The 124455-nt window shown below is 40.2% G+C and overlaps 3 protein-coding genes and 3 long non-coding RNA genes across 18 annotated transcripts; 2 read left to right on the top strand and 4 right to left on the bottom strand.

The window, feature by feature from the left end:
* Positions 1-14336: 14336 nt before the first annotated feature.
* LOC145441459 (uncharacterized) lies at positions 14337-17051 on the bottom strand. The gene is made up of 3 exons (XR_013915832.1): positions 16918-17051; positions 15909-15971; positions 14337-14892 (listed from the first exon to the last, which is right to left on the bottom strand). It is a non-coding gene; the product is annotated as an uncharacterized LOC145441459 (long non-coding RNA).
* Positions 17052-18303: 1252 nt separating this feature from the next.
* Positions 18304-47108, bottom strand: LOC145440342 (uncharacterized). Of its 9 annotated transcripts, none has more exons than XM_080317916.1 (18): positions 46964-47108; positions 44713-44846; positions 39453-39529; positions 39256-39389; positions 35892-36068; positions 35008-35187; positions 32700-32870; positions 28842-29045; positions 26836-27063; positions 24389-24589; positions 24136-24324; positions 22206-22394; positions 22001-22141; positions 21180-21251; positions 21094-21121; positions 19098-19124; positions 18462-18476; positions 18304-18358 (listed from the first exon to the last, which is right to left on the bottom strand). In XM_080317916.1, the coding sequence occupies exons 1-18, from the start codon at positions 47049-47051 to the stop codon at positions 18319-18321; spliced, it is 2295 nt and encodes a 764-aa protein (XP_080174042.1). In that variant the 5' UTR covers positions 47052-47108; the 3' UTR covers positions 18304-18318. The 9 variants fall into 9 exon arrangements, with proteins under 9 accessions (XP_080174042.1, XP_080174044.1, XP_080174045.1 ...); XM_080317918.1 differs by having other exon boundaries at positions 44713-44860; positions 46964-47088; XM_080317919.1 differs by lacking the exon at positions 46964-47108 and adding an exon at positions 45179-46406.
* A 3713-nt stretch (positions 47109-50821) lies between these two features.
* Positions 50822-51887, bottom strand: LOC145440343 (uncharacterized). The gene is made up of 5 exons (XR_013915529.1): positions 51751-51887; positions 51385-51695; positions 51236-51317; positions 51048-51166; positions 50822-50991 (listed from the first exon to the last, which is right to left on the bottom strand). It is a non-coding gene; the product is annotated as an uncharacterized LOC145440343 (long non-coding RNA).
* Positions 51888-67929: 16042 nt separating this feature from the next.
* On the top strand, positions 67930-88691 carry LOC145440347 (uncharacterized). 4 transcript variants are annotated; one of them, XM_080317928.1, is made up of 6 exons: positions 67939-68183; positions 71938-72091; positions 75733-75816; positions 82833-82981; positions 83540-83753; positions 87418-88691. In XM_080317928.1, the coding sequence occupies exons 1-6, from the start codon at positions 68102-68104 to the stop codon at positions 87746-87748; spliced, it is 1014 nt and encodes a 337-aa protein (XP_080174054.1). In that variant the 5' UTR covers positions 67939-68101; the 3' UTR covers positions 87749-88691. The 4 variants fall into 4 exon arrangements, with proteins under 4 accessions (XP_080174055.1, XP_080174054.1, XP_080174058.1 ...); XM_080317932.1 differs by lacking the exon at positions 87418-88691 and adding an exon at positions 84933-85613 and having other exon boundaries at positions 67942-68183; XM_080317931.1 differs by lacking the exon at positions 87418-88691 and adding an exon at positions 84923-85613 and having other exon boundaries at positions 67946-68183.
* A 1903-nt stretch (positions 88692-90594) lies between these two features.
* On the top strand, positions 90595-121492 carry LOC145440934 (putative serine protease 45). 2 transcript variants are annotated; one of them, XM_080318713.1, is made up of 8 exons: positions 90595-91255; positions 91313-91399; positions 94444-94572; positions 94646-94853; positions 95386-95524; positions 96978-97110; positions 97180-97355; positions 118532-121492. In XM_080318713.1, exons 1-8 carry the CDS (start codon positions 91144-91146, stop codon positions 118553-118555), a joined length of 1008 nt encoding a protein of 335 aa, XP_080174839.1. In that variant the 5' UTR covers positions 90595-91143; the 3' UTR covers positions 118556-121492. The 2 variants fall into 2 exon arrangements, with proteins under 2 accessions (XP_080174839.1, XP_080174838.1); XM_080318712.1 differs by lacking the exon at positions 118532-121492 and adding an exon at positions 99392-103888.
* On the bottom strand, positions 106743-110356 carry LOC145440966 (uncharacterized). The gene is made up of 2 exons (XR_013915663.1): positions 106960-110356; positions 106743-106885 (listed from the first exon to the last, which is right to left on the bottom strand). It is a non-coding gene; the product is annotated as an uncharacterized LOC145440966 (long non-coding RNA).
* Positions 121493-124455: the final 2963 nt, after the last annotated feature.

Genomic DNA, 124455 nt, shown 5'->3' with positions numbered 1-124455 from the left:
CTGGACATATGATATTGAACAGCATTCAGCATATGACCTGATGGGGGCAACATACGGTCCACGCCCCCACGAGCAGCGATCATACATGATATTGTGTATTAGATATATCATTTGACTTAAGTAATATATTTTGATAGCCTTTCTCTTGAAACGTAGTGTCCTACACAGCAGTCGTCCGAAGCAAATCGTACGGCTCACTGTGCCTGGGTCACAAGTCAAAACATTTTGTTTATACGGCCACTTCGGCAATTAGCCTAACAGCGATATTTTGGCTTGCTTATCATATCATCATCATTGGTTTATTAGCAATTTTATCAGTTCAATACACCACAAAATGCGATACAATGAAAAGATAGGAAGGTGTCGAAGCGACTTGGAGTAGTCTTGCTTCCGGGCGCGATTTTATTTTATAAAACCGCTAGAAATCGAGAAGTACAGCATAGGCTGCCGAACGGATTGCAAAAATATAAATTTTATTTAGCTCATGTTGCTTAAACCCCTCAAATTTTCGGATTGTGATGCAATAATAATGACACCGAGGAGAAACGGTGCCTCAGTCCGGGACTGTGGTCCTTAATCGGTGATTCCAGAAATCCCAGGGGTTCTGGTTCCCTGTTTCGATTCCCACCGTCGGAGGTTATTCTCGGCTCCTCGTCATCCATGCGTATCGTTGTTCTTTTTCTTACGTCGACCAAAAAGAATATAAAAAGAACCGATGAAAGAAAGAAAAGGAGCAAGAAATAGCTTCTAAAAAGGACCGACGAAGGAAGAATAACATCGACGAAGACTGTGACATCGGGCACTAGGTCAAGGTGGATGCCTGTTTTTTAGGTATTCATGTGTTTTGTCAACTACTATCGTCATGGTCATTAACACCAGGCCGATATTCTTCATTTCAATTTCATTCCGTAACTGCCGACTTATAGAACGGCCCACTTCTAGGCTTGTTTTAACACACCGCTTACACGGATGAGGTGGTGAATGGATGCCAGTTCAAGTGACCCCAACTGGTTGGTCGTTCGGCATCCCCCTATCTGCTCATTACATCGCATTGCGTGTCTTGTATATTGCATTGTATATTGAGTGTGTGTCTTGGGCAGATGAAGATAAAATCTGTGGATTGATTGACTGATCCATGATGACTAAGGCGATTTCTTTGACCTAAAAATGAAAGGTTTTTACCTAAAATTTTGACGTTTTGTAACCTCATGTAAATTGGGTGTTTTCGCACATAATTTTAGAGCCGTAGTACTTATTTTCATTTATGGTTGGAACTTTATTTAACGAAATCTGGAGCTATTAAGAATTCCAGCAGTTACATCACGCATTATCGTAGAAATAATTATAATTTGTTGTAATATAATGAAAAATACTTTCCTACATTCTCGGGTAAAAAGTGCCTGTCCTTACTAAGCAGCTAGCCAAGAATGGAGGAAGAACGTTTAACAGCAGCGGTTATTCGCTGGCAACAGTGAAGTTGTGCGTGCACGGCCAGTGCGACACACCGTGTTGCTTTGCTTCATTCTGACAGTGTTGTCTACATCAGTGGTTCTCAACCGCCGGTCCGCGGACCGGTGTCGGTTCGCGACGACTATTCTGCCGGTCCGTCAGTTAAATTTTATACTTCAATTGCAAAATACAATAAGTTGAAGGCTTCCTAATTGATGAACGAAGAAATTTATCATATTTAGAACTGACTAAAAACATCCCCATTGTATTCGTACTACGCATTTCGCAGTACGTCTGATGGTAGTGGGAAATGAGCAAAGGTGTTTGTCCCGACTCCGAAACACTTCTTCTCTCGATATTATCGAATAGAAGAAGAATATTCAAGTTGGTGCATCCCAGGGGTTTCCAACCTAGGGGTCGCGACCCCAGCAGGTCCGTTTGAATATTCTACGGAGCAGTGTTGGGATGACTCGAGTCATGACTTGACTCGAGTCAGACTCGAGTCAACTTTTTCGCATGACTTGACTTGACTCGAGTCACTTTGCAAAAATGACTTGACTTGACTTGACTCGGCGCTTCAGAAATGTCGATTGACTCGTGACTCGGAGCAAAATTTACGAGTCAATTTCAAGTCATCAATAAGTAAAGGATGTCGACTAAATCACTGTATCATTAGTGTATTCGGATAAGTCGCGACTCGCGATACGCCAGTGACACTCGTGAGAGCAACCAGTCTTTCACTTATTGTACGTTCCACTTCCACTGGTCCTCCATTGTTACATCACAAATAAATTGGTCGCAAACGAAATGATCACAGCTACGTTGCTGTGGTAGGCCTAGTAGTAGATTAATCTAATAGTTGTTTCATAGATGGCGCAGTGTTTACATTGCGCAGTGCATCATTTAAATCGAATGAATATAGTTTATGCGTTTATATTCTCATGGTTGTGTAGATGGCTAGTATATTCTATCATATCAATCCGTTTAAACGTTTCGAGGCTTCGCATTTGGTCCTCTATTTTTTGCTGATAATAACAGACTTTAGCATGTATAACTATACAGTTACTCACGTATTGTATCAGCAGTTCTACGTGTGCGTGTGCGATAAAACGCCTTTGTGCATGTATATTTAACTTTTTATCCGTCATTTGATTCAAGATAAAGGCTAATTGATCTGATTTTCACACAGCTTTCAATATTGTTATGACTTTGAATCAGCACTCATACTTCGAAAATTCAATTTGACTTGAATTGTGACTTGACTCGTGACTTGACTTGACTTGACTTGACTCGACTTGACTCGAGTCACCTCCAAAAATCGAGTGACTTGACTTGACTCGAGTCACCTTCGAAAATCGATTGACTTGACTTGACTCGAGTCAAAATCTGCAATGACTCGAGATGACTCGTGACTCGAAGGCAGTGACTTGATCCCAACACTGCTACGGAGTCGCGGAGACAAATTAAATACCAATGACCATTACAAGAATGCCATTGAACAGAGTGCTATCGGCAGTTCATTCCTGAATATTTTAGTTCATTTTGCAATATATGACGAAAGAGAAACGATATCTGGTAACTCGGCAAACAAGGTATCAGACCAGTAGTTTGGGGTCCGCGAGACAATTTTTCGGACCGCGAAGCCCCTCCCGAAAAATTCAAACTATTCTGAAAAAACTAATTTTCGGAATATAAAAATATTCAATCAACTTATTCAAACTTGATGGTGGCCGACATAATATCGTTAATCAACTTACAGTAGAATATTCTCGTGCTAAATTATTCAATTTTAAATTTTAGTCTCGCTTCGCGCGCTTTTTAGTGTCACCATACATTTCTCGATTTTATTGTGCGTAGGCTATACCTTACCCCGGAACAAAATACGCATAACTGTACGGAATTGAAATCTAAAGAATCTTCATACATTCGCAATTATGGGAGCATCGCTTAAGGCAGTTTAAATATTTATTCGAGGGCGCGTAAAGAGCGGCTGCATTATCAGCATTTCAGCGCTGACCGTTTCCGTGCCAGGACACTCCAAGACATAAAGGCGGTTTGGCCAACACGCGACTTCACGAGAAGTGCCCTGGCAAAAAGATAGCTGGTGGCATTTTGGCGGGAACCTTCGATATTGATATGTTCAGGCACCGAAATAGTAGTTACCGAATAGTCCTAATCTAAGCCGCACGCGGTACAAATGCGACCCGAGGAGGACAATAATGCGAATGCCAATGGTAAAATGCGAATTGAAAAAGGATTTTTATTTTTGTTGTCTGCATTTTGCATGCCGCAGAATGTCACGTAGCAGCACTCGACTACTTCGATTCGATATAGATAGAAATCGTATCAAAACAACGATATATTGGTACAGTTTTCGACGGCGAAGGAGATTGACACGTCCATAATTGCATAATTGCTATCAGTGCGCTCATGGTCGTCAGCTTTCCATGTGTTTAGTCATTTTTTTGTAGTCAACACGCCAAGTTGAGCAGTGGGGTCGCGGAACATTTTCAAATCGGAATTAGATGTCTCGAGATCGCACCCATAAAAAGTTTTAAACCTCCGGTAGTCGGTTAATCCACGGCCTTCGACACACTATCGAAGAATTTCATGAATGCTGTCATGAACACAAGTATTACCATCAAAATGTCACTCTCTAGTAGCATTCTTGCAAAACTTGGTTGCCATGCTTTTATCGTAATTGCATTTCGAGTTTATTCAATTTTTTAAGGCCACTGGTTCGCCGACTATATATCGAAATTTTACCGGTCCGCGAGCTCAAAAAAGCTGAGAACCACTGGTCTACATCACAATTTTTCACCGTGCGCTTCATGATATGAGAACCAATGCCCGCGCCGCCTTGCTTCAGTTAGGATATTGCGGTATGTTGAGCATAACGGTAGGCCTATAAAGTAGAATACAAGCTGTAAAGTGCCAAATGATAAGTTCGGCGACAGTGCAAACTGCAAACATATACGATACAAATGAAATGCAGGTTGCAAAAAAATTATGACTTTGCAAACAATTTTGACAATTTTTTGAGCTAACGCTATAATTTTGACAAAATTTTGACTTTGTATGACATTTCAAAAAACAACGCCCCAATGATGACACACCCGTTTTGGTTATCATTGGTTGCAGGCTCCTAGGCGCGAAACGTAAGTCTCATCGGGGCTCTTATGGTGGTACTTCATGTGTACTGCCCTGGCGTGCACAGAGGAGATAGGGGTACGACATCGAAACCACGTCTTTCAGAATTCCCGATTATCTAAAATATCTATATTAGCTTATTTGTAACTAAGCAATAGGTATCACGCTGTTGCGTTTCGACCTAACAAAACGGTGACAATTCCCAAGGCGAAGCATCGCATTTCTGAACTTGTGTCCGAAAGAAAACAGCAGAAGTCTCACTGATTTGTAATGGGCCTCCTATATATGCATTATATTGTATTAGTTTTGTATGGTGTTGTTCTTCTTCTAAAACTCTGCTGATACACAGTTTATTTTGTGCGCCATAAAATCTATAGTAGGCTATAGTAGTAGTATATGTGCAGTAAGATGGTTATTGTATATTTTTGTTTCTATGACTCAACGACAATTTCGGGTTCCGAAGGCTTGCAGATTAGTGTGAGTATTCCTCGGGGTAGTAATGGGATAGGCCTACGAACCACGCGGGCCGTAGTCGCCCGTCCCTGTCATAGATAGTAGTATTCTATCTATAGCAGTGTCTTACTGTTCAGTGCTATAATCCGGACTGATATATTAGTTTATACCAGGGGTTGCCCCCTCAAAATGGGTCCCGGGCCACTTTTCTAATTTCGTAGATGCCACGAGCCGCAAGAAATCAATGTCCAAACATAGGTCACACAGTTTAGCTACGTTTAAAATTTTGCGTCAGTACAACGCTGTTGTCTCCCACGTTACTGACGGTCATTTTACCACAAAAGAAGTATTACTTTAGGAATACATATTCGACAAAAATTTGAATATGATTGCTTTCATTTTATTTTAAACTATGAACTGCGCACGATGCCTGACTGACATCGCTTTTCATTGACTAAGGCAAGGGTTCCCAACCGGGGAGGAATCCCCCCTTGGAGGAATTTTGCAATTTTCAGGGAGGAATTCCACTTTAGAATTGTAACGGATTTCCCAAATTGTTCATGGCCGAACATTGATGTAGTGTAGTCAACCAATTACATCCCAACGTATGCTCCTTATGGCTGTTTTTTGTTTGTTGAAAGTATGTTCAAATGCTATTTGAAATCTTATTTTCACATACAAATTCCCCCCTTTTTTAAAACTAGTTCATATGTGCTGCAGTTGGCAAGACAATTTTGTAGGCCAGCTAATACGGCCTCTCAATCAAATATATCCTAAGCGAGCAAATGTTGTGCCGAATCTATCATAACAAGGCCCTTAGTGAAAGTATTTATCTTATATTTTCAAGTCAACATTTTCTGACAGTGACAAAATATTACAACGTCATCGATTCAAGTCAAAGAGATCGCTAGCCTTGCTTTATTTTTAGTGAACAGGACAAGACATGGTAAACTTGGTGCAATGTTGCCGAAACGTAATGTGGGTCCTAAATTTCAATAAACTCCAGCATGGAATCTGATCACGTGTATGTTATATATCAGGGCCGTAACCAAATCACGAGGCTCCGAGTCACAAGTCAACCTCCCTTTCATAGTTTTGACTCGAGTCAAGTCGAGTCATTTTCACTTCACCATTGAGTCAAGTCTGAGTCCAAGTCACCGAGCAAAGGGTCGAGTCCGAGTCATGGTATTATGACTCGAGTCCGAGTCCAAGTCACACTCCAGTCAACACTATTTGGTGATATTGAATGATTTGGATTTATGATATACTAATTTTCCTCACTTTGAGCAGTTTCTTGTCGCATTGTCAAGTACCAGGATCAATAGTCGAAATTCCAATAGTGGGGTCACTTTACTGTTCTTCGAAATTACAATGAAATGTCGGTCTTGGCCGTCTTATAGTCTCGAGGCATATGACTTGGTTCGAGTCATGCACAATGACTCGAGTCCAAGTCGAGTCAATACCCAGATTGTCTTGAGTCAAGTCGAGTCGTTTCCGCATTTTGAGAATATGACTCGAGTCAAGTCGAGTCATCAGAAAATGGTGACTCGAGTCTGGTCAACCCTACTATAAATGAAAGTACCAATATTATTGGCCAAATGCATACGCAAACTTAAGGAAAAAATAGCGAGACCAGCAAATTTATGCTTTATGTATACTTATTTTCACAATAGTTATATTAGCGATTGCTGCATGGTAAGCCGAAAACTCAAATGGAAGTATGGGGCCCTGTTGTGTCAGGCCTTCCAGAATTTGTTTGATCGGGACCAAGACCATTGTTTTTGGAGGTCTCAGCACTGCTAGAAACAAACACTCGGTACCGCCCGTCTTATATTCTCTCAGTCAACAGGTGTTTGCGCGGTAAAAATGACCTTTTTTAATCGTCGGGCAGATTTATCCTAAGGCGGAAATTTCGGCTTAAATTTCGGCCAAGGGAGGCACGAGATGGAAAAGGTCGGGAACCACTGGACTAAGGAATCGCGATATTGGGGCTTGAGAGAGACTACTATCTCGTAAAGAGTGATCATGTGGGAAGCCCTAAAAACCGTTATCGAAGCGTCTCGGTATTGGCAGTGTTGTGACCATTGCTCGTCAAGACAATATGACCAATGGTCAATGACCATCCACATCAGCTTATTCTCCCTCGATGGAATGCTGTTGCCATCGGTGAAGCCTGTTCAGCTAGTAAGGAGTATAGGCCTGTGTTTGGCACGTGTGAATAGCCTATTTTGAATCAACAGCAACAATATTTTAAAACTGAAATCAATTCGATCATTTCAAAACGCGTTCCTCCGAAATATAAAATTAGACCGTCGGGCCGCACAATATGACCTCGCGGGCCGCATGCGTAACGTTGCATATAGCTATGGTATACGTCTGAGGTGGATCCCGGTTTCGTGTGCCTTGGGTGTACATGCACACCCGTATATTAGGGGTGGTACACAGGTGGAAATACACACTATTTTCTCGACTTGATCCCGACACTGCCTCATGTCGATTATTGAAATGCTTAACGATACTTGAATATTTCAGATTTGGGTTTACCAACCAAGTCTATGATGCCTATATCGTAGCCAATTGGTTCTAAACCTTTTCTTCCTGCAGCGCCCTTTTTCGAAAATTGCCCAGGTCTGGCGCGCACCCCCCCCCACACATTTCAAGGACGGTAGTAAAAACATTGGGTAAGAGTTCGAAGTCCGCGGTCGGTCTTTTCGGGTTGGGACTTCGCCAGTGGAAATAGCTTGCATCGCGCCCGAGGACCACTCGACTAATTAACGCAATAATAATTGCATGTGCTATATTCGGAATCACATCAAGGTTTTTATTACAACCATTGGGTACGAGCTCATACGATCTGGTCCGAGCCCGGTCTACACATCCAGAATTCGCCTGCGACTGGCGATACGGGGACGTTAATTGTAATAGGTTTTGTTTTATTGCTTTGCATGACTAGTAAATCTACTGAGATAGTCGTCGAGATCGGTGCACGTTTTTCAACCTTTTTGAGCTCCATTCGCACTTTTATTAAAAATAAATTTCACTCGTATCAGCCAGCCGGATTTTATTACAGAAAAACAAAATGAAGAAACTTATCATTTTTGATTTCGAAGAGCTTCCTGGAGGTAGAGAGCTTCATTATTTTACATTCAGCGTATCCTATTTTCGATTAATCACGTACGAAAATCACTGCAGTAGAAAAATCACAAATATCGCACTCCCGTTGTTCTCCGGGTGTTCGTTGCTTTTTCCAGGGGTATCGTGCAGTGATTTACTTCGAAGCGAACCCAAGAACAATATTCACTCACTTTTCCACTAAATCGACATGTTGCATCATCGCGATTTGAATGTGTTCGCATTTATCAATCACAAAAGAGCGAAACTGATGCACTTGAATCTAGCATCAATGCTCCGACTAGCATAGGGTTGCCATATGCCATACGTGCGGAATTTCACTGTAAAACAGCGTGGGGGTCGCTGCCTTTTCATGCTGGGGATCGCGAAGATTTGGACGTCATCAGCTTTCAAAATAGGCCATGAGCAAGCTGAATTTTTAATTCATCAGCTTATCATTTTTCGAGCTATGGACCGCGGAATATTTTCATATTGGAAATGAGCTCGCGGCCATAACAAGTTGGCTTGGAAACCACCAGATGTGCAATCCACTAGTGTATTTTATAGTAATATATGAAAGAACCAATATTATTGACAGAATTCATTCACAGATTTTAACAAGCAGATGCATATAGTAAGCCCGCAAGAAGTTGCAACGATTACCCTAGGCCGGGCCCAAGATTACAGCTTTGTTGGGCGGAAGGGAGCTAAAAAATGTTGTTTCAGACCTGGTTGCCAGACAACCAGATAACCGCACCGACCTCTAGGTATAGCAGAGCTGTCAAACACACAACCGGCAGACCGGATAAGGTCCACCAGATGATTTCATCCGGCTCGTGAAGAAATCTGTTGCAGACCCAAGCAATCACCGGAGCTCACATTAGAGATGGCCCAATTCAAAATGTTTCACTCCACTCCTGTATACAGTCGACAGGCGAAGCTTTGCTAGAGTGACGTCATATTGACTAACAATGTATCAATAGCTCATTGTAAAATCCGCTAGCGGGCGCTAAAGAGTGTCTGAGAGAAAGAGAGATTTATTTCTTCGTCAACCGGAATAAACCGAATGAGTATGCAAAAAATACTCATACCAAAAACACACAGTTATAATAGCAACACATACACAGTAAGAGCGTGTAACTGACTCTATAACGGTATATAAACCATAAACGGGTGCCGGTGATATGATCCTTACGACGACGAAATTTGATCCACAAAAATATGGTAACCCTAGACTAGCACCTTTGCCTTATTTTCTGACAACATTCGAAACACGTTTCACCGTAGCCTACTAAGGTATTTAAGCCGATTGGATGGTACGGTGGGCGTTAAAAACAGGAAAGCATTGCTATACAAACCGAGTAACTGATGACAGTTATTTAAGGATAGGCAAGGCATAGGCTTCATTCATTTCTTATCGATGCAATACACAAATCAACATATCTTTCACGAACAGCGTGCGGTATCTTTGCGGTTGTCAAAGCCAACACTTTCACCTTCTTGAATAATTAATACTTACATAAGATTCGTGACTAACCCACGGTTATATTGACCATGGTTGCCAACTGCGCGATGGGTCTTAGGCAGGGTCGGGCAACATAAGGCCAGCGGTACAAATGTCGTTTGTGATAATCAAGGAGTTTGTCGACTACAATGGTCATTTACACCAGGCTTATATTTCTTATTTTTGATTCCGTAACCGCCGACCTGTAACACGGCACAGTTCTAGGCTTTTGAAAGACACCGCATATGCCAGGGGTCGCCAACTGAAAACGGGCCGCGGCTACTTTTCAAATTTCGTAGAGGACGCGGGCCGCATAAGTTCAATATCGAGATTAATTAGGCCACACAACGACGCAATCTCGTCACCTACTCAACGTACTACTAATGAATTGATTTTTTGCTAAATCTGGGGAACCGGGCTTATCGAACGCCTTGAAATCATAAATGAGGATTTGCACCGTGTGTTGATTGATCAGAGGGAAGCAGACATGGCGGTGCCTATATGGCAATGCTATTCTCAAATCGGAGTTGATCTTCGTCATTACCATCGGCAAGAAATGGCTTTGAAGTGACATTGCTGTCGTTAAAATACATTCATTAAATACGATTTATTCGTTGTATACGTAGATAAATGGGCGAATCTATCGATTTAGCAATCCGGCCCGCCAAGTACTTACTTTTCCTATCCGGCCCGCCGACTGGAGACCACGGCCTAACATCGACCTCGTCATCCGCCACATGCCACTTCATTTTGTCGCTTACGTCGTATATTCTCTGCATTACTTCTCATTCAGTGTGCATGCCTCTTCTTTACTTCGCCTAGGCTAAGTTGGGTGTCTGGTGATTACATACTTATAGGAGGACCTCCGGAAGTCTAGTCCAGGGCCCCCCAATCGTATGGCCACCTCTGTGCCCACCCCTGTTACATATCGTTCATGCTAGGTTGCGGGTCACAACACGATACGATGAAGAAATATTCTGAAGACTTAATTTTGTAGCTCTCAAATTCAGTTAATCAGTCTGACGAAATAGCTTCAGAGCATCTTTTACGTACAATGGGTTCTAACTCTTGAAAGCGGTACAGTGTGCCTCTTCCTTCGATTTCGACACGCTCTTCGGTTGGAATAACAATTTGTGGAAAATAACTAGAGTTAGTGTGACGGGAGAGTTTTGACGAAGAATTGGCGATCTAAAAGTAAGCGCAATTAATTTTACATGAATTATAACGAACCACTGCATACATGGAACCAGTGACGTGCGGTACAATGAGGCAGTGCCTAACCTGTCGTCAGGGCGAGTACGTGAAAATTGTGAAAACCCTCCATGAGTCGATGAATATTGATATATTTTACATCGATGTTCATAAATAACTAACTTTGAACAGTTTTTCACACAACATCATCAGTTTGCATAATATTATTCAAAAATACAGCGCGAAAGGAGAGTTGAGGCACATGTGAGGCACGGGCGGGTCGTGCCTCACCTGCGACAAAGCATTTCATCACAAATGGGGGAGATAGTGTAGTGGTTACGATAAGCGCCCAGCACGCAGGAGAACCGGGTTCGATTCCCGTCGGAGGTTTATCTGGGCTCCTCTTCCCCCGCCGTTGCCGTTCTTACGGCGACAAAAAAAGCCCAGTAAAAGACCCGACGAAAGAAAGTACTCACAAGGAATGGAAAGAACTAGTAGAAAAGGACCCGGCTTCAAAGAAGATCAACATCGAAAAGAACTGTAACATCGGGCACTCTAGGCCGAGGTGGATGTTAGAGTAAAGGATCGCTACTGATGCGTGTCGTTCGACATCCTCCTATCTGTTCATGACATCGCATTGTGTCTTATCGCATTGTAAATTGTGTGTGACTTGTTCAGATAAAAATAACAACCCAACAATGTTATGTTATGTCAATAGCTCGGAATTCATAACAACCGGTATCAATCAAAAGCTATCGTCACACTGATTCCGAAAATCAAAATATTACCAATGTCAGGCCACCAGAACCCCTCAAAATCGCCAACGACGGTGACATTCGGCTTTATTACAGACAATGCCATCGCAGAGAAACAACGGTCAGGTGAGGCACAAACGAATATGCCTCATGCACTATTCGCTAATAATTGGACAATCGCAGCACAGTGAAACGCGCTATGGATTGCGGAATACAACATTCTTGACTGTCTTGTAGGAAGTATATGGTAGCGACGACCAATACGTAATGCGGAGCAAATACATTCCATTACTTATGTAAGTGTTATTTATTTTCTGTTAAATTGTGGTATGTGATAGCTACTTGCATAGGCTGCATTGTCGTTGCTTTATGCTTCGATTAATTTAACCAGAGTGAAGTTATCACACAAAATTCTATCACAAATCGAAGGGTACCTACTAAATGTGACATACAACAACATGAACGGTTGTATCACCAAAATGATGAAACAATGGCGTATCCGGATATTGTATCCGGATTTGGACACTGACACATGATAAAACGTATATACAACTCTGTCCATACCAAATTTTATGCGGATCTGTCGCGTAAAACATGTCCAAAACAGACAACTATGATTTATTGCAAGTATTATTTCAACCAAATACAATACGCAAGAAGACGTTCAGGAGTCGAGGCTTGTCCCAAAGCATAATCGAACCGAGTTTTAGCCAATTCTACCGTCTAGTTCGAGTCGAATTTCATCTCTACTTTTCAGAGAAATTGCACGAGTATCATCACCTGGCCAACGTCTTTCGCAAAATTACACGCATAGCTCTCGGATTAAAGACGCCGATATTTCTATCATAGACAAGTGTTCCACTTTTAACCACGTTCAGGAGTCGAAGCTTGTCCCAAAGCATAATCGAACCGAGTTTTAGCCAATTCTACCGTCTAGTTCGAGTCGAATTTCATCTCTACTTTTCAGAGAAATTGCACGAGTATCATCACCTGGCCAACGTCTTTCGCAAAATTACACGTATAGCTCTCGGATTAAAGACGCCGATATTTCTATCATAGACAAGTGTTCCACTTTTAACCACGTTCAGGAGTCGAAGCTTGTCCCAAAGCATAATCGAACCGAGTTTTAGCCAATTCTACCGTCTAGTTCGAGTCGAATTTCATCTCTACTTTTCAGAGAAATTGCACGAGTATCATCACCTGGCCAACGTCTTTCGCAAAATTACACGTATAGCTCTCGGATAAAAGACGCCGATATTTCTATCATAGACAAGTGTTCCACTTTTAACCACGTTCAGGAGTCGAGGCTTGTCCCAAAGCATAATCGAACCGAGTTTTAGCCAATTCTACCGTCTAGTTCGAGTCGAATTTCATCTCTACTTTTCAGAGAAATTGCACGAGTATCATCACCTGGCCAACGTCTTTCGCAAAATTACTGGTATTGCTCTCGGATAAAAGACGCCGATATTTCTATCATAGACAAGTGTTCCACTTTTAACCACGTTCAGGAGTCGAGGCTTGTCCCAAAGCATAATCGAACCGAGTTTTAGCCAATTCTACCGTCTAGTTCGAGTCGAATTTCATCTCTACTTTTCAGAGAAATTGCACGAGTATCATCACCTGGCCAACGTCTTTCGCAAAATTACACGCATAGCTCTCGGATTAAAGACGCCGATATTTCTATCATAGACAAGTGTTCCACTTTTAACCACGTTCAGGAGTCGAAGCTTGTCCCAAAGCATAATCGAACCGAGTTTTAGCCAATTCTACCGTCTAGTTCGAGTGGAATTTCATCTCTACTTTTCAGAGAAATTGCACGAGTATCATCACCTGGCCAACGTCTTTCGCAAAATTACACGTATAGCTCTCGGATTAAAGACGCCGATATTTCTATCATAGACAAGTGTTCCACTTTTAACCACGTTCAGGAGTCGAAGCTTGTCCCAAAGCATAATCGAACCGAGTTTTAGCCAATTCTACCGTCTAGTTCGAGTCGAATTTCATCTCTACTTTTCAGAGAAATACAATCTCTACTTCTCAGGCCAGGTGATGATACATATATTTCGGATAGTTACGTCACACAGCTCCGGACGAATAGCCTGGACTATGGCTGCGGGCTATTCGTCCGGTTCCGGACGAATAGCCACTGCCATTAATTTATACCGGTACTTGAAGAGATAGTAATTATTATCCGTCTAAACTGTCCTACATGTATTGTATAATGTGGAATAGCTTCAGCTATCAGTGTGCAAAGAAAATGCTCTCTATACCCGCTGCTGTTGTTATTCACATTTAAGATCTCTTTATCAGGTAGGCTACCGTACTTTACGTGCGTGTTTGTGTGTGGGGGGGGGGGTCCGTGCCTCACCAGCCATGAACCTCACCGCACGTCACTGCATGGAACCATACCATGTTGCAAACACTGTCGGCATAAATAACTCGCGCGCAGCGCGACGAAAAATTTCGAGATTTCGTCGAATGTTAATTTGTAATGAGAACTCGGGTGCATGTAGAACTGTTGTTTTACTAATCATATGTCCCTACTGCAACCTCAACTGCGTCGCCATTTTTCTTCAGCGCCCCTTCAAAATCAAAATCGCCCTTTGGGGGCGATGGCGACCAGGCTAAAGAAACACTGTCGTAGTAGGTTATGGTTTCAGTCTGCATTTTACTGTTCTGCACCCTGCTCTAAAACAATCTGGAAAACGGAAAACCAGGTGGGGTACAATACGAATTATTTATTCGACGATTCCAATAGCAAATTTCAGTCCAGCCCCCCTTCCCTTAACGTCATTGAACACAAGATCACGTCACACTGAGAAATATCAACATGTGAAGACGAACATAGATTGAAGGCAACTGCCGAAAACCGGTGACCTTGAGCAAGTTTACAATGATGTCGACGTGTAAAGATACACCAAGTCGCAAAAATGTCCAGTCCATTTCAGAACGCTGACGCCTTGGACGCCTGACTTCATCGCACATCGCAAGAATCCGAACCAGCAATTCAACCTCGCACTACCTGCACCCGACGAATGAAAAATACAGCGGAAAGAATATCATGAATAACAAATGGCTTTTAGCCCGTGTCGCGACATGCGACGTTGGAACATGATTGAAGATAAGAGTTAAGAACTGGAGTCAAGAAATTGTTTAGTCACGAACAGGGTGAGTTGACACGTAGGAGACATATACGCACTGCGCAGGCTACAGAATGTAACTTAGTGACGTTGAGATGATCACGCGACGGCTGCTTTTTCGGGTTGCTCCACGAGCGGTCTGAATGTGTAAAAAATGCGATGCATTACAGACAGCAACGAAGACAGGGACATATTTCCATTCCATGGTGGATCAGGAGCAGGGTTGTTATGACTCTTAGTTTTTGGTGACTCGACTCAGTCCATTTGCGTATTGACTCGACTTGTACTCGATTCAATGGGCTTGACTCAACCGAATTTTGTAACTGGAAGAATTGTAAAGTTACGAGATTATTGGTATTTCGTCTATCAGTCCTTGAAAAAATGGGACTAGAAACACGGGAGGCGAGGAAATTAGTATATTATGAATGCCGGGCATTCGATATCACCGAAGCAGGGTTCAAGAAAGCAGGTTTAACATGACTTAAACTCAAAACTGACAAGCTACTCCAATAACTTGGACTCGAGTCACAACACTATCACTCGAATTCGACCCTCTGCTCCCCGACTTGGATTTGAGTCAAGACAAAACTATAAAAGTAAGATTGACTTTTGACTCGAAATCTTGCGCCTTGATTACAACCCTGGTTATGATCACTTAAGAAAGTACTTATAACGGCCCGCATTGTGAACTGAACATATACCAGTTGCGGGAGCTGAGCCGGAAAGTTGCCTTTTTTGTAGTCAACCGACCACGAAGTGGGAAAAGTTCACCATTTTTCAAGATTTTCCTCTGGTATTCCAAGCTTGAAAATTTTGACAAAGTGTCCTCCTTGCCAGATTCTAAAATATGATAACCCCTAACTTACGCTAACCTGAAAGTCTCCGCGGAACCCCAAATTTTCGCAGAGTCATACACATCTACAACATTTCTAAAGATTGCTTGTGTGCGAAATGATCTGTTTATCAACAGGGTGCTGAAAAACCATTAAAATATGTTTTCCGCCTCTCGACCTCCCGCGGAACACCTGAGACTGGCTCACGGAATCCCTGGGGTTCCATGGAAAACCGGTTAAGAATCACTGCATTGGACGAATCATTGTACGCAGCCCTACCAGCAGAACAGTTGAAAACAAGTAAGATGATTCATAGACTTACATGTCTTCTGGTTCTGAACGTCTTTCGCCTCCTGCTTCGCCTACATTGCTTTCGTGTTTCCCACTAGAATGAGCAAGACTAAATTAGTCTGTATATATATGGAGAGAGTTTAGTTTACTCTAACAGATCCAACGCAACTATCAAACATTACGAGAAATGAATCCCATCGCTGGCCAGAGTGCAAGGTAAAATCCCTTTCCAATATGACGCAAGGGGACACATTCACACTATACTGTTTAACTAGGCTTGTTGTAATTCATGACTCACCAGGACTTCACCAGCAATTAAAGTAACATAATATAACTTGGAGTCGGTGTCGCTATTCCAGTAGAAGCAGAGAATGGCAGGTATTAAGAATACTCAAATAAGTAGTTTTAGAATGTAGAATTGGTGAAGGCGCACACTTTCGGTCGTAAGTTTTTTTTCAATCCTTGCGGTCAATGATTTCGCGCCATTCATGGCGTTTTTCAGTTCTGCCTGTACGATCGCCTGGCTGTCAAAGCTATTAAGGGGGAGGAATTGCCAGAACAGAGGACATTTGGACGCCCGCATGGGCATTTCCGATATCTTACAAATAGGAACACAAATTGTACGGTAACCACACAAGTGTCGCTTAATTGCACCCTAGGAATTTACCGAAGTTTGTTTAGAAGTCAATGTGGTAGCTTTCACGTACAAGTTGTCCCAAACTACTTGAGGGCTACTTTTTAACAGTTTTGTACAACACTCCAGTGTGACATACCCATAAAGTAAACCATCAACTCTCTATTACGACATCACGCAGGAAAATTTGTAAATAAATTCAAAATTTAATCATTTATTTCTCTAGTTAATGGACAAGCATACAACTTCATACATTTAGAAATGACGTATAAAATTCTGATATATTAGGCGGACCAGCAGGAAACTTGCCCCAGACCGGCAGTCGAGAATCACGGGTGGTCTATACATTCATGAAAAGGTCACATAAAACACACTATATCATCAGAAACACATCAGTACTTCTTACCCATCATTAGAATCATCTTTTGAACTGTAGATGCAGCCGCAGGGTCCCCTAAAAATTCATGATTTCTTTATTCAATCAACTATACGGAACCAAAATAGTCACTGACTCGGTCATGTGCATTTCTCGATTAGCGGTGGAACTTACATGGGAGGACTGTTATGTTCGTGCATTTTACGTTGGTATCGTTGGTCATGCTTTGTATTTATACCCTGTGTTCTGTTATCTACTGGTCTTTCGTTCAACTGAACTCTGGATCCTGTCGCCTGTCTTAAAGTTATTCTGCCTTATAATATACTGATTTCATATTGCAAGCTTCGTCGTATCGGTTATTGTTCAAACAAGAGCAAGAACATAACAAGCGGAATTCAATGTTATAATGGTATCGAAAATCAAGATACCAAGCATGTCCCGAAGATGAAATTCTGCAGGCTACTTTCGAGTTAATCCAAATTTCAAGAATCGGGGTTAAGGTCGATAATTACATTGGTGAAACAGCGATGCATTATCTGCACGAGATGGTTTAGCATTAGTTAACTCTGATGAAACGGCCACTTGAGAATGAAGAGCCATTAAATGACATGGTATACAGCTGTCAAATTTCACTACCGTACTTGAAACCAATGACGATTGCACGCAGCTCGCGCAAACTTGCAGGGCTGTACGACTAGAAAATTTTCAGCATCTCCAAATTAGATCAGAATTAGAATTATAGCTACACCGTTTTTGCGAATTAAACTAGAATTAAAATGATAGCGACACAATTTTCTCAAATTAGATTAGAAATAATATTACTGAAATAGCAGAAGAAATACAACAAAAATCAGGTTCAGTTCATATCAAATAACAGTTCCTTCTCGTAAGTGTTGAGAATGGCAAATGTCTGCTAACCCAGGCTGTCTCGTTTCACACTTGTAACATTTTCAGGAAAATCACAAATCAGATTATATTTAGATTGCCGACATTTTGCTTCAATTAGTCTAAGAAGACAACTTGAACTAACTAGTGCACACTGGAAGTGACAGTATAGGACGGTGGTAAAAAGCTCGTATATTAACTGCAGTTTAATCGAAACTTATCAACGTATTATGTTGGACATGAAATGTGTATTGATGACAATTAGACTGTGAACTGTTCCGGCTGGAAAATCTGGTATACTAAACTGCCTACATCTTGACATCGTAATACAGAATAAGGAGCAGTTGATTGATAACCGTTTGCGATATATTGAAGTATTATATACTTCATTAATTTTCAGTTTAGCGTCATTTATGCCTATTTTCACTTGAATCCATCAATTATCTTAGCTCTAAAAGCTGTAAAGGAGGATATTTAGGCATCTTCGGAGAGCAAATCCTAAAAGAGGACGTATGGTAACCCTGGTATTATATTAAACAGAGATATTTACCAGATCACAATGCTGCATTTCAGTATTGGCGCACACCTAAAACAAATATATGTGAGGTGTGAGACTCGGCAGCAGAGGCGGATCTTACAATGACAAATTACCACCAAACCACAGACAATGACTGCAAAACATAACTCACCAGCATCCAGAGTTCCTAAAAAGACACACGAGATGGATGATAGACAGAAAGCATCTGGTGGAATGTCAGACTAGTGGTGAATACATAATAAGGAGTCTCAACTTATGTAATTCAATGTGGATACTGGGTAATGGGCATTTTATGTTCGAGCAAGATTTGATGACCAAGATTTTTATTGTCAAGTCATGAATTGCTACAAACTATTCGCATTAGATCAGTGTTTCCAAACGTGGGCGATTTTGAGAGACAGAGGGTCGAAAATAACAAAGGGTGATTGATGAGGGGGGGGGGGGGCAAAAACGTACAAAGGGGTCGAAAATGTTAGAACGACCAGTCAGGTATATTTAATTACGCGGGGTTATTCTGGAACTGCCGCGAAAAGTGATCAAAAAGGTCAACTCGCCTTAAACTATCCTCAGACACCAGGATCGTCGCGAAAAGTACACCTTATTTTAGTAAATTTACTAGCGGTCAGAGTTGGCTGCATAAATTTCCCGTTTATATGTCTTATTTCTTGGATCCGAAAATAGGGGGGAACGATAAATATATGTCGAGCTTGATAAGGGGGCGATGAGTCGAAAAAGGTGGGGAACCACTGCATTAGACATTGAGAATAAACATCCACATTAATCTTACCCAGATCGGAACGCCTCTTCACTTGGTCTGTAAGGGAAAGTGAGATCACACAGTTACCATACAGTCTATCAAATAGCAACCTTTGCATTAATCCAAAGAGTACCAGCGCCATAGACAAAAAGAAGCTAAGGGATTATCATGCAGAGGATTGAACTGTTGGCGTAAATTGACAGTAGTGGATGGCTAATGTATGACTTGCTCGGGTGCAACACTGTCCAATATTGCAAGTATATAAAAAGCAATTCATTTCCGTTCAGGAAGTGAACACCACAATGGACTCGTGTAGAGTGAATGGAAGCGAAATGCAACGCATGCCGTGCTTCCATTAGGAGTAATGATAATGAAACCAGCAGGCCTACCTACTCAAAATACGCATTCGCCGACTACACCAGCATATTAAGTGTTGCACATTGAATTGAATTGCCCATCAATATATTAACCTTGCGTGATCATTCAAGTAATGGCAGACAAGGCAGTGATTTTATCTGTTGCCACTGCCCTGCATTATGCGGAATGGCTGCATGAGAACAATCAAAGTCCATAAATGATATGCATGACAAAGCAGCCTGTGATATCGAATCACTACAATACCTTGTCACTCGAATATGCATTTGCTATGATGAATGTTTTCCTAAAAATGTTGAAACAATCAGAGCTAGACAACTCTTATCACAATGCTTTTCTTTTATTCAATTTTTACCGACGCCGATAGAACTCATATCTGTCATATGAACCGCAAAGTTGACACCTAGATCAAAACTTCAAAAAATCCAGAGACCAAGACAATTCCATGCCACCCCTTCAGCTTGATAGCCATCTATCCTACAGAAGTAACCATTTCAAGCAATATAAGCTACAATGTCACCGAATATGGTGTTAAGTACTCTCACCATATTTCCAACTCAATGTGAATACTTCAAGTCACATCAATACCTCATGTCTTGGCAAAGTCTCAGACATCGAAGGTTTCCAAAGCTTTCAACCGGCAAAGTGCCTTACTATAACTGTTACCCAATCTGTATTTATATCAAAGTCATTGGATCATAATCATAACACATGAGAAGGCTACAGAAGAAGATGGTAACGGTGAATATTGCTGATTCGGAAGTATGGCATTGTCTATGAATATTGACTGAAGTTGGCATGAATGATATCAGGGTTGTAATGACTCAAGTCATGACTGGACTCACGATTTTTTGGTGACTCGACTTGACTCGAGTCATTTCACGCATTTGAGAAAATGACTCGACTCGAGTAAATTTTTGTATCGTCTCGATTTGTACTCGAGTCATTGTGCATGACTCGAAACTAGGATGGCCAATAAAGACATTTCATTGTTCGAAGAATAGTAAAGTCACCACATTATTGGAAATTTGTCCATCAGTCCTGATGCTTGGAAAATAGGGCCAGAAACTGTTAAGACTGAGGAAAATTACGATATTATGAATGCGTGCCATCTACATCACTCGAGCAGAGTTGCAAAAAGTGGGTGGAACAGGATTGAACTCAAAATGGTGAATTGAAAATGTCTCGACTTGACTCGAGTCAAAACTATAAAAGTGAGATTGACTTGTGACTCGGAACCTTGCGACTTGGTTACAACCCTGGATGATATTGATAAATATTTTACGTCTGATCTAGAACACAGGACTCAACCAAGTTTCATGATTCGGGAGATTCTATATTATTTGATTCAATTCTCAAGTACCAGGACCGATACTTGAAGAAAATATGCGCATAGACCCTATTTTGTCTGTTTGAATAAACATGTTAAGAGAGAGAAAAATGAGTATATTGTGAATGCAAGGCCTTTGACATCATCCAAGAGTTTCACAAAAGCGAGTTGAACCCGTCTTGATTTTAATAATGAACAATGAACTCGGACTCAAGTCTAAACACTATGACTCGAACTTCCTCCCTGAAAGTGAGTGGGCTTGACTCGAGTCATCTCTGCTATTGGCAAAGATGCCATGCCAGAATACGAACGGTATCTTACGTGGTGAACGGTGCGAGTGCATCCAATCCTGTATAAGCACAAGTCGTGAGGCACTGCGGAATTCAGTCAAATAAAATGGAACGAACCTACTGCTAGAATGCAGACTGCTAGTAAAATAGTCGCAATCGTGCTCAAAACAGTTCCCGGTACTCCGCGTGCTGCAAGAAAAAGAGTCACAATGAAATTATCACCATTATGGTTGGGCATGATGATTCGAGTACTCGAATCGAAACCGAGTATTAATTCCAATGATTCGAGTCGAGAAGTGAAAGAAAAATTATTCGAGTACTGAAACTGTACGCTCCTTGCCACAAATGGTTGATTTATCAACGTGAACTCTTTGATATAAATTTCTGTTATGAAAGGCTGTACAATGTACAATAGGGCTGTTAGAAAAAAACTTTTTTCCTGAATCTTGCTGGCTAATTGATTAAATCGTTAATTTGCCTTGAAAAACGACACACACCAAATTTGAATTCATTCCATCCGGTAATCACGGATTTCGTAGAGTTTGAAAATTTTGAATTTACCCAAAAATGAAAAAATAAACTTTTTCAAATTTTTCTGCCAGCACCATGAAATTATTGAGCTGTCTTCAAAAACGATGCAAAACAAAGTTGACCCAATTCCAACCCGGAGAAGCAGAATTATTTGAGTTTTTCTTTGATAATTCTGGGTTTATCCTTGATAGGTGGATTATCTAAGAATTATCATCGAGAAACTCAAGTAAAATATTATTCTATGTGACGTACAACTTGCATTATATTTACTGTGATGTGGTCACATTAAAGTTACACATGTTAACTTTCAAAGTCATTCGTACTGTTGTGACATTATAACGAGTGATGCTCGATTCAGAATCGAATCGCTCAGGTACTCGACTATTTCCAACAGTAGTAAAAATCACCTGTGGTACACATCCCTGTATCGCAACAGGCACCAGTCGGCACGCAGCAGCTGGGAGAGGTCGCGAAGACTATAGGAGCAATGGTTGCCAGCGAAACCCCAAGAGCAGGACATATTGTTAAGTAGATCGGGGCCCACATCTCTAAAAATATAAACATCAACTACTCATCTCGTCCCTAAATGGTGATTTGAAGCGGATGTGTTACTTCGTCCGAATGCATCACCCGATAGGCTCTTCTTCTTGGCTCCGATAACAAATTTCTGCAGCATTTGCCCATGTTTACGTATCCATACCACTACAAGAGCTATCACAACGAAGGCCAGAATGATATCAGCAATTATTAGATTCCACGATGTCTTTTCCTGGCTACAACAGGAGTCACAGCATGCACCGCCTGAAATTAACGCATAAGATTATGTAATTGTCAATATCTACTTGGTATCATAAATGTTACCGCATGAAATGATAATCATGGTCTGCCATAGATATTGGACAGGTGGTGCAAGACTCGGAAGGCTATATCTGCAGCTTCCTTGTCCTGTCCAGCGGCATATGCACATCATGCACTCATGGTACGCATATGCACATTCACAGATCGTTTGTTTGTGGTATTCATGGTGTTTGTCGACTACTATGGTCATTTACTATTCCGTAGCTGCCAACTTGTAACACGGCCCACTTCTAGGTTTTATAACACACCGCGTACGCGGACGAGATGGTGTGGAGGAGCCCAGATAAACCTCCAACACTTAGGTAGGAATCCTTGCACAGATCATGTGTATGTATATCAGGGGTCATATCATATGCGGCAAAAACACCGAGGACAATAACATGTAGCATCCTGTTCCTATTCCATCTGATAGACTATTTCTCTTAGGCTTTCGGAACATTTTCTCCAATAACACAGCACAGCTCATCAAAAAGCTGGCATTCGCGGCTTGCAGGCTATTGTTTGAAATTTTATTACCCTGATGTCACATCAATCCACTCAAAACAACGGCACAAACATAGGTTGTAGGTAATTGTCCGGAACGTGAATCAGAATTTGTGATAGAACAGTAAAATCATGTGAAGATGCGGTCAACGCGATGTAAAGAAAAATATATTGCTACATACATGATATTTTTAACCATCTTACCATTTCGAGACAACTGATAACATGAATCACAAGAATGCACAATGCCAAAATTCATACAACGGGTTGAGATGTGACATGCCTAGCAACCATGCATCAATCTTCCAAAGCATTGAATCGATGAAATACAGGACACCTATGAAGGAAGCAATTGCACAGTGAGGGTGAATCTCAAACCAACCCAAATACATAAAGAAAAATATAAAAGCAGCAACAAGCATAAACAACAAGAACAAATTAAACTTAATACGAACCAATAATGTTACTCCAGGCACAGAACATAATTATTAAACCAACAAATTATAAAGCACTTGAAACCAGGACTCGACAAAACCGAGTACCTGGGTGATTTGATTTAGAGTCGAATATTAAGCTTCGAGTCGAGTCGTGAATTCGTACCACCCATTGTGCAGTCCTAACAGTAATAATGATTTCAAGTTCAATAGAATATCTTTTTTACGACTCCACATCCTCCAAAATAATTTCACATTTCTGGGCATGACTATTTCAAGGCTCGATCATTACTTGACTTGAATACTCGTAGCTTTGTGCAAAACGCACTACGATGCTGAGATACAGCTAACCGAGGTTCAGAGACTTCAGTAGTGGAAAAGAAGTGTTTAAAATATACTTTATAAAATATTAGGCATATTCTTCATGTGAAGGATATATATTTCCATTACTTGAAAAAAAAACGATTCTCCTACTTGACTAAAATCATTACAATTTATATTGGACTCGGATTTGAGTGCTCGAGTCATTGGGCCCAGCCCTGTGTGAAACAAATAACAAACAAAAGCGTGGTGCGCGTAGCGAACAATCAAGATGAAACAAGATGTTCAAATGCGCAGCTTTCAACAAGTCAGACCCCATGCATAGAATAACCTTAAACTTTGAACATAATCCTCCAACAATGCAGTGCATGACAAACCAAAGTATAAATATGCAGAATAGAAAAAAAAGACAGTGTCCATCCATGCGCAAGACAACCATTAAATACCTCTGCAATTACACAAAGGACCAGACACGTTGACAGTATCAGCTCCGATGCAGAACACTGCGGCGGTAGTTGAGCAATCGCAGCCATCGCACTTGTAGCTTATAGGTTCACCACTAACCACCTCCCCATTTTCGGGAATGCAGGACCCATTGCAGACACTCTTAATCGAAGCTAGACTACATACAGATCCTGCCAAAATTATGAACGCACGGCTATCATTCCCTGTAATCTGCGGTATTCTGATATCGAATACCTGAAGTAGTTGACTTTGACTTACAAACTGAAGTGGAGTTGAATGTATTATTACCGGTACATTGAATTGGAAGCGAAGTAACACGTTCAGATCCACCGACACATTCATACGGCAGAGTGTCACCATTGCACAGGTTTGAGATATTGTGTACCCGGCAGGATTTCCCGCATAAAGCGTCAATGGAAGACGTGTCGCAAATATCTGTTGGAACAATGCATGCAAGGACTCCATGTCGCTCGCATGAAAAATCATTGTGCGTGGCAAGTATTGGGCGATGCTTCGTGGGTTAGGATGTATCAGTTTGCGGAACGGCACTGCTAAATCGATTGAAAAATTGACAACCAACGAGAATCACGCTTGCCATGCTTGCCAAAAAACGACAAGGTACATCAAGAAACAGAATAGTAGATTGGTAGCGTGCATAAGGGTTGTTGAAAATTAACTTTTTTCTTCAAATTGTACTGATTATTTTTCAAATTTTAATAATAGTTTTCCTGGTAGGTCGTTCTATCACGTATACCGGTAATTGAAAAATTTCCCGCCGTAAATACTATTCTTTTCAAATCCAAAATCCTGTACTCCAATGACTTTGCGCTTCTACAGATTTGAATTGAGCCAAATTTGTTATGCATGATTTTTTCAGACAACATTACAATTTCATGGGGACAAGAGTAAAATTTGAAAAATATTAATTATTTTTGATTAAATTCAAAAAATTTTAAACAGGTTGGAATTGAACCGAATTTGGTGTGCGGTATTTTTATCCAACCGAACAATTTTATGGAATAGCCAGTGGTAATATTTAAAGAAAAGGGTTGTTTTTAAGCAACCCTAGTGTGCATGATGCAGCAGCTACCGTGGCTCACGAGATCAACATTAAGCACTACATAGATAGGTCTAACCGGCAAGCAACCCAGCTGCAACCAAATCCTATCAAACAGATTTGACTCTTAATAAAAGCATCTATTTCCCAAACAATTCCTCATGGTTGCATTGCTTTTTGTAGCACCATCTTTTAGTAGCTGGAAATGCTAACGCTAGCATATCCCATTGTGCAATACAAACTCCAAATACAATTCTACTTTGCATAAACATTGATTCCATATCTGTCAAGACGGCATTAATAATTCGATGCAGATTTTGCTGACTTATAAACAGTAAATGTTTCGTCGGGTGCGATACCAAATTCATTGATTCAAATAAGTCATAAAAAAATCTAGTTTAGATCAGGGATTTCTAGAGTTTTAGATATCCCTGGTTTTGACTTTTCTGATCACCCACACTCAGAAATTCAATTCGGCATATTAGTATGCACTGCACATGAGCGTACTTCAAAATTTTACTTTGACAAGAAAGGTGACATAAAGACGCCGTGTCGTTAAACGAATCTGTTGCATTGCGTACAATGACAGTCTGTTTGGTCCGTGAGCTGCCGCTTGTGCACTTATAATCAAGTGAACTTCCACATGTTATTTCAGATACGCCTCCATATTGGCAATTATCTCCACTTCGGCAAACAGGAGCAATGGATGCCTGACTACAGATTGCTGTTGAAAACAAATTTTATTCGTTCTGCACTAGGTCCACTCCCTAATTGTCCACATACACTTGTACAGATTGCCTCTCATCGATGATCTAAAATTCACATGCGGTACTTGATATTAAAAAGCAACGAGATCCCCTACACACTCAATGCATGCCATAAAATCCATCTCACGGCAGAAGTGCCAGGGCAAAAACATTCTAAACCATGCACAAAAGCACACAAAATTGATTCCTGAACAACTTGAATGTTGCAACACACCCCTATCTCGACCCTGACTAATTCAGAATCCACCATCACCAGTTTAACACAAACAAATGTGTACAATTCAAAAGAAAATAATGGAAACTTAAAAACTTTATTTAATGCTGCCTTTTGTATATTATATGTGGTTCCACTGAAGCTTCTACAAAGAACTTCATTTTCATTATTCGCCTTTCGGAAGAAATGTGGCTTTGCCGTTTGTTAGCCTATATTATACTCAACTGCATTATGCATTAGCATGTGTCAGTTTGCGGAACAGCATTGCCAAATCGATTGAAAAATTGACAAACAAACAGAAAAACATGATGATATGAGAATGATGCTTGCCATGCTTGCCACAACACGACAAGATACACCAAGAAGCAGAATAGTAGCAGGCCTACCGTACCATGAAATTATGAAGTCATATGCAAAATATGTTACACTGATGAGTGATGGCTGGCACATACCGCCCGTTAATAGTTCCCATTACGCACAAAATTACAAGTAAGCCTAATAATGCATAGAATTAAACAACAAAGAATGTCAGCACTTTCTTACATCATCATCATTCATCCCCTAGAAAAACAGATTCCTCAAGAGCTCAAGATACAACGACTTGATAGAGTATTAGATGCTCCTGCAGTAAAATACTTTTTACCTGAACAAGACTTTTTATCGTCACTCTCCTTCGCTTCGCATAGTCTGCCGGAAGCGTTACTAAAAGTATTCCTTGCAATGCATTGAACGGTATGCACTGCTGTCTGGTTGTCATTCTCATTGGTGCAGTTATATGACAGAGTTCCATTGCAGTCTACTTTGGAAATATCTCCAAGCATATGACAGTTCTCCTGGCATATCGCTTGGATTGAAGCATTGTCACAAGTTTCTGTTTATCGGAAGAAAGGCGTGATGGGACTTTGATGAATATTTATGCACAACGGTAACGAAAAAATTGCTCAAGTGAATAATGTCAATCCATAACCTTGACCAATAAGCACTTGAAATATAGCAGTATACGGTAGTCGATTTATTCGTGCCAGGTAGGTCTACAATCTATGGGATTACTGCAAATTATTGAAAGAAATGCGTAGGGCCACGAATGTGAAAGGAGCATACTTTCACAAGCATTCAAGATCCCAGATAGTGAAAGAATTACATTTCTACACAGCCTTTACAAACTATTTCAAGGGGCCAGGAAAATTCCATTATCAATTGAGAATATGTGAATTTAAAAAGTGGTTTTCATCCATCCCTTGTGGTTCAATAAACGAGTAGTAAGATATTGCTGATGGCCAGACTGTTCAGAGTCAAGTGTACCTGTTTGTTCAGCCAGACTGTTCAGAGTCAAGTGTACCTGTTCGATGCTGGTGTGATCAGACTAGATGACCTTTACGGTCTTATCGATCATTCCAATCTAATACCGAATACTGTGCATACATATTTTCTGTACCACCATCACTGCCGTTTGTTATGTATTTTGGTTCGATGAAAATAAAGACTCTCTCTCTCCAGCTATAACTCACAAAGTAGAAACACAGGGTACGAATTTCGAGTAGGGCTATCCTATCTTGTCCAGGGACTGATCTATGTTGCTGTTAGAAATCCAGATACCATTAATACCTATTCGACGCCACTACATGACGCATACCATAAGAGGTTTTTGGTGACTACATCTACAGGCATTCCACTTGCAATTGAGTTGGGATATTTCATGCTCAATGGATGATTTCAGTTAAGCAAACGAGAACTACATGTTTCGGATTGCTGTCCTTATACAAATAAATTCACTAATCAAGTCTTTTTGAAATTTTATATTTTCAAATGAGACGTCTGTTACTCCCATAAGAAAATATACTTCAATCGAGTTTGCATATTTTTGAATGGCACTCTTACAAACAATATGCATCCGTAATGCAATTTTGCTTTCTCTTGAAACCTACTACCGTATACCATAGCTGCATAGATTACCAGCATATGTTTGTGTTCTACCCGATCCAACCATATGGGAAGAGGAAGTTTACAGAAAACATCTAACAGGTACACTTGATATACCATCATGGCCTACTGGTTGAAAAAAAATGATCGAGACCAAGTTATGAGATCATCATGATGCATTAAGTATTTACGTGAGTGGGCCAAACTTGCAAGCAACTCAATTAGCTGTAACCAAGACCTATAAAACAGATATGAGTCTTAATAAAAGCAGAATGCCACCAAATAATCCCGAATAGTTGCACTGCTATTCGTAACACAATATGTTAATGAACAGTGTAGCTAGAAATGCTGGTGCTAGCATATCCCACTACTGCTACAATACTACTGCTGCAATACAACACTACTGCTTCAATACAACCGAAAATACAATGCCAGTTGGCATAAACAACGATACCATATCTGTCAAGACGGGATTAATACGTCGACATAGCAATTGCTGACTAACCCTAACCTTAAACCTAACAGTAAATTACAATAAATGAACAGAAAGTTAGTAGCATCATGGTACCAAATTCATTGATTCAAATAAGTCATAAAAAAGCTAGTATTGATCAGGGACATCTAGAGTTCTAAATATCCCTGATTTTGATTACTCTGATCACCCACATTCTGATATTTCACTTCTGCATATTAGTATGCACTTCACATGAGCATACTTCAAAATTTTACCTTGACAAGGAACGTGACATAAAGGCGCCGTATCGTTGAACGAATCTGTCGCATTGCATACAATGGCAGACTGTTTGGTCCGTGAGCTGCCGCTTGTGCAGTTGTAATCAAGTGAACTTCCACAAGTTATACCAGATACGCCTCCATATTGACAATTATCTTCACTTCGGCAAACCGCAGCAATAGATGCCTGACTACAGGTTGCTGTTCAAAACAAATTTTATTCGCTCTGTGCTACGTACTGATTGCCTCTTGTCAATGATTTAAAATTCACATGCAGTACTTGAAAAGCAACGAGATCCTCCATACATTGAATGCATGCCATAAAATCCATCTCACAACAAAAGTGAAATCGTAACAACATTAGCCTACTACACAAACTTGATTCCTAAACAACTAAATCAGAATAGAGTCCAGTCAGTCCACTAACGAATCTCAAGGACTCTAGACCAGTCAAATCAAAATGAACTTGAAGTTGAACTACGACAAATGTATGCAACTCAAAAGAAAATAATGGAAACTTTATTTAATGCTGCCTTTTTATATTTGATGCGGATCTACTGAAGCTTCTGCAAGGCCAAGTACTGTTAAAAACCAGTAACTTCCTTTTGATTTTTCGCCTTTTGGAAGAAATGTGGCTTTGCTGTTTTCTAGCCTATTACTGCAATATGTCGCTAAATTATAGTAGTACAGTAATTTCGTTTCAAAAGTGAACTTTTACATAAACTTGGACTTAAACGACTTATGCAGGCCACTTTACAATGGTTTCGTACAACACGTACGTTTAACATACGCCAAGTTAAAAGTAGACCATGAACTCTAAATACGACACCCAGAAGAATACATTTCAAATTTATAAATGGATTCAAAATTGGACATGTCTTTTCTCTAATTAATGGTCAAGCATTCAACTCCTACCGTTATTTTAGAATTAAGATTTAAAATTGTAATCTATTCGGCAGACGGGCTACAAACTTAACACGGACCGTCGTTTGAGATCCACTGCTCTAGACCCTCACTATTCGTAATTGCATGTTGCATAACCATTATTCTTCCATTCCATTCTAATTCAGCACCATATAAAAGTAGCTGGCTTATTCATGCCAATCCCACTGCTAAATGCTATGAAACTTCCAGTGGAACAAGTTCACAGTCTTTCTGAATCAGTATACAATTGAATAATGTATTCATACTGAAATAAACCCGAATAGCTTTGTCTGACACTCGTCAGGGGTAATCATCAGCACCTAGTATTACCCCTGACGAGTGTCAGCTGAAAATATTCGAGTTTATTCCAATATGAAAATGAATATTATTATTCAATTGTATGTCAAAGTTCTGTACCTCCAAGACGCTCTTGAATCATCAAAGGAATGTTAAAGTCCTACATTACTCAACATAAAAATTTAGCAATTCAGCACAATAACAGCAATTCAAAACAGGCTTATGCCTCACAGGATTTTTGATACCGTAACACGGGGTGACTTTGTGCCACTTTTCACGTTCAATGTTGAATTATTTTATGATATGTTATGATTTTCTGTCTTCTTCAACTTTGTTATGGGCGGAAGGGTTAGATCTATGGATTAAACTTGGAAAAGAAAATTATCGTCACGTTTTCGATCATTTTCTTTCAATTTTTCTGTGGTGGCCAAAGTCACCCGGCAATGGGGTGTCTTTAGCCGAGCACCATTTTTTGTACTTCCAGGACATCTAGCAGTCATATTTGCCAATGACACAAGCTGAGAAGTTGACTTTGGCCATCTACAGTCTTTTAAAAAAGAAGTATCCAACCAATGGTGATTTTTCAGACTTTAATTTGAATGCAAAACCACAAAAATCTTCAAAATTACAACGAAATTAAACAAACTAATGACAAAAAGTAGTTCAATGCCAATGCCCTTCAAGTTCATTCACTTTGTAGATTCCACGAGCATTCAGTAAGTCCGGGTCGCAGATTCTATGTTTAATATCTTTCCAGTTATAAAATATCTAATCTTTTTGAATTGGCCATTTCCAATTGCTTCTCGATTTTTGCATAACACTGACTTCAGCACCATGCTGTTCTGTACTCTCCACAACACCTGGAAATAATTCTCCCTTATATTCACTTATTACATACTGGCCAGCTTTTAGTTTTGCTTTCAACTCCTTTTCTAATGCTCCCACTTCAACTGCATCATCACATAAATCTTCCTGGAAATTTTCTGCTTCTGAAGAATCGTCATGACTTTCATGTTGAGTGCTTGTGACTGATTCAACTCATTTTTGTTGGGATGTTGATGGTTGGTCACCATTTTTCTTCCGTTTTGAAGCCTTCTTCTCCTCTTGTACGGCAATTATCCTCGCAACCTCCTCTCTCGAGATACTTTTCACAAGACAAAATTCGTCCACAGGAAATCCAAAATCTGCCTGCGCCATACAATGGTCTGCTATTTTCTTCTCCATATCTAGCGATAAAACAGGCTGGCCTCCTGGTGATTTCGGATGCTTTCCTATCCTTTCATTCTGTAAAGTCCCTCTCGGAATACCAGTTATTTCACTCACGGATCTTTCGGACATTCCTTCCTCATTCATTCTTAGTGCCGCTGGGATCTCATCTGCGGTGTAGTCTTTACAACTCCTGGCACCAAGCTTTCTTCTATATTTCCTTGGCTAAGATTAATCTTGATGCAGAAAATACCCATTTTAGCTGACTCTAAATAGCTGGCCAAAGTCACCCCATAAATTGCAAAAAATTAAAAAAATTGATCAGTCTCATGATTTTGACAATCTTGAAATAATGAACTGTAGTTTCGCCCAGAAAACCCAATAAATGCTGTCAGATACATAGCCTTTGTCTGCATATGAAAGGAAATTGCCTCAAACACCTACTTTGCATGTAAACCAAACAAAAGTTTGAGTATGTAAAAAGTGTGGTGAAATTTCTTACCATACCTGTCAATATAAAAATGGCTGCGAACATGTAAAAGTGTTGTATCAAACATGAAATTTGCATTAATAGTACTGTATTGATGCAGATTGTTCCTAAACAATAGCTGAAAGTACTCATACATCGACATATTGTTCGATGTGTGCAATAGAAACGAATATTGGTTTTCGGCCAAAGTCACCCGGCAGTGCTAAAGTCACCCCGTGTTACGGTAGTTGTAATATTCTTGTGATTTCAGAGGGCATCGAAAAAAATGACCACATGGCGACATAGTGTGCATGCAAAAATTAAAATATGATCACGAGACTAGCATTAGACAAGCCAATATGTTTCATTCAATTCTTTTCTAGTCACAAGAAATCATCCATCAATGTGAATGTGAGCTTGTAAAGTGTCGAAAGGGGACGGGTGAACAATTCACAACATTCATCATGCGCAAACACATAGAGTGTCCGATCGCAGACTACCATTACCAGGGCTGGGCACAATGAGTCAAGTACTCAAATCTGAATGGAGTAATAATTTTAATAATTTGAGTACTGAAATTACACTACCAATTGAGTTAATTTAAGATTTATAGTTTCAATAGTATTTTTCACTGTTGTTGATTGGTAATCACAGCATTCAAAACTGGTACAAATCTCTACACACGTTGGTGGAAATGACATATATGTAACTCGTGATCAACCTGCAGCATTGTCACAAAGTGCAGTGAAATAGTTTGGGTATGTTTAAAAAACACCAAATAATGTTTATTCTGATAAAGAACTAATAATCTTTGTGGTCACATAAAAGTTACATATTTGAACACACACTCGCCCAGCCCTAATCATCAAACAATTTGCAATCATGACATACATATTTACATTCAAGAGTCCGTTGCTTTGTTATCAAAAAATCAAATAGAATCGATAAAGCCGGCTCACCCTCAACGCAATAATTATCAAATGAATCCCAAGTCCCGTCGCTCCGACACTCGAGTTCGAACGGTGGCAGCGCGCAAACGGTCTGGTTTTTGCATGTAAACTGTTGCTTTCCGCACAGGTACGAGCCGTTATTTACGGGTTGCCCGACATGAACTTCGGAAGGGTCACACACTGTAGTATGGGATATTAGTGTTTAAATAGGGGTGCGCATTTGTGCAAGCTGCTGCCCGTGAGGAAAAAATTGCGTGGCCAGCGAAATGGGTTTCTGATTTAGCTTACAATCTGATACGTTTGAGCGACTTTCAAGCAGACTTGGACAACAAGAAAATTTCCAGCTTTTTTAAACTAGATTACAATTAGAATTAAATCTACGTTTTTTCCAAATTATACTACAATTAGAATTATATCTACACAGTTGTTTTTTTCAAATTAAGACTAGAATTAGAATTACTGAATTCGTGAAAACTTGGAATTAAGTTCTGTTCATATCAACTGAAAGTTCATTATTCTCATGAGTATGAGAATGGCATAAAGGCATATGTCTGTACAGCAAGCTTGGCCTGCTCCGCACTATACAGTTCTCCAGTAGCATTTTCACAAAAAATTAGATCAGAATTAGAGGATGGAAACATTTCACAAATTAGATTATAATAAGATTACCGGCATTAGTGTAATTATCCAACCAGAATTAGCTAGTTGTCCAAGTCTGCGTTCAAGTAGGTTAAGAAAAGGGACAAAAAACTAAAATCATTATAACATGGGTACGCTGACTTGCAAAAGAATGTTATCGGCCAAATTTATACAATATCCAGAAAAAAGTTATGTGTAGTCAGTAGGGCAAGTTTTTGTTGTAGTCAAACCCGTGGAAAGTTGCACTCATTTTTTCACAAAAGGTTCCTTGAAGTTACTAGGGTATGAGATAACCAAATCGTTCCATATCGAAGGCACTGTCGATGGCGACTTCAACAAAATCGATAGTCTGAAAAAATTAACCAAGTGAAAATATAATTTTCGGCAGTCTGGTCTAAATGTACGTCAAATCAGAAAAGACCTCAAAATTTGCACGACAGTGAGATTATCAAGCGATCTATTTACATATAGTGCCAAATATTTTAAGTAAAAAGATTGTTGCGTAAAAAATTGGAAAAACTTGCAAAGCATTGCATGAAAAATCAAACGGAGTTGCAAAAAGTTGCATGAAAAGATGAAGTAAAGTTGCAATATAAGATTCTTCCAAACAAATCAAAACATCATACTACATAACTTCTCAGTATTTGGGAAGCTGCCGGAAGTTGTAAAAAGAAAGTTGCAAAAACTTGCCCTAGTAGTCAGAAGTCAGTTATCGAATTCCATTGTTACTAATTCATGAGATGGCGAGTCTTTCAACTACTGTACCAGAAATGTCTGTGTGCGTTCAGTCTTATCACCTAGCTAGTTAAATCTCGCTCTCATATCAAACAAGTTGAATACCCGCTGACCTAAATAAGAAATAACTGATGATTTGATATCAAATCGTTCAGGAAATATTTACACAACACATTTCATGATGTCAATTTGACTGACCCAGCATGCCTATCGCAAAACTCTCAAATATCTGTAGCAGTAAGTAGTGAAGGATGATCAGATTGTTACCTAACAGGATAAAATTGATATTACATTTTACGTCATCAGTTACCAACAGGCTCAAATTGAAAGAACTTTATGTACGTTTTCAAAGGATTTGAATTCGACATGAGAAATACCGCTAATTGACTGCAATATAAACATTGGCAGACTGCCATAAAATACCAATGAACCCAAACAAAAAGAAAAAAGTCACAACAAGTCAATTGTCTGGAACATGGCAATTTTTTCAAATCCCCGGTCTCTACATCAGGCTTGACTGATACTAAAACTGGCGATGCATGTACCACTCTACATTTCAATAATATTTTAATTGAAATAAACCCTAATCTTTCCGGCTGACACAGGTGTGATTATCAGACCCTAGTAGAGAATTGGAAAGAACATTGTATAGAACAATCTTATCATCAAATATGCGATGACCTTGACCAGCATGAAATTTCAAATAATAAACGCAAAGAGATCGCTTAAAGCTCAATGTACTATTTTTAGATGGTACACAAACTTCTTTTGTAGGTACCAACTAGGTCCGGGTATTTTGTTAACAGTCGAGCCCAAGGCATACAGACGAAAGTGTAAATGGCTTATCTCAAGATGAATACATTATTCAATTGCACATTGAAGTTCTGTACCACCAAGAAGCTATTCAACTACTGTACATGTGTTATTGCACATTTAGTGATACCTGAATGGCAAGGAGCCGTGCTTTCAGTGTAATTCCACCGAAGTCCAGACATACACTCTGCTACAAAGCTTTTACTTCCACGATTACACAAGCATTCAAATTTCTTTGTCTGTCCAACTGCCGCTTGGAAACTAGTATCCGATTCCATGGATGTCGAATTAAGAAGAAGCGGATCGCAAGCTAAAGAACGATGATGAAATACATGTATCTCATAGTAGGTGGCAATGCAAAGTTTGCCTGTAATGCTAGATTGCAAATACCCAGACATTTGCCTGGCATAATAGTCAAGACGACAAGCGAAGTAGTAGGAGTCTGAGTACATGAATTTAGGAAAAGTAGACAATGAGTAGTTTGAAGATACAAAAGTGGCAGGAAAATGCAGTTTGTGATGAGATATCTCGTTACCAAAAAGGCATGAGAAATTTTGGACTTGCATTGATACATTCATGTCTTTCAAAATATTTACCCTAATCCTGATGCGAAACCTTTGCAGAATCAAGCGACAACAACAATTCTAGTCATAAAAATACATGTAAATCTATCTGTAAACTACTTTCCATACGTGTGATCAATTACAGTATTGCTTGCAAACTTATAATGATGCCGTTAAATCCAGAAACATTTTATGAACTGGGTTGAAATCATAGGCGGCATGTATTCACAGAGATAGTCAGCAAATTAGTCTCATATATAATTTGTCGTCAAGTAATTTGCAAGCAATACTAAAATTGATCACACGAGGAAAGTAGTTTACAGATAGACTTCCATAGTTTCAATTTATAACCAATACCGGCAAAGCATAACTGAAACCATTGGGCGCTGCGAGAAAGCTTCAGAAACTAAATTTAGATACTGAACACCAAAAAACTCGTTAAACAACATACATTTACATCGGTCGCCCTCTCGTTGCGAGACAGCACCCCACGTTGCGTCTTCTTGACACGTCGCTTGAAACGTAGAAGTTGTGAGGTTGCGGCATTGGAACGTACGTGTGCACATGTATCCGCAATCCGATTGGTTGTCGGTCGCATAAGCCTCTTCGAAGTGTGCCAAGTTGCAGTCTGCATGCGAAATGAAACCAATACAACACACACTAATAATAAGTAATGATGAGCTTGGAGAGACTTTAAGGGTGGCAGTTGACAGATTTGAGGCCATTGACGATAAAGTTTGAAGTGAGCCACTGCTAGTCATAAAGAGCAACAGCCATAATGATTTTTCATTCATAGCAATAGTAGCATATTAAAACGCTACTGACGTTGAAGTAGACTACTACCTGGCACTAAAAATGCGAATAATTTAAATCGCAATAAAAATCCACAAATAACTAACCTAAAACACAGCTAGATTAATTCGGAAGCAGCATATTAGTTTTTATTTTACCTGCATTACTTTCCGCATGAACATCAGCACAAGTTTGAAATGAGCAGGGTTTTGACCCCAAAACCCCCTGACTACGACACTGCTAGTAGTGATGTATCTGTGTGAGCAATTGCTGCAAGAACATCACACAACAGAGCACCGGTATCGTGATCCACGACAACACATGTTTTCTAGCTGTTTGTCCCCTTTTTAACGCGCAACCATAGCCAGAACTAATCCCTTTTCAAAATCCGCAACTAAAACTAGAACTACTCAAAAACCCAGTAGTGAGATGACCGTAAACTAAACGCGCTTCTTCAATATACGCCCCAGATCGAAACAGTGTTTCACATGTCACCAGCAAGTGCTTCTCATATTAACACGATCAAATTTCATAAGCCTCGAAATAAATTGTTTTTTTGCCTGTGGAGAGACGGATATTAGGCTTGGATGAGGGTTAGGGTCAAAGTTGGGGTCAGGGTATCCCAAGATTAGGTTTGGGGGAGGGGGTATTAAGTTAGGAGAAGAGGATATTAGGGTTGGGGGAGGGTTGATGTGGGTTAGGAACGGTATTCCAAGATTAGTGTTGGGGAAGGGGGGTATAAGGGTTGGAGGTGGGTTAGGGTATCCCAATATTAGGATTGGGTTTATTATGGTCGGGAGAGTGGGATATTAGGGTTGAGGTTTATTAGGGTTGGATATCGTGTCCCTCACCCCAAACCTAATCTTGGGATACCCTAATTGTAACCCTAACCCTAACTCTAACCCCCTCCCCTAACCCTAATACCCCCCCCCCCCTTCTCCAACCCTAATATCGCCCTTTCCCAAATCTAATATCCATAATTCCTGGAACCCCAATATCCGCCCTCTCCAACTCTAATATCCCCCTCTCCTGCAACCCTACATTCCTCCCTCCCCAGCCCTAATATCCCCCTCTCCTCCAACCATAATATCCCCCCTTCCACAACAAAGGCAAAAAACAATCTATTTTGACGTTTCTAAATTTTATTGTGTTTATGTGAAGCATTTATTCGAGTCATGGGGAACACTGTTTCCATCTGAGGCGTATATCGAAGAAGCGCCAAACTAAATAGGTTGGTTGACTGATTGGAATTCGTTGGAACCACCCACTTCATCAAACGGTAAGTAAATGCCACTCAGGTGGAATATGCCTTCTAATATAGATTCGGCTTCTACACCAGTGGTTCTCAACCGCCGGTCCGCAGACCGGTGCTGGTCCGTGGCACGTTTCCTGCATGTCGGCCAAATATATTAGAATTTGATATTTTAATTCCAAAATGTAAGAAGTTGAAGGCTTGTCAATTAGTGAATTAAAACATCAGATTTAAAATGGCATTGTGAATTTGAAACATATTTTTCAGTGTCGTTTTGAAATATAGAGTTCATGGTCTACTGCGGATGTACGTCACAATGGTGCAAGTGCTGTTCGAGACTGTTCAAATGTGCCGTACAACTCGTCTCAGAAAGTTATATGTAAAAGTGGCGGAGACTTTTAAACGGACTTAATTCCGACAGTGCAATTAAAGGACTCCTGATAGTTTAATAGAGAACATAGCAAACAGACAAGTCTCAATTTGTTCAAAGAAAACCAAAGGACATTCGAGTTGCATATGTGAGGTCAAAAAGGTTGAGAACCACTGTTCTACACCATCTCAAGGCAATCAGACATGATCAAAGGTCTTACATGGGTTCTGGATTTGTCAGTCTAAACATAGTCATAGTCAAGTCATGATTAAGGAGAAACTCTAGCCCAACTATCCTAACTGCGGCCAAGGGGCCAAACATACGGAAAAGGAAAGCTTTGTGAAGTCGAATATTTGGTAACATGGTAACCTCAAAAAGACTCATTAAGATATCTTCGATTGTTGGCTGTAGGGTAGCTACCGATTAGATCTAATAACGTTCAACAAGACATGTGAAGCTGATTACAATTTTGGGATGAGAGGTTTTATGTCCAGTAACATAATCATAGTTTGACGATATCGACTACAATTGGTTAGTTTTCAGGTCTACTGCAGCAAGAATAAAACTATCGCTATGGCTTTGTGTGTATTAAAATAATGTGAAGTAGGTTGAGCTTCAAGATTGAATCGGGTTCATTCAGGCGTGTAGCCAACAAGCCTGGTTCGGCAGGCTTGAACAATCACATCTGCAATAGACCGGGGGTACCATCGCTGGCCTGCGCAATCGCATCTGCAATGGCTTGGTGTGCACAATATCATCGCTGGTCTACACAATCGCATCTGCAATAGGCCTTGTACGAAAGATATCATCGTTGGCCTAACTATCGGGTCTCGGGCCTAGCATGCTTTGGCTCCTATCTCTCAATGGTTTGGAGACAATGTCGTTAAGTGTATGCTGATCAGCGATTGTTATGTCATTACTGATTAAAGAGTGACATCGCGTAACTGAATGATATAGAATGTCTGCAAACAGACTTCAACGTACGTAATTGATTTGGAACCGCCAATACTATAACATAACGATCAGAAGTTGTGTGTCAAGGTTTGAGCTGTAAAAGACGAGAAATTCTGAACCACCTGAAATCGGTGACATTATAGAACAGACTCAATAACGGGTTCAGATATTTAGATTTGCGAAAACTGTCGCCTAGGCTGCGTCTCCCGTATTCAATTGCTCACCAGAGATCAGGGACTAGCCAATTGATAGCACTTCCTGATGAATTAACGCTATATTGGTAAATTAGAAAAAATCCAACCCCGCCCCCCTTATTTTTCGGTTGGCCACGCTTCTGGGTTCACCGCTCAGAGCTAGGTAGGCTAGTGCACAATATTTTTAAAATGGGAATAAGTATAGAATCCATAGAAGTTGTTGTCCACTGCTGTAGCAAAAAAGCAGGCTTACAATCGACTAAGAGTAGTTTCCCCGGTGATACATCGTTAACACTGCAGCCTCCACTGATCACAGTGATCTCAGTATTGTTAAATTCTGCGACGGTCAAGTTGGAAATAGTCAAGCTATGCGTTCCAGTTCCGGTGCTAAAGAATTGAACAAAGCTATCATACAAAGAGTTGAAAGTATATCTGCATACTTGTACATACTTCTGAGTAGTTGCAGATGACACATCAGAGAGTCGTGAGAATGTAGAACCGGAAAACCGAAGGATAACGATGTCGGTCTAAAAGAGAAACAATAACATCATCGACGCAACAAAACCCGGTTTGATTCTCAAACATTTATCTGGGCTTCTCCACCCCTGTGTCGCTCGTTCAATCAATTCACTGATGGCAATTTAAATCTTAACGCCACACCAACCGAACAGTGGAAACTGCCATATAGAAAATAGAATTATTTCTATTTCATTCCAATACACCATGGTCCATGTGTGATAGGCATGTCCTTGTCCATAATAATTGGATACTACATGGTGAATTGGAATGAAATAGATTTTCAAACCCCCTTTTTCCAACCCTACTTTTCCATGACTGGGTACAGTGGTACACGCCTGCTTCATAGTTGATCTTGATAGTATCATAACTTTGTGATATTGGTGATATTGAACGCTTACAAGTCGCTCTCTAAGCAGATATCTGGCATTTACAGTTTATTTATAAATTCTATCACATTATGATGCCAAGTCCTTTGTGATGTCATCGAGCCCGCATAGGCTACCTACCGTACGGAAAATTAGCGTCCGGCGCCTATGACCACGGGTTTACAACCGATCACATAAGAGTTAGCAATCTAACGAGATTAACATAATGTTACATTGTGACATTGTTTTTGCTCGTAATGGCTGCAGCCCTGGTTATTCATGATCTTTGTGGCAGAAGTGGCAGTCCTACTTTTTATTACAAATTTTCTATTTCCAAGGATTATCGTGGTAGAAAGTCCATTTTTTAACAAAGTTAACGGGCCATGAGCAAAAAAAAGATTGAAAATTCCTGAAATAAACCAAGTGGCTTCGTGAGAAAGCGGACCTTTTGAGTCAGAAGTTAAGGCTGTAACAGTATCACCTCATACACATGCATTATATTATATGAGCACTATATAACTTGCATACAGCAGTTAGTGTTTTTGCCTCTGTGAATAACTACCAGTTCCTATTTCATCAAAACACTGAATTGAATGTTGACTTAAATTTACCTTCCGAGAATTTGGTGTCAATGTCGCAGGCTTGTTAATCATGTTCAGACAGTTATACTGTGGCATGTGAACACGTTAGACATTGGCTGCATTCAGAGATTATTTATATTGTTGTATTTCTTGTTAAATACCGGTATCTCAAATTTTGATAGAAATATGCTGGATAATAGTAGCCATTTATCAATAACTCAGCATTGTTCGAGAGCCGAATAAAATCGTCTGACAGAACATATTTGGACCAAGGGTAGTATGTTTGACACCACTGGCCGATAGTATAGCCATAATGTAACTGCTCCCATTTCCCCAAAGTTCTGATCAATACTCTTAACAGGCCTGGATGCTTATAACTCTTAGTGGAATAGGGTGTTATGAGCAGGACTGCGGAGTCGGAGTTTCGTTAAATTTTCTCTGGATGGAGCGAGGGTCGGGCTCAGAAATATTTTATAACACTGCTTGGAGTCGGAGTCGGGAGTTGCGGAAACACTTACTGCTTGGAGTCGGAGCTTGTGAAAATGCTCCGACTTCGACTGCTGAGCCAAACCAACTCTTCTCAAATGTTACAAAAAAGTGTCAGATTTTTCAAGTCGGCGGATTTTCACACTCACACACTTAATATTCGACAAATGCGCACAATTTTTTTGCCACATTCAAAAAAGTGGGTTGACTCAATTGGTAAAAATATTAACTAAAATGTAATAAATAGATTTTCTAAGTAGCTTTACGGGAATGGCGGAGTCCTTTGAAGAAAACATTGGGAGTCGGAGCTGGGGTCGGTGCGTTTCAAGTTTCTGGAGTCAGAGTTGGGAGTCGGTGGTAAACTGAACCGACTCCACAGCCCTGGTTATTAGTACTCGAATAAAATGGTATCACCCTACTCGACTTCAGGGTTGTAACCAAGTCACAAGTCAAACTCACTTTTATAGTTTTGACTCGAGTCAAGTTGGGTCATTTTCAATTCACCACCGAGTCAAGTACGAGTCCGAGTCGGTGAGTTGGGGGTCGAGTCCAAGTTATAGTTTTGTGACTTGAGTCAGAGTCCATGTCATCGTGTTCACTGTTCAGTATTGAGTTCACTCCGGTTCAACCCACTTTTTTCAACCCTCCTCAAGTGATATAGAATGGCTCGCATTCATAATATAGTAATTTTCCTAAGTCGCAACAGTTTCTGGCCCTATTTAGGAGGTCTCAGGAATAATAGACGAAATACCAATAATGTGGTGAGATTACTATTCTTCAAGTCACAATGAAATGTCTGTCTTAGCCGCCCTAGTCTCGAGTCAAATGACCTGGTTCGAGTCATGCACAATGATTCGAGTATAATTCATTTTACGGATTTGAAAAGAATGACTCGAGTCAAGTCGAGTCACCAAAATATCTGACGAGTCATGACTCGAGTCACTACAACCCTGCTTGACTTTAATCAAGGATCTGTGATTTCACGTTGCTCATATATACCTGGGGTGGGCAACATACGGCCCGCGGGCCGGATCCGGCCCGCAAAGGGATTTTGTCCGGCCCGCGGACAGTTTTTCGTCTTACATGATAATGTGCCCCGCCGGCCCCAGTCTTCCGAGATTCCCCACTACTTGCTCACATACATTATAGTGATTGTATGTTTTTATACATATGTATGTACAGCGAGCGAGGGTGGAGATTACGCGTAAGTTCGTCGAAGCGAGAAGACTTGCATTATCGGCATTTACGATGTACTGAACCCTAATGTCATTTGTGGTAATAATGGTGTTTGTCGACGACAATGGTCATATACACTAGGCCGATATTTCTTATTTTTGATTCCGTTACCGCCGACTTGTAGCACGGCGCACACTTCTAGGCTTTCGTAAGACACCGATTATGCCAGGTGTCGCCAACTGAAAACGGGTCGCGGGCCAATTTTAAATTTCATGGCCGCGGCCCGCATGAATTCAATATCGAGATAGACAGGCCGCACAGTTTAACAACCACGCTATTTCGTCACCTACTTAACCCTAACGCATTGATATCTTGGTAAATTTGGGGTAGCCTACCGGGCTTATTGAACGCCTTGAAATCTTAATGAAAAATTGCACCGTGTGTTGATTGATTAGAGAGAAGCAGACATCGTGGTACCTGTATGACAGGGGTGGCCAACCTGCAGCCGTGGACACGTAATTCAATTAGTAGGTGTTGGCGGCCGTCGACGTATAATTTGAATTTACAAATTGACTCCCGATTTCTTGAAAGATTTTAATTATTCGTGAAAGTTTCTTCGCGCAGCGCGCGATTCCATGCGACTTTATTTTTCGATTTTAATATAGTTGCGCACTTTGCAATCAGAGACCCACAGTACAGTTGCGAACAGATGCGCCACATATAGGAATACCAACTCGGAATCGTGTTTACTTCACTATATCGACAATCCTGACGGAGGTCAAGACATGCAAAGAACAGCATGCAACAAAGTGACTAATAATAATTGGCCTGTCCTGACCGACCCTCCACCTACTCTACCGGTGAATCTGATCACATGGGATGAAAAATAATATGTAGATCAGGGGTCTCCAACACGCGGCCCGCGGGCCGCATGCGGCCCGCGAGGTCCTATTTTGCGGCCCGCGACCTGATTTGAAAAAAATTCAGAAAAACGCTTAGTAAATCATGTTGAAACGCTAGAATTGATTTCAGTTGAAACATAATGTTGTTGTTTTTCAAAGTGAGCCATTCTATGTGCCCAGTATCACTATTACTCACTAGTTGATACGGCTTCGGCATGGTAATATCATTCCATGGATGAAGAATTTGCTGGTACGAATGGGCATATTGCCTTGACGTGCAATGGCCCACCACTGCCAAGACCGAGACGCCTGCAAAACGACTTCGGGCGCTCCAAAAGACAATGCTTTACGAGGAGATAGTTGTCTAGCAAGTAGGCCTACCGTGTATAGCTAACCCCAATATTGATTCTTCAATCCATGGGTGGCCAATCTGCAGCAGTAGAAGGAAAATTATGCGGCTGTCGACACTTGTAATAGCAACCCTAAGTTTTCGCAGATACCCCCTGCATCAGCTGTATCTGGGAATCTGATCACATTGGCCGAGAAAGGATAAATATTTTATAGTAATATGTGAAACTATACTAATATTTATTGACGAAATTCACTCATGAACATGGAAAATTTTTCGCGCCTCGCGCGACCACAGATTGGTTCTCTGTGGCTATTTACAACGTAACTACTAACGATTTGGTGCGCATAGTAAGCCGATATGTGCATATAGATTAGTTCGGAGTGTACCGGCAATGGACATGGACATGATAACGTGGGTATTTGGCCCCAGCTAGTTTATCACGACTAACCACCGGTATGCGGCCGCAGGCTACATGAGTACGCGAAATGCGGCCGTGAATTACAAAAATGTTGGCCACCCCTGTTTTAGCGGCTCAAGAGTGTTGTCATTGTCAGGTATCGTGTACAGCTCATAGTCCAAAATATAATGACATTGATGATCATGATACCTTTTGTTGTATCTGTGTTTGTTCAATAAAATATTAGTTCTTTTGTGGTGACTATAACCGTCGCCTATGTTAGAAAGCACAGCGTTGTAATAACGTAGAGTTATCAGACGTGGTTGTTGAACTGCGTTGCCTACTTTTATATCGATATTGATGTCATGCGGCCCGCGGCCTCTAGGAATTTGGAAAAGTGGCCCGCGACCTATTTTGAGTTGGCGACCCCTGATGTAGATACTACTAATTTTAATGACGAAATTCATGAATGAATTATGAAAAATTTTTGCGCTTGTCACAACTATGAACGGCCTACATTATTTAATAGATTAGTACGCAGTTCGCCGGAAATGGACAATGGACATAGACACTTTAACATGAGTATTTGGCGTCCTGCTATTTCATTACGACTATTCCCTGGAATGCGGCCGTAGGCTACATGAGTAGTCGCAATGCGGCCGTGACTGGCAAAAAGATTAGCCACCCCTGCTGTATGACAGTGCTGTTCTCAAATCGACATTGTCTTCGTCATTATTGGCGAAAAATGACTTTGAAGTTGCATCGCTGTCGTTAAAATACATTCATTAAATACGATTTATTCCTTGAATACGTGGATAAATGGGCGAATAATGTATCGATTCAGCAATCCGGCCCGCCAAGTACTTAATTTTCCTATATCCGGCCCGCCGACTTGGAGAAGTTGCCCGCCCCTGATATATACTGTTACCTACACGGTCAGCCTTCCATGTAAGTCTATCTGCAGTGGTCATGACTTCTCCGATCGCTTGAGCTCTGAAGACAACAGACGATCCAGCAGCTCTCTTCACCGTGTCTCCCGCAGGATGCGAGAAATTCCATGTGCATGCTGCAGAACAAAAACTGTAATGCAATTTTCTGAAGTTCCGTGCTTATAGGCCTACTAACAGTTCTGATTGTTAAAACGCTGCACACCGAAATTGGTTTCCTTTCAACCTGTATGAGCAAAGCTATGATTTTTTTTCAATTTTTTTTTTGTTATCTCATTTCAAATTTCATTGGCTATCCCATGAAAATTTCAGATTGTCTACAAAAACGAAGCATTACGAGTTTGGCTTAATTCGAAACTATTGAAGTTAAGCTATTGGAATAGAAGATTTATGTATCCGTAAAAATTATTGTATTCAAGGTGGTAAATTTTACCATTTAGGGGTCACTTACCTTTTTGCTTTCTAAGGCCGAATTTCGATTACTTATGTAGCCCGCGGCCGCATTCCAGGGTATAGCTGTAACCTATATTAGCTAACTGGGTAACTGTAACCCATAGTTAGCTACCCATGTTAAACTGTCCATGTCCATTTCCGGTGAACTCTGGACTAATGTAGGCTACTGGTTTCATATCAACTTACTGTAGGCTACTATACGCACCGAAATCGCGAGTGGTCATGTTATGTTATAACATATGTCATGTTATGATTTGTTATGGTCGCGCATGGTGCGACAAGATTTTTTTCAGATTCATGAATGAATGTTGAGTTGATGGATGGAGTGTTTTCGAAAAATTTAGGGAAAGTTATAAATAACGAATGATGGGCCAATTGTGATTTGTCACTTTGTTGTGTGCTGTTATTTCTTATCCTCCCATCAGGATTGTCGGTATATAGTTGAAAGATATTGGAATTGCCCGAACGCACCAGAAACAAATTTCTTTCGTGAGGAGCACAAAATTCCAAGTTGGTATTTCTATATGGAGGCGCATCATTTTTCTATGCTGTTCGCATACTGTACTTTGGGGCTCACATACTAATTGAATTACGTGTTGACGGCCGCATCAATTTCCTGCTACGGCTGCAGGTTGGGCACCTTTGATTTATCCACACTACTCTAACAACCCCACTTCAATGAGTTGAAATTAAACCAAATCCGTTACGCAACGATTTCTAGACAAATGAACAATTTCATGGGGTTAGCAGTAAAATTTTATTTTTATTTCTATTAAATAATTCCAATTTTTGCACTCTTGTCGCTTCACTCCTACTGGTTAGAAATGAGCCAAATTCAACGGTAACGATAACCTAACAATATTATAGAATATCCAGTGAAATCTGAAGAAAAAAGTTATTTTTGAACCCTACATTTATCTAGATCAGTGGTTCTCAACTGCTGGTCCGCGGTTTCCTGCCGGTCCGCCAAATATATTCGAATTTTAAATGTCAATTTCAAAATGAAATAGATGGACGCTTGTTCACATTTATTATAGAAATAAAAGACAAAATGTTAAATTGATTGAGCTATTTGGAACATATTATTCAGCATTGTGTTGCAATAGAGGGTTCACGGTTTACTTTGAGCGTACGTCGCAACGGTGCACGTGTTGTACTGTTCAAACGTAGCCTACAGCTCGAAACGGAGATTTTAAACGAACTCCGTTAAATTCCGACAGTGCAATTAAGCGACACTTGGTTGTATAGCAGAGGCTAGCAAACAGAAAAGTTGTAGGCCTATTTCTTTCAACAGATCAAATTGAACAAGACGTCAAAAGCTTTGCCTTGCAGAAACTTCAACACAACCACATATAAATATCGCAGAGGCAGCATTATATCAAGTTTCCATCACCGTCTATTACATGTAATTTGCATACATTTATCGCAATTATAATCAGGTTTTAATTTTGATTTTTAAGGTTCTCCGGTCCGCAACAGTTGTTTCAAAGTCTTACCAGTCCATAAGGTTGAAAACGTTGAGAACCGCGAATCTAGATTATTTAGCAGTTCTATGTATGTGTGAGCGATACAACGCCCTTTTGCATATATAAGCTAGTCAACTCTATTTTCGTTACTCGATTCGGAATAGCGAGCGGCTTAATCTGTGCTTAATTCATCTTGCAAAATGCAACGACTCGAATCATTCAAAATGTGAAATGATGACGTGCGACTCAAAGGCAGCAACTCGCTTCCACACTGCTATCTCACTATACTATTATCTAAGCTAAATTTGAATGCCTACTTTGTCCTAATGTGGTGCGTAAGAACCCCATTAACAACAAGCTTGTCCGAATCACTGGATACATTCCAGCAGGCAAACAAAATTTCATAATCAGATGTTGGTGATGATATATAATAATATTTACACCTGAGAAAGAAATATTTCAATGATAGGAATATCATATTGATATTATGATATTGAAAATAGCTGTGCTGTTTTATACCTATTCATTCTTGAATGAAAGATATAAAAATAAACTGTTAATTGTCGACTGTCAATTTCAACAGCAATAATGTACATCAACATGAAAAAAAAGAATTCATAAATGGTAGGAGTTAAGATGTAACTGTAAATTATTTGAAATATATTGCACCTGCATCAAGTTCAGGTCATTGACAATAAGCGAATAAATAAATAGATATTAGAGCAGTAATATCTTTGTATCGACATAATATAAATAGATCACTATGAAAATAAGAGCTAAAGAAAGCGGGAATAAAGGACAAAGGAAAAAAATGATTAACAGATGACTCCCGTCTCCCTATGAAGTAGGCTATTTATATATCGCTTTAGTATTGGCTCATTCATCAGACTTGTTCGCTGAACTCTGATACACTCGTCTGTGAACGAATTTGCATTCCATATCTTCGATCCCACAAATGTGATACAATTGTAGCCATTGTATCCCAAGGTGGATCTGCGCCAATGCAGTGGTGAGTGGTGTAATGTTGCGGTTAGTGAATCTTTTTCGATGGAGTATTTCTTGTCCTGACACATAAATCATTAAAAGGAGGAGATCACTATACGTATATTACCCGTGTGGATACCGAGGAGATTTTTATTTTTATTAGTGATTGTGAACAACTGAAGATAATCGCCTAGGCCAAGGTGGTGTCTGACTCCATAGACTACTCCAAGTCGCTTCGACACATTCCTATCTTTTCATTGTATCGCATTTTGTGGTGTTTATGCTTTTTGGGGTATTCATGGTGTTTGTCAACTACTATGGTCATTTACACCAGGCCGATATTCTTCTTATTTTCCGTAACTGCCGACTTATAGCACGGCCCACCTCTAGGCTTTTGTACGACACCGCTGAGGCGCTGACACAGATGCGGTGGCGAGGAGATTAGGTAAACCTCCAACACTTAAGTATCGGAATTCGGAAGTCGACCTTGGCCAGAGTGGAAATGGTGGCAAACGTCACGCGCGACTTTTCATTCAATTCTTTATTTATTCTATGGAACAAACCCTTCTGTCACGCGCAACTTATTGACGAACACAACCACTGATTCCAGTCTGGGACCTTGGTCGGACTCGAACCCGCACTCATTGGTGTTGCAGCCGCGGATTATACCACTGCGCTATCTCGCCACATTTTGTGGTGTATTGAACTGATAAAAATTGCTAATAAACCAATGATGATGATGATGATTGATTGATTGATCAACCTACTGCAAAAGTTACTATTGCGCAATCCTCATCGACGCCCATCTAAAAATCCAAAACAAAGTATTGGCGCCTAAGCGTCAGAGATGAGCATGGATTAGGATTAGGTTTTGAAAAAACAGGATTTGTGAAATTTTGTCGGATTTGGATTGGATTTGGAATATACGTTTTTTTTTCAGAACGGATTAGGATTGGATTTACGTATTTTCTGGGAGATTGGAATGTCGTGTGGCGAATGGCGACAAACTTTATTCAGATCAGTTATCAATGTACTTATGGTTACTAAGTTATCTTGAATCAAGTGAATAGTTGGTTGTGAAAGAAAATTTTCGAATCCCTCCATTGCATAAATTAGTATTTTTTCTGAATTTCCAGTTAGAATCAGATTAGGATTGGACATGGACTTGAATATGATAAAGTTATGGATTAGGATTAGGATTTGGATTTGAAGGTTCGGATTTGGATTGGATTAGGACATAGAAATTTCAAATCCGCTCATCTCTGCTAAGCGTATATAAGCGGATTTAAAATTTCTATGTCCTAATCCAATCCAAATCCGAAGCTTCAAATCCGCGCAACTCTAAACGGCGGACCGCGGAACATGTAATACTAAACGGTGCACATGCGGACCGGTGGAACTATAGAGCAGAGATGAGCGGATTCGAAATTTCTATGTCCTAATCCAATCCAAATCCGAACCTTCAAATCCAAATCCTAATTCTAATCCATAACTTTTTCATATTCAAGTCCATGTCCAATCCTAATCCGATTCCAACTGGAAATTCAGAAAAAATACTAATTTATGCAATGGAGGGATTCGAAAATTTGCATTCACAACCAACGATTCACTTGATTCAAGATAACTTAGTAATCATAAGTACATTAATAACTGATCTGAATAAAGTTTGTCGCCATTCGCCACACGACATTTTAATCTCCCAGAAAATAGGTAAATCCAATCCAAATCCTAATCCGTTCTGAAAATAATGTCTAATCCAAATCCAATCCAAATCCGACAAAATTTCACAAATCCTGTTTTTTCAAAACCTAATCCTAATCCATGCTCATCTCTGCTGTAGAGACTATAGGATGGAGCGACGACTGATTTAAATGCCTAATTAATATTCATCCGCGACATATTTTGTTTGCGTGATTTTTCAGCAACTATCTTGTAAAAATGGATATTTATGGTATTATTGCCCATAATACTATAAATATGAGATATTATACCGGTATTAGTGCATTGATATACCAAAATATCTATATAAGTTGAACTACTCTATTTACACTGCGCGCAATAATATTTTCAACTCCCTTTAGATTGGTCACGCTCCGCTTTGCGGAGGGAGCTACCCATCGTTACGTGTACCATTATTAATCCCACATGGAATTCAGACGGTGGAAAGTTGAGTGTTTGGTTGGTTTATTAATGCATGGTTGTCGATGGGAATGGGTCGGAGTATTGGAGGTTGAATACTTATAACGGACTCTGTGACTAATTGGACGTCTTAATATGTTTGGCCTGATTAGTGAATATCTTGGATACTTGCGTGACGGTCTTGCGTTTGTTGCTGAACTGAAATGAATATCAAAGCTTGAATTGTAATGGACAATCTTGTAGCTAAAGTAAAATGAGCCTACTGCATATATGTGTTGCAATATCCTCGGGAGAATGTCGATCACCATGATCTACATATCCCAATATCCTGCCATCCTGATATACTAGGTTTTCTCTCACTAAATGAAGCATTTGTTTAGCCTGCCAGTTTGTATAAATGTAACATAAGCTTAACGTACCTTTCATTTCGTCAACCACCAAATATGCATCGATAGTTTTTGTCAATTTTTCTAATTGCAGGAGTGTGGACTCACAAACGCCAGCATTAGAAGATGCAAAATTCCTGAACATATCAAGCAATGCTAAAAAGTTCCAGTATTACAAGTATAGTGAAGATTCTGTATAGGTGTACCTATATTGCCTCAGAACACCAGATGAAGGAAGCGATAAAACTCCGGTTTGTCGGAGCATTTGGTATCCCGCAGGTGATCTTGCGTACAATTCTAGTGCCCACCTAATCACGTCTGGATGATATCGTCTAGCGTTAGGATGCCTCTCTGCATTTGAGCACTGCTCTTGAAAAAACATTCTTTGCCACTCGTTCATGTTTTCCGATTCCTCATTCATCATTGCCTGCAAGTCATAAATGAATTGAACTATGAACTTCATTAATCACGAGATGACTCTCGCAACCATAATTTCCATGTGGAGGTCTTCCTACACTGTGAGCCTCTCATTTTTTTTCTAAGAGTTCCAACTTTTTTTTGCTACAGTACTTCCTGTTATATCTCGCTTTTATGTCGTGTTTGGCACAGTTTGTGCATACTGAATCGGGATCTCAAACTAAATACATACCGCATCACTTGAAAATAGATTCAAACAATTGAACTGCAATGGTTACCTGTTATAATGCAATTTTTAGCTCGTGAAAATGTTTTTTCCACTTTCAACTGGTCCGACTCCCATTTCATAATTATATGCTCCTTTGTATGCTTTGTCACTTCCTGAACTCCGGTGCAAAGTCTTACTTCATCAAGCTTTTCTATAAATAACTCGTATTATGCGAGTTTTCTAATACATTGTTAATTTATAGGTAACCTAAGACGTTATGAAGGGTTGAATGTTTCAGATCGATATGAAGAAGCTGGTCCGTACAGATGAATTTCCAGCCGTGAAGAGCTGCTGATTCAATGGATAGAGTGCTGGAAATCACTACCCTGTTCAAAATGAATATAATTTCATGCGGGCCAATTCAATCAATATAATGAAATTAACATTAACTTAACCTGATTATTGGCACTATGTCATCTTCCATACCATGCTTCTCAATGTGCAGTCTACCTTTCAGTTCATAGAATGCCCAGTTACCTAAATGAAGAAGCAATATCCAGCTATTGAATCTACTTGTGATATCAAACCATCAGGCCTGCTATACCCCAAATTTTGCTGTTCAAATTAGAAGCTGATTGTACCAAATCTGGAATATTTTTGTGCCTCACTGTCTCTGGCAACTCTTTTCTTGGAAAAGGTATCTTCCTTTCTTTCTATATGAATAAATATATCAATTGGAATCGTTTGGTGCGCATTGGTTTCTTGATCTGAGTGAGAGATACCCTGCATACCTTTATGATTGTGCTACATCTTTCAGGCAAATTTAGCTTAGGCAGAGCTCCCACCTTGAGTTGCTTTCTAGTTTTGAGCTGAATGATGTCGCTCTCCTCAAAATGATTTTCGCAGATTGCGGCTCTATTATAAATTACACTGTTAGTTCTGTTGAAGTTGAGACAGCTGCTTTACTTACGTCTCCTTATGGAGCAACGTCTTGATACGATCTCCTTTTGAGGGGTCCCTGATGGAAAGAAGGAGGCTGGCCATTGCTGCGTGCTGCTTCTGGGCCGCTTCATTCCTTAACAGCTCTGGTCTTCGTACCGCGAATAAGGACCTCTTACGAGATTGATCACTACGCGGAATGTTCACATAGGTACATCCAGGGATAGCGCAGTTTTTGGCCATAATTGCCGCGGCGGATCTATTATTTTTAACTGCTAAAGACGCAAAATGTACAACGGGATATAAGACAATGCGATGTAGCCTAGTGAACAGAAAAGAAGATGTCAAAACGAACAAGTACAGTCTTCCAATGTAACATAGGCCTAATGCCCGATGAAACAGTGTACGATATTGATCTTTTGGATGTAGTGATAATCTTTTCGTCGCTCTTTTTCATCCGCTTTCCGTGTAGGCTATTCGTTTTTTTCATCGGTTGCTTATGCACAGAAAATAGTTTGGGCAGTTTTGTATCGGTATCAGCGGCTTTCAACGGCCACTCAGTTACCGCATAAAGCCTTATCAATTATAGCATTGTCTACGAGTTTACGGGATTCGAACATAGTCGGCCGCGGAAAGTTTATCGCTGAATAAGGCATTGCGGGAAATTGATTTTAAACGTGTTCTGGGTGGAGCCCAGTTGTGAATTTTTTTTAGTGAGAACATATTGATGCTTCCTCGTAACATGCAAAATTTGAAACGTCTAGCTAGAATATTTCCACCCTTTTTCGGCGGTCAAATTCGTCCGTGTATTTCCGAAATCGCCTATACTTTTACATGTAAAATAGGACAATCGGACTCTCGCGAATGGAATTTCACTCCGCAAAGTCAAGCGTGACGGATCTAAACTTAGAACAATGGGTCGTCGCTCCATCCTACAGTCTCTATAGTGGAACGACCAGACCGCGGAACTAGCGGAACTTACAATACTAAACGGCGGACCGAGCGGAACTGCGGACCGAGTGGACCATAACAAAATAGCCCAATACTAAACGGCGGAACGAGCGGACCGCGGACCTAGCGGAACTTGCAATCCTAACTGGTGGACCGAGCGGAACTGCGGAACTAGCGCCGAGCGGACTACTACAAAGACCACAATGTAAACAGCGGACCGCGGATCCGGTGCAGCTCCTAATTTCTCAAAGGGTGCCTTTCATTTTAGCAATAAGGAGCATACCGAACATAAGGATATCTTGTCTAGGGTAACTATGGGGTGTCTTCAAGTGTGGTAACGTAGTACCAACAGACCCCAAACATACGCAAACTTGATGTCCGGGCTGCAACACAGTACGAACATACCACAAACTTTCCTCAGACATGATGTCCAGACTGCAACGCAGTACCAACACATTCCAAAAATACCCCAGACATGGTGCCATGCTTGCAATGCAATACTCTACTAACACACCACAGACATGGTATGGGGTGAGCATGAATGCCATGAACTAACTGGACGCAAAATACACATGTTAAACTGTCCATGTCCATTTCCGGTGCACTCCGGACAAATGTATTTAATGATATAGTAGGGTTACCATATTTTGGAAATCTAAAAAGAGGACACTTTTTCAGAAATTTGAGACTTGCAAAACCGGAGAAGAATTCTCAAAAATCGGTGAATTTTTCCCACTTTGTGATCGGTTGACTAGAAACAAAAAAGGTCAACTTTCACGCTCAGAGCCCAAAATACCATTTCTTCCTCCACATTGCCGGGTGGTTGACTAAAAAAAAAGCGTCACTTCTGTGCTAATTTACGGCGCATATCACTCGCATTTTGCTCGAAATATGACCTAAATTTTCAAAAAAGAGGACAAAAGGGCGTCCTCCGAGGACACTTTCAAAAAAGTCAAAAAAGAGGACAAATCCTCTTAAAAGAGGACGTATGGTAACCCTATCATATAGGCTTACTATACGCACCGAAATTGCGAATGCATATTGGTCACTGGTAATGTCATGGGATTGTTCATAGTCGCGCGGATTGGGAAATTTTTTTCAGATTCACTGATGAATTTCATCATTAATATTAGTAGTTTTACATGTTACTGATAAATCTGATTGATTGATTGATTGACTATCAAACAATTATCCTTTCTCAGTCCATGTGATCAGATTCATAGGTAGGAGTTGGTGAGGGGTGTTTTCGAAAATTTAGGGAAAGTTATAAATGACGTTGATGATGCATTTTCGGCTGGGCCAATTGTTATTAGTCACTTTTTTGCATTCTGTTATTTCTTGACCTCCAATCAGGATTGTCGGTATAGGGAAGAGCACACGGACGCGAGTTGGTATTTTTATATCAGGCGCATCATTTTACTCTGCTGTTTGCATCTGTAGTGTGGGGGCTTTAATTGCAAAGAGCGCTACTCTATTACAATCGAAAAATAAAGTCACATTGAATCGCACGCAGCGCGAAGAAAGTTCAAAATTTATTAAAATCTATTAAGAAATCGGAAGTCAATTCGTAAATCCAAATCGCATGTCAACAGCCGCCTAAACACATGAATTACGTGTCCACGGCCGCACAAATTTCCTTCTACGACCGCAGGTTGGCCACCCCTGGTATATATCGACTATCTCTGATCGAGAGGAAATGTATATGTATGTGTCTACTTGTGTAGTAATTATAATGAAAAGTGACTAGCTAACTCTGATGCTCTCTTTTCGATGGATGTTTCCATCACGTCGGTGATGGTGCTCTTATAGTCTATCTATAGCTCAGAGGTCTCAAACACACGTTTTGAGAGTTTGAGCGTTTGAGCATTTTGTGCGGCCCGCGACGACATTTTAGATTTTTATTAATTTGACAATATATGAGTGTCACATGTATCTTTTCAGGTTATAAAGTGAAAATTCCCTCTTAAATTGCTCCGAAAGCCTCAAACTTCATCAAACTTCACTATCACATCAATTGCAAACGCTACCATGCAGTGGAAGATTCACTATTTCGCCACATTTCCAATTCATGATGACAAATCCTGACCCTTAGACGATTCGTGACTGAAATTTGTGAGTTGGACTTAGACGCGACATTTCCTAAATTACTCAGAATCGGGCTAACTCGATGGCAAAATGAAAATGACTCGAGTGGACTTGGAGTGACTCGGAATGCCGTGAATTTTTTAGAACCATGGACGCAACAAACTAATCGCGTATCAGGGGAATAGTAATAGATCAGAAGGTCGCAACTTGGTATTTCGCTAACTAAGCAAGTTGTTATGACAACCATTGGCAATCTGTTAGTTACATCTTTGATGGTCGTTAAACCATGTTATTAAGGTCACTTAAATGTATCGAGTACCGTAGTGGGACGCTCCAACGATGTAACAGCAATGGGCCGTCCAGCGTTCCGACATTTCAATCACTAGGACACATTCATTAATATATTTATATTATATTTATATTTTTTCTGCTCTAATATTTGAAGATATTTGGCGATGAGATTAATAGCCTACTTATCAGAAGTATACCCGAATCAGGGATAATGCTCAATTTAAAAATGATTTGATATCAGATCACTCTCTATTATCAATCTGTTAAATTCAAAATATTCATAGTAGCTGAAAAATAATAACCCGATAGCTTTTATGATGGCAACATACATTTGTCCGCCATATGGTGTCTATATCTTATAATTAATATATATCAAGTACAACAACAATTCTATTCAAATAGTTATAAATGTGATGATTCTATTCGTGCCAGGCCTAAATTGACACAAGAGTAAATCACACTTTGACGATGTGTGTTGACTATCAGTCTGCTGGATCGGCTCTCTTTCAATAGGACAATTCATTCCCGCTAAATAAGGCCTACTTGGGAAGACATAGAATACCCCTATAAATGCTGCGCCCCGCGGCGTCGTCAAAACTGGAAAACTGGCCCGCGAGCACATTTGAGTTTGAGACCTCTGATCTAGCGAAATAAAGAAAGTACTTTTTATTTTGGAACGTGCCAGTAGGTTTTCATCTGCTCACTCTTGTAATGGTTACGTTTCTGGACTATGAAGTTAAAATATACGAACTGTTTACTTTATGCCATGTAGAAAGTATTGTTTTTTTGCTCGAACACGATAATTTGATAAGGGAAAACTTATAACAACTTCCTATACAAATCCAAGAAGGATTTCTCAATGAAAACGTGGACTGACTGAACAATGTCACAGCAGACTAAGATGAATAATGAATATGTTTGTCTCAAAGATTAAGCCATGCGAACTGAACGTAAAGTGAAACTGCGAACGGCTCATTAAATCAGTGCTTGAAGGTATGTCAGATTATGGACAGAGGTGGTCATGGTCAGTAACGAAGTACTTCTACTTTTTCGAAGTACTCAAGTAGTTTTCCTCTACTTCTGGTACTTGCTCAAGTAGATCTTATTTTCGATACTTCTACTTCTACTTCGTAATATTTTGTGAACTACTTACTTACTTTTCGCTATTTCCAGTTTGTCAAGTAGAAGTAGTTTATTCCCCCTATAAGAAAGATAGCCTAAGGAATTTCGCGGATGTTTTCACGTCGTACCAACATTTAATTTTCATAGAAGTCCTGTAACACCCAGGATTTTCGTTGCGTTTCGCGCACAGTACATATGAAGTGACAAATATGTTTTAACGAAAGTATCACGGGTTGCGTGGTTCCGTTCACACCGCATTGTGGCCTATATCAAATGTTCCATCACAGTAAGTATGGTCCCCACAACGTTTGACACTACCGTTTCGCAATCTAGCAATTACCTATTATACGTAGCAGCCCATGAAGTGTCCTATTATGGAAAAATGGACTTTGTGACTTTTTAACGTTCGACCTGTTTTAGCAGACCACCGTTAAAACTTTCTGGACAAAAGACATGAAATATATTTTCCGATTTTTAGAAGTAGTATTTGTATTTTTCTTTCAATCACGAGTATTAAACGTTGAGTTCTAATTATAGTTTCAGTTGTTTTGTCAGGAGATCATTCATGTTGAAGTATAAAAGCAAGCGTAGTAATGCCTTATATTTTCCGAAAATATAGCTATATACGCTGTATGGCTTTTTTACGATCTGCAATATTTTTAATTAAAGTATATTACTCGTGCATTGTGTTAAAGCCGTTTCCGACAAAACGAATTGCTCTTCGACTGAACTAGGGGCTCTATAATATGGGGGAGGGCGCCATGCCACGATATTCTCTAAAACGAGGTGTTCGAGTAAACAAAGGATTAGTTTCGCATTTCCATATAAAAACTATCATTTACATCCCATGATGTGGACGACTGATTATTCTGTCGAAAATTGAATACCTCCTGGGATGCATCAAGATGAATCAAGCTCTCTACGCCTTCCGCATCGCTACATTTGTAGCTTTTGACAGTCCATGCGCAAGAATTACGATCGTTTTCACAACAACTTACTTATTTGAGTAGATTTAAAGTCAGTCGATTCTACTTCTACCTCAAGTAGTTTTAGGTGGCTTATGAAATAAGTACTTTTAATCGTACTTGAGTAGATTTTTTCGTCGCTACTTATACTTATACTTGAGTAGCTTTCTTGACTATTTTGACCACCTCTGATTATGGATGCCACCTGGCTACTACGCTGGTTAACTTCTTCTATGGTTCTCACAGTCTTAGTTAAAAATGACTGAATTTTCCCACGGGCACATCAGATGAAGTATCTTTGATCTATATATTCTGGTGTAAACTGATTACAACTGATCCCAGTCCATGCGACAACTTCCTATCTTTTCATTGTATCGCTGTGTTGTGGTCTTTTGAAATGATGAAATTGGTAATAGAAGTTCTATTATAGAACTGATACTGTGGTCCGGTGTCAACAGATTACAAAGTCATGACCATTAAAAGCTTACTACATTTTAGAAATACAAAACATATAAAGTACATAACGACATGGAATAAAGTAAAATTGTGTCGTAACTCATAACTAGACGTTGAAGAATTACATTACTTGACAAAATGAAATTACTTGACAAAATTTTCAAGAAAATATATGCTTCAACAAAGTCCAGAAAAATATCACTTGAGAAAATCACGAGATGCGCCTGATCCACTGTCCGCCGGTTACATTGCAAATGTTGTGATAGTCCACCGGTCCGCAGTTCCGCTCCGTCCGCCGTTTAGTATTACATGTTCCGCTGTTCCGTGGTCCGCCGTTTAGTATTGAGCTATTTTGTTATGGTCCGCTCGGTCCGCAGTTCCGCTGGTCCGCCGTTTAGTATCGCATGTTCCGCAGTCCACTCGTTCCACCGTTTAGAGTTGCCCTTCAAATCCTAATCCTAATCCGATTCCACTTGGAAAGCTATAGCCTACATATTATGTCAATATAATTCAGTATCAAGAAATCAGACGCTCAATGAGTGCCAAAGTACGCTCTCGTATTCGACATTTCGTGCTGGTACCGACAAGATAGCGTAATGGTAAAGCGTCCGGCTTCTTGATCGGAAGGTCGAGGGTTCGATCCAGACCAAAGACCTGATTAGTAACGCTGGTATCCATTAGGGTTGCCATATGTCCGGAATTTCCCGAACATGTCCGGAATTTCACTGAAAAATCTGCGTCCGGGAGGAATTTCTAAAATATGCCTAAATGTCAGGAATTTGAAGGTTTGAAGTAGGTGCAAAGGTTTTTCGTAAATCAACATAAATAATATTATTTTCTAGCAGATTTTTACTATTCAAAATTCTTCTTCGCGCCACCCGCGAGTTAATGCAACGTATATTGATATTAGTATGGGCACCAGGCTCCAGCACCCTCGCCTAAAATACATAACCACCATTTACTGGAATAAGTCTGACTGTAATCGCAGTTAGAAGCTAACGGTATATTCCGATAGTTGGTTAAGGTCGATTAGATGCTTCAGTCACAGACAATGGTTCTGAATCTTGGGATCGTTTGAATTTATCTGGGGATCGCGATGATGTTGGACATAATCAGCTTCCCAGTTCGTGAATAATTTCGAGCAAGCTTATCAAGTTTTGAGCTGGGCCACGAAACATTTTCAAGTGGGAAATGAGGTCGCAACCAGGGCTTTGGAGCCTGAGCCGGAGCCCCGGAGCCGTTCATTTTGACCGGAGCTGGAGCCGGAGCCGGAGCTCTACATAAAATTCAGCCGGAGCCGGAGCCGGAGCTGGAGCCAGTTATTTGAGGAGTAGCTCCGGCTCCGACGTATTTCATAAGATGCTATTATATATGCAACAACCACATCTGCTGATTTATCATAATTGAACAGCAGGCCTGAATTTTAATGCTGTGCACAGCAATGGCATAGAGTAAAGTTGTGCGTTCTAGTGCAACTATGATGTTATCGATAATTAACAAGTATTCATTATGACGTCACAAGCCGGCACGGCGGCACGTATGTCTTCGTTGCTACATCGGATGTTACTGACGGTTGACAGACTCTAGATTACTAACTAACCTATGGGTAGATTAGTAATCTATATAGACCAGGAATGGCCAACCTTTTCGGCTAAAGGGGCACATGCAATTGACGAACGAGTGCGCGGTCCACTAGCCGCGCCAAGCGGGTAAAATTTTCAAAGTTTATAAATAAACTATGGGTCAATAATATTATTACTTGAGTATATTGCGGGTCTACTGTATACCGTCCACTAGGCTCAGTTTGCAAGGACACGACTATTCGTCGTCTGGCCACATCGATATCGAAGGTCTCCGATATATGCGACAATGATTTTGTGCCTACATTTCACCGTCGACTATATGCGAGCGCAAACGCGGAAAGACTTTCTCCCGTAATTGCGAATACAGTTAGACTCAATCGGGTAAATTAGGCGTTTTTTTTTCATTTTCGGTAGGGGGTAGGCTACCAAGCAAGAAATCGTGTGACAATTAAACACGCGAAGCGTGAAGAAAAATTTCACTACTATTTTAGTCTATTGTAATGTACGACGATTTACTGAAAATGTGACTGGACCATGGATCTGCCAATGCGTCGCAACTGATATTTTAGTCATCAACATCCCAAGTGTCGCAGCCAGACTTGTAATTTTTGGTTGGCATTGCAAGTTCACAATCTGAGCAATTCATTTTCGATAATATAATAAGAAATTACCCCGCTGGCCACGCAAAACCCTCTGATATAGACAGGCCCATTCGATAATTTCAGAGCCGGAGCCGGAGCAGTGGTAATAATGTGGCTCCGGAGCTGGAGCCGGAGCTAATGTATGATAGAAGAAAGCTCCGGAGCGGAGCTGGAGCAGTTTAAATTTACGGCTGCTCCAAAGCCCTGGTCGCAACCAGAACAGGTTGGAAATCATCAGATGTGCAATCTGCTGGTGCATTTTATAGTATAGCCTAATATATGGAAGAATATATATTATTGACAGAATTTATTCATAAAATTTTACAGCCAAATGCATATAGTAAGTGCCCAAGAAGTTACATCGACTACCCTATGGTGGATCCAATATCAGTTCTTTTTTGGGGCGGAATGGGGCAGAAAAATGTTGTTTCGGACCTGATTAAAACATATAATCAGATAGCCGCACCGACCCAACAGTATAGCAGGACTGTCAAACACAATCCCGAGAGGCCAGATACGGCCCACCAGACGATTTCATTCGACCGGTGTAGAAATCTATTGTAGATCCTACCAAGTAGCAATCACCAGAGCTCAAATTACAGATGACCCAATTCATGACCTATGTTCCACTCCATTCCTATATACCAGTGGCTCCCAACCTTTTTTCACCCACGCACCATTTCGAGGTTTTAGGCAGTGCTCGCGTACCACCTAGATAAGATAAGTGCGTCAAAGCGGTCAAAATGTTTCCACCGTGTTGAGCTGCCGAAGGCAGCGAAACAGAAAATAAACTGCCCATTTTAAGGCGCAGTATATGATTTCTGTAGTGGATCTATTTGGAATTCTAGTGATCAAATATAATAAAACGGAATTTGGTTACGTAAGAATCCAAATACTTTACGACTAAATCTCTTCTCCGTAGGCCGTTATTGGTGAAATTGCCCCTACCCACGACGGCGGCGGCTTCTCCAAACTAAAAATCATGACCCACCTGAACTATAATAGCTACCCTCGGCCGAAAAAAGAAACAGAATCTACTCTCGTATCACCTGGAAGACCGTCGCGTACCACTGCTGTATGTAGTCGATGGGCATTGGGCAAAACTTTTCTAGTGGGACGTCATATTGACAGATGATGTGTTATAAATCATTTTGAATCCGCTAGTGGGCGCTAAGGAGTGTCCGGAATTTGCTTCACAAAAATATGGTAACCCTAGTATCCATGACTTCCCTGCTTGGCGCTCATGCATTACTGGGATAGCATGGAGGGTGGTGTAAGACTTAGAAAGACGTACAAGGCTATATCTGTACCTTCCTTGTCCAGCGGCATATGCACATCATGCACTCATGGTATGCATATGGCATATGCGCAGATCGTGTGTATGTCTATCATGACTAGGGCGATTTTTTTTGACCTAAAAAACGGAAGATTTTGACCTAAAATATCCAAATTTTGAAATTAGGTGTTTTCACACATAATGTTAAAATTGTACTACTAATATTCATTTCTGGTTGAAACTGTCTGTCCTTACGAAGTAGTTTGGCCTGAAAAACGTTTTTTGGCTCAGAAACTGACAAATTTTTACATGAAAAAACTAATATTTCAACGAAATCTGGCCCTATGAAGAATTCCAGTAGTTCCATTACGCATTATGATGGAAATAATTAAATCAAATTGTAGTACAACGAAACGTACTTTCCTACATTCTCGGGTAGAAAGTGTCTGTCTGTCCTTACTCAGTAGCTTTCCAAGAATGGAGAAATAACGTTCAACAGCAGCAGTTGTTGGCTGACAACACTGAAGTTGTGCGTACACTGCTGGTGACCAACCGTGTTGCTTCATTCTGACAACGCTGTCTACATAACAATTTTTCATCGTGCGCTTCTTGATATAAGAACCATGCAATGCCCACGCAGTCTTGCTTCAGTTAGGATATTGCGGTACGTTGAGCATAACACCATTTGTTTCATTTGAATGTTTAATATGATTCACAATGAGCAGACACGGGGCCATCTACAACGGTAGGCCTATAAATAAAGTAGGCTACAAGCTGTAAAATGCCTAATGATAAGTGCACCGAAAGTGCAAAATCTACGATACAAACGAAATGCAGGTTGCAAAAAAGTTTTAACTTCGTAAACAATTTTGACATTTTTTGACCTAACGCAACAATTTTGACCTAATTTTGACTTTTTTTTTGACATGTCAAAAAAAATCGCCCTAATATGAGTCGGTGTATATGCCGCAAAAACATCAAGGACAAAAATAAACTGCGTCCTTTCCTTGGTGACGTCATATTTTGTGTTCCGATTGTTGATATACGCTGTTCTTTTGAATTCTTTACTAGTTGCTGACGATTACCCCTGACGAGTGTCAGCAGAAAATATTCGGGTTCATTTCAATATGAATATACTATTCAAAAGTACATGACGTAAAAACTTTGCAAACTTTGTGAAATTGCTGGAGGACTTTGTCACCGGTTTTACAAAGCCAGAGATAAAACTAATGTCACCAACTACTGACCTATATCTGTCCTACCGTGCATTGGAATTGTGTTCGAAAAATTGCTCCTCTCCCTGCCTATCTTCGTTCCTCGCCAAGATGTCTATCATTTCTCCACAACAGTTCGGCTTACGCAAAAAGCATCAAACCTCGCATGCCCTGTTAACAGTGGCTGAACAGTACTATGACATCTTGGAGAAATGAAGTGTGGGATGTAGCGTTTTTCTTGATCTAGAAAAAGCGTTTGACTGCGTCGATCACAGTATTCTTCTCTCGAAATTGGCGCGCTACGGTTTCCGGGGTCCACAACTAGAGCTCATGAAAAGCTACCTGACTGGAAGATATTAGATGGTTTCGATATCCAACACTTTGTCCTTCCCCCACCTTGTTACATGTGGTGTTCCGCAAGGCTCTGTTCTTGGACCTGTCCTTTTTACTTTATATGTCAGTGATATCTTTGAAACCTCATCATTGAATAGGCCTACCACTCTCTTCGCTGACGATACTCACCTCCTATCTCACGCACCTACTACCGCAAGCTTGAATGCCGTCACTAGGGCTGGGCAAAATCGAGTACCTGAGTGAATCGATTCTGAATCACGCAATATGCTTCGAGTCGAGTCGAGTAATCGAGTATCACTAATTATGACGTCATAACAGAACGTGATGTGTGAAGGTTTAAATATGTATCTTTAATTTCACCACGAAGAATGTAATGCCTGTTATCCATCACATAAAAGATATTTTGGTATTTTTTCGACCATACCGATTTTATTGCACTTGGTGACAATGTTGCGGGACGATCCTGACTTTGGAAATCTGCTAGTTTCAGCAACTTCGTAGCTTTGTACTATATGTTTTGTATGCTACGATACGGCCAATCAAGGTTTCAAGCCTTCAACTGCGAAAATTACTGTCGAAACTATAATTCTCGTTGATAAATTAACTTCCAGTGGCGAGGAGCGTATAATTCCAGTACTCGAAAAAATCGTCTTTTACTACTCGGACTCGAATCATCACAATTAATACTCGATTCAGATTCGAGGACTCGAATCATTATGCCCAGCCCTAGCCGTCACCCGTGATCAAATGCCCAAAGTGCATGAGTGGGCGTCCCATAATAGCCTTCGGGTTAACGCTGCGAATTCCCAATTATTGGTCGTGAACTCCTGCGATCACCTAACCGTGGACATCGCTGGTCAACCAATTTCCAACACTAAAAATGCCAAATACCTTGGTGTTTTACTGGATTTGGACGCGTCCGGGAAGAGTCACATACAATCACTCGAACCACAACTATCGAAGGTATGTGGACTATTTCGCTGCCTTAGCTACACTCTGCCAGTCAGCGTGCTGTTGATACTCTTCAACACTCTATTCCTATCAAAGTTACAATACGGAATTCTTTGTTGGGCTTGTGCCTGCAAGAATACAGTTGACCCACTGCAAAAACTTCACAACATCGGATCATCCGTATCATTGCCAAAGCCCAATGGGGGCCTGGATGTGCAACTGATAGATCGCTTCTCAAAAGATTTGGTGTTCTAAACTTAGAAGATATGAGGAAGCTAGAAATTACCAAGTTTATGTATCAGTTCCATTGCGGTCAATGTCCCTCAAATTTCAACGACTACTTCACCTCCGAGACAAAAGCGCACAAGTAGCCTACAGTAGGCTACACGCGCGTCAACGAAGAACATAACTACTATATGATCAAGACTGAATACAAGAAAACGCATTGCTCTATCAAGTATGCCGGACCCCAATTGTGGAACAGCATCTCGCCGGCTATCCGATGACAGTCGTCGAGCATGTCCGCATTCAAGTCGAAATACAAGCAATTTCTTCTAAATAAATACTAGCCATAGTTTTCAGGATTACCGGACCACTACCTAAGATCAACCTCGCCCTCCGTCACATGCCACCTCATTTTGTCGCTTGCGTCTTATATTCTCTGCATTAGCCTACTTTTCATTCAGTGTGCATGCCTCTTATACTTCGCCCAGACTAAGGTGGGTGTCTGATCTTATGGCTACTCCAAGTTGTTTCGACACCTTTCTTTTCATTGTATCGCAGTCTTGTGATGTTTTGAAACGATAAAAATATTAATAAACCTGATTGACTGATTCGCCATCGCCACAAGACATCAATCTCCACGAAAATCGGAAAATTCAATCCTAATCCTAATCCACTGGAAAAAAATCTCAAATCCGCCGCAGACGTGAACGGTGTATTTCATGAGCTTACCTGGATCAACGATGGAAACTGATGAACTCACGGAAAGCAAAAAAACGAGATTTATACACTGACTGCGCTGGAAACGTTAATTTGTCTTCATGAGCGCGGGATTGCAGCCACACGGAGCTCGCCATAAAGTACTTGCTCTTTATACGACACTTCGACTCGACGCCATTCAACACGAATCCTCGGACTGATGACCGGGAATGCTTAGGCTTAGAGGCTTTTGCCAGTTTTATATTGGTCAATTGCATCGCTGACAGTTCGTCCTATTAAGATTTCCAGGATGAAATTGATCCACATACTGAATTCTACAGAAATAACACCTTCTTGCATCACTTGCTAACTCTCATATATTCGCAACACGGCGACGACATGACCGAGCTTTCGCACAGCGCGGTCACTACTACTTCACATCCGCGATCGCATAACATGCACGTTTTCTACGTAGACTTGAAGATACAAAGGCAGGTATAACAGTCTCGCTACGCGTTCCAAATGCTTCACAAAAACAAAGCCCAACGCAACCAACGCAATCATTATTATTCTTGATGGGATCATGAACAGAACCGAACTGCGGGAAATGCACTTTAACGCAAATCACCCTTCACGTACCTTATCTTGTCGGGGTAGCAGGTGGCTTGAAAACCAACCCATCGACTTGACAAGTCTTCGCAGGATGAAAAATGCCCATTGATTTTTTTGCTATTGCGGCGGACGACTTCCTACGTTACCCACCCGCCAGAGATGAGCATGGCTTAGGATTAGGTTTTGAAAAAACAGGATTTGTCAAATTTTGTCGGATTTGGATCAGACATTTTTTTCAGAACGGATTAGGATTTGGATTGGATTTACCTATTTTCTGGGAGATTGAAATGTCGTGTGGCGAATGGCGACAAACTTATTCAGATCAGTTATTAAAATGTACTTATGGTTACTAAGTTATCTTGAATCAAGTGAATCGTTGGTTGTGAAAGAAAATTTTCGAATCCCTCCATTGCATAAATTAGTATTTTTTCTGAATTTCCAGTTGGAATCGGATTAGGATTGGACACGGACTTGAATATGAAAAAGTTATGGATTCGGATTCGGATTTGGATTTGAAGGTTAGGATTTGGATGGGATTAGAACATAGAGATTTCAAATCCGCTCATCTCTGCCACCCACGCATCCGAGAATCTACTAGATTTTCTCCCGGACCATAAAGGCATGGGTTGCGAAATGTTATGAGTGACGAAGCTGAACTCGTGCGACGATGACAGCGTGATGTGCCAATAACGCATGGAGGTGAATCTACATTCTAAACACTGATATTGCGGATGACCTGTTTCCAGTGTACTTTCGAACGATTCCGCGACGTAATACTGATACCTTTCCGTGCCACTAGCTGTGTATTCAGTTATTTCTTTATGTGCATTTTGACCGTTTTTTCCGTTGCCTCGAATGTATTGTTATTTTTATGCAGGGTGACATGCTTAGGCTAATGCTTATTTACGCTATCATTATTTTACGCATTCCGTCACGATTTCACTTTTCTGATGACTCGACTTGACTCGAGTCATTTTCTCAAAATAAGGAAATGACTCGACTCGAGTCAATCTGTGTATTTACTCGACCATTGTACTCGAGTCATTGAGCATGACTCGAACCAAGTCGTATGACTCGAAACTCAGACGACCGACCGAGACCGACATTTCATCGAAATTTCGAAGAATAGTTAAGTCACCACATTATTAGGATTTTGTCTATTGGTACTGGCACTGCGACGTTTCAATTAAAGATTCGTGACGTCATGACTAGATCAAAAAATAAAAATAAAAAACAACAAAAACATGTTTTAAACAGGATTGTTTTAAATGATTTTTGTTTTAAATGCGACCCTAGATATATGCAGTTGATTACCAATTTTACTGACGAAATTCCTTCGTGAATTTGAATAATTTTAGAACATGAATATATACAAGTACATACCGACTGTACAGAACATCGATACTCGCGATGTCGACGCGTGGTAAGCCGATTGTCCCGACGTATAAATAAGGTCTGGAGGCGAAGCCCTTTAAGAAGTTGGGTTGATTTACCAATAGGGAGGGATATCATATATGTCCTGTTTCAAGAGGATTTTTACTCATTTTCCAAGAAAACCGAAATGTCTTCTAAGGACCTCCAAATGTCCTCTTTATTCGCAAATTGTACCCCCTTATTGCCGTGAGTGTTAGGTGATGATATAGAGACAGCTAAAATGTGTAACATTGGCAAAAATACACGTGAAACCTGGCGTTTTATGCGATTGACGTGTATCTTGACTGAATGTGGTGTGTAATACGAATTTTTAGTCAGCTGTACATTCGCGTCGCAGTAGCGAGTTGCTGGATCATTCTCAAACATACAATTCCGTATATAAATTTACAGATTTGAGGTGTGAGGACTTCGTATCAAGTTCAAATCGAGTACGTCCTTCAGTGATGATGACTCGCTATCATAAAACTGAAGGAGAGTATGGTTGGAAAAATTTCAGTGATTCCTATGCGATCATTGATCGAATTAGTATACGTGGTTGCTGAAGTGTTCGTGTGCTTGAAGAGCTCGCTGACAATGCACTATGAGCGTGTTGTTCAATAGTCGAGTATCTTGCGGTAATACTATGACGCAGGTGGACATTTGGGGAGTGGCGCAAGTTACTATGCTTACAACTTGATATAGTCGTGTGTAAGTAGGCCTATTCCAAAATTGAAAGATAGTAATATACATGGGAAGGTTCAGCCATTATTTGACTAGTAGGCTACTCACTGCATAAAATTATGCAACCATTTCATGTAAACGTTTTGATCGTTCGTGAAAGAAGGGAAAAAAGAATTTCGAGACTAGGAACAGACAGTAAAAGGCAAACATTTTCATAAGTACTCTTGGACAGTAGCTGAATAGTGTATGCATTGCATAGTTGGCTGGCATCGGTACGCTACATATTAAGTCTTCAGCGAGCTCATTCATGATAGTTATAGAGATGCCATTTGCATCCCGCTTTATCAATCATTTATGTTATATTTCCAGGACATATTTATATCTTTTATGGAATAACGCTTCGCTGTGTGTGTTGTGCAATGTGCATTGTGCAGTGTGCAATTGAAACCATGTAGCTTTGTGAAGCATCGATGCTACTTGATGTCACTGAGCGCAATAATCTCTTGATCATTCGTGCGGATGATGTGATACAAGCCAGCAATATTCCCGTTTGCCTGCTCTATCCTATATTGATTGCAGAGCAGGGTTTGTCTGGTAGCGTTGAAATGCACAGTACGGTACTGCTCTGGATTGGTAGCGAACTACGGTAGATTTTAAACATGGCAAATAGCAATGTACGTCTCTAAATTCTAAATAGTGGCATGATTTGTTTTAAATGAAAAGCACAATGAACTAGATGTTCGTGTACTATGCAGGTTAATATTAAATATGCGTATCTCTTACGTTGTATCTAATTGAAGTCGGCGGCTACACCACAGAATATTCCTGATACCGCGCGTCTTGGCTATGATGGACTTAAATTTGCCATGGACCTGCGATTCATCTTTTTCACGATGGTCATTGCTCTCGGATACCATCGCGTCGTAGAAACGCAAGAATCAGATTGTGGTAAGTCGGTTTTTTGACGCTGCGGTGTTGAAATCACAAATGACAGGCTAATAACAATGTCGGAAATGCACATACTATTTTCTTTCTGCATATAGGGTTCGTTTGTTTCCTGTTTTCTTTTGCCCTTTTATTTAATTGAAAGACGATATATATATATATAGATGTTACATGAAATAGCGAGAAGTGGTTGCGATTGTTTAGTTCAGCGATATACACTATGACTTGCGCTAAGCGGAAAAACTTTTCATTACCATAGCTACGTCTCGATAATTTACCGTGAAAAGTTCTTCAATTTTCGAAAAATGCGATACTTGCCGATAGAATGTGTGATTGATAAGCTATATAGAGGGGTCCTAGAATATCAGAGAAGGACCTAGGCTCAGTGGTACATAGAAACCATAATGTGCATCCCCTCCATTGTACAGGAACATTGGGGCAGTTATGTTGGTACTATGATACGTCCAGAGGATTGTACTCTATTTTAAACGTGCTTATATGCAAGTATCACCTGACCCATTGAACAATGAACAATTGAACAATGAACAACATGCATTACGTTATGTATCCTTCGACATGCCTAAGATGTTAGGATTCGCTCCATATTAGTTGTTGATATAGATGATGTTAATAAATGTTGAATAAGATGTAACAAGTTTCGTATTTCATCACCACCTCTTTTTCCATTATAGGTGTAATACGTATCATCGTTATGCCAGACACTGTATCATGTATTTATGCAGCTCTTGTATACATTATGCTTTTAAAGTAGCCCATATCAAGTCTACTCAGAGATGCACGTATATAGTGATGCTTAAAATAACTAACACATGTTGTGTCGATTTTGCCAGAAAGGCGTACACCGCACACCTATATATGATGATTGAAGAATGCCGTATGATAGCATCATTCAGATTCAGCTCGTGGTTAAATTTTATCAGGCTTGTTGTAACATATAGCGCGCACCTTTGCACCACCCTTACGCTACAAACCGTCGACGAACCCCAAATTTTGACTAAGTCTCACTAATAGAAATATACCACTCTACACATCTAACCACCCATCTCATTGTATGGAACCTACTCGCCATCTCATCCGTGTAAGCGGTGTCTTATAATGCCCTAGAAGTGGGCTGTGCAACAAGTCGGCAGCTACAGAATAAAAATGAGAAAATTGGCTTGGTGTAAATGACCATGAACATAGTTGTTGTTGTTGTTGTTGTTGTTGTTGTTGTTGTTGTTTGTGGTATTCATGGTGTGTGTCGACTACTATGGTCATTTACACCAAGCCGATATTGTACATTTTTATTGCGTAACTGCCGACTTATAGCACGGCCCACTTCTAGGCTTTTTGTAAGACACCGCTTACGCGGATGAGGTGGCGAGGAGGAGCTTGGATAAACCTCCAACACTTAGGTGTAGGAATTTGCAAGTCGACCGCGGTCGGACTCGAACAATGCAACCCATTGGTGTTGCAGCCGCGGATTATACCACTATGCGCTATCACGCCACACCATGACCATAGTTGTCGACAAACACCATGAATACCACAAACAACAACAACAACAGCAATAATAATTGTCGAACCTCAACCTCGCCCGCGTACGCCACTGCACGTTACGTACCACCAAAACAGATCGCGACTAATTCCCTGCACTCAATTGTATCTAAGACGGGCGTGTCAACATAAATCTCATGTATCTGATGTGTGTCTTGACCGCCACCGAACCGCCGATACTAACTCAGAGAATATCTGTGGTTTGTTTGAACCCTGGTCATGAACATAAAGCTACTGCAAGCATACATTTGATCAACTGTCGTAAACGTGACATTATTGTTCGTGATTCACGCAATTTCAAGTAACGTGGGTCGGATTTTATGACTATTTTGGTCAACGCATTGAAGTTTGAAACCGGAGACGGGTCAATTGATGAATATTGAAAAGAAACAACTGTCTCTTGCCCGCCTTCTTGATTTACAGAGATCGCTGTATTACTTGTGCAGTATGTATAAAGTGGCATGGTCTTCCTTTAAACTGCTTCGCCACCAACATCAATTCTCGCTTGCACAATGCACAGCATACAGCATGGTCACCGGTCAGTCACAGAAGACCTCACTGTTGCATGCTTGCCAGCTTGCGGACCATGGCATCCACCCAGCTGAAGTTATAGTCTGATGGGATCGAGTCTCAGAGAACCTGAGTCTGATATAACTTGAGTTTTACGCGAATACGGCTTGGGAAAATCGAGTAGCCTCCTCGAGAGATTCTGTTCTAAATCGAGTGTTAAGCTTCTAATTGATTATTCGCGTATTACTTATCATGACTTCATATGAGTATGGAGGATGTTGAAAATTCATATATCTACCTTTTATGCTATTGCAAAGAAGGTATTGCCAGTTCAACACTACATTAAAGATAATTTGGTATATCTTAGACTTAGGCCATGCCTATTGTCTATATTTCCTTGCACTTATTGAAAATTCTGTGAGTTGATCACGGTTTCACAAAATTGTCATTTCCTCAGAACTGCGTAGCTTTGTACATTGCATTAGATGTTTTGTATGTCGTCGTACGACTAATCGTAGATTCAGTACTCGAAAATGTAATCTCTCATCACTCAACTGGAATCATCACAATTAATACTCGATTCGGAAGCCTTATATGCATGAGTAAATATGTTTGGGAACTACTGGATTAGTAAGAGCATTCGTACTAAAATACGGAGCTCGTTCCCACGGGCTCGTATCAGATATTGCATTCTGATGCAACTTTTCCGAGAAAAGATGTTCAATTGGGCCTACACTTCAACTTGATGAAATGTGGCATATTTTATTTTTATTTGTCTCATTGTCTGTCTAATGAGATCCCATCGATATCAGCGTGCTGATTTTCCAATTCAAGTCAAAGATACCTAAATTTATGGTTACCATATTTTGAGATCCGAAAAAGATGGCACTTTTTAAAAACCGACAGCTGTAATACCGGAAAAGAAATCGTTAAATTTAAAAATTTTCGACCAATAGTACCTGTGTTCACTTAAAAAAGGTCATCACTTCGACTTAACCTTCGTTTTACCCGATTTTATACGGAACTCTGACGTTTGCTGCTTCGCGGTCGAGTTTATGATGACATTTTAATGCTTTTTCTATAAAAAGAGGACAAATTCCCAAAAAAGAACATTTAGGCGTCCTCCGAGGACACTTTGAATTTATTAAATAAAATAAGACAAATCCTCTTAAATGAGGACGTATGGTATCCCTATACCTGAATTAATGTTAGCAGCGGTAGATCTTGAGAGACGAGCGAATGTGTTGAGTGTTGACACGGTTCACTGTTCAACTTACAGGAAACTTACAGCAAATACACAGGATCATAGCTGTTGACTCTGCAGGACACATTACCAATAACGGGAGTAGACTTTGACAACCAGATAACTCTGTTCAATTAGGCTAATTATAGCGAAATGCCGGAAAAGCTGATTCTAATCTAATTTGCGAAATGTTTCCACGCTATCATTTAGTTATAATCTAATTTCTGGTTTTCCTGAAACTGCTACAGGAGAAATGTGTTGTGCGAAACGAGACAAGTTAGCTGTGCAGGCATTTATCATTCCAATGCTTATGAGAACGAATTTCGATTGATGTGAACGGAACAACTATGTAGCGGTAATTCTAATTATAATTTGATTTGAAAAATCTGCAAATAGTCTAATTGTTCAACTCTGATCCGGAGTTACTAATCTGTAATTTGTTTCCAGACAGAAGATCAAACGAGTTAGCAATTCATTTTCAATTCACGAACGTTGACGCGTGGCGCAACCAGATAGTTGACCAGTTGAAATCGTCGATCGCCTATTTCGTGAATTCCCATTGCAGCGAGAACGCCAGTTCGTGCGGTTTGAAAAGCGCGCGGTGAGTATTAGTCACGTACTGTGCAAAACTATTCATCCTCCCGCCATCGAAAACAAAAGAACGCAGAAAGCAATGGCGATTTTGCGTCTGCAATGAACTCAATGTAGCGATATATGACGACTTACAACGTTATCCGTCATTATGAACCAAACCCTTGCACGCATTAGGCATCACGTCAATCGTGGTTACTAGATAATTCTAGTTGACTATAATCAGAACCCCAGTGATTCCCAATCTTTTTCGACTCATCTCCGCCCTATCAAGCTCGACACAAATTCTCACCCCCTCCATATTTACGGATCCGAAACAGCGGACATATAAACTGGAAATTTATTCAATTAACTCTGATCGTCGGTGACTTGACTGAAAATAGGGTCATTTTACGGGTAGGTTCTCGGAAACCCGGTTTCCTTGCCCAATTTCCGTTTAGTTTACCTTTTTTAGTCAACTATCGCGTCATGTGCAGAATAAGCCGATTTCAAGTTCATTTGTTATCCGTGTTAATTAAATATATCTCACTTGCCGTTCTGAAATGTTCGCCTCCAATCGCCCTCTTGTTTCTCAAAATCGCCCAGCACTGTCGTCGATATCGCCCACGTTGGGAACCACCGAATTAGACTAAATACAGCGAAATACCGGTAAACTAATTCTATTCTAATTTGCTAAATGTTTCTTTACTCTAATTGCAATTCTAATATAATTGGTGACATGTTCTGTGATCTCATTTTAATTCTAATCTATTTTCTGGTTTTTAATGAAAACGCTACAGAAGAACTGTATGGTTCAAAACGAGCCAAGCTTGCTGTACGGACGTTTGCCATTGTCATGCTTAGGAGAATGAGCTCTGGTTTGATATGAACTGGACTTTATTCAATTTCGAAATGTTCGTGAATTTAGCAATTCTAATCTAATTTGAAAAAAAGATGTTCAGCCATCATTCTAATTCTAATCTGATTTTCCAAAAAACTGTAATTCTAATTCTAGTCTAATTGGGGGAAACTGTACAGTAGCTCTCTTGCGTCATTAATTGCGTTTTCACGACATAATCAACTATATTCGTCATCGTCGTCACCTTATCGCTGCCGATTAACTTGTGAAAGCAAGTTCCATGTGCAGATATGCAATCGCTTGTAACTATGAGAAAGTTTTTACACGAGTGGATTTTTCATAAATGTTCATAAATGCGGGTTCCTCGTAACAGTGCGATACGAATTGCGAAAGTGAAAATTATCCAATTTATTTTTGAGATAGAACGGGCTTTTCAAAAGGACGGGGTTTCGACTTCGAATAACCCTAACCTCCCCTGACTACCCCACTCCCACTGTGCACGACATGTTACAAAAGCAGTCAAAACTCGACTAACTGATAGTCCCTATCCCTGCACTAAATTACCGGGCTAAAACAGGAATATCATCACGAATCACACGAGTCGGGTGTTTTGGTTGATAATCAATGATTTAGTTTAGAAAAGTTCTGAAGAGCTTCTTGGAGGTATAGAACTTCACTATACAATATTCGTTGAGTTATATTTTCTATCTGAACAAGTCTCACACAATGTACAGTGCGATAAGACACAATGTGATGTCATGGACAGATAGGAGAATGTCGAACGACACGCATCAGTAGCGATCCTTTAAATCTAACATCCACCTCGGCCTTGAGTGCCCGATGTCACAGTTCTATTCGATGCCCAGATAAACATCCGATGGGAATCGAACCGAGTACGTCAGATTAGTAGGCGCTTATCGTCACCACTACGCTATGTCCCCCGCTAATTGAATAGTATATTAACATATTTAAACGAACCCGAATATTTTCGGCTGACACTCGTCAGGGGTAATCGTCAGTAAGTAGTAGAGAATTGGAAAGAACGTTGTATATCAACCATCGTATCACAAACTTTAACGTCACCAGAATGAAATTTCGAATAAAAGAGCGTTCAATGTGCTAGGTAAACGAACTCCTTTTGCTGATACATCCTTGGCTGTTGTATTTTGACAAAAGTCGACTCCAAGGCACAGAAATAAAAGTGTGAACGGCCCCTCTCGACGACGCGGAAAATTATCGAGACCACAGATTTCGCGTCGTTGGCAAGGGGAGTCGACTTTTATCAAAATACACTAGCCAAGGCTGTGTCAACAAAAGTTTTGAATTTTGTTAAACTTTCGCGTGAGATGTGAACTAATTTCAGTCATTACCGGACTAGAACGCGACATTGGAATCACATTTAAATATGGAGCTGGATCCAGAACCAGGGTTGTGAGTTGTGACCAACCTAGTCAAAAGGTTCCGAGTCACAAGTCAATCTTACTTTTATCGTTTTGACTCGAGTAAAGTCGAGTACTTTCACTTCACCACCGAGTCAAGTGCGAGTCCCAGTCAGAGATCAGATGGTCGAGGGTAGAGGCGGAGTCGTAGTGCTGATACTCGAGTCTGAGTCCTGGTAATTGTGTTTGATATACATTTTAATATATATTCATTGCAGAAATATATTAAAACCCGAAGCTTTTCGAGCTGACACTCTTCAAGGGCAATCGTCAGCAAATGGAGAATTTCGAAAACATGCATCTAGCTACATCGCATACAGCCAATTATGACGTCATAGAAACAAACAACATGAAATGCAGGCAAACCGCGAGCACAGCTGGTGGCCAATTTTCAGATTGACTAAAAATTCCTTCTGCTGACACAAGCGCGGTCGGTGGATTTTAATACAAGTCGATTCCAGTGCAGACAGATAGAAATTAGTGCGGCCTCTACCTAATATAGAGAATCTTGCATCGCGATAGTTTTTAGCGCAAGTTTAGAGTTCATAGCTATGGCAGAGTTCATAGCCATGGCCTGATTACATTTTAGTAATCGCAGATCAGTTGCGGCTGCGTCTTCGCGAGAATCCAATGAGCGCGATCTAATAACGCTCGGAACATGTTGTTTGATGCGTTCCCGCAAGCGCTGAGTTGTTCTTTCCATGTACCGACAATCACAGTGGCACTTGAAATCATAGACTATATTGCTTTGTTGAGAAGCAGGAAGAACATCTTTGCGCGTTGCAGGAAGCAATTGTTTGGTGGTAAACACGACATTTGTTTTTACGTTATCGTAACAGCTGTTCAGTTCCAGGTCATGTTCAACCCACCTTTTTACTCCTATGCTCGGGTGATATCGAATGCTTCACATTCATAGTATAGTAATGTTTTTTAATGTGACAGCTTCACTATTCATCGAAGTTACAATGAAACGCCTGTCTTGGCCGTCTGAGACTCGAGTCATGACTTGATCGAGTCATGCGCAATGACCCGAGTACAAGTCGAGTCATTGTCTGTATTTAAGAAAATGACTCGAGTCATCACAACCTTGTGATGCGATTGCGTTTTGTTGTTTATTCTGCGATTGCGTTTTGTTGCTTATTCTTTTGTTGAAATGTTACTGACCGACAGTTGCATGATATAAATGTTCTAACGTTACGCCTTGACTACAGCTGACTTGAAGACTACACATCTTGATGTGGTCATATCGCTGTGTTTGTCTTTTTTTACATATTTGTGTGAACAACCATCGTACGAATAAAGAATCTGTCTGTCTGTCCAGAACTGGATTTTATTTATTCGAGAATGACACTACCTCTCATCTCTAATATGCAGGCGAATACATGAAAATATGTTGAATGACGTCGGCGATTCGAATTTAATGTCCGATGAAGAGATAGCGCAAAGCGCTGAAACTTCGTGAGTACAGCAAACTATCTTCATACTGCGTGTAGGGTTGCAATTAAAACAAACGGTGTTGTAAAACACTTTGTTTAAAACGTGTTTTAACATTGTTTTAAAAAGAACTTTAAAAAAAATTGTTTTTCTTTTTTAAGTTGTAAAATTATGCCATATTTGTGTAAATACTTTCCAAAAAACATGTTGCATGAGCCTATACGGACAATTACCACCCGATATATAGCCGACGCATATCGATATGGAAAGGTTTGAACCCTCAAAATAGTCGGTTAAGCATTAATAGTACAGATATCTCGTCAAATGAGCTATATTTACCCTGTATATTCAATTCTCAATGCCAATTCACTATGACGTCACAATAGAATATTGATTGGCTTTAAAAAATAGGGTATTGTTTTAAACATGTTAGTTTTAAATTGATTTTTGTTTCAAATGCAACCCTAACTGTATGTATGTATTGTATATTGTATAATCTGGTGTGAACTATATATGATTCCTTATCAACAAGACATAGTATGGTATCTGGTATGATATATTTCGATCAGGGTGGGTGAGTATAAATCAAAGATTTGAACTGGGACCTGTCCTTGAACGATATTGTGAGCTGTGCAATCGATTTGACAAATCGAAAGTAGGATATTTTCCATGATTCTAGCAAAACTGCCAAAGCGGAGCTGCCATATTCCATAAAGAAATCTCGTTTCATACCATTATATATCATACACCCATACTACACCATACTATACCGAGCGAGATAGTGTAATGGTTATGCGTCCGGCTTCTCGAGCGGTAGGTCGTAGGTTCGATCCCCGGCCGGGTCATACCAAAGACTCGAAAAATGGTATCCGCAGCTATCCTGCTAGGCGCTCAGCAATCACGGGTAGCATGGAGGAGAAAAAAAACGGGGGCGCAGACTAGATGACCTCATGGGGCCGTATCGCAACTCCGTCGCCAAAGCATCTCGATGGTGCAGGCGAGAAAGAATATCATATCTCTATACCTTGCTTATATGCATGACGATCGTACTCTGATCCTTGTTACTGGGATGCTCGTGTTATCCAATATGTTTCTCGCGATGTAATTTCGCGATGACCATTGGTCGCCCGGTCGCCAAACGAACGACGAGTATAATTTTGAGGTTACGAGTGAGGTCACTCTGAAATTTCAGCTCTTGGAGCAGTAAATCAAATACTACTTAATTACATGTTGTGATTGTAAGATCATGAAGAATTGAGTGTTTCGCGACGGATCGTTTTTGACTGAAATATACACATAGGCCTACTGCTAAACTGTTTAGACGATATCTTTCAATTGAATAATATATTCACATTGAAACAAACCCGAATATTTTCGGCTGACACTCGTCAGGGGTCACCAAATATGACGATTGTCGACATACAATGTTCTTTCCAATTCTCTACTATAGGTGCTGACGATCACCCCTGAGAAGTGTCAGTCGCAGATATCCGGGTTTATTTCAATATGAATATATTATTCAACTATATATTGACGTTCTGGACCTCCAAAAAGCTCTTTAAATAATGTAGCTTGTATTGTACATCACTTGATCCGAAGAATTGTTAATGATGCTACACAATCTCCAAATCAGCAATGATTTTAAAGATTTTTCCTCGCATGTAGAAGTCTACAGTATAAATTATAAATGAATTTTGGCATTACATCTATAGCGCATGGCTGAATACGGTTGCTGTATGTAACACGGCATAATCATCGCATTGTGTCAATTGCGTTGTTTGTAAATAAAGATGTTGGTAGAATTGATCACATGGGATCCGTGATATAATGCAGTATGCCATTCTGTATATGGGCTTTACGTACTCATGTCAAAAACTAAAGTATGGATTTGGAGGTAACATTAGGCTTACCATATTTTGGAAATCTAAAAAGAGGACACTTTTTCAGAAATTTGAGACTTGCAAAACCGGAGAAGAATTCTCAAAACCCAGTGAATTTTTCCCACTTTGTGATCGGTTGACTAAAAAAAAAAGGTCATCTTTCCGCTCAGAGCTCAAAATACTGTTTTTCTCTCCACATTGCTAGGTGGATGACTAAAAAAAAACCACCGGAGCGTCACTTCTGTGCTAATTTACGGCATGTCACTCACAATTTGCTCTCATTCTGGCCTAAATTTTCAAAAAAGAGGGCAAAATCTCAAAAAAGAGGACAAAAGGCCGTCCTCCGAGGATACTTTCAAAAAAGTCAAAAAAGAGGACAAATCCTCTTAAAAGAGGACGTATGGTAACCCTAGGTAACATGTTCGGAATCACATTTGACTGGCCCTTGACCGATGTCGAGTTTGACACCCCTTATCTACAGTAGTGAGGAAATAGTTCTACTGATGATGACCGTACTGGGTACTAGTCTGCGGTTGTGAGGCATAAAAATAGTAATCCTACCTAAGAGTAAAATGTAAATTCTATATCAATGAACAACGCGATCTTCTCGCACTAATTAATCGATACGACTCAAATTAATCCTTGATATCAATTGAAATGTCTGAATCTGATGAGTATATATGCAGTTCCCTTGAAGAGGAATCATTGTGATATTTTAATCCCCAATTCTAATGCCTACCACGAAGACGAAATAGCTACGAAAATTTACGTAACCCTATAGATGTGGAAGCTATAGAATCCCACTAAGTCTAACGTTCATGTGTTTCATTGATAGTGGCAAAGTATAGCCCACTAGCGATGTCCCGTTCGAGAGATATGTCGAAGAGCCCACCGAATAAATTGTAATCAGCAACTTCCATATGTCACTCAGTTGGTTATCGCAGCGTATATTTTGAAATCGTGTTATATGCACGGAAGAATGTCGTGATGCTTATGGGTTCATTATACATGTACATTGCTCAATCGTACATGCATCGGCGATTAAAACGGGTTCAGTCACAAACCATTACGCTTCGAATTGTACAAGTTTATAAATGAATCGAAACAGTCTGTTTGCATTGATGAGCACATTATCCAGAGCTCTATGGATGCGCTCAATGCTTTCAATGCGGTAAGACTTTATATGTGCAGTGTGCACTCGTTCATCTGCTTTCACATGGCACACACAAATCAAACTAGAAATGAAATTTAAATATCAATTATTCAAATTGAAATTGAAGGGTAACGTTGCCCATAATTGATGTATACCGATCGACGTAATGTAAAATTCAACGCTCATAATTCGCAAGTAATTGAATTTCAGGAAATGTGTCACGGAGTAACATATCTAGAAATAGAATTCATTAATGATACCTTACGTCGAGGGAGTTCTAGATATCCCTGGTTATACGTCTAACACGCCGACAACACTCGATACGCCAATTACGTGACGGTTGCGGTACAAAGCGTTAGCGCGTCCGTGTTAGAGGTTCCGGATTCGCGCGATGCTGAGAGACTACAAAAATGCATATTGCATATCGTCCATTCCCTTACGAAATATATGTAACGACATATATTGAGCTATTGTCAAGTTCAGCATCACGGTAAGTTTCCCCGATCAAGTGGTTTGCTGATAGTATCATCACGATTAGGGTGCTCGGAAATGCATGTAAATATCTCATGGTCTTCTTTAATTCCCATGGAGTTGGCGACATGGGCTATACAGGGGTATCTAGATATCCCGGGGACTATAGCAGTGGTTACAACCTTTATTGATGTCGGAGCCGCATTTAAAGTTCAGAGTACCTGTGGAGCAATGTTCCCTCCAAGCTGCGCACGTGCGCAAATGCGCAGTGCTGAAACGGTCTCTGCGCACAGAAAATCTCCGTTGCGCACAAAAAATCTGAAGTGATGACCTTTTTTTTAGTCGTTACGCACTGTTGTCCAAGGGTTTGCGCAGTAAGTTGGTGATCGTGCGCAGACTCGTCAAAAATTAGAGGGAACATTGCTGTGGAGCCGCATGAAAACACTCGAGTAGGCTAACGAAAATTTAATGGTAGCTAGCCTAGTAGCCTACCCCTGGATCTCACCATGCAGATAATTTAAAAGCATGCATAATTACATATAGACTTCTATAGATTATATATCGGGTATTTTAGCATTGATAGAGTAGATTGGCGAGTGCTATCATTGAAATAAGCGGAAAATGCATATCATGTCGTTATGTGATAGCTCTTCAGTCTTCATACATTCCGGCATTTAAGGCGCAAGTTTGCGGGGGATTATACTCTGAGTAATATTGGATTTAATATTGCCGTTTATACTTAACTATGAGCTGTTATTTTGATGTTGTTGAAGTTGTGTCGAAATTTACTCTTCACAGATACGATACATAAAGACCTGTGACCAGCAGAACTCCTGATACATTCTTGTCTGACGGGTATTCATCCATGCGTTTTACGCTAGTCTGCAAGAATTCTCTTTCCCGGTTTTCAGAAGCGGGCTTGGACGGCTTTAGACATAACTAATATCCCTCATTTCAGCATTCGTACACCGAAATTGGCTATAGCTATTCATAGAAACAAACAACTATCATATTTTGTGGCATATATAGAAGTCAATCAGAGCCGCATGACTCGAACAAGGCATATGACTTGATTCAGGTCTCGTGTATCAGGACCATTACTTGAAAAATTGGCCCAGAAACTGCCGTTTATCTGGTTGAATGGACATCTTAAAAGTAAGAAAAATAAGTATATTATGGATTGGGTGCCCGTCGATACCAACAAACGTTTTACAAAAGTGACTTGAAGCGGACTTGAAACCCGATTATAACAGTGGACACTGTGACGTGGACTCTCAACACTATGACTCCGACTTGACCCTTCGCTCCATGAATTTGACTCGGACTTGACGCGGTGGCGGGTTGAAAATGACTCGACTTGACTCGAGTCAAAGCCACAAATGTGAAATTGACCTTCGTCGTCGTCCAACTATCATAGGGTCGATCTAAAATATGGGTTACCAAACTAGGGGTCGCGACTCCAACGGGGTCGTTTGCCTATCCTCTGGGGTCACGGAGACGAAAATTAAATACCAATCACCATTACCAGAATATCAATCAGGAGGATGCTATCGGCGGCTCATTTCTGAATATTCAAGTTCATTTTTCAAAATAGAAAGAAAAACGACCTCTGGAGAATACGAACCGGCAATAAAGAAGGTATCAGATCAGTCGAATCGTCATTTTAAAGCGCCACTTAGTATATAACGTAAGGTTGGTGTCTGGCTATTAGTATGAAGATTAATGTGTCGGGAGCACAGAACCCAATATGACGCTAATTTTTCTGGGTAAATTCCAAGTGCTATGTGTTAACAAATATACATACACGTACACACGCGCACTGCGCGGTCGAATAAGGTATTATAGATCGTTATCAGCATTTGTCCTGAAGTAGAATTCCACGTAGCAATAGTTTACTACTTCGGTTAGATTGAAATCGTTGCAAACGACCTAAATACGTTGCTATATGTCTTGAATAAGTTTCCTAATCTATGGACGGAGATGGGCGAGTTCATAATTGCCAAATTGCTATTACTGCTCCATATAGTCGCCAACTTTCACTATATGCCGAGAGTATAGGTTTGAGCGAAAGCGCTGACCAGTTTTTAGTTTTAAGCACGTTAAATGGAGAGGGGGGTCGCGGATCATTTTCAAATCGAAATTTTGGGTCGCTGCCGTAAAAGTTCATCGCTCTATCAAATATGGCGAACCTGAATTGTGGTATAGCATCTCGCCGACTATCCGACAGTCGTCGAATATTTCCACAATCAAGTCGAAATACAGGCAATCGTCGAATATTTCCACAATCAAGTCGAAATACAGGCAATTTCTACTGAATAAATACTATAGTCAATTAACATGACTTTGCAACTTTTTCAAAATTTAATGTTGCCTAGTTTCTTTATTATCGCATGATTTATAGAAATAGGCATTTCGGCGTCGGCCATCACCACGCCACGACGCACCAATACATATGAAGTCTTAGGCGATGTAACATGCGGCTTCGAGAAGTGTGCCAGAACGATCGGCAGCGAGAAAACCTTAGCTGAAAAAGAATGACCTTACGCTGACCGAAAACGTCGATATATATACTACAGGCCTACATATATGATTAATTGTCCATAAGCGCTAAATGACTGGGTCCGAATGTTACTGTGCTGGCAATCTGAACCCCACAAGACAAATGCCATCCATCAGCAGGGAAAAAGTATTTACCAGTGAAGAAATACCAATTTGAAATCGTGTGCGTCTTTTAGTAGTACTTTTGTGCGATTTCGATATCTTTTGACATAGCAGACAAAGAGGTCAGGAAATAACATCATGTAACGAAGTCATCATACCAACAGGCCCACCCGAAGCTGTTTAAATTATTATTGACGGGCCAGGGCCATACATTTTTTAAGACAACTCACTCAGCTCTACCGGTAAATCTGATTACGTGAGCAGAGAGAGGATAAAAAATTGATAGCAATATATATGCAGTTCCCGATCGTATTGACTGATTAAATCATGAATTATATACATTTTTCACGCTTCGCGCGCTCAGGCGATATGTCCTGGCTCACGAAACAGTACAACAGCTATCGCTGATAAGTAGGGGCAAAAACGTAGAGCCTGATGGGGGGTCTGGAGTAGTTTGTTTTATCACCATATGGGGGGCCGAAGACCAACGTTTTTGGGAGGAGGCTGACGGGGTGCTGTTTTCATCCTGGGTGTAGATATGGGCGGAAATACGTAAGAGATATATCAGTATACGAATGCATACATGTTGCATTACACTACATGCTGGCCGTCGCAACTGCACGATTCATACTTCACTGTCGTTTCGCTAAGTCGCTGCATTGTATAACCGCGCTGGGATTGCCGGATTGTTAGCTAACAGTAAGTGAGGCAAATGTGGGAATATCCTTTCGCTGCGATCGATGTATCATCCTACTATGATCATTTACTGACCAGCAGTCCGCAGCACATCGGGCAACAAATGCAATCCGGTTAATCGTGCATGATCAGTTGATCACAGACATAATGCTGCTTTTTAAATCTCAATCCCCTTCCAGGTCTATCACGTCATCAAACGTCATCCTCGTTAGCAACAAGCCAGTGCCAGGGGGCGCTAAAAGCTCCGTATTGACGGTCGTTATCAAGCTGCCGGATGATGAAGTTTTGAACTCCGCGTGTGTCTTTCTTCGAAAAAGAATTTTCAAAGGTTCCTGTCCGATTTGATAGGAACGAGCCTATCGGTTACATTCAGACTTGGCCAACTAGATAATTCTATTACTCTAATTAGACGAAGTGAATCGGAATGTCGGCAATGTAATTGTAAGCTAATTTGTGAAATGTTACTATGATCTAATTTTAATTGTTATGTAATTTCTGGTTTTCCTGAAAATGCTGGTGCGAAACTAGAGAAGCTTGCAGTACAGACATTTGCCGTTCTCATGCTTATGAGAAAACTGTGATTTGATTTGATATGAACTGAACATTATTCAATGCATAAGTTTTTGCCAATTCAGTAATTCTAATTATTTTAAAATTTAGAAAATTCTGTGAAGCTATAAATTCTAATCTTATTTGGAAAAGCCGAAAACCTTCTAGTGGTGCGAGCCTGCTTGATCATAGAGGATGGCAAATAGATATGCAATACATACAGCGACGGCTTCATAGTGACATCATAAAAGCGTTGGTATCGTCATGTTTAAACTTACATAAAGTGAAACCCATTGTCGATGTTCTACCTGTAACAGAATTCGAAAATCTTTTACAGAGATTATAAAGAGGAATCGCAAGCAACTACAGAACGACTTGATTGCGGCAGGGTCCACGATTCATTACACGCCCAGGTTTACATTCCGAGTTTCGCAAATCGACGGAGAAAGAATGGTACCAGAGAAGATTGCAGCGAACACAGTTGCCATTCCGATAATATGCGGTTGTCTTCTTCTACTCCTTGTGTTGGTTGTGATTGTGGAATCGCGCAGGTAATCTTCAATGACGAATGCCGTTGCTTGTCATAGCTTTATGTCCCGTCCAATACTGTGCTAGGGGTAGTCATGAATTGTAGATTACTGTAGATGGCTGTAGTAGGATTTAGATGCGATGCGATGTCATGTGATTGAGAAAATAGAAAAAAACTTGCATTCGCGATTGCCCGGCATAAAGTCATTGGCAGCACTTGATTAAAAGCCGAGTCAAATGCTGACAGCATTACCTATCGAGTCTGCGCTCGTCACAATTATTTCAGTAGCTAGTGTTGTCACTGCAGTTGAAATTGATTGCAGCAAGCGCTTGGCCTATTGTCTCAATCCCCTCGTGTAAAACAGCAAACATCAAGTCAACAAACTTCACTGGGAAATATATATCGTTCGTGTTCAACATTGAATACAAATTGGGAGGCCCTATCACATTTCTCGGGCCTAATATGTCAGGTTTTAACCAAGCCTATTTGAGATGATTCGTGTTTACTAATACGGCATCGGGTTTGGACAGCAAAATAATTCTAGTTATTGTCTAATTTGAAGAATAAGAGCGAAATCTCGGTGCTATAATCTGATGTGTGAAACGCTTCTTGGCTCAAATTTTAATCCTCATCCAATTTGTGAAATGCTTCTATGCTATCATTTAAATGCTAATCCGATTTCGCGTTCTCCTGAAAATGCTACAGCAGAACTGTATGGTACGAAATGGGCCAAAGGTGCTAAAGAGACATTTGTCATTCTCATGCATACGAGAATGATCTCTGATATGATATGAACTGTTATAGATGATTCAATTTCCAAGTTGTCGCGAATTCAGTTATTCTAATCCTAATCTATTTTGAAAAAATGTATTGCTATTAATTATTCTAATCTAATTTGAAAAAACCGGTGTAGATATAATTCTAATTCTGATGTAATTTTGAAAAGCTGAAAAATTTGAGGTTGACCAAGTGTGATTGGAAGGCTGTATCACATTTCCGAGAACCTAATGTGACATGTTTTAACAAAACTGACTTGGGGTGACTGATTATACTCCAGTGGCATAGCAAAGGCACCGGGCAACCTGTTTAGAATACTGGGACATGATGGTGCTACACCACATGATTATGGTTACTACCACGAGATGACGTTTACAATAGACTACAATAGATTGAGTAATAATACCTTTGCAGTCGTAAACAGAGACTGGAAAGCATTGAAGCGTATTTCCGGTTGCGAGCGTCCATGAAGCAAAACAAATCGTCTACGAACGGATCTTTTGCAATCGTCGAATCAACTTCAAAAACCACCATACAACCTTAATGATACGATGTGCCTTTCTCCATAATACATGAAACGTTAGCATATATCTATGCCTACGTGTCAGCTCGCATTAACAGAGTGGAACTAAAGGGGACCAGGCGTGCATGATAGCCGAACGATCTCAATGTAATAGTATGGACAAGTGTCACAGTGCCTGATATACCCAGTGGGCCTGCGTCCAAGCCGAACTTGGCTAAATTCAACATTATGATCACCCGCTACTTCGGTTCCAGACTGTTGATTGTCTGCAATGATGATGAGACGTGGTATCAACATCGCGATGATTATTTTTGATTTAAAACGTGAAAAGCGTGAAGACTTTTATGTGCCCAAGTACGCACGAAATCAGTTTGCATGCAACGAACATTTTCTTGTCGAGATCGCAATATCAGAATGAGCTATAGGACTCGGAAATTAGAAGTGAAGCATATTTTCACAATCGCATAGTTCAAATACCGTTCTTCTCTTTGTCGACAGCAATCGCGAATTTCTGTGCTTCTTAGCAATGTAGAAACCATTGTTCCCTAGACTGTTGACTGAAATAAAAGTCTGTTACGCTGATGGTTTAGTTTTGTATTTGCGTTACCAGTAGGCCAGTGGTCCTTACCTTGTCGCTACGCCCCTCCAGGGTGCGATATTGATTTTGAATGTGTGGAAATGAATGAATGTGATATGGCGGACGCTGGGATAACGCGGGGGGATAAAATGGCGTATCAGGATTATGATCTCGTTCTCATTAGGAATTTACATTTGACAAAAATGTTCAAATCCCAAAATTTCGTCGCTGTACGCGCGAAATGTATCGACGATGGGTAATATGTTTCCATGAAAGCAATGGTCATTATATTGATTGTAAATGTGGGTTACGTGGTTCGTGAGCGTACTTTTAGGTAACATCCCACTAAACACCACACTTTAAAGACATTAGATAGGGGTTTTCGCAACAAAATACTTAAAACTATTGCGATATTTCTACACACGGGTACCGAATCTCGGAAATGTCTCTATACCAATATTAAGTTTAAGAGTTCTGGTACACTAGAAGCTTTCTGCCCGAAACGTCGCTGTAATTTAGGGTTACGAAATGAAATTTTTGGTTATCTCTTCATCGTACCATTAAAAATGATTCAGTTTAGTGATGTGACGCACAAATCACATATCCACGCGTTATAATATAAGTTGTTGACATTCATGTTGATTGTTGAAGTAAAATCGAAAAGCCCGACAGGACTTCGACCTCTACCCGATCTATACTTTATAGTACAGCCGTTAAAGTACGGACCGTGGCATGCCAGATCATGAAAATTGGTGGATATGGACGCTGAAGGCAAAAGGTTTAGAACCACTAGTGTGTGTAGACTGTATAGATTGAGGATACAGTATTTTACTGAATCTAAACCACTAGAAGAGTAGACTGTAGACGTCCGCTGTTGTTATTATTTTAAATTCATGGTGTTTCAACATGCATGGCTGTAACGTTCCCATCCAAACTCCTTAGTTGAGGGGGAGTCTTGCATAGAAGTATGGGGCTATGGAATTCAGAGGATTATAATATGTGGAAACGAACCAATTGCGTCTTTCTGAGACTCCGTGTTACGCAATCAAGCTGGAGGGCCACTGGTGTATATCTGGGGCAGGTCAACCAATTCCCTAGTCCGACTCCGATCTCGTTATTTTTTAAATGGAATATAGCTCCGAATCCAGCTTTATCAGAAAAAGTGTGAATCCATCACTGGCCAAAAATTAAAATAAAATTCGACGGAGTTCATGGACAATCCAAGTCCATCTATATAATACCTAGGACCAGAGGCTACATTTCCTTTACTAGAGGAAAATCGGAATTACAGTATCACATAAGCAGATACTATCAAGATACGGCACATAAAAAACTTCTGATCGTTGTGGAGAGCATATAGTTTATTTTAGTCAACACAAGCGTGGTATTTCCATTCAAAATTTTCAAATTACCCGTATTCTCATCCAATTTTATAAACTTTGCGATTTGTGGAAAGTGTCCTTTTTACCGGATCTCAAAATATGTTAACAGTAGGAGAGCAACATTACGTTATTTTGGTTATATCCAAGTTTTCCCCATTGCAGCCCGCGCGTTCCCCATATATCCCTCAATGCGACTGGCTGCTGATTGCACGTTCGGCCCTTCCAGCTTTGTTCTGATTGTTACAAATATAGGCTACTGTACACAGAAATCTACGTGTTGCACATAGGCGAAAGACGATGTTATAGTACAAAATAGCACCAACAGGAGACTGCAGGGCCGTGGGTGTATAATAAATAACAAATATATATATATCGGTAATATATATTCTATATATACCAGGTGTTATCAAACGACATTTCTTGACAGACCAATAAAGGAATACTTTCGGTTGTATATGACACGCAGAAGAAATATCAGAGCCAATAAGGAATTTAGATTTGCCGACCTCCAGCGGAGTTTTTTGACAAGACAAAAAGACTTGCCACTAATCCCGAAGCAATTAGTGGAAAGGGGGCCCTTGGTGAATTCACGGCGAAAAACACTACCCAGAAGTACCAAGTTTGCGGAAGCCAAAAGACATCCGAAATCCAGGAAAGTGGAAGTTCGCGAAAATGGAATGGTCGAAATAGTCTACTCAACGTACAGCGACTGTTCCGTAGTTGAAGTCACGAGGCTCCACAAAGAAACCTTAATATGATTGCTTGAGGGTCGGGATTCATGAGACGTTCATAAATCACAGTGGGGGGCAAAAATATTGAATATGGTAAGACTTTTTTCCAAATCGAATTGAACTGTTTATGTGGCCGGAAGGCACATTCTACAATGATACCAGCATACCGAAAGCATACACAAACGCACCAATTCTGGCGCAAGCACTTTATACCGCAAGATCAATGATAATTGCTGAGAAATATGTCCTAAGAGGATTTGTCCTCTTTTTCGCCATTGCTCGTCCTTTGAAGGTCGCATCGCACAAGCCTGCACGTGAAATATGGATTGTAATGCAATTGATGTGAATGTAGACTAAATAAAAGTCGACCTATATCGACTCGGAAAAATGACCTTTTTTATTCAACCTATACGAGCGATCACCAATTTTCTTAGAGGTATCGCGATTTAATGTCGGTTAATGTTCCTTGTCGAAAGTGTCCTCTTTCTCGGATCTGAAAATATGGTAACCTCATGGAGCAGTGGTTCCCAACGTGGGTGATATCGCCCCCCAGTGGGCGATTTTGATAAACAAGTGGGCGGCGGCCGCCATCCCTTCACAAGGGGCGCTAAAGCGGTGAGAATCGTCCATACTAGGCCATAGATTACTAGGTTGGTAATCTATAGTAATACCAAGGGGGGCGACTGGAGGGCGATAGGGGGAGAGAATGTTAGAACGTCCGGTGAGATATATTCAACTATCACGGCCAAAAAATGCACGTGAAGACTGCTTATTGCGCATATGACGCGAAAAAATAGGTCGAGAGAGAAATGACCTTTTTGGTGATTTTGTGTCGAGAATGATAAGAGGGCGATGAGTCGAAAAAGGTTGGGAACCACTGCTATATAGATTCTATCGCTAACACGTTCCGTTATACAGCATTGCATTTTTATAGAAATATATGGGTGGTGTAAGTATGATAAAAAATAATTGGTTATTCACGACAGGGCAGGCAAGAAGGGCACGACTTTAGAACGGTACAATGCTATCACCTAGGCACGGCTTTCTCAATTGCGTTAGGGCAGGGGTAGCCAACCTTTTTACTATTCACGGCCGCATTTCGACCACATATGTAGCCTCAGGGCTGTAACCATGTCACAAGGCTCCGAGTCACAAGCACTGGCGTAGCAGCATGCGCTGCCGCCCCTGGCTCTCGCTCAAAATGCCGCCCCCTAAGTAGACCCAGGGCCGTAACAGCACTTCGTCAGGCCCCCAAAACGTTGGTCTTGCCCCCCGTAGGGTGATAAACCGAACTTCTGGTGGGCTCGCCCCCCAGACCCCCCTCACGCTATTCGCTGTTTATCGCTACTTTTCGTCTACATTGTGTGTCCATTCCTGATAGTCAGCTTTACTCGCCTATTTATATTATTCATGATTGAACCGGTCATTATGACGGGGAATTGCATATATATTGCTATCAATTTTTATCCTCTCTCTGCTCACCTAATCTGATTTACCGGTAGAGTTGAGTGAGGTGTGTTTGAAAAGGTAGGACTCGTCAATAATAATTAAACATCTTCGGGCGGGCGGATCCGTTGGTATGACTTCGTTACGTAGGCCTAATGTTATTTCGCGAATTCCTGTCTGCTATATAGAAATATATAATCGCCCAAACGTACTAAACTATAAGACCACAAGATTTGAAATTGTTATTTTTGCAGTGGCTTATAATTTTTCCATGCGGGTGGTATCTGTCTTGTGAGGTTCAGATTGCCAAGACAGGAACATTCGACTCCAGTCATTTAAGCGCCTATGGACAATTAAACCTACATGTATTTTGTATAGGCCTATATGACGAAGTTTTCGGTCTGCATAGCTATCTCGGTCACAGCTATCTCGGTCTGCTTTACCAAATCGTAACCTAAAGTATAGATCACTAACCTGCGGATAGATGTGCCACTTAGTTGTCACACTTGAATACCCAGACAAGCCTACTGCTGAGACAGCTAAAAGTAGCATAATTGGTCAATGGCCATTGATCATGTTCATCCTATAGTTGGCCAGGCCCTCCGAGCGCTAAAATTTAACAATACTGATCTTAATCGAAAGCTATAGTTGCCCTGATTCCGGAAATACAATTTAAATGCTGGTTTGAAAATCGGCATTTTTTCGAATAATCACTCGATATAATTTCCAATATCATGGTCAACTGATCATTGTGTTGTGTTGCGGCGCTCCGATTGTTAGGAACAATCGGCCTTGACGACTATTTTGAAGTGGTTCCATTGCCATGTTAACGTATTCGGAATCAGCGCGACACTAGCTTTGATTGAGACCAGTTTAATTAAATTTCAGCTCACGGGGCGCCAGCTATAGGACTACCAATTACGCTGCTTTTAGCCGACTGTGTACACTGCACACTGTACAGTAGGGCTCTTCAAAAATGATTTTTTTTCTCAAATCGTACTGGCTACTTGATAAAATTGTTAGGTTACCTAATTTAAGCCTACACACGAAACTTGGTTCAGTTCCTGCCAGTAACCGCTTTGCTACAGGAGAAGAAAGTTTCTATTTATTCTATAAAAATAAATGATAAAAAATATTTCAGACTTCGAGGACAGATTCTAGGTGGATCAGTGCCTGATCAATATTTTAATTTATATTTTCGGAATCGGTGCAACAGTAGCTTTCGATCAAAACCAGATTCAATAATTTCTGCGCTCGGGAAGATAGCTTTTGGATTGCCAGAAATCCTACGGTCGCTTACGCAAAACAATTTTCCACCCCAGTCTCAGCGAAGCGGAACGAAGCTGCAAAATCGGTCGCGTACAGTGATTAATTTATATAGACCGATTTTGCAGCTTCGTTCCGCTTCACCGAGGGTGGAGTGGAGAATTGTTTTGCGTAAGCGACTGTAGGATTTCTGGCAATCCAAAAGCTATCTTCCCGAGCGCAGAAATTATTGAATCTAGTCTTGATCGAAAGCTACTGTTGCACCGATTCCGAAAATATAGATTAAAATAATGATCAGGCACTGATCCACCTAGAATCCGTCCTCCAAGTCTGAAATATCGGCATTGTTCGAACAATCGGAGAGTCGCAACGGGTCATTGTTATAGCCATTGTGTTACGGTTACCCGATTGTTCTGAACAATGCCGATATTTCAAACTTGGAGGACAGATTCTAGGTGGATCAGGGCTTGATCATTATTTTAATTTATTATTATTACATGCGCCTCTCAATATTACACTACATTATTACGTCACTAACGAAATTGCGAATATTACTGGTCACGGTCACCTACCGGTATCCAGATCAGTTTTCCATGATTAGGCAATCAGTTCAGTGAAGAGTTGTAGTAGTGACCGGAACCGACTGTCAATTTATAGATAACTAAGTTACCGTAGGTTAGTTATCTATGGTCAAATAAGCTAGATCTACAATGGAAGTGAACCGAATAGTGAAGATGAACAAATACATCCGCCCCAGAACGACATCGCTTCGTGTTGTTGGAGTCCTTATGCTTACTGCACTGGTGGTTTCTGTTGTCTCAGGTCAGGTCAGGTATATTATCGTGGTACGTGGATGACAAACCAACTTATTTCTATCAGTGTGTATAGTCGCAATGCATCAGAAGAGTCAAGGGAATAATATCGAAGCCTTCTCTCCCGGTAAAGAAGACGCGCTCGACTCTTCAGGTTGGAAACTAGTAAGCACTGGCGTTGTGACGTTTAAATCTCCCAATAAGCTAGCATGCCAGTTTGCCAGTGTGTCGGTAGGCTCACTTTGCAACTCACTCTGGTGACTGCCGTAGCGTCACTAGAAGAAACAGAACTCTGTATGGTATATGAGTTTCATGGGAATCGCCTACTCATCGAACTTGTCTGCACTGACACGTTGCTAGTTTCATCAATGTCCAACATCAATACATGTGACCACTGATCAGCTATCTGACGAGTATATTCTCAATTCTTCTGGCCAAACCCGTCGGTATACTCATCAAAACTAACAAGTTCATGATGGTTGCCCGCCATATGAGCATGAGCATGCGATACAATGGAAAACGACAATTGAGCATGTCACACTTTAGCATGCGTCACTTCAGCATGTGACTTTATAACCCCAAAACCAACCCTAACCCGAAACATAACCCTGGGATGAACCGCTTTATAAATCCTAACCCCAAGCCTTACCCTATCCCAAGCCTAAATTCAACCCTAACCCACCCCTAACCTAAATTTAACCCATATGCTCATGTGTCATATGTCCAATTGTCGCATGCCATAATGTCGCATGCTCATATGTCCACTGTCCACGGACCGTTCACGATATAAAAGATTATTTGTAGATGTGTAGGAGTCGCGAATATAATAATCTTTGCTAACCCGGGGAACACTTGGGCTAATTTGCTAGCTTATTCAGAGCTATCAGTAATAAAGCGATGGTGTGAACCAGGGTGGGTGTGAACATGAGGTACACGTTCGCGTCTGTGTGTGAACCTCAGAAATTTAGAGGTTCACATTCACAAACGAACCTTGGAAGGTTCTGCAGCTGCACTGTGAACCTTTTCGATACGTTACAATTTTGATTTCATTATAACATCGTTGATTGAAATTTATTTCAACTGCGGGTCACTCTATGCATGGCGCTGGTAGCATAAAAATATCAACACTAAACGAGCATGCACCATGACAATCTAAAATATATTAACTTTGATACAAAAGTTTGCTCGATATCTCCAGCTTTCCGATTGTGATTATTCGGTTACCCGCTGCTGTGAGCTTGACCCGCAATCACACAACATCCGGATCGAAATATGTAGTCAGCGAATGATGCTTATTCAACCATTTCAATGAAATTAATGTCGTTGTGTGATGTAAAAAATCTAGCAGGCGTACGGGGTTAATCTTGATTTCATATGTTTATTGTATCATAAAAATCAAATCCGTGCGATTGGTGTGTTGGCTTGGCTACTGCTGTATAACGTTTACGGGTATAATATCGGTAGCAAGTATAGAAACCCGTTTTATGCTGTGATCAATATCAACGTAGCAATACTCAGATGCCGAATACATTGTCCGGTCTGGCCCAGGCCGTTAAGGCGTAAGCTTATATCCCCTTGCAAGTCCTCGTCGAAATAGTTGGCAAAGCGACGCAAGATATTGATTTTATGGGATTATTATATCATTTGATTGACCCAGTTGATACATTTGGCGACGTTTGAAACGTCAATATGTACTTCAGCATTCTGGCATTATGTGGCCCGAATCGTCGCTAGGCATCGTGTACAATAATATAGGCTATCACTTCACGGAAATTTAGGGTGGGACTTATCAATATGACGCCATGAGGTTCGCGTTCACACGAACCTGAACCTTTCAGAGGATCACACCATCCCTAGTGTGAACCTCTGAAAGGTTCAAGTTCGCTAGCGCCTTAACTGTCTAAGCCAGACCGGATAATGTATTGGGCGTCTGACTATTGCTATATTAATATTAAGCAGAGCGTAAAACGGGTTTCTATACTTGCTATACTCTATTACTCCATTAACAAGTTTATACAGTAGCCAACACCGCAATCGCACGGATTTGGTTTTATGGTACAATATAGGCTACATATCAAATCAAGATTGATCCCGTATACTCCTGCTAGATCTGTTACATTAGACAACGCTGTGTTCTTTACATAAATTTTATTGATTGGTTGAATATATAATGAATAAACACCATTCACTGACTATACTTACATGTAGCGTATTTCGCTCTTGATGTTGTGTGATTGCGGGTCAAGCGGACAGCAGAGAGTCACTAAATATTCACAAGCGTAAAACTGGCTATTTCGAGCAAGCTTTTGTAACAAAGAAAGTAAAAGTTTCGAGATTGGGATGGTGCATATGCTCGTTTATTGTTGATTTTATTGTGCTGCCAGCGCCATGCATAGAGTGGGCCGAAGTTGAAATGCAAAGAATGTCAACCAAAGATGTTATAATGACCTGATATAGCAATCTATGAAAACGGTCCACAGTGCAGAATTTACCAAGGTTCGTTTGTGAACTGGAATCTCTAAACGCCTGAGGCTCACACACAGAACGCGAACGTGAACCTCACGTCCACACCATCCCTAATAATTATCAGTGTTGGGATCAAATCACTACCTTCGAGTCACGAGTCAATTCGAGTCAGTGCACATTTTGACTCGAGTCAAGTCAATTCAATCGATTTTCGAAGGTGACTCGAGTCAAGTCAAGTCACTCGATTTTTGGAGGTGACTCGAGTCAAGTCGAGTCAAGTCAAGTCAAGTTGCCTTTTCAAAGTATGAGGCATGATTACGTCATTGCATTTTGCGAGCTGTCTGAAATACAGATTGATTGGTAATTGATTCCGAACCGATGAACGTATAAAGAGTTAAATGTACACGCAAGAAGGCGCTGTATCGCCCACATATATGTAGAACTGCTGAACTACGTAAGTAATTGCATAGCCTCAGTTTATAGTTACCAGCCAAAATAGAGAATAGAGAATAGAGAAACGAATTGATAAGATGCAATACATACCCCTTTACAAATTGATACATTTTGCTATTAAATTTCTTTACTACTAGTTTACGACAACCTAAGCTGTAAGTCATGACTCGAGTCAACCCAACACTGATAATTATGCCTGAGTAGTACCAATTAAAAGAACCATACCAAGTTCTTCGTTGAGACAAAATCCGTTCGTATGCATTCATATATGCTGTTCAGAAGTCATTGATTTCTACTTCGGCGCGTTGCCCAAAATGGATGAAGCAAGGCTCACCGAGCCAGATCGCAAAGAAGCGAGATATTTACGGTACAACTGCGGTGATGTGTCAATAAAGAAGCTGCCTAGAGGTAAATCTTTATCGGAATATCAGTTGCTTTATGCATATATCAGGATCACTAATCGTATCTATCTATGCTCTAGTCCCGCATTGGATGATAAGTATTGCGATTCTCAATCCCAACAAATCCGAGACCTCATTATCCATCGCGAAATTAGCAGAAAGGAACTATCTTCTCCGAAACAACGTTACGAAAATAAGGCGAGTCCTAAGTATTTGTGGGGGAGCTATGATAAGCTCGCGTTGGGGACTAACGGCCTTGCATTGCGTGAACGACAATAGGTATTTGAAGTAAGTATAATATCCAGACTTGGGCAAACTACTGAATTCTCAAAATGTGCAACTAGAACTAGAACTAGAACTAACGACCGCAACTAACTAACTACAACACAACACAACTAAATTCAATTCCGAAGCAACTACAATTACTGATGTGCAAATTAGCTAATTAATACTGGATATAAAATTCGCATTTCAAAGGGACGGGGTTCCGACCCCATACCCAGTACCCACCCTCTGCCTATACGCCTCTAGTATACGTGACTGCAAGAACTGAAGCAGCGGTATCGCGATTCACGATAACCGTCGACACGTGTTTTCTAGTTGTTTGGCAACTAATTTGTGTTAATGGACACCTAGAAGTAGAATTAGAACTATACTGGCTTTTCGAAATATTACGCAATTAGAACTACTCACTTTTCAAAAATCCGAACCAGAACTAGATCTAGCACTATACTAAAACCATTAGTTTGCACAAGTCTGATCATCTCGCGTAAAGTTGGACGGTTGGCTTACATAATGCATATCATGTTTGGCAACAAAGAGTGGTTATTCGCGGTCGTCCCGACTGGGAAGTTGTGAGAGGAATTACTGATTCTTTCGCGGAGATTAAAGAGCTGTTTTTGCATCCAGCGTACGACAGCGCCGTGAAAAAGAATGACATCGCTTTGTTGAGATTGTCGGTAAGAATTTGAACCCCTTCACTTCCCTTACTGTATGTCGCGGTGGTGCTTGATCTGTAGGGTTAACCAACCCGTACGTGAGAGTCCTTACTATACCCTTTCTTTGTACTGCAATTTTGTATCATGTCCAGGTTATACGGTGCCCAAATTAAGCGGATACGACTGCAGTATTAAATTTATAAATTGTCGAAATCACAGCGATCTGCTGGATCAATTATTTAGGCATGAAAGGAAAGTCCAGACACAACTGCGACTGACATCTATATAACTTGCTGACAGGGCTGTGGAGTCGGTGTAGTCGGAGTTCGGCTAATTCTCGCTTGCTGGAGTCGGAGTCTCTTTTAGCACGCCTTGGAGCCGGATTCGTGAAAACTATAGTGGCTGGAGTCGGAGTCGTGGAAAAAATACTGACTGGAGTCGGAGTTTGCGTAAAGGACCCTGACTCCGACTCCAACTTCTGTATTACCAAAACAATTGCTTTGAAAGATATCTTTAAACAAATGATTAAGAAAGACTGCATGTTCTAGTCCTCGAATACTTGAGTAAATGCATATAGACTAGACATATATGCTATTTCACTACTTCCTAAATTTCGTTTCTAACCAATGTTTACTAGTAGTGAGAATGTGTGTGCTTGTAATCAGTACAGTGTGTAATGAGAAAATTTGTAAGTTACATCTCTGTATTAGTTGCTGTATGATATGTATGTCCTCTATACAAAGGAACTGAAACTAATTCGAACTCAAAGTACGATACTGGGAAATGAAAAAGAAATATAAATACTACTTCTAAATGCGGAAAATGTATTCCATGTCTTTTGCCCAGAAAGTTTCGAAGACGGTATGCTAAATCAGAACTAAAGCTAAAATGAAGTCGGAGACCACTTTTCCAGATTAGGACACGCCATGGACTGCTAGATTACGATACGATAAGTAAATGCTAGATTGCGAAACATCACTTTCAAACGTTATGATGGGCCATATGTAGGCTTACGGTGTTAAAATATTTCATATGGGCGACAATGCTGTGTGAACGGAACCACGCAACGCGCTATTTTAGTTATAGTCACCGATACTTTCGTGAAATCATATTGGTTACTCCATATCCACTGTGCGCGAAGCGCGACGAAAATTCTGGGCGTTACTCAACTTTTATGTTGATACTCAGTGAAAACAGCCCCGAAATTCCTCAGGCTATCTTCCTGATTAGAGGATTAAACTACTTCTACTCGACTAACTGAAAATAGCGAAATGTAAGTAGGTAGATCACGAAATATTACGAAGTCGAAGTAGCGGTAAATTAGATCTACTTGAGTAAGTACCCAAGTAGCGAAAACTACTTGAGTACTTAAAAAAAGTAGAAGTACTTCTTTACTGACCACCTCTGGTGACGACATATTGTCGATCGTGAACTTTGACCTGAACTATATGGCGAATTGCCTTTTTGTGAATAGGTTCCGTTACTGAGATATCACGAAAATCCAGTTTGTCTACCAAACCCCAACGTAGTACCGATGGAAAGCCGAACCTGTTATTATGGTGGGTGGGGCGTGATCTCAAAAGCGGAAGAAAACGAAAACATTCTAGGTAAACACAAGCTTCAGTATATTGCATTAAACGTAAGCACCCATCATACCTTCAATTACACGCATTCAGCACCGTCAAACTCGCGATTCCTGGGATTCAAGGTAGAGTTGGAGGATCCGACATCCTGCCAAAGGAGGTACAAACGAATGAAGTACGACGTTAATTACAATATCTGTGACAAGATCAAAAGCACAAGGCCTGTCAGAAATGACTCGCAAGGGATTCCACTCGATGTTCCTTGCAAAGTAAGTATAAACTCTGAGCGAGAAGATACACACCCAAAATGTGATGCACGAAAACAGACTCAGATTCGTACCGCGCTATAAATCTAACACGGCATTTTCATCCAAATGATGCTTGACAGATTGGAATAAACACAAATGGAGTACGAAGGGATAACGTACGAAACTATGCGCGCAGGGTTTATAACAATAATGATTTACATTACAATATGAATCAACCAGAAGAACCAAGCTATAGCGATTGAATAACAGAGAACGACAAACGCCGACTGATAATGATGATATGCTAAAACCGTATAGTAATTAAATTAAACACAGAAATAAGGGAATACTGTCCAGTCTCTTACAAGTCCGGTGGACTATTCGATGGCGGCCCCAGAACCGGGTTAGGCCTACTTAATTCTGAGAGGTTCTTTTATCGTGTACCATCTTTTGGGTTCTCTTAAGAGTACGATTTATTTCCAAACATTTTGTGTTTCTGTAAGAAAGCACATGGCTGCGAATTCGTCTCACGACAATAATTTTGGTCAGTGGTTCCTCACCTTTGATAACCCGACGAACCCTAACGCTAATCCGCGAGCCTTCGGGGGCCCGAACTTTCCAGTCTCAAAAACGAAAGTCTACCATATTACACATCTCACCACACATCTAATACATTACTGGTGCACAAAATGAGCTGCAGGCCTACGTCTACAAGGTCTTAGGAACAACACAATTAAACTATGAGTTTCACCCAGTACGAAAACATAATCTATATTAATTGCAAACCAGTCAGCCGTCAGCTATACCTCTTCAGAGACAGTTAGAAATACGAGACTTCTCCTCAGAAAGTGCCTTCGTTTTGTTCGGACGAAACGCAACAGCATGATAAAAGTTGCCTGTTTGCAAATGAGCTGATAAATATTGGAGATCCGGCATTTCAGAATGAAGGGATTCGATTTCGTGTTATCACATATTGTATGGAAGGATTGAGTGTGTCCCGCCCTGCATATTATATGTAAGGATTGAGTGTGTCCCGCCCTGCAGTGGAACCCTGAGACTGGCTCAGTGAACCACTGATAGCCATTCATCATTCATCATCATCATCATCATTTTATTAAAATTTAAATAAAATCAATACACCACAAGATTGCGATAGCAATTGATTTAGGACAGGAGTGGCCAGGGCCAACCTTCTCGGCCAGTGGGCCACATACGATATACGAACCATTGCGCGTGCCACTTGAATGTTGATGACCTTTTTAGTCGTCCGATAAGAGTGAAAAGGATTAGTTAACGGTGAAAAAAGACTTACTGCGCATCAAAATCAATAACTATTATTTCATGAAATCTCCTAGCTGCTCTAAAGGAAAAATATTCAAAGTTAATGAATGAATTTGGTCGATAATATTGTTACTTGCATATATTGTGGGTCGCCTTTGTCAACCGCTACGCTCATTTGGCAAGGACAGGATTAATTCGGCGCTTCGACAAAGGTTTTATCGCTGACGAACTTTCTGCCAGTGCAGTCGCGAAGTCGCATGTTGGACGACACGTTCTCTCGTAATTGCGATTATAGTTAGGCTCACTTCAGTATTCTGATCGTATTTGGGTTACCCATACTAAAAGCCAGAAATCGAGCGGAGTGCTGAGAAAAATTTCAAGTCCAATAAATATGTCTTGATTTACTGTACTTTATGGTCATATACGAAGATCGAAGTAAATTGTGGGTGGCCCGTGGCTACGCCTATGTGTCGTATAACTGATGCCTCAGTCATCAACATCCTAAATTTCGCGATCAGGCTAATCAAATTTTTGGTTGCCTTTGCAAGCTCATAATAAATTACCTGGATAATTGATTTTTTTTTACATATTACTAATTTCGGCAATTACCTTGCGGGCCATGGGTTGGGTTGGCCGCCCATGATGTAGGCTTGTCTTAATAATGTCGTTCGTGCGATTACCGGTCCGCTCATGTGCATATCTCTTTGGTACGGGTAATTGTTATCTTTTCTCGATACCTGTCGCGGAGCGTTTAATTCTTACATATCTTTCGAAAGGGATTTTCAGGCGCGCCATTATTTTGCTTGGAGCATCACCGCTGGGTGGTGTATGGCATCGTGAATTGGGGAGATGAAAGCTGCGACTTGTCGCTTGGGAGAGGATACGCTTTGCTGTCGACACAAATGGATTGGATATGTTGCAAAACACAACTAGACATTCCAAATTGTGCTGACATCGAGTGTGAGCGCCGATAGCCCTAATAAGTGCTAAAAACAAGCGATCAGTGGCCGACCTATGAGACTCGATCGAAATAATGTATCGCAGGGACCTGAATCCTACAGGTTGACGCGATAATATTCACAATAAGGTAAGTCCACGATCAAGGGTTAGAGTCATGAGGGTGGGGAGTTGTTTATTGCGAACATAACTGATCTTATTGTGAACGTTGAGACTGATATTATTGTGAACATAATCACACCAACCCTTTCTTCGGTGATTGAAAATCGATATGCGACGAATTCAATTTTATCCAGGAACATACGGTAATAGTTTGGTGTTTACAACAGTGGTTCCCAACCTCTTTGACCTTGCGGACCGGTAAACCATCAAAATAAATGTTGCGAATCGGTAAACCTTCAAAAATCAAAATTCACCGTAAATTTAATTACGACAAAAGCACGCATCTTAAATGTAATATCGTAAACTTCAATTAATAATGCCTTTTTGATAGCCGATATCTATACGCGTTACTATTGAAGTTTCTGCAAGGCGAAGCTCGCCAAGTCCTGTTAAGGATCACTAACCTGGCTGTGATTGTTTGGTATCCTTCGCTGCTACTCACTGCAAAGTGTCGTTTAATTGTCGTGTCCGAATTTACGAAATTTGCTTAAAAGTGTCCGTAGCTTTCACATATAACTTTCTTATACTTTTGAACACTTTCTTATAACACCTATTCCATTGAGGCGTAGCCTATACGTCCGTCCACAGTAGCCCATGAATTCTCTATTGCGAGACCGTAAAAAATAGATTTTTAATTAAGTTATTGTTTAATTTCTCTAATTAATGGACATGCGCCCAACTTCTCGCATTTTTGAATTGAGATATAAAATTCTAATATTTGGCGGACCAGCAGGAAACTTGCCACGGACCGGCACCGGTCCGCGTAACTGCGATTGAGAGCTACTGGTTTATGGCAACATCTATTACCCCAATATTTCGCCTATACGTTTCTTGATATGCTTTGAATTTGCGCTCATGGTTGTTCTAGTTATGTTCTAGTTATGCTACACTTGCAATGATGTTCTTTATCTGGACTAAATATTTGTGGATTTGGAATATTGCAAACGCTTCAGTCGTGTTTTATTACCAATTAGCAACGATAATCTCAATCCCATTGCAATCCGTGAGCTGTTTGTGGTTACACTTCATTTGGAGATCGCAATTCAGGCGTGTGCCGTGTCGTTTGCTGCTACTCAGTCGGTACCTAATTCGTGTATGTCGCCTATTAGATATAATTATGAATCGGTGAGGTTTCCCCTGGGCGGCAGCGTATATAGTTCCGTTATCCCAAATCCACTCAAGTAATCCATCACTGTCAAGCAGATATGATATATGCGGAAAACTATTTTGCTTTCAAGGAAAAATAACATCTAAAATTGTAGTAACCCCATTAGTAATTTGCGTTAGGATGAAAATAAACAGTGTGGCGAGGCGAGTTAACGCATCGGCAGCCACACGATAATAAAAGCAACTGCACCTACTTAGACGTAGCTTTATTTGTAGTTCTTTTCCGCAATTTGACCGGCATGCGAATTGATTATAGAACTCTCTAAATTAGAATCAGGGATATATCTCAGATGAATCTGATATGCTGGGGCTGGACCAAGTATCGGAATACTGTAATCCACAATGAATAAAAAAAGTCCGAAGTTACATGAAATCCCTGCTCAAGCATAGAAAGTATGAACGCCAACTTTTAAACTATATTACTATGGTATATGACAAGATTGCTCATGCCTAACATCAGAAGTGGGCTAAGGTATAAGTATCGAATGTGACTTTAATTTTGTGGTGTTGACTAAAAACATATCATCACTTTCATTCGACTCCCGAATGACCCGCTCGACCGTCCGTATTACCTGTTTCATGTCATTTATGATGATTTTCAATTGAACATGCCCCTTATCCTAGCTGTAAAAGCTCTAAAGGAGGACGAATTGCCAAATAGGAGGACATTTAGGGGCATCCTCGGAGGAAATTTTAAATTTCGTGAAAAAGGAGGGCTTATAGCAGCTCTATATCTATGAATAAGAATTATGATTAATATCTGGGAATAAATCGTGCATAGCGAGAAAACATTCCACGTTATTGAATGAATTTTGTCGAAAATATTCGTGTACGAAGTCAGTAAATGCATATTTTAAAGTTTGTGTCCATTGTATTAGCCTACTTGAGCTTAAGTCGAATGTACCAGACTATAAGCTTCATTATTACACTCACTTCGTGGGCCACACACTCCTCAATATTGGCACTTCTTAGCGAGTGCATGATTTTTCTCTTGCGGGCCGCTAGTTGATGCACTCGTGCACATCACTGGTACATAGAATCATGCAACGATTATTTAGGACATATCAGTGGCGAGATAGCGTAGTGGCCGAAACACCAATGGGTTCGAGTCCAACCGAGGTCGGCTTTAGAATTCCTATCGAAGTGTTGGAGGTGTAACTAGGCTCCTTCTCGCCATCCAGTCCGTGTACGCGGCGGTGCTGGGATCAAGTCACTACCTTCGAGTCACGAGTCATTTCAAGTCATTGCACATTTTGACTCGAGTCAAGTCAAGTCAATCGACTTTCGAAGGTGACTCGAGTCAAGTCAAGTCACTCGATTTTTGGAGGTGACTCGAGTCAAGTCAAGTCACGAGTCAAGTCACAATTCAAGTCAAATTGCCTTTTAGAAGTATGAGGCGTGATTACGTCATTGTATTTTGATTGCTGTCTGAAATACAGATTGAGTGGTCATTGATTTTGAACCAATTAACGAATATAGAGTTAAATATGCACGCAAGTAAGGCGCTGTATCGCTCACATCTAAGTAGAACTAATAGACTACGTAAGTAATTGCACAGCCTCAGTTTATAGTTACCAGCCAAAATAACGAATAGCGAAACGAATTGATAAGATGCAATACATTACCCTTTTGCAAATTGATATGATACAATTCGAGCCTGCGCCAATGGTTGAGGACTATATAAACTATTTTCTAATATAATTTCAATAAAACAAGAGGTTTGGTTGAGTTAAGAACACAACAGAAATGGACATTTTGCTATTAAAATACCTCACTATATCATAGTTTGCGACAACGTTGGCTGTAAGCTTCGATCACTTCGTTTGCGATCAATATATTTGTGAGAGAACAATGTAGGCTCGGTAAAACGCACGATCATTGAATGATTGGTCGCTCTCACGGGTTACACCAATGTTGCGCGAACAATCCGAACATATGCAAGATACAGTGATTTTTATCGACACCGATTACTTGATGACTTGAAATTGACTCGTGAATTTTGCTCCGAGTCACGAGTCAATCCACATTTCGGACACGCCGAGTCAAGTCATTTTAGCAAAGTGACTCGAGTCAAGTCATGACTCGAGTCATCCCAACACTGGTATGCGATGTCTTATAAAAGCCTGTGGGCCGTGCTACAAGACGTCAGCTACGGAAAAAATGAAGAAAATTGGCTTGGTGTAAATGACCATAGTAGTCGACAAACTCCATGAATACCACAAACAACAAGGACATATCAATTGCCCCATACTGCATCTTGGTCGCGTTCTCATTACGTTGTAAAATAGCTCCCTATACTGTCCCAAGTATGACATATTATATTATACCATGCAATATTTATAGTGCATGACCCTATCAACGCGAAAAATCTAACACAAATGAAAGAGATTGTGGATTTGTTCTATCTTTCATGAGTATTTGCGGTAGGCCGAATGCTTACTGTTACCGGAGGAGCGAATTGAATATTAGTGCTTACAAAGTCGCGGAGAGTTGGAGAGCAGTGGTTTGATAAATTCTTGCAAGCGGTGTGGAAAAGGGCATGGCGTCATTAGAGAACGCGTCAACTCCAACAAACAACAAATTGGTCTCTAATTGCTCTCGTCTCGAACTGGTTCCACAATCTTGTCATGGAAAGCCATATAATTCACTCCTATTCAGGAAACACAAACTCATTCATCACCATCAGATTTAGGACACCCTCGTCTTATCACGATGAAATTTCGCACGAGCAGAGTCCGCATCTATGCCTGAAAAGTAGTCTTGCAGAAATCCATCGATAGGTTGGATTGACAGATCGGAGGCATATAGCTTTTAGAAAGTTCATTCAGTGCTTTACAGCGTCGTTTGCGTGGTGGTTAGCAATGGCAATTGTTATTGTGTGCATACCATAGGGTAGGCTTACCATATTTCGGAAATGAAAAAAGAGGACACTTTTTCAGAAATTTCAGACAAGCAAAACTGGAGAAGAATTCTCAAAAACAGGTAAATTTCACCCGCTTCATGAACGGTTGACTAAAAAAAAAAAAAAAAAAAAAAAGGTCTTCTTTTCGCTCAGAGCTGAAATCACCACTTTGCCCTCCGAAATACCCGCCGGAGCTTCACTTCTGCGCTAATTTGTGGCATATCACTCGCAATTTACTCTAAATCTGACCTAAATTTTCAAAAAAGAGGACAAAATCTCAAAAAAGAGGACAAAAGGGCGTCCTCCGAGGACACTTTCAAAAAAGTCAAAAAAGAGGACAAATCCTCTTAAAAGAGGACGTATGGTAAGCCTACCATAGGGGTGTGTGCTTTTAATACAGGTCCATATTATGCAGACTTGGACAAACAGATAATTCTAATTGACTAACTATAGTGCAATGCCGGTGATATAACTCTAATCTAATTTTTAAATGTTTCTTTATTCTAATCCTTATCTAGTTTGTGAAATGTTTCTATGCTCTAATTTTAATTCTAATCTAGTTTATGGTTTCCATGACAATGCTACAGACGGACCATTTACCATATTTGCCGATATCTTGCTTTATAAGAATGAAATATGATTTGGTACGAATTGAATTTGATTTGATTGAATTCAATTTCCAAGTTTTCACGATATCAGTAATTCTAAGAAAAAGCGTGCAGCTAGAATTTTATTGCTAATCTAATTTAGAAATCTAAAAATATTATAGTTGCCCAGCTCTGGTCCATAGTCCATCGTCTTTTGACGTGTGAGAACCATTTGCGCCGACCCGTACAAAAGTTTGGATTCGAATGACGCCTATGATCAATCTAGGTTGAAACCGGCTTACAAGTATAACGCCAACACAGCAGCAGATGTGAATCCCAGATATATCTATGGTAATGAAATTCTTTGTATCGTACGCGTTCAAACCGCCCTCGCTACGGGTTGCAGTATTGCGAACTCGAGTGACATGAAAGATAAGAAATTCCGCTGATTCCCGCAACTTTTCGACTGACATACTTCACGGATACCCGGGGGAATTTTCACTTGCGGCCAACCACTTGAAGGCTGTCGACTTAGGTTTTGAAAGTTCAGTGTGGTACATGAGACAGTGCCTGGGTTTGAATCATGCATTTTCTACCAGGAATAGGTCCTCGGACCGTAAGCAAATATTATTCATTCATTATGGGAAAATAAAACATCTTTATACGATACCCCGCATGCTTCAAATTTGGTCACTATGATTACCGCCATTTTGAAATTTGGATTCCGAAAATAACTTCCGTCTGGTTCCATAATACCTTATATTTGGAATATTCCACGTAAATGAGACGCCCGTTTCGCATTTTAAAAACAAATTGTCCGTAAATACGCCATAAATGGTTTTAGTGAGGACCGCCCGCTTCCTCTATCCTGATGAAGGCTTCGCAATATATTGGTCATAGGGTTGCATTTAAAACAAACATGTTTAAAACGAGGCCCTAATTTAAAACATGTTTTTTGTTTTGTTTTGTTAGCAATGACGTCACGAATATTCAATTGTCACGTCATACTGGATTGACATGGACAATTGAAAATATAGGGTAAATAATGCTCCTTCGACGAAATATCTGTATTATTAATGTTGAACCGACTATTTTGAGGGTTCCAACCATCCCATATCGATATACTTCGGGTATATCGGGTGATAACTGTCTGTAGGCTCATACAACACGTTTTTGGGAAAGTATTTACACAATTATGGCATAATTTTACAACTTGAAAAAACACAATTTTGTTAAAGGGTCTTGTTTAAAACACCGTTGGTTTTAAATGCAACCCCAATGATCTTATGAGAATATAATAATAGCATGAACGAGTTATGAACATAGGATACGTATGAATTGGCAGACAGCGTGGAGAGGTGGGTGGGTGGGCATTGATTTTTGTTTCATTATTGAATTCTATTACGGTTGTGACGAAGTCACAGGTTTCGAGTCCTAAGTCAGTCTCGTTTTTACAGTTGAAGTAACTCAAGTCGAGTCAACTTTTTCGCACGACTTGAGTTTTTCGACTCACTTTGCTAAAATTACTTTACTTGACTCGGCGTTTCAGATACGTGAATTGACTCTCGAGACTCGAAGCGAAATATTATATGCGATATGGAATGATTAGAACACTAGAAATCGGCGTCGGTTCAACAGTTATAGCACGTAGTTAAGTAAAACTGGAACGGAATGGATGTTTTGATGACGATGACTGCCAACCGCAAAAATTCTGCATGGCGATGTAGTCCTGGACAAATATATTTTTGGTCCGTTCAAGTATATAGAGTTACCATATGCTGAGATACGGAAAAGAGGACACTCCTTAAAAATCAAAAAACTTATAACATCGGACGATAAAAGGGGTATTATTATTATTATTTATTATTAAAACTGTGTTATTGTGCATAAAACAACGTGGTCTTATGCACCACACGACAATAAATTCCATCAATAACACAAGCTACATAACAATTTCAGTACACGATATTCTCATTGGGAAGTCAAATGACGGTAATTATATACGTCGCCACGATGATGCTACAAAGTCGATCACGTGTTGTAATATATTGATGTCCGTCAATAAGTTTTCCAAGTTGAATGGGATTCGCTTTCGGTGTGCACTGTTTCTTAGTATTTGTCTGCGTGGTTCCAGTGCCGGAAAATCCATCAAAAAATGTCGCACATCTTCGATAACTCCAGAATGTGCACAAAGAGGTGTCGCAGACACTCCTATTCTGTGGAGATGTCCATTCAATCCGCAGTGTACCGTTCGTAACCGAAATAACGTGGATTCATTTCTTCGCGATACTTGTCTTGGAATTGTCGTGTCGACGTTAGGTCGGTATTCACGATACGTTGCTCCCTGGTCAGTACTTTGGTATTGCCCATTCCAGATCGACTTACAATGATGGAACATTAAGGCTTTCGCGTCTGTTAGCTGTGGATCGTCGGTCGTGACTTCATGCGCAATGTTTGTGGCTTCTTTTGCAAGTCGATCTGCAATTTCGTTTCCTCTGACAGAGAAAGGATTATTTTAAAATATTTACGGAAAATATGTTTTGTCTAAAGAAGACCACGGAAGACCCACCCTAGCATAATTTTTGTTTTTGTTGACCTTCTTTTAGTCATCATAGCCGTCGCAATCCACATGTCACGTAATTTGTGGCGTTTTTAGTTGTGCCAGTACAATCGCCTGACTGTCAAGGCTATAAATGGGGAGGAATTACCGAAAAGGAGGACAGTGGGGCGTCCTCGGGGGACCTTTTCAATTTCTATAACAAATTAAGGACGTATGATAATCCTAGTTTAGGACAGGGGTTGGAAATCCTAAAGAACCATATAACAACTTTAATCCACTGTAACGTCATAAATGAAGACTTGTGACATCATCACAAAAACAGATATTAAACATGTTTGTTTTCAATGCAGCCCCATTGGTACGTTCCCTACCTATGCTTATTTAGGCGCTTCCTCGCCATCTGATCCACGTACACTATGTCTTAAAAAGCTTTGGACGAAAGTGGGACACTGCGGATTGAATGGACTATAGATAACTAACCTACGGTTAGGTTAGTTAGGACACCTCCATAAAATAGTGGTTTCTGCGACGGCTATTTGTGCCATTCTGGAGTCATCGAAGACGTCAGCCATTTTCTGATGGACTGTCTTATACTGGAATAGCGCCGACGGATACTAAGAAGCAGTGCATAGCAAAAGAAAATCCCATTCAACTTGGACAATTAATTTACAGGCCCTGTTATCTTACAACACGTAATCGATTTTGTAGCTATACCTATAGGGACAACGTATATAATTATTGACTATTAACTTTCTACTGAGAATATCTTATACTGAATTAGCAGGTGTAATTGGTGACATTTTTTGGCTATTGGTGCAAAAGACCAACGCTGTTATGAGCACCATAACATGATTTCATGAGTAAATAAATCGGCAGACCAGGAATCATAATGAAAGCTGACGTAAAATGACGAATATAGTCGAACACCGTACAGCACATGACGAACCGACCACTCCAGGTTTGATACACACCCAACTTAATGTTCGAGGAACCAGCTTTTAGAGTTAACCTATGTTGAAAATATATACTAAATATGTTGTCTGTAGAATATCCCGAAATAGGCAAAGATCACCAATTTAGAATCATGTGTAGGGCTATAACCTATTAGACCAAAGTTCCAAGAATCAATTTCGAATGAAACTATTTTTAAACGTGGATGGCTCAAGTTCGAAATAGAACGCTGGATATATATTCAAATAATGCATCTATTCACTAAAGAAGGCGAGACTCCAAGGCTATAGCGTATGCTTAAGAACTGCCCGCAGTTGCAGATAGTCATTATACAAATTTCGTATTAATTGTATACCAGAGCAGAAAATCGGCAGCATTCGTGTTGAAGAACAGAGATTAGTCAATAGTGGGTCGCGAGACGTTGCAGTCTGGGTTGAGAAACATTTTATATATAATATTTACGGAGTGTCTATAGCAGTGGTCGGGAGCCTATGGCTCTTTTAGGCATAAGATATGGCTCTTTTCGAATTTTTTGTTTTTGTGCCTAATTTATCAAAACTGCAGCAACTTGTTATTTAATCATCAGTACCACCAGTATAATTGTTATTTTGGTAGTATAAACATGTCTATGAGAAGTTTATACAGTAGCGTATTAAGGGTTTGGGGCTCGGACCCCCTTTTCAAAATCCACAAATTTAAGCTACTGTATCACCAGCGACCAATATAACACCGGATTTCGATATACCCGCCACGAAATCCTGGATTGCACGATACGTTGATTGATCAAAGAGACTATAGGAGACATGGCGGCGCCTTCATCACAATGCAGTTTACAAATACACATTTTCTTCCTGATCTACGGCGAGAAATGAACTGTCGTGGGTGGAAGAGACATTCACAATTACAAGTTCAAACTATAAACAACGCCCTAGCCATCCATGTTATTGATTGACAACGTAGCTTTATAGTAACTGTTAAAATATAGGCGAGTGGCGCAACGTTATGATACCGCCGAATACCGCCAAATTGAGATATCGAATCGGAATCAGTCCGACAAATACATTCGATTAATATCAGTTATTATAAGTTCCATGAAATTTACGACGAATTGCGCTATCACAGGTAAGGTAAGGCATGGCCCAGCCGTGCCTCACATATGCCATACCTCACCTTTCGCGCTGTGTTTTCGAACAATTTGGTAGTAAAAATGTTCGAAATCTGGTAGGTAGGTGAGGCGCTGCGTCACCTGCCTCCCCTGACCCCACGTCACTGACACATCACACATTACAGTGGGTATGTATACTGCTGTATAGTGACCATGTCTGGCTCAACCTACGTATATCACCATGGGTCCTCGCATTTAAGAGAAGCATCAAGACGAGCCTACGATCTCGTATAACTGAAGAAAGTCTCAAATTTTGTATGAACAACAATTATCAACCAAACTACAAAGCCATAAGGAATACCAGCATGCAACATCAAAAGATGCATAAACTGTAAAAAGCGTGTAAAAAGTATATTCATACTTTTACTGTTGTCTACGTCTGTTGGAATTCTAAATGTTACTTGTCTTGAGCCTCACAAAATATCACCGGCCCCTCAGTTCAAATCAAATAAAAATATATAACTTGCAAAAGATCTATGTAACTCAAGTTTGCATACTCATTACTCCAATAAGACGATCAGCATGATTATTACGAGTTTTTACCGAGGAAATAGGTGCAAACGACGAATCCCATTTAGTAATTTCGAATTTGTCCTACGATTACGTCACGATTTTTCAATTGTGACGTAATAGCTGATTCGCATGTATGGCTCTTTAGGAGTTAAAATGGAAAATATAGGGTCAATATGGCTCTTCGGATGAAAAAGGTTCCCGACCACTGGTGTATAGCCACCGGCGAACAACTTGGACTGTACGGGCGGTTTTCAAACTCAATATTTTGATGCTGCGAATTATTGAAATGAATACCGCTTTTGTTTTTATATCAAGTATAAGGTTGCTAGCAGACTTGGAAAGCTAGATGATTCTAGTTATCTAATTTGACTAATTATAGAGCGAACTGGCGTTGATCTAACATCTAGTCTAATTTGTGAGATGTTTCTTTGCCCCAATTCTAATTTTAATCCAATGTGTGAACTGTTTCTATGCGATCATATTGGTTCTAATCCAATTCGCGGTTCCCATGAACATTAGGGCTCTTCAAAAATGACTTTTTTTCTTAAATCGTACTGGCTACGTGATAAAATTGTTAGGTCACCTAATTTAAGCCTACACACAAAATTTGGTTCAATTCCAGCCAGTAACCGCTTTGCTACAGGAGAAGAAAGTTTTTATTTATTACATAAAAATAAATAATAAAAATTTTGAAAATTTTCTGTTCACCCCATGAAAGTGTTAGGCTGTATATAGAAAGGATGCTCACCAAATTTGGTTCAATTCCAACCCGCGAAAGCGGAGTTATTGCCGTCGAAAAATTGTGATTTCAATAAAATAGTATTTACGGTGAGCACAACTATAGTAAATAAACAAAGGATCGGCCACCGTAAATACTATTTTATTGAAATCACAATTTTTCGACGGCAATAACTCCGCTTCCACTGGTTGGAATTGAACCAAATTTGGTGAGCATCGTTTCTATAGACAGCCTAACACTTTCACGGGGTTAACAGAAAATTTTCAACATTTTTATTATTTATTTTTATATAAAAAATAGAAACTTTCTTCTCCTGTAGCAAAGCGGTTACTGGCTGGAATTGAACCAAATTTTGTGTGTAGGCTAAAATTAGCTAATCTGACAATTTTATAAAGTATCCAGTACGATTTGAGAAAAAAAGTCATTTTTGAAGAGCCCTAATGAACATGTTACCGAGAACTGTATATAGTCGCATATACAAAACGAGCCAAGCTTGCTGTGGAAACATTTTTTATTCACATGCTTATTAGAATGATCTCTTATTTGATGCGAACTGAAGTAGATTTAATTTCCTGGTTTTCGATTTCTCATCTAATTTGTAAAAACAACTGTAGGCTAACTATAATTCTAATTCTGGTCTAATTTGGAAGGCCGGTGAAGCTATAATTTAACTCTAATTCTAATCTAATTTGAAAATTCTCTTGCCATCCAACTCTACTTGCTGGTTTAATCAAGTAAAGATTTAAAACTGAAATTTCCGTGAAAAAATGAACTCATCTCAAAAAATGTGAAATTTTTTTCAGTTGTCCCTGTCTCGACTAAACCAGTGCCGGTACCACATATATATTGAGTGTGTTACGACAGTACGGGTATCCGCCGTAAAACAGAAGACAATTGCATCATATTGCATATCAATCAAAGGAAACACAGCGTCTGATTCCAGATTTCCAGAAGTAGACAATATATACCGGTTATTGTTTCAAGGAGTAGGATCTTTAGCGAATCAATGCGCCCAGTATACAGGCAGATGAGGGTTATGGACGTATAATATACTTGTTATATTCTATTAATTACTGTTTTATGTGATGAATCTTCCAATATTTTACTGACCACCGTTGTAGCAAATGATCGAGATGGGCCACAATATATCTAAGTGTTGGATTTCTAGAATATCGCGCTTTGAAAAGAAATTTTTATTCTAATAGTTGTCAAATATATAGGGATACCATATAGGGATACCCTGTAGGGATACCAAATGCCCTCTTTTAGGGGGATTTGACCTCTTGTTTCAATAAAGGTAAAATGTCTTCTGAGGACGCCCAAATGTCCTCTTTTTTCACATGCCGTCCTCTTATTCTGCTTTGAGTTTCAGGCGATTAGACAGCGAACACTATAAAAGTTCAACACGACACAAACTACACACGTGAAAACTGGGTTTTCGGGCATTGCCGCGAAGGTTAACTAATAAAAAGTCAACACACATAATCCCAATTATAGGTATAGGTTCCCGTTTTATATCTGTTATTGAAAGTTGAATAAAGTGCCCTCTTTTTCGGATATGAAAATATGATAACCCAGTATATAGCATATTGATAGATCTTGAGTATTAGTCTAATTATGTAAGCAATTGTCACAAAAATCCTGTTTCGTATAATTGGGTTGCTGTTTATTGGCAAATATTTCGTCTTCATATATCTGTGGACAGGACATTCTGCATAGGACAGAGGCGATGGAAGCTAGTGGCGATAATTCTCATCCAATTTGGACTATAACATATGGATCAAATTAAATTAGAATTAGAATTACTGAATTCGAGAAAACTTGGAAATTGAATAAAGATCAGTTCATATCAAGTCAGCGTTCTTCCTCATAAGCACGAGAACCGGAAATGTCTGTACACCAAGCTTAGCTCGGTTCGTACTGCAGTTCCCCTCTAGCATTTTTAGGAAAAGCAGAAATTAGATTAGAATTAGAATTGGAGCAAATAAACATTTGATAATCTAGATTAGAATTATAGATTACCGGCATCTGTTCTAAATTAGACAACTATATTCATAAAGTTGTCCAAGTCTGCTCACAGTCCATATTAAGCAGACAAAAACGTTGATGGTTCAGGGACAGTCGTAATACGCCCATTCGTTTGAAACAAATAGGATTGTACACACGTCGCACGTGAGTTAATCCCGGATAGCTCAGGAACGGGAATCACCACCAGATCAATCTCCTACCATTTCGAATATCACTGGGATTCAAGACGAATCCGATTATTTAGAAAATATCAATGGTTTAAGGCAACGTAAAGACGGGTTACATAAAGACACAGAAAAGTCGCGCTGGGATCTGAGACGCTGAGACTATTTGGGTAGTTTTAGTAGGCGCCACGCATCCCGTGTTGTGTCGTTGAGCCACAACTTAGCCGTATTATTGTCAGTTTACGTTAAACTTCAGTCATGATCTTAAGTTACTAACCCAGCTGAGATTGCAATTACCCGTAAGTGCAATCCCCCGCTTCGTCACGGTGTGGAATCAAAGTGGGGGGCGGTACCAATCTGTAAGTCGATATATTTTCCCACGACCCACGACTCTGAAAATCCCTTGCAGATCCTTCGTCGGCCGCCTTATCTTATAACGATGCAGTAACGCTCTGGGGTAGGGAGAGCTAGTTTTTGCATCGGCAAAAGTCGACAAATCCGAAAGAATGTACAGATTGGTTGCGTTTGCAAAACGATATATTTGCAAGTCAATAAAATTTGGCTAGTTTTGAAACAGGAAAACGTAGTCTCGCTGACAGATAAACCCGATCACTCGACAGGTACGGTGTCTTCTTTGAGATTTTTAACGATTTAGTTCACCCCTATTTCAAGTATTTAACACTTTAGCTGCCAAGGCCTATTATGGAAATTGCCAGTAAACGCCAGCGAACAATGAATTTTCGACTAGTTGGATATTTGGCTGGAATCGGGCGTGCTGATAAGTGCAAACCTTGCACAACTTATGAAAAAAAAAATTTTTTTCAACATTAAGGAATTATAAAAATAATTCAATTTTTTTGCTGCTCATTTTATGAAAAGCCACCTAGTGGTCAAACCAAAAAAAGGTTGACCTATTGTATGCAAATGTGATTTTAAAAAAATACTTCCGGCAACGAAAATGGGGGTTTATGACAACAAGCCTATTCAGTAGCCTCGGATACAGCCGTAATCCGGGGATGAAACCAATTCCAGACTTTACTGTACTCATTTCAAAAATATCCTAAATATAGGATCGCTGGCAGTTTATGGGATTGAGTAAAATCCTATATTTAGGATTGTTGGCAGTCAAAGTGTTAACTAATCCGCATCACGCGCAATTGAGATCTGAGTGCTTAATAAAACAATTTAAGCATCAGCAAAACTCGCGATTCCATCCTAATACTAGCGATGTTGATCCGACACTAATTCTAGCCGCGTCCAAGCTTTAGAGGACGTTGGGACGTCTTATTTGGTAATACGATTGTCGATATGTAATGTTATTTCCAATTCTCTACTAGTTGCTGACGATTACCCCTGATATTGAGTGCCAGGCGAAATTATACAGGTTCATTCCAATATGAATATACTATTCAATTATATATTGGAGTATAACTGTATACCTTCACGAAGCTCGCCAAAAGCATAAGTATACGTGTTGTGGCGACCACAGATTTTAGAACCTTTTCGCTCCGATCGGCTTTGTGAATTCTGAGACATGCATGATCCCAATATGCTAAAACAGGAGGACACGAGTGTTCTTTGATCGAAATTGGAGAAAATCAGTCTGATTTACCGCACGATTATGGAGCGAAGTCCATCGCGACACGTATTAAGGCAGAAGTGTATTTCTCGCTAATTCGGAACTCTGCTGGGCTCAATCATGCGCGACCGGAATTCTAATATTACTTTTTCAGTCAGAAGCCGTGGTTCAGTTCAGACAGTATAAAAATCTAGAAAAATAAAAGCATAATAAGATATACCAAATCAATGCTATGAAGGAGAGGGGAATAGGGCGTTGTATATTTTTGTCCTTGGTGTGTGTTTTGCGGCTTATACATGTATGCAATGCACCCACTCATGATATATACGCACACAATCTGAGCATATGCAATTATGCATATTCATACCATGAGTGCATGATGTGAATATGCCGCTGGATAAGGAAGGAGCAGAAATAGCCTTGTTAGGCTTGTACCACTCCCCCTGCTATCCCGGTAATGCTGAGCGCCAAACGGGGAAGTCATGTTACTAATCAGGTCTTTGGTCTGTCGCGACTCGTTCAGATACCCACTCATATGCCTTTTAGTATCGTCATATGCATAAGTGGTCAAAGTAGTCAAGAAAGCTACTCAAGTAGAAGTAGTTGAAGTAGCAACGAAAAAATCTACTCAAGTACGAGTAGAAATACTTCTTCCATAAGCAACCTAAAATACTTGAAGTAGAAGTAGAATTGACTGACTTTAACTCTACTCAAGTAAGTAAGTAGTTGTGAAAACGATTGCAATTCGTTCTCATGGATTGTCAAATGCTGCAAATTGAGTTAGATTACGATATGATAAGTAAATACCAGATTGCGAAACATCAGTTTTAAACGTTATGATGAGCCATTTATACTGTGATGAAATATTTCATATGGGCGACAATACGGTGTGAACGGAACCACGCAACCCGCTACCTAAATTATATTCACCGATACTTTTGTGAAATCATATTGGTCACACCATATCCACTGTGCGCGAAGCGCAGCGAAAGCTCTTCGCTTTACTCAACTTTTATGGAAATTAAATGTTGATACTTTGTGAAAACACCCCCGAAATTCCTCAGGTTTGGAAGATTAAACTACTTCTACTTGACAAACTGAACATAGCGAAAAGTGAGTAAGTAGATCACAAAATATTACGAAGTAGAAGTAGCGGGAAATTACATCTACCTGAGTAAGTTGCAAAGTATAGGAAAACTACTTGAGTACTTCAAAAAGTAGAAGTACTTCGTTACTGACCACCTCTGGTCATATGTATATAGAGAGGTGGTGAAAGTCGTCATCATTGGTCCTCAAGTAGAAGTAGAAGTAAAGATGTAAATTTCTAATCAATGAGGAATAGATATTTCCAAGTAATAATTAAAGAATATAGATATTCTAGGCTTAGTTTTGTTTAAAAATTGAAAAGTATGAAGTATAACTAGTATAAAATAATAAGTTGGCGTAAACCGGGTCGGAACGATCTCATTCTGACAGTTGGACCGTTTTAAAACTCTTGTCTGAGCTGCATACACTGTCGCTAACTACGATTCGATACGTACCGCCCCTTTACGTTAATTAGATATAGATGATAGATAAACTATAACGTCGTCATTCCGCACGCGACTCGAATAATTGTTTATCTATTCCAGAAGACTAATCCACTTAACGGCATAGTCATCGTTGCGCATACGTAATAATTGAAGTACGGTGATTATACGGTATCTCGGCCAAAACCACAGAAACCGCAACGTGACGTAACTGCAAAGCGGTAGTGATTAGGAGTCACAGTTATGTCAAGTAATATTGCTGATTGGAATTACCCCGATATCCCTCGAACAAGCGTATCAAAGATAGTGCTCGCCGGACGGTCTCATCCGACCCGCGATGCTCTGCTGATTAACTACAGATTTCCCGTAATACACAGCCCATTTTCATCAAGAGCCCAGATATGAAATAAAGAAATATACTTTCAAGCAAATAATACTCTCTCAAGACAACCACCGTCTGACATATTCATATGACCCATTGTCATCGTCCAATCGCAATATTGCGTTTATTGCAGGGGCGGACACGACAAGTATATACCGTTGTATTGCATTGATTTAGGGATTACTGTGGTAGAATTAGAGTAAAGTAATAGGTTTAGCTGACTAGCTACATAACTCGATTATCTCGAATGGTGGCATTTTATACCTGAAGTAAATTACGACAGGATGTAATCATAATAATCTATTGCCAGAATACGACGCGATAAATTATAGATAAATAGACGAGATATAAACTTCACGGTTGAACGGTCAGGGATCGCTGCAGAATGCATGTTGCGTTGGTCGAAGAATGAAATGCTAGAAATTTGTATTTGATATATTATTTTAAATAACTGGAGATGCCATATATCACCGCTCAGCCAATAGGCTTCAACTTTAGAAGGCCCTTCAGTCTAATAGCGTAGTATGTCAGTTGCGGTACATATATTTTCATCAAATCTCCCAAGCTATGCGTACACAAGGCCATTTACCAGCAACACCATTATTACGAGTCATACAAAGAGAGCATATAAATATGTCAACATAAATCGTCGTGATCAATGAAGTAAGTTTCAATGTTTTTTAACTGTATTTTTTTGGCCAATCAATGTATTTTGACCAATGTTTTACCAATGTTTGCGGATAACATTGTTGTTAGAATATTTCCTTAATATATGTGACGTATATAAATAGATCCTCTATATATTACGTATAGTCTCGATAATGAGCACCCTACTGAAGGATTTGATTCCGGACCGCGACCCAAATTGATTTTGATACGCCTGCCCTAGAAAGTAGGCCTTCATGTTATGATAGGCGGGAGGGCGTCTTTCATATAATATGTGTTATGTAATGAAATTGGCTCGTAATTTTAGCGCCCAATGACGGAAAGATTCATCACCTAACCCTTATAGTACTGCATGGAAAATATTCATTATTCTATGTCAAATCCTGGTAAGTTTGTAAATATGGACTGGACAGTACTCGGATTACAAAGTTAGATCATTGTTGGGTAGATTAGTGTCGTATGTCCGTTCTATCGTAGATGGTTCAATTTCAGATGTCAGTTTTATATCATATCCGGGCAATGCTTGGAGATAGTCATCTCATTCACGTTAGCTTAAGAGTATAATAGCCTATAACCATATAGGAATAAGACATCGGGAATGCAATAGAATAATGTAGGCCTATAAGGTATCTGCCCCCCACGAAACATGGTTTTCCGACTACCACAAGTCCACAACCACAATATATATGATTTGAATCAATCTTATCAGACCTGCTATGATTTGTGCCAGGAATGCTTTTGGAATTATAATCCGTACATGACGGTTCGTAGCTGGGAGAATTACATGGGTAATGGGCAGATTAATCACAAATGCTAGCGAGCTATTCGCAACAAATATGATGTCACCGCACTTGTAGTGAGTCATATATGAGTAGAATGAGTAGGTTTTACAAATCTAAAGAAAGATCGAACTGGAGCTGCATTTGGACTTTTTATTTCTACCCAAGCTCCATGTCAAATTATTACATTTGCGACTTCAACGAGATAGTCGGGTCATATGCAGACTTGGATAACTAGAAAATTTACAGCTTTTCCTAATTAGACAATAATTGGAACTATAGCTGCATAGCTTTTTTCCAAATCAGATTAGAATTACTGAATTGGAATTGAATTGGAAATTGAATGAAGTTGAGTTGATATCGAATCACAGTTCATTATCCTAAGCAATGGCAAATGTCTGTACAACAAACCGGGTTCGTTTCGCACTATACAGTTATCCTGTAGCATTAAGTAAACACGAAATATGAATTATGTTATTTATTATAATTGTTAAAATCCCAATTAGAGCAAAGAAACATTCCACAAATTTGATTAGAATTAGATTACCGGCATGTCGCTCTAATTAGTCTCATTAAACAACTACTAGAATTATCCGGCTGTCCAAGGCTGGTCATGGTCATACGCAGTAACTGTGACGGTGAAAACAATCAAGAAATTTCAAGTTTCAGGCTGTAAGCAATGCATCCAGCCATCCACATTCCACATCCATACTATGCATCCACTATAGAAATCAATGAACCACGTTATACTCTTGCATGTTGTGGCTGAGGCTGTGTAAAGAAAATGAAGTTTTGAGCGTACTTGAATTACGGATTATTAGCGTTGTGAGGATGACAAGTCGGCAGATACGGAATCAAAAGAGCCTATTGTAAAATGACCAATGTAGTTGATATGCCATGTATAGCTAAGCAACAACATCACAAAGCTACGGATGTGTTACCATTTTATATAGTTGCAAGAATTTCCAATGCTCATACATAATTTTTGGTCTTGCTGTGACACATAACCTGGTGCCTATGGTTAAGTACGCCATATCGGCACTCAGTAACAGAGTCGAGTTGATTCACGAATTATCCACTTTTTAGCACGAGTCGTGTTTCCTCACTTGACATAAGATGCACACCGACGGATTAGAAGGGGCGAGTCATCAGAAGATAGCGATTGTGGCGCGCGCTCCTACGCATCTCGACTATTAATGACCGCACTCTTTAACAAGCTGGCGCACTTTTATGTTAGAAAGTTGGTTTTGATGATGATAAAACACTGTTTTGGGTAGTCAACGTGTTTATGGAAAGTGGAAGCCCGCAGCCGAGAGTCGTATCCATCATGAAAGTATCTATGTGGAAAACGGAACGGGTGTCTTCACGCGTGACAGATTAACTTTCTTACTATTTATCTTTCAAAAGTCAGTCTGTCTGCCGCCGCATACTTGGTGTATAGGAAACTATGGAGTTACTATTTATGTGTTATGTTAAGTACGTCAAGCGGCTCAAATCTGTACCGCTGTTGGTAAACACGATACGGAGATGCGCGAGCTCTGGGAATAGGGCGGCCGCAGTCACCCGAAAAATTGTAGAGGGCAAGAAACTCGCCATAGGAAAGCAAGGGGACAGCATGCTACGGTTAGATAATCATAGTGATTCGCTGCATGATAAGAAAGGAGAGGCTCAATCGGCCATTTTGTTAGTGCGAAAAAGGATCAGGGTTCACCGGAACCATATAGTAATTATGGATTACCGACAGGCTTGCAGAACGCGTTGAAACAACAAACGTATCTTCGATTTGTATATTGTTATTGGATACTCTCGGGATAGCATTTTCGTCATTACTTCGATGTTCTCTTGACAGAGTTATAATCAAGTCACAAATCAATATGACTTTTATAGTTTTGCCTCGAGTCAAATCGAGTCGTTTTCAATTCCCGCCGAGTTAGGTCTAAGTCTAAGTCGGGAGCAACGGGTCGAGTCCGAGTCATGAGACTCGAGCCCAAATCGAAGTCACAGACTTCAGTGTTCATTATTGAGATGAAAACGGGTGCAATTGACTTCTGTGAAACTCTTGGTTGATATCGAAGATATCGCATTCATAATATGCTCATTTTTCTCATTCTCAACATGTTTATTCAAACAGATACAACTGGGTTTATGCGCCTATTCTTCAAGAAATTAATCAAAATGTCGAGTCACGTGCAATGACTCGCCTACAAGTCGTGTCAGTGCACAAATTGGCTTAAGTCGATTCGAATCATTGTCCGTTTTTAAGAAAATGAATCGAGTCAAATTGAGTCAATATGGAAGTGCGACTCGAGTCATTGCAAACCTGCCTCTTGATACATTTCTGATTCGAAATCCCACTTAGTTGAGTTCGTCAAAATAATAATGCTATCAATTTCAACGCTGCAATCAGGGGCGTATTGCCAGAATAATATAGAAGGCGAACGAATGTCAATATTTCAAAGGACGTTAGTAACGAAAACAACGATTCGGAAACCCCCTTACTGTAGTACACTGTTGCACTTACGGGATGCTGTACTTGCTTGGGCCAGGGATATGAAGAATTGATGTAAAGGGCCTTTATTGCCCTGGGAAATGTATGTATGTAGTATGTACAAAACGTGAATGGCATAGCGGCGATATCGTGAAAAATATTTTTGCGACCTCGCGGGACCCTCTCAAAGGGAAAAAAAATAGTTCGCGGCTACCCAGAGTGGTGAGTAGCGTAGCGGTATGTTGCAACGTTGTAAAACAAATGGGTCGCGGGTTGCATAGTCCGACCGAGATTGACTCCAGAATCCCTTCTTAAGTGTCGGAGGTTGGAGGCCCCTCCTCGCCATCCAATCTGTATAAGCGGTGCCGTACAAAAAGTCTGGAGCGAAACTGAACCGTGCTATAAGTAGGTATCTCAGAAATCATAAAAAGCAGTATCGGTCTTTTGTAAAATGACCATTGACCATAGATGGCGAAGGTTTGCCAAGATCGTTAATCGCCGATTTATCTGAGACCCTCCCCCCAAGTCGCTGTGATCACGGCGGTTATACAACAAACAAACAAACAAAAAACAGAGAAATACCCTATCAATCTATACGGGAAATAACGAAAAGACCAGGGCAGCCTAAAAAAGTAAGATTACGATCGAACACTGACATTTTGAGGCGATGCCACATTGAGAAACCGTAGTTCGTCGTCTCGACATCCCGCTGTTAATTGCATATGTATGTATAATTGGTTTTATGGTGCTCGACTACTAAGGTCTTGTGCAACAGGCCTGAGGGAGGTATAGTTAAATCAGATACGTCTACACAATACAACAAATTCTACGATCGGAATAACCATGCGCGGATCAGATAACAGACGTTTCAAGTTGAAGCTCACACTGCTACGTTAAGCTACATTTTTTAGATATTGTCTCTGGTGATCGTATCGAGGACACGTCAGTAGAATATGTTGGACAGTTTCTGGTATATGCTGCACGTTTCGCAGACCACTGTCATGACAACTCATGCGATGGAGGTGCGAGTTTAATTCACAGTGTACAGTTTGTAGTCGCAATATCATTGATGATTCCCTCCGTGTTCATTGCATAGCATTGTTCATTGTTTATCTTGACCTTGAGCGGGTAAATAATATAACAACCGGTTATGTTACACTCAGAATTTGGATTCCTAAATTTCTGTTGTACGCCGACCTTGTTTACCGCATTTTCTCGTGGCAACCCTGACCAGTCCAATCGGCACACTAGTGTGTCGTGGCACGCTGGTTGAGAAGTGAGAACCACTGGCCAATTGATTCGGGCTCGAATCTTAATATATAGTATTAATTCTAGTGATTCAGTCGTGTTATGGGATATAATTTTTCCAGTATTGAAATTATACGCTCCTTGCCACTAAAAGTGATTTTATAAACGGAAATAATAATTTCGCTTTTAGACTGTAGAAGCCTCGAAACCTTGATTGGTCATATTCATAGAGCAGCATACGAAACATATATTACAAAGTTACACGCGTGCTATCGGTTAATACCAGAAAGTACAACAAAGTTTCAACAGTCTTTGAATTTTACCTTTCTCTCTCTTTATCATTGGAAGAATATAATACTTCTACTTTATAAATTGTAAATAACGATAAGAAAGTGAGTAAATCACAAAATATTACGAAGTAGGAGTAGCGAAAAATCAGATTTACTTGAGTAAGTATACTAGAAGTAGAGGAAAACTACTAGAGTACTTCGGAAAAGTAGGAAGTCCTTCATTACCGACCACCTACGGATCTTTACTCCTGCCTTGGCAACAATTTTCTCCATAACTTTCCAAATATCACTGGGAAATATAGGCTTATTGCACTCAATACATGCAATGCATGAAATGCGCAGTGCGCACTCATCACAAGTTACGCGCATTTGTTCGGAACATTAAGTTGCCACGATTTCTTTGTAACAATTCGACATTTAGTCTACAAGATAACGCTGTACGCTGGGTAACATATTTTAAGCCATTGACTTTGCATCAACTTCGGGCTTGCGAAGCAAAATGGCTCTTTCATGTTTGATTGTTTGCTTGATACTCACGGTGTTTAGACGACATTGGCCATTTTACACCAGGCCGATACTCTTTATTTTTTTATTCCGTATTTATCGACTTGTAGCACGTCCCACTTCTAGGCCTTTTAAAGGAAACCGCTTGCGTGGATCACGTGGTGACGAGGAGCCTAGATAAACCTCCAACACTTAGGCAGGAATTCTGGAGTCGACTGCGGTCGGACTCTAACGCACAACCCATGGATATTGCAGCGGTGAATCATACCCCAACGCTATCTCGCCACATGGTTTTTCGACGTATCGTGTACGGCTGGGCTGCCCGCCTATTTTTAGCAAAGTGCAGTCGCAAAAGTCTAAAATTTGTTTGGGTCCGTTATGACTTCCCCGGAATAATTTACAATCATATAGATATAATACTAGGGTTACCATACGTGCTCCTTGAGGAGTATTTGTCCTCCATTTTCAGGAAATCAAGAATATCCTCCGAGTACGCCCAAATGTCCTTCTTTTTGGCAATTCGTCCTCCTTTATAGCTTAGACAGGCAGGCGATTTTACAGGAAAGCGCCATAGATTACGCAGGATTTGGAATCATGACGTTCGAGAACAGGGTTGTAACCAAGTCACAAGGCTCCGAGTCACAAGTCAATCTCACTTTTTTATTTTTGACTCGACTCAAGTCGAGTCATTTTCAATTCCCACCGAGTCAAGTCCGAGTCCAAGTCAGCGAACAGAGGATCGAGTCCGAGTCATGGTTGTATGACTCGAGTCCGAGTCCAAGTCATTGTGTTGACTGCTCAGTTTCCAGTTAAAATCTTCCTAAACCCACTTTTTAAACTCTGTTTGGTGATATTGAATGGTTCGCATTTATGATATATAAATTTTCCTCACTTTTAGCAGTTTCTGGTCGCATTTTCAAGCACCAGTACCAACAAACGAAATTACAATGAAATGTTGGTCTTCGCCGTCTCAATCTCGAGTCAATGACTTGCTTCGAGTCATGCGCAATGACTCGAGTCCAAGTCGAGTCAATCTGTGATTGACTCGAGTCGAGTCGAGTCATTTCCGTATTTTGAGAAAATGACTCGAGTCGAGTCGAGTCATCCGAAAATAGTGACTCGAGTCTGACTCGAGTCGAGTCATGACTCGAGTCATTACAACCCTGTTCGAGAGGGTCTTTTAGGGGTCAAGTTGTAAAAATGACCTTATTTAGTTAACGCAACAGTACTTCCTGTAACGGTTTTCAAATTACCCGTTTTCTCGCCCGATATTATAAATTTAGTGATTTGCAGAAAGTGTCCTCTTTCCGGATCTCCTGATATGGTAATACGGTAAAACGATATAGAAAATCCGGTAAAGCGATATTAGCAAAACCATCAAGCGAAATGTGTTAGAGTTTTGTAATTAGTCATAGCTTTCTTACTGGTTCTTTAGATCTTTGCTCTTGCGAATCAACGATAATGGATTTGTCTTTGTTAAAAAAATAAGTAAATTCTGAGACGGAGTGAGGCGGTCCAGTATTTGAGTATAACCCTGGCGTATGACATTTCATAAGCTTTAAATGTACCGTCCACATTATATTCATACTATGTTTTATACATTTGGAGAGGGTAAATTAAACCGGATTGATCGGTTGATCGATTGAATGATTGATCTATTACAGGAGCGGTCAACCCATGGCCCGCGAGAAGGTTTTGAGTGACCCGCAAAGTACTTCTCGAAATTAGTTATAATATCAAACAATAAATTACCAGGGATAATTATTGTGAACTTGCGAGGCCAACCAAAAGTTTTATTAGCCTGAAAGCAAAATTTGGGACATTGCGATGACTAAAATATCAGTTCCGACGCACTGACGTAGCGAGGGTCCAGCCACATTCGTAAATCTTCGTGTATGACCATAAAGTAGAATATTTCGTGGCAAATTCGCGCGATTTATTGTAACTCGATTTCTTGCTTTTAGCCGCATGCATGTTCGCCGAAATCTTCGATATTGATATGTCCGCGAGCCGAATAATCCTGTCCTCGCCATATGGGAACAGCGGTATACCGATGCGACCCGAAATGTATGCCAGTAACAGTGTTTTTGACCGAATTAATTCATGAGCTTTGAAAATATTTAGTGCCTTGCGAGGCCAAGAGATGAATGCGCACAGTGTTTACATGTCATAATTGTTATCAATTTTAATACGTAATCATATATATATCTTGTTTTCAATTCGGTTCGCTCTATCAGACGACTAAAAAATATCATCCACGTTAGTGACCCGCGCAATGGTTCGAAAATCTCATGTGGCCCTTTGGCCGAAGAGGCTGGCCACCCCTGATCTATTATATCAGAGTAATCACTACGTAATATACCTTGTCACGCAAATAGAGATGAAGTCCCATTTTGAAATCAGAGTTGTATCTTGCCACATTCTGGCTATCGCTATGCGCATTGCATATAGGATATATTAGTGAGTAGGCATTACATCGC

This window comes from Botryllus schlosseri, chromosome 6 (genome assembly GCF_051294905.1).
Source record: "Botryllus schlosseri isolate E-star chromosome 6, Bs_hap1, whole genome shotgun sequence".
Taxonomy (NCBI): Eukaryota; Metazoa; Chordata; class Ascidiacea; order Stolidobranchia; family Styelidae; genus Botryllus; species Botryllus schlosseri.
The sequence above is the reverse complement of the archived record's forward strand: the minus strand, read 5'-3'. Positions and strand labels throughout refer to the sequence as shown.

Excerpts from the sequence above, each read along its gene's own strand:
- LOC145440342 (XM_080317916.1), bottom strand. The coding sequence starts at position 47,051 with ATGAAATTTTGTTTGCCTGCTGGAATGTATCCAGTGATTCGGACAAGC. Across the intron at positions 35,188-35,891 it reads AGAGGGCGACCGATGTAAAT|CTTGCGATCCGCTTCTTCTT; the intron begins GTATGTTGTTTA and ends ATCGTTCTTTAG. Across the intron at positions 29,046-32,699 it reads TGATAATTATTGCGTTGAGG|CAACCTGTAGTCAGGCATCT; the intron begins GTGAGCCGGCTT and ends TGTTTTGAACAG.
- LOC145440347 (XM_080317928.1), top strand. The coding sequence starts at position 68,102 with ATGGACCTGCGATTCATCTTTTTCACGATGGTCATTGCTCTCGGATAC. Across the intron at positions 75,817-82,832 it reads GCGCAAAGCGCTGAAACTTC|GTCTATCACGTCATCAAACG; the intron begins GTGAGTACAGCA and ends ATCCCCTTCCAG. Across the intron at positions 83,754-87,417 it reads GTGATTGTGGAATCGCGCAG|ACCAATAAAGGAATACTTTC; the intron begins GTAATCTTCAAT and ends ATTTCTTGACAG.
- LOC145440934 (XM_080318712.1), top strand. The coding sequence starts at position 91,144 with ATGGAAGTGAACCGAATAGTGAAGATGAACAAATACATCCGCCCCAGA. Across the intron at positions 91,256-91,312 it reads GGTGGTTTCTGTTGTCTCAG|TGTGTATAGTCGCAATGCAT; the intron begins GTCAGGTCAGGT and ends TATTTCTATCAG. Across the intron at positions 95,525-96,977 it reads TCGCTTTGTTGAGATTGTCG|GTTCCGTTACTGAGATATCA; the intron begins GTAAGAATTTGA and ends TTTTGTGAATAG.